The following is a 124380-nucleotide window of genomic DNA, read 5'->3' as shown; positions in this document are numbered from 1 at the left end:
AGCCCTTGTGGGTCTCTCCACCGTGCCTCGGAGAGCACGTTAAGCCGTCGGTCCAGGTTGTTATCATGTACACCTGATAGCGATCGGTTCTCAGGGCAGAGAATATATCCGCCAACTCGTATTGGAGTAGCGTTGTGGATTATGCTCTGATCCTTCTCGTATATGCATGATCTTACAGGCTGAAGCGGACAAAACACAAATCATTACCATCATACACAACAGTGGTGTATGATGGTACAAGATACATATTTCTAGAATTGTGTTTCAATGACAATCGAAGAAAACGTATGAATTAAATATCTATACAAATAAATAAAATTGGAGGGTCTGTATGTAATATTTAAATAACCGATTTTTTTTTACAATTTTTGTCTGTCTGTCTGTTTGTTCCGGCTAATCTCTAAACGGTCGGACCAATTTTGACGGGACCTTCACCGGAATATAGCTGATGTAGTAAGGAGTAACTAAAGCTACATTTATTTTAGAAATTTATTTATTTTATAACTCTGCGAACTGAACAATAACTTTTTTGTTAAATTCCACGCGGATGAAGTTGCGTGCACAGCTAGTATTTAATAGTTTAATCAGTCCATTCTAAAATGACAATAACAGCATGTTTGAGTTGGCTATTTGAAAGACTAATCTTTTTTTAACCGAATTCAAAAAGGAGAAGGTTACTCAATTCGCCCGTATATATATATATATTTTTTTTTTGTATGTTCGGGGATAACTTCGTCGTTTATGATTTTGATAATTCTTTTTTTGTTGGAAAGGAGATATCTTAAGTGTGGTACTATGATAAGGAAACTAGGATCTGATGATGGGATCTCAGAGAAATTGAGGGACAGCATTGAAAATCTTTAATAACTATTTTACTGGGTGTACCGATTTTGATGATTTTTAATTTAATCGATAGCCGGTGTTTACCATGTGGTCACATTTAAATTTCATCGAGATCTAATTAAACTAATAAAAACTTTTGGAGTAATCTTTGATAATGCGTATTTACTTGACTATTTTTTCGTCTACCTACGTTGTATTATTTATCTATGTAATTGAAGTCGTTTTTTTTCGTTTAAGAGCTAACACAACCATTGTTATTTTTTATTACGACAAACGATACGTTTACTTCGATGACAGTTTGTTTATTTTTGTAACAAGTAATTTATTACATTACATGAGAAGTAATTGACTTTGAGTGTATTAGAAAATTAGTTTCATGAGTAAACATTATTAAATATTACTCAGGTATCAAAGGTACCTAGTTAAATTACATTTTAAATATTTAAAGGATATAACGTACCTATGACCCAAAATGGCCAAGCGTACCAAACAAAAAATAGCACTCATTCATAAACAGCAGTTGTAAATAGTGAATATAAAGAAATATGATTTTAAAGAGATTAAATCTTTAGACCTTGTCGTGGCATTCAATATTTTGCAATGTCTTTGCTTTAAAAAAAAGTAAAGAATTTTCTAGGCCATTAATACAACGATATTATGTAAAGATAAGTAATCGATATTGTATAACTACGATACAATTATAATTATAGACATAAGACATTCCTAAGCAGAAGTAGCAACTTGTTGTAAGTAACTTGTAACCAGTGAAGGAGGTATCTGGGGGTTATTGATTTACGCGTGCATGTAACGCGAATGACGTCAATGAGGGTAGTTGATTATTGATTATTAGGAAAACTCCTAAGTAAAACCAAGCGCTTTAATTGAAGAAAACTTTGAAGTATTGTAATTTTATTTATACTAATAGTACAAAGCTGAAAAGTTTGTTTGTTTGTTTGAACCCTACCTACTGGCTCGAATTAAAAAAATATATTTTTGTGTTGGATGTTTCATTTGCTAAGAAAAGCTTAGACTGAATAATATTAAAATTAACGCGGGCGAAACCGCGGGCACAGCTAGTTGATAGATAAAGTTTACCGGCTTTCCAGTTTAATATCGTTATTTTGTACAAAGATCAAATCATAATCAAATAAGATTTGAAGTATGAAGAAACATATCTTAAGTATATTTGACAATGCTAATTCAGATTTTGAAATTCATTTAAAAGCAAAGTACCTGGGGGACCGATCTCAGTTCGTCGTTTATGAAAAGATTTTGATTATTCTTTTTTTGTTGCAAAGGAGATAGCCCTGGTGTGGTACTATGATAAGGAAACCATCTGATGATGGGATCTCAGAGAAATCAAGGGAAACTCTCGAAAATCCGCATAACTTTTTACTGAGTGTACCGATTTTGATGATTTTTAACTTAATCGAAAGTCGATGTTTAGCATGTGGTCACATTTCATCGAGATCTGATTATAACTTTTGGAGTAATCTTTGACAATGCGTATTTCTTGAGAGTTTTTTCGTCTACCTACGTTGTATTACTTGTCGATATATTTGAAGTCGGTTTTTTTTCGTTTGCCTGCAAACACAATTATTAATAATGAATTAACGCATGATGTGTAAAAAAGGCAAGGCATAAAATAAATATAAAAAATTAAGATAAATTAAAAATTGATACAAATTACACAATTACAAGATTGAGAGTAATTGCTTCTCAAAAACTGATAGGCGCTCTAACAAATCGTGTTTTTTTTTGGAAAAAATGGAAAAAAGATATTAAATACGAATTACATATTTATAAAATATGAATAATATTTTTTTACCGACTATAATAAAAAATATAAATAAATATAAAAAAATCAAAAATAAAAAATAATTAAAAAATAACAATGATAAAATATGAATAATATTTTTTGATTTTACCGACATAATAATAAGAAATTAGAACTGCCTATTTAAACAAAAAATAACGAGTGCAATTAGAAAAAAAAAGGAAAAAATAATTAGATCAGGGACATGGGGATTTGAACCATGATCTTCTTCGTTGATCCCGACCGGCCGATTTCCCACCGAGCTATTACAACTTTACTGACCGTTGCGAAATTTACATTCGTATTCTAACGATATTGTAGCTATTTTTTCACTCCATAAAAACAGGATAAAACGTCATGTTCTAAAAATAAATCCTAGCTAGTTGGATTTATCTCCCCAGAAACCTCCTATATACTAAATTTTATGAAAATCGTTGGAGCCGTTTCCGAAATTCAGATATTTTATTCCGAGATTCATATAAATTGCATCTTAACATACAAAGCAGTATTGTTACAACACTTCGATCTCCTGTTCAAACTTTAAAATAACTATATCTGGCAAAAATATAGCAATTCGCAGTACGAGCAAATTATATTCTTTTATTATGTAAAAGGTCACAGGCCGAAGACAGGCAGCAGCGTCTTCGGTGCGATAAAGCCAGCGGTCACCAACCCACCTGCCCAGCGTGGTGACTATGAGCAACACACATTAGTTCACGCCGTTTTTTGGCGTGAACTTGTGGAGGCCTATGTCCAGCAGTGGACTGCGATAAGCTGAAGTGATGATGATGATGATGATTATGTAAAAGGCAGTAAAATACAAATAACAGTAAACTTAATTTAATAAATATGAGTCAGTTGTAGGATTACAATTAAATACGTGACACAAAAGTTTAACGACATGGCGACAAATGACGCGTCTAAAGGAATGATCCGAAGCACGGTGAGCTTGAAAGGTCGAGCCTCGATATATTTTATGAATCGTTTTATATCTTGGACACGGTGTTCATCTGAAAAGTGAATAGTACAAAATTTTAAACTGGATCAGTTTCGATGTAACATAAAATTATGTCACTAATTTTAGATAAATAAAAGAAAACTAAATCAAAGTAACTGCGTGAATATGATTTGATAATGTATCATTACGTCAAGGTTACGTCTTGTACTGTTGGTTTTTAAGTAAAAGTTTTATAATTTTAATTGCAGTTTTTTCAGTATATATATTATAAGTAAATAATAAGTATATATATATATATATATATATATATATATATATATATGTATACATATACTTATTCTGCCATCATCATTGGCCTTCTGTCCGTCCGTCTGTTGCAGACGATTTAGACAGTGTCAGCGTGAGTTAATTACACAGTTTTTTCTAAGCTACGCTTTGCAGGTAAACTTGTTTTTGTTGTGTTCTTTTTGCCGCTAAAGTCTCAAGCCAAGCTTGATCATGCATCTTGCGTCCATTACTTTTTTACGCCACTTATCACGGTTCTCGGCAACCGCTTCCCAGGTTTGGTGGTCAATAGCAAAGGCGCGCATATCTCGCTTAGCGCAATGCCGTAACCGTAGCCACAACATCAAGTAAGATCTACCGAGGCAGGCGCAAGGGCTCCATGCGATGCACATGCCCTAGCCAACACGACCGCTTCTGCCTGAGTAGCGCTGTGAAGCTAAGCAGCTGTGCAATGTTATATATATACTGATTCTATTTATTATTGTATATATATACATATATAATCAGTAAATATTTCGTTCTTAAGTTGTGCATTGTAAACATTGTAAAATTTGATGAATATATGGAAAATGAGTGTGCATGCGAAATAAGTGGGACACGCGATTTCTATCCCTGTTATGTATCTTAGTTGTTAAAAGTATAGTCTAATGTGTATTCATTGTTGTCACTTTGCTTTAAGTTATTTAAAATATTTAAAATACGAACCGTTTTCTGAAATGAGCAAATCTTGCAAAGAAATCTTCAACCTTCTGACCTCATTCGGCAATGTTCCCGCTGCTAGTACTGGCATAAAAAGCGTTGATAGAAATATGACAGCGGCAAAAACATTTCCTGAGTGTTTGTATAAATTTTCCTGCAAATACGTAAACAAGAATAATTTTCGATGACGCGTTGGTCAAAATGTCACAGATATGATATGATTCGAAATTGAACAAAAAAATTACCGACCGTCAATAATCTTGACGCTGCGTCTCAATGTACATTTACATACATAACTTTCATAATGAATTAATTTACAAAAAAAAGCTTAGAATAAGTTTAGAAAAAGTTTTGAATTCCTAATGTGTGGGTTAACACAAAAATAAAATCGTACATATTAAAAAAAAAGCTATAACAAAGTTTTAGTTGTTGTCACCGGTACAGTAAGCAACTATCTAAAAAATGTTATATAATTTATGTGGAATAATTGTGAGGCTTTTTCTAAAAAGGGAGGCAAACATCTTAAAGACTTAAAACCTTTATATATTATATATTAATATAATTATATGCTTTTATCTTGTTTTAGAATAAAGAGTGAATCAACAATTACATGGTGAAGTCATAATTATCTTTGAAATGGTAACTGGATGCAAGTTTTAAAACTGAATTTCAAATGTAAGCTACTTTTACAGTTCTATTAATAAATATAAGTAATATAAGCTACGCTGACGATATGGTGCTACTGAGTCGCTCAATCAAAGCCCTTAGAAAATTAGTAGGGATCTGTGAGAGATATGCAGTGGCTCATGTATAATGCCGAAAAAAGCGAAAGGCTTGTCTTTAAAGCAGTAATAAACGTTATCCCACAGTACCACCGTTAACAATAAGTGGCACTTCGCTTAAAATAGTAACAAAGTTCAAGTACTTTGGGCATTGGGTGAATGCTGACCAGAGCGATGATATGGACATGGAACGGGAACGTAGGGCGCTGGCGGTCAGAAGTAACATGCTCATCCGCAGGCTTGCAAAGTGCACAAATGAAGTTAAAATAACTCTATTCAAAGCATACTGCCAATATTTTTACACTTGCAGCCTGTGAATTAAATATACAAAGAAGGCCTACAGCGTCCTTCGTGTGCAGTATAATAATGCATTTAGGGCGCTGTTGGGGCTCCCGCGACACTGCAGTGCCTCGGGGATGTTTGCAGAGGGCATACAGATGGCTTTCAGGCAATTATGCGTAAGCGTGTGGCATCTCTGTGGAGGCGGATACGCGCGAGCACAAACAGCATCCTGCGTACAGTTGCGGACCGTTTTGACGGACCCATATAAAGCATTGGATCACCATGCATGTATGCCGTCTGACCGAGCCGCTAAATAAATTAATAACTTTAGCATGATAGGTACGATATGGATGAAAGCGACGAAGAGTGAAAGGAGGAATGAATGATATTGATTAATTTGATTTTATTATGTGTATTTTGTATTTTGTGTTTAAATTTTTTGTATTTAACCCCTTAATTATAAATTATTAATAATAATAATAAATAAAAAATTAAATTATAATTCACATTTATATAATATTTAAAAAAAAGAAGGTAAATTTTAGTTGTTTTAAAATCATTATTATTATTAATAAACATTACTATTATTATTTAGAAATTTGTTAAAATGCCATTATTTAAGGTTTATAATTTAACATTAGATTATTATAAGAAACATTGTTACTAGTACTATATGGGCTAGTCCCGAAATAAAAATTATTATTATTATTATTATTATATTAATATTTTAGCGTGTTGATAAGTTATGACGTTCGAAAGTTCGACTTTTCCGTATTTATTAAAATTGTTAAAGAGGACTTACAAATCCAATGGTTTTTAAACCTGATACTATCATATATATGAATGTCATAGTGCTGGGTATATTCGCAAATATAGTGGCGATAAACTGGAAAACAAAAAAACTTTATTAACTCCTGTTCTTAACACTTATCTATAATTATAATATTATAAAAAGACATTTCAGATAGATTAACAGTTACTTACAATATAATTAAACGACTGTTTAACATTTTCAACTGAATCTATAAGAGATTTATATAAAATTTGCGCTTTATTAGGTTCATTATTTATTAGATTTTTCAGAGCAGCTAATTTGCCATTAGCGGCACGAAAAACGAAAAAAAATACCAAAAACGGAATCCTCATTGGTACGAAAATGAAAAAATACAAAATCTGTGCGTATAAATTACTGAGAAATTGAACGTTAACGATCCCAAATGAAGTTTCCAATAAAATTGATAATGTGCAACTTAGCACGATAGTAAATTCGAAACAGTACGAAGGGTGGTCCACTTCAAGTTCGGAATCTATCCACAGTAAATTATCCATAAACTTCTCGAACGTATTTTGTTCAGAAGTCAGCAGTAACGTGAAAACATAAGAACAGCGCGTTAAAATAAGTATGAAGTACCATATTTTGCTCACAAAATCTAAGTCAGGTAGTGATAATAAATAGAGAATCAATCCTGAAATGATATTTAGAATAGCAATAATTATTTTGATAATTTTTTTGTGAGCAGTAGATTTATATTTAATGAAACCGTAATCATAACCAAACATGATTTGAAGTATGACGAAGAATATTTTAAGAATATTTGATAATGATCGTTTGGATTTCCGCGTTGTTGTATTTTCCAATTTCACAATAGTCATTTTGGTTTAATATTTAATTTTATATAGTGAGGTGACAAGCGGTAAGCAGACTTGCTTACTTACTACTGTTTCAATTTACTTTGTACAACTGAAGTGAATTCATTATCTGATTAAGTTTTTGGCATGTTACTTGAGTAAACAAACTTTCCGTAGAGAATATAATAGGGTTACCAACGTTGCAAAACTATCTTTTCCTTTGAAAGAATTTTTTTTAATTTACTTTAAAAAAAGGGGGAGATTCTCATTTCGGCTCATTCTGTTTCAATATTTTTTAACTGACTTCCAAAAAAGGAGGAGGTTCTCAATTCGACTGTATATTTTTTTTTAATGTATGTTACATCAGAACTTTTGACCGGGTAAACCGATTTCGACAAATTTTGTTTTAATCGAAAGGTGGTGTGTGCCAATTGGCCCCATTTAAATTCATTTGAGATCTAACAACTACTTTTCGAGTTATATCTAATATTGCGTTTTTACTTGCCGCTTTTTTCGTCGACCTACGTTGTATTATAGCGCACAACTTTCTACTGGATGTACCGATTTTAATAATTCTTTTTTGTTAAAAAGGGGATATTCCTAGTTTGATACCATGACAAGGAAACCAGGATCTGACGATGGGATCCTAGAGAAATCGAGAATCGATTCTCGAAAATCCGAAATAACTTTTTACTGGGTGGACCGATTTTGATAATTTTTAATTTAATCGAAAGCTGATGTTTGTCATGTGGTCACATATAAATTTTATTGAGATTAGATAACTACTTTTTGAGTAATCTTTGATAACGCGTAGTTACTTGACTATTTTTTCGTCGATCTACGTTGTATTACTTTTCGATGTAATTGAAGTCGGTTTTTTTTTCGTTTGCGAGCAAACACAATTATTTAATTAATTTTACCTAAGAAATTTTTACCGGGATTACCGATTTCGATGTTTTTTTTTTTAATTGATCTTAAAAATTTAAAACTTTGAGTTATATCTAATTACCAAAACGCATATTTACTCGACTATTTTTTTCATTGACCTACGTTGTGTTATACCCCATTACTGGGTGTACTGATTTTGATGATTCTTGTTTTAGTCGAAAACTGGTGATTATTTGATCGAGATCTATTGTCTTTTTTTAGTAATCTTTGATAACGCGTATTTACTCGACAAATTGTTTCGTCTGCTTACGTTTTATTACTTGTCGATGTAATTAAAGTCTGTTTTTTTTTGTTAGCTAGTGTGCGTGTAGGGGGTTTTAAAATTAAGGAATCTAAGGAAATTGAAATAAAAGACTGAGATCTTACTTTGAGTAGACTCAGCAATATACAAACCAAAATATTTTTGTTCACCGTCACTATTGATCAGTTGACGCCTTACCAAATATAAAAGCAATTGCGTCTTCAAGCGAAAATGAGCCTGACGCTTCAACAGCTAGCAAACAAAATTATTTTTATTATTAATAGTATAATAATAGTAGCATAAACTAATGATAAACTAATCTATTCAAATAAATAAAATTGGAGTGTCTGTTTGTAATATTAAAATAACCGCTTATTACTAAATGCATATGGATGTATACACGGTACATATACCAAAAGTTTTCACAATTCAAACTTCATTCAAACATTTTTTACAATTTTTGTTAGTGTGTCTGTCGGTCTGTCTGTTTGTTCCGACTAATCTCTAAAATAGCTGGACCGATTTTGACGGGACTTTCACTGGCAGATAGTTGATGAGTAAGGAGGCTAATTTTATTTTAGAAATTTATTTATTTTATAACTCTGCGAACTGAACAATTACTTTTTTTGTTTGATTCAATGAAGATGAAGGAAGGCATGACGGATGAAGTCGCGGGCACAGCTAGTACATATAATAAAAATGTAAATGTAATATGCACGCTAATCTCAGAAACGGCTTATGCGATTTAGGTGCGGTTTTCACTAATATATTGTGGTAAGCTACACTTAAAATTTTGTGTTTGTTTTATGTCAATCGGTTCATAAAAGTTATGCCAATTTCGAGAATCACGTTGAACATGTTAATATCCCAAAAATACTGTCCAAAGCCACGCGGACGAAGTCGTGGGCACGGCTAGTTTTGTAATTAAAAAGTATTATTTGCGTGATTGACTTCGATGACTGTTCGTTTTAAGTTAATTTTGTTATAGATAACGGGGACTTTATTTATTACATGTTAAGTAAGGGTTTATGAGTACATTAGTAAATTACCTTCATAGTATCATTTAAGCGTATGTGCCATTAAATATTACTTAGATATATATGATATGTTGCCGCGTTGGCGCAACGGTCACAGCCATGGATTGTGCCTGTTGCGCTGCCTGTTGCATCTTCGGTTCCCACACATGACAAATATTTGTATTGGCCATAGAGGTGTTTGCCGTGGTCTGGATGTTTGTGCAGTCCTTGTGGGTCGCCCAACCGTGCCTCGGAGAGCACGTTAATCCGTCGGTCCCGGTTGTTATCGTGTACACCTAATGGCGATCGTTACTCATAGTAAGGAATATATCCGCCAACCCACATTGGAGCAGCGTAGTGGATTAAGCTCTGATCCTTCTGGATCGTGGGATATTACAGGCTGAAGCGATATATGATTTTATCTTAATAAACTATGTTATAAGCATGTGGAAGACTTAAATTACTAACCAACCCAACCAATTTACTATTTCAATATTACTAACCACACAAAACTAAAAAAAAAAACAATAAGCTATCAATAAAATTATATCGAAGGAGAAAAATAATTGCAGTAGTGTAGTATAAGCTACACAATACATACGGCATATATACATATCCCTAGTAATATAACATTATATATGTGAATGTAAGTTGTTTTGGTCACCAACCCGCCTGCCAGCGTGGTGACTATGGGCAACACACCTGAGTTCACGTTATTTTTGGCGTAAATTTGTGGAGGCCTATATCCAGCAGTGGACTGTATAGGCTGTAATGATAATGATGAAGTTTTTTGTTAAGCTTTCACATGAAAACTAGTTGACCGAAAATGCGAAATCATCGCGAAACTTTGTACGCATATTTTTGGAGGTATTAGAGGTAATGTAGGATACTTTTAATTGAAAAAAAAACAATTCGAGAAAAGCAGCGGGTAAAAGCTCTAATATAATATAAATATAACTTGATAACAACGACATTAAAGCATTCCTTCTTTGGTACCTAACGAAAAGTTCGGCCGGATTTATTGTGTCTGACTGTATTGCTTATACACGTGTCATGTATTTAAAACATATGTATATCAACAAATATGTGTGTCCGTCAGCCGCTACCTAAAAGCGTTCGATTGTTTACCTTAAGAACAGCTGCCTGCGGGTGTGTACCAAAAATATTTATATTTCTTAAACATAATCTAAAATAAAAATAAAAATAAAAAAATAATAAAATAAATATAAATCATAATGGAATGGCGCGATCTTTATGTTATTATTTATTTTACATAACACCGGTATTAATAGCAAAATTCAATTTAAACATAAATAAAAGTGATTGTAAATAAATCAGGAAATCATGTTGCTTTTATAAATTCGATTAGCAAAAAATGGTAAGCTTTATTAATAAGTTTAACTTGATTGTTATAAACTACTCCTCATAATAAAATATAAATATTATTTAATAAACCTAAGTAACCTTTGGTTTTTTTTTGTGTAACGTTTCTTTGTGGTGTACAATAAAGAGAGTAGGTATTTTTTACTGATATTATCTTCAATCACTATAGATTTAATATTTTTTGTGATTTTAATCAATTTAAAAATGATACTGTAATTATGTACGTATGTACTTGTAAGTATGTAATATATTACTGTTATTTAGATATTTTTAACGCTGTTATTTCTCGTACTATCTATCCCGCTATTTGACACGCTCTCATGACCATTGGTTGACTGATAGATATCTCTTCTAAGGTTAAGGGCACCTTTGGCATTAACCATACAATTAATTTTATGTACATTCTTTTTTTAGTGCAATAAAGTATATTATATGTATTTATGTATTTGAGGTACAATATGTACTAAGCCCAACGTGGTGACTATGGACAACACACATGAGGTCATTTTTGGCACGAACTTGTGGAGGCCTATGTCCATGTGGACTGCAATAGGCTGAAATGATGATGATGATGATGATGATGATGTACTTACTAAGGTATCTTTTTTTTATTGATTTTTTGAAGTTTAATTTTAAACATCTGATGTAAGCATACTTTTTCACAAACTATTTCAGCGAGTATAATATTTTAATTTTAATCTTCCTTAGATTAAAAAAATAAAACCACGTTATTTTGGTATATTTTGATTTTATTGACGATCAAAAACATTACACAGTATTTTGAGTTGAATGAAAAAATAAGCTAATTTAATGCAGTAATAGTGTAGTTTAAATTGCCTTACAAAATATACCTTTTTTTAAAACGTTTCACACTCAACGACCCCTAGTAGGATTTTATCCTGTGTCGGGGGTCCGAAAACACACACATGACAAAAGCACACACGCCCAGACCACGACAAACATCTATAGGCCAATACAAATGTTTGTAGTGAGCGCGGATCAAAGCCGAGACTGTCAGCGCAATAGCCAGTGCTGTGACTGCTGCGCCATCGCATCGACAAAAAATATCTGCAAATAACATCTTCAAAGTGTTAGTATAGTTATATTCTTAATAGTATTACTATCTCTTTTATAACCGTTTCATAGTAACTCTCTAACTCATAACTCTAACTTCATTTTAATAAGTATGAGTTAGTTGTAGAATAACAATTAAATACGTGACACTAAAGTTTAACACCATGACAATAAACGACGCGTCTAAACGTATGATCCCTAAAACGTAAATCTTGAAAGGCCGAACTTCGATGTAACTCAAGAATCGTTTTATATCTCGCACTCGATTTTCATCTGAAAATAAAAACAGAAAGTCAAATAATGTCACATAAAAATCATTTAATGTATTTTATTAATATAGTTTTGGCTAGAACTTAGTTACTTATAGGCTAAAACTTTTATATTAAACTTAAGACATTAATTTTAAACAGCCATTCTCTTATATCTTATAAATAAAATTCTCATGTCACAATGTTAGTTAAAATACTCCTCCGAAACGGCTGGACAGATTTTTATGAAATTTTGTGTGCATATCGGGTAGGTCTAACTGAGGTAGGGCACAGCAGGAAATTCCTGCTCAAAATATGGAGCAGCCCGACTGGGGTAGTACCTCGACCTTACAGAAGATCACAGCAAAATAATACTGTTTTCAAGCAGTATTGTGTTCCTGTTGGTGAGTTAGGTGACCAGAGCTCCTGGGGGATTGGGGATTGGGTCGGCAACGCGCTTGCGATGCTTCTGGTGTTGCAGGTGTGTATAAGCTACGGTAATCGCTTACCATCAGGTGAGCCATACGCTTGTTTGCCGACCTAGTGACATAAAAAAAAGGTCTGAGAATCGGCCAACGTCTATTTTTCATACACCTAAATTATGGGGGGGGGGGGGGGTTAATAATATATATGGCAAAGCAACGTTTGCGGGATCATTTAGTTACTCTATATAATGCTCTTAGGTCGAAAATGCTGTGCTTGTGTGGAACCAAATTCTTCAGGAGTATGCGGCACAGGTGTTGTCTGTGCTGGCTGCCGTTTTCTCTGTTGCTTAAGAACTAAAAAACTCATTACCCTACCCTAGAAGCAAGACGCAGTCAGCTTAAAGTTGTGTTTGTGTATGATTTGTGTCACAATAAATTTGACTGTCCTGGTCTTGTGAACCAAGTATGTTATGGAGTGCCAAATAGAACCCACTGCCGCCATATATGTAAGTTGTTTGCCACTGCTCGCTGTCGTACAAATGCAGGTGAGCAATTTCCACTGCATCGAATGTTTAATTCTTATAACAGTGTTGTTGCCACGAGTCCCCGCACTTATAAAAGACAAAATCACAATGTATTACAATGTTTAGGTTAGTGGGATTTACCTTGCAAATTATAAACTGATTTGTCTTGTAACTATGATCGACTTATTTTTTAATGTTTGAAATAATCCGCGCTAAACGGTGTTGGTGTGTTGGTGGTTGGTGTTTTGTTTATATACTGATTATTTTGTACTACTATACTGCCATTGTAATGCTGCTTTTTACCCAGATAAAGAGAAAAAAAAATTTGTAGTGTCATGGGACACCAGGTAGGAACGAAGTTCCTTCGGATAGTATAGAAGCAACACGAATTGAAAAAAAAATGTTGATTTTTATATATATTTAGGTTTGGTTTTAGGAAATTAAATATTTTAGAAAATAACAAATACCGTAAAATAAAATAAATCAAACAAAATAATAATAATAATAATAATTCAAACTATTAAGTGAAATAAGAAAAAAAAACGTCTTTATTTATTTTTGTCGACAGTATAAAATTACATAAATAATTTTAAAAAAAGTTTACTAGTAATATTTTAGTTTTACAAACGTCATATTATACAGTTGTGTGACTATTATTACGTCACTTCCGTTATATATTTTTCTTCCGGTTTTAGTATCACATTTTTTTCAGTTCGGTCGCCCAGCTAAATGTTAAGCTTGCCTTAAGGAACTTCGTTCCAAAAAAATTGAGCCCTGTCCTTAAACTTTTCTGAAGTTATTGTGATTGTATAACTTATATATACAAATTTTTTTTCACAATTATTATGAAAATAGATTTTCCTTCCTACAAATTAGATACGTTGGCTCTCCACCTTATTTAATGGCGAAAAGAAACATACTGTGATGTCTATTATATGCGTGATATAGAGTTAATATAAAAAAAAAAAAACAATTTTAAGTACCATGTTCTACAAGGAGCGTATCATGCAAATTTATCTTTATTTTTTCGATCTCTGGCGATAACGCATTGGCTGCTAGAGCTGGCGCGAAAAATTCTAAAAGGTACACAGCAGACACAACACATGCCAATGGTTTGTCATACAGATTATCCTGCAATAAAATAAAATGAAATGAAAACATTTATTTCATTACAACACACAACTCTCGGCATTCTTATAAAATTTAAAGTCACATATAATTCAAACAACGCTGCAGTATGGCCATGAAATGATTAGGACAAATATTTTACAGCCAATCGCGTATGTCGAAATCACCACATGCCAAAAAAAAAACTAAGAAAATAGTATCAACGAATACGATATCGGAAAGTTCGGTCATTTTTAAAGACACGCACTCTCACACTCAATTAAAATTTAAAAATCACAAATTTACAAAAGATTACAGCTAATGATATTGCTTTCAATCTGTATTGTATCCTGTGGTGAGTAAGTTGACCAGAGCTCCTGGGGGGTCGGCAACGCAATTGCGATGCTTCTGGTGCTGCAAGGATCTATATGCTACGTTAATCGCTTACGATAAAATGAGAGATAGACACTCATATATACGACTTTGTTGTATGAAAAACCAACTTAAAGGCTGTATACGATTAAAATTCACTTGTGTTAATAAAAACATACATTTCGACATTAGATATTAGTATCTAATTAAAAAAACATTCGGTCTAAATTTGGATAGAACTAAGATTTTTTCTTGGCCTAAAGTAAAAATACGCTGTCAGTCAGCACTGACCGCGTTGGTTTTCAACGTGTTAATGTATGAATACATATGGATATAAAAATATTTTTGAATTTGTTTAATTGAAACTTACGAGTCCTGTGGTCTTAATGTCTCTTACTATTTGATATACTGTTCCCATGATGGTGGGTACATTTGTGCACAAAGATGCGAAAATCTGAAAAAAAAAAGAATTATACACTTTTATAAATTTTAGAAAAACATTTTTTTTTTCTTTCAGCCAGGTTTACGTTATGTTACTTACGATAATATTGAATGGTTTTTTAACGTTTTCAACAGACTCGATAAGCGATATATATAATACTTGCGCCTTTTTTGGTTTTACGTTTGCTAATTTTCGCAACGCAGTTAATCTAATATTAGTGGCAAGAAAAATGAAAGTTAGTATGACGAACGGAACGCCTATTGGTGAAAAAACACCAAAATAAGCCATTTTTGCATATACACAGCTATAAAGTGTAATAGTTTTGACTCCTAATCCGACGGTCCACATCATTGAGATTAGGCAAAATAAAATGATTTTAGGTTCAAAATAGTAGGAGCGGTTGTCCACTTTAAGTTCGGAATCTATCCATAGTAAATGACTTAGGAAATTCTGAAACGTATTGCGTTTAGAAGCCAGAAGTAATGCGACAATATAAGAGTAGCACTGAATAACAAATATCAAATGCCACACGATAAACGTTGTGTCAAAGTCAGGCCATATTGATAAAATGAAAGCAATCCCAGAAACAAAGGGTACAACAGCAAAACATAATTTAATAATAATTTTATGTAGAGTAGATTTATATTTGATAAAACCGAAATCGTAACCAAACATGATTTGAAACACAACGAAAAAAATTTTAAGTATGTTCGGTGAGTTTCTTCTAAATGCCACAGAATTCATTTTTTTTGGTTTCACAGTAATCATACTTATTTGATATTTTACTAATATATATTATTAAAACCTCACGACAGACAATACGTCTACTTCGACGATTTTCCCTTTCAAGTTGTTCTTATAATAAATAATATGAAATTATTAAGTAATTGAACTCGAATGCATTAGGAAATTACTTTAAATAAATACAAACGGCATTAAATATTACTTTTTATGGATGTAACTCATTCGCTTTCAAATACAGGATGTCCGGTAATTAATGGATAACGCCGCAGGTGCTTGTGGAGAGGCACAGGGCCAACCCAGAAAAAAATAAAAAATAAATCTATCTGCAACAGTCTAGGGTTTATTTAAAAAAAAAAATTAAGTACGAAATTCGATACCTTTGTTCAAACTTTTGGGCACTACAAACACAAGTAACAAAACAAATGATAAAATATTGATAACAAATTGATTTTCTCTGGAAATAACCGTGGACAAACGGCCTTGCTTACGCGCATTACAAAATATTTCTAGCCACGACTGTTTCTTTTTTTTAAATACTTAAAAATGAAAAATAGTGTATTCGAATTTTTTATGATAAAGTTTGAGCACCTGTGGTATTAAAAAAAATGCAGGGGAACCTAGGTGGCCCATAGTTTAAAAAACATGCCTACTTCATGAACTTTCTTATATGGTATTTTACTAAATTTTTTTATTGTCAAATTACCGAGTTATTGCTACCTGTGTTTCTCTAGCCCTATTTTTCTTATAACCAAAACAAATAATAACATAAGAAAATAAATATACAATATAAATAAAAAACAACGTATTTGAAATTGTTGTTTAAATTATTAACAACATCCTAACAACCGTAAAATAAACTTTCACTGATTTTCGAAATAAAATTCTTACCACAATCTTACATTAATTACCGGACACCCTGTATATGGAAAAAATACACAGTGCTGTCAATCGTACAAAACTAAGAAACAAAAATGTCTTCAGTAAATATATAAAAATACGAGGGAAAGAAAATATCCAATTAATTAATTCCATTGCCAACATAATATACACGATTTGTATGAACAAAAAAAAAAAAAAAATCCCAACCTTGACTTAAAAACAAAAGCTGTAGAAATGTCTGGTTTTAAGCATGGCCAATTTTGCTCAGCGATTGGGGCTGCCGAAGCTTTAGTAATTTTTTTCGTAAATGTTTTTTTTTACAATCAGTAACTCAATTAGACTACGTGGCGGCTGGGGAAGAGAACGTTGCTGTGAATGGTTATCACAATCATCATTTTGTCTTTCATTCACATTTCACATTCTTGAATTCATCTTATCACATATAGAGTATGGCATCAATATGGGTTTGACAGAAACAAGATGCAATATTTCTTATCGTGTGATATTAATTAAATAGAAATGAACTTTATTAACCTAATAAAAATTTCCTTAAGTTTTCTGTATGTGCAGATACTGGTGTGGCACTTCTCAAGCATATATATGACGCTTAGTAGATGTCACAAAATGCTATTCGTCTATTTTGAGGCTTATCAAAAGCGTTTGATTGCGTGGACCACGGGATCCTCTTAAATACGCGCTTACGCTTCAGCCTGTAATATCCCACTACTTGGCATAGGCCTCTTTCTCAAAGTAGGAGAACGATCAGAGCTTAATCCACCACACTGCTCCAATGCGGGTTGACGGATATATTCCTTACTATGAGTAACGATCGCTATCAGGTGTACATGATAACAACCGGGACCGACGGCTTAACGTGCTCTCCGAGGCACGGTGGGGAGACCCACAAGGACTGCACAAACACCCAGACCACGACAAACACCTGTACGGCCAATACAAATTTTTGTCTGTATTAAAATTTGAAAATAATAACGAGATTTATAGTGTTATATTTTATTATAGTCTTTTAATATGGGATAATGTTACAAATATTGAGACTATTTACTTTGCAAAAGACGGCTATTCGTGGCATTTATGATCTCGGAGCTTGAAGCTCCCAACTTGATGTTTTTCATAAAGTAGATGTACTAACAGTTCACAAGAATATAAACACGAAAAGGAATAACAAAATTATAACACCAAGTTTCCGACTGCGCAAGGTAAACGTATCATTTCTAGGTTATAGTATTCGCACGTAGAATAAAATCCCTCAAATTATATTGAAATTTTCAGAGAATAAATTTAAAGTTAATAATAAAAACTAGCTGTGACAACGACTTCGCCTGCGTAGAATTTAACAAAAAAGTTATTGTTCAGTTAACAGAATTATAAAATAAATAAATTTCTGGAATAAAAGTAGCCTAAGTTACTTCTTATTACATCAGCTATCTGCCAGTAAGTCCCATCGAAATTGGTCCAGCCGTTTCAGAGATTAGCCGGAACAAACAGACAGACAGACCAGACAAAAATTGTAAACAATATTATTTTGATATATGTACTGTGTATACATCCATAGCATTTAGTAAAAAGCGGTTATTTCAATATTACAAACAGACAGTTCAATTTTATTTATTTTTATAGATAAATTAATAAAACGGTGCCGGATTACATTAAACACAAATTTACACAAATTTTGTGTTAAACCACAGTTTAGTTTTTTCAAAGAGTAACTGCGGAGTTTCTTGCCGATTCTTCTCCGCAGACATTCTGAATCGGTGGTAGCTTCACTTAAACACAATTAAAATTTTAATTTGTTAAATGATGATTCCAATGTGCATTTGAGGCGTATATGAATAAAGCTATTGATTTTGATTTTGTTTTCAATTAAGAATGTAACCTTTCATTCTAAGCGGTTAGACAACAAAAAAAAAAAAAAATCTGTCAAGACCTACCTCTATAACTGTACTAATATTATAAAGCTGAAAAGTTAATTTGTTTAAACACACCAATCTCAGGAACTACTCCGAATTGAAAAATTCTTTTGGTGTTGGATAGCCCATTACGCTATTACGCGCTATTATTCCCGAAATAAACCTTTCGTTAAACTGCAGGCACAACTAATACATTAATATAATATAACCTCGAATTCCACTTTCCATAATCTAAACAAACAAAGACAACTCTGTTCATTATATAATAATACCGTGCCATTAATTTTCGATGAGATAAGATTAATTAATCTATGAAACGTAAGTGAAAACTCAGTACACACCTATTTGCCAATTGTTAAACATGTGCTCGTTTTCGTAAGATAAAGTACATCATTAATTTGTTAAATTAAAAGTGATGTTCGTGTGATTTTTTAAATTCTATATTACAATATGATGGGTAGGATTATTTTTTTTATAATATTGTACTATTCCTATACCAAATATTCTTTGTTTTATTATAAATAGGTCGACAAACAAGCATAGAGCTCACCAGACGGTAAGTGATTACCGTACCCTATAGACGCCTACAATAACAGAAGCATCGCAAGCGCGTTGCCGACCTACCCCCAACCCCCTAGTAACTCTGGTCGCCTTACTACAGGAACTCACAGCAACACTGCTTGAAAGCATTATTTATTATTAGATCTATTTTTAACCGACTTCCAAAAAAGGAGGAGGTTCTCAATTCGACTGTATGTTACATCAGTACTTTTGACCGTGTGGACCGATTTCGACAATTTTTTTTAATCGAAAGGTGGTGTGTGTCAATTGGTTCCATTTAAATTTATTTAAGATCTAACAACTACTTTTCGAGTTATATCTAATAATGCGTTTTTACTTGACGCTTTTTTCGTCGACCTACGTTGTATTATACCGTATAACTTTCTACTGGATATACCGATTTTGATAATTCTTTTTTCGTTGGAAAGGAGATATCCCTAATTTAGTACCATGATAAGGAAACCAGGATCTGATGATGGGATTCTAGAGAACTCGAGGGAAACTCTTGAAAATCCGCAATAACTTTTTACTGGGTGTACTGATTTTGATAATTTTTAATTTAATCGAAAGCTAATGTTTGTCAGCTGGTCACATATAAATTTTATTGAGATCTGATTACTACTTTTTGAGTAATCTTTGATAACGCGTAGTTTCATGACTATTTTTGCGTCGATCTACGTTGTATTACTCGTCGATGTAATTGAAGTCGGTTTTTTTTTCGTTTGTGAGCAAACACAATTATTTTATACATTTTAACCGATAAAAGTAAGAAGAGTAGATTTTCAAATCATGAACATAAAATGAAATAGAAATGTGAACTAAAAAGAGATTTATAAAAATTATCTCCTATATAACCCCTAAATAAAAAAATAAATATCTCATAACATACACACGGTCGTCTGTTCCTACGGTAAGTAACTTAATACGTGTTATAGGTAACAGCTGACTGTCATAACTAAATTTTTTTTTAATATATACATAGATAAAATACGAATATTACACCCAGACTCAGGCGGGAATCGAACCCGCTACCCGCGGAGCAGAAAGCCGGGCCACTACAAACTGCGCCAAAAGTCTAGCCGTGCGGCCTTATATATTTAAACAATCTGAATTCGTATTCGTATCTTCGTATCGCCATATTTTTTCGTGTATATATCGATTCTAATTTAGTTTTTCTTTTATGACCTTGTACTGACAATAACAAACACTGATAAAAAATAGGATTTTCCAATTTATGCAATTATGCGCGTATATACATTTCAGCGATTTATTTACATATGTCTTAATTTATTTATGAACTTAGACAAAACGAGAGTTATGTTTAACAACCAAGTCACACCGAGGCCGGTATCGGTCGACGGTACACTTCTCGAGAAGGACGCCGATAGAAGAATTCGGTTGGGCTGGGCGGCAGACGTTACCGGTATAGGGTGGATGAGGATTGGGAAAAAAGGGGTATCTACATATTAAAAAAAAAAAAAACTACTTTTACGGATTTAAGATTACATTTTATAAAAAAGTTTTTGTATATCATGTGTTTACGCCAAATGATTATAAGATAAAATTTATAATCCCAAAGATAAAATTAAAGCCACACGCGACTGTAATCAATTATTTATGTATTAAAATTTAACTAGTGGTCGCCCAGTGGTCGAAATTCGACTATAATTAATTTTTTAAATTTGAACATTAAACAAAAGCCATACGCCAATTTTTTTGCAGTAAAACTTCTTTATGCACGCTTGACTTGAGGAGTAAGAGAGTTACGTTTCGTAAGTTTTACTTCAGTGGTGTGGTCTATAGCATATTCGTTTTTTTTTTCAATTTTGAAACCTTAAATTAAAGCTGTGTGGCTAAAAATTGCACCTAGAAACTAATTGTTCCTTTTTTGTTACTTGTTACTTGAATATGTTGTGTAAATACGGAAATAAATAAATAATTATATATTCATCTCATACAACTGTACTGATTTTGGAAAGCAGATAGTTCTTAAGGTAGTTTTTAAACGTGGAAAGCGATGAGCTATCTTGAGTGAATTTAGGGAGATTATTCCAAAGGTTAGCAGCCCGTACAGACAAGTAATTTAATCGAAAGTTGGTGTCATGCCTAGGAACTCCAAGCATAGTTGTTATGCATGAACGCCTAGAGCGTGTGGGTGGTAGGAAGAAATTTGAAACGGGATCGAAGGTGAGGAGGAGACTTTTGATCATGGAGTATTTTATAAAGGAAAGAAAGGATGTCATATTACGGCGAAGGTGGATAGGGAGCCACTTAAGTTTAGTACGAAAGTGGGAGATGCGGTCATATTTGCGTAAACCAAAAATAAAGCAGATAGCAAGATTTTGTAGACGCTCAAATATACTTAGTAGTTCCTGTGTCACATCTAAATAGCACACATCTGCATAGTCGAGAATGGGTAAGATAAGGGATTGCGGAAGCAAAATTTTGGTTTGTAAAGGTGTGATGCATTTTTCTGCTGACCTCACTGATATGAGCTATCCAAGATAAGTTATTATCTACAGGTTGTGGATTATAATACAACGATAAATTTGACATCGTATATGTAATGACATTCCAAGCCCACACACAAAAAATCAATATCTGTAGTTCAGTCATAAAATATAATTTTTCATTTTTTTAAATTTTTACGTGATATTAATAAACTGTCAACCGCAGGTTAACGACCCATTGAACGCGATGGGTACAAACAATCGATTCGTCACTTCATAATATTGCGCGTAATTAAAAAAGTGCAAAATTGTTATCTATTTTGGTAGGTCAGTGATAGGTTAAGACAAATTAAACAAAACATTTGTTAAATAGTTTTAATATTCAGTATGATTCTAATAATTTTCTTTTTATAATTTTTGTTTTTTAAATAATTTATTGTTCCTTTAAATGCTTAAATTTTAAATTCTGAAAATGTAAATTCTGAATCTAACATAGTTTTTCAAATAGGTAATCTCACGTGAAATACACATAGCATGTCAAATTTACAATCTTTAAATCGTTTAAGTATTTCGTTGCCAACATTGGCTATATTTATTTCAAGATCGAAATATTTACGAAACTTCACGAATAAAATTCATAAAAAACGATGCGTACTCAATAGATGTAAATACAGTTGATGAATTAAAAAATAGAATTATTAGAGCTTTTAATAAATTAAAAAATATGGCCGCCATTGGCGACATCATGTCCAAATTAATAGAATTTACAGAACAACAAACAAAAGCGCTGGAAAAACATTGTTGTGACATGATAGTGAGAAATTTATAATGTGAGTTACAACGGATGCAATGTCATCCAACACCGGAAGAACCATCTCCAGAGAGAGATTGTCACTACTTATGGCCTTCGTGGAAATGGGACGGACATATTTCTTTACTTCCTCTGCAGAAACTAATTTGAAGGTAAATTGAGCCACGTCGGGGGAACAAGATCATCCAAAAAAGAAAATATAGTGTTCTTGACGTAGGAGTCTAATGTTACAGAAGGGGTAACGAAGTGCATATTTATCAAGTTCAGATTCATTGTGCTCTGGGAATCTTCAGTGGGTTTGCCCACCCCTAGTGACCGCAAGTATCTCCAAACTTGTGTTTGGCTAAGATTCTGAAGTGTGTTGTGAATGTAGCAGCGTTTAGTATCCCTACACAGTCTGTTGCAGATGTTGGGTAAAGTTTTGTATTTGCTTAAATTTTCTGTAGGTTTCGGTAGTGTAGGAAATTTTTTATAGGTTGTTTTTGCACTGTCTCACTTAGGCATGGCCTTTTTAATCACTGGAGTTAGCTACGGAGCTGGAGCCCGTTTCATTCTTACTGGTCTTATAGTCACATGTGTGTCATATATCTTGATCAGTTTAGTAGTCAATGATTGAACCATGTAATTTATGTCGTTAGCAGTAAATACCGAAGACCAATTGATTATCTTTACATCCTCTCTTAATCGTTCCAGATCAATTTGCTTAAAATTGCGTTGAAGGAAAATTTTGCCTCTAATTTTAGAAGAGAGCACTTTGTAAGTTAGAGATAGATTAAGTGGTGATAAGAAAAGGGGGGCGTCATTTGTCCATGAGAAAGAACAAGGTTGGGATTGGAGACAAAGACTAAATCGATGAGAGATGGTCTGGAGTTAGAAAAGTAGTGAGTAGGATCACTCATGGGGAGAACGCACAGACCAACGGAAGAAGTTAACGTATATAAAGTTTTTGCTCTGGTGTCATTTTTTTAGGATCAAGTCCTCAAGAACATCCCCCAGGGCTGCAAAATAATTTCATTTGTCGTTAGGACTATAAACAACATCAAGAAGAAGTTTTTGATGCCTGATTACAGACACCCAACGAATTTGAGGAAGAGCAACAAACAGTGGTGGCAGGGATGCCACCACGAAGAAAAATACCAACGCCACCTACACCCCGTTCCGTGCGGTCATTACAAAATAAGCGATATCCAGGGAGAGAACAACTAGTTGATGGAATGGAAGGTTTAAGCCAGGTTTCGGATATAAGGATGCAATCGACTATGCAAGTGCTAAAAGATACGGGAAGATCTGAGTAGTGAGCAAGTATGCTTTGCGCGTTGATGTGCACTAGGGAAAGGAAATCATGCTTATTGCAGTAGACTTGAGACAGTTTATCCGCAAGTGTTACTGAATCAGAAAATGAAGTATTGCAACTGTTTCCAATACTTTCGAATTCATCAGAAGAATAAGTAAAATAATCATCATATTTTACAATTAAAAAATATAATAAAAATAAAGTAAAATGAATAAATTATATAAGCCAACTAAAAATATAAAATCAACAAAAATAAAGAATAAAAGTATACTAAGATAAAAACATTATATGTTGATATTAAAAAAAAATAATTAAAAATAATAAAATGCTAAAACGAAAACAAAATCATTCTCGGCCATAAGTTTACTAGTATATATAAAGTTGTAGTATAAAAAATACAAAAATAAATAGAAAACAAATTAAAAAAAGAAGCAAACAAAAAGTAAACAATGGCAACTGTCCGTAATGTTTCATGTGGAGTATCCGAACGCAACATAGCACAGCATCAGTCGTTTGACAATTGACAGCAGAAATAACTGACATCTGACATAATAATAATTTAATTTTTGTTACTTATGTAAATTTATATTATATTAGGAAGATAGGGACGTTAATAATTTAAAAATAATAGAGAATAAAATAAATAAAGTAAAAAAAGTGTACCTACCCACACAGAACATATGGACATGTAACAAGTTAAATGTAACAAAGGTAAACTAATCTAATGAATTTGTAAACAAACACTACACACTTTGTCCTTGCATTGTTGCTTGCTTAGTATGTTGTGATATTAGTTTTTTGAGCTCATGCCAAGACGTTGTTTTTGCTCTTGCCTTATTCGGAAGAAGCACTACTATTACCCCATCCGCAGACCAACATTTTTTAAGTTCGATGTGGTTGCGAGCGGCTACAAATAAATCCTGGCGGGCTTTTGTGAGTAACTCAGTTAATGTAATCTTCGAACCTCTTAACATTGTCTTCGCTTTCCAGGCTCTGGAGCGTAGCTGTATAGACGAGAACCGAACTAGAATAGTCTTAGTAATATCCTCACTGGTTTCTTCCTTGACTCCATGTAACAGAAGTACTTTTCTGCGTGAATGCGTCTCTATCCAGCCCTAGAGCCAGTAGTTCGGCTTGAGATTTTAGCAGGCTTATAGAATTCCATACGAACTTTTTAAAGGCATAGAACTCGCAGACAAGGCCTTAACAGTAGGGTTGGCTGACGAGGTACCAGCTGCGGGAAGGTTTTTTCAAATTCTTCCATCCTGTTACAGATCATAGCAGAAAGGTCATCTAAATTTTCGCAAAGCTGTTCCACTGGTGTTTCCAATGTTTAAGTAGTGAGTAAGAAAGTGAGATACAGTCCACTAAGGTGAAATAAACTTATTATAGCATAAATATTCAAAAGTAAACTATTTAAAATAATAATAATTGAGGAGCAGTAAAAAACACGTCTTGACACTTCTAAGTCTACCCGCTGAAGCAATATAATATATATATTTACATAATAATAGTAGCTGACCCCGCAAACGTTGTTTTGCCATAATTATATGTTATTAACCCCCCCCCCCCCCCTTAACGCCCCCCCCTTATAACTTAGGGATATGAAAAATAGATGTTGTTCGATCCTCAGACCTACCCAATATGCACACAAAATTTCATGAGAATCGGTCAAGCCGTTTCGGAGGAGTTTAACTACAAACACTGCGACACTAGAATTTTATATATTAGATAATAGAATATTTTAATTACTTAATGAAATTGTCAACAGAACTACATTAGCTGTAACATAGCACCAACAGCATAGAAAAAAAATGTACAACAGCATAGAAGTCAATAGACATAGCTTAATAATAAATTAATAGATTTTTTTTTTCAAAAACAACCTTTATTTCATTGCCCTGCTAAAAACACATTGAAAAAATACTTATTTACGGACAGATATTACAAGTTTTTTTTATACAACTACGTCGGTAAACAAGTGTATGTCTCACCTGATCGTAAGCAATTATCGTAGTATATAGACGCCTGCGCCTAGAGCATCGCAAGCACGTTGCCGACCCTAACCCCTCCAGGAGTTCTGGTCACCTTACCAAAGGAACACATTACTATGAACAGTGTTATTTGGCTGTGATCTACTGTAAGGTTGTAGTACTTCCCCAGTCGGGCTGTTCCAGATTTCGAGCAGATATATCCTGCTATACCCTACTTCAGTTAAATAAAAAATTTTAAGAAGAAAATATGTGTAAAAAGTTTCTGAGTTTTTTGATAGGATGTATTAAAACAGTTAAAAGGTAAAATAATGCATGTTTTCAGTGATTGCAAAACTATGGTTCATTCTCCGCAAGTACATCCTGACGTTGGCGCGGTTCGACCTGTTCCTCCAAGGAGCACTTCTGATCGTAGTCTTTCTGGAGAGCAATGTCTACTTGCTGCTCAGACGAAACGCTGGCACTGGATACCTGGCTTCGATAAATGAAGGTACATTAATCAATATAAATAAATTCAAACCTTTATAGAAGTTTTATGGATTTTTGAACTGAAAACTTTTGGCGCACTGCACACATATTTTTCCGTAGATAGTAAGTTAGGCTGATCCGTCACGCTCTGAGGTGAAAGGCTCGATCGGCAGAACTCGGGACCGCCGAGTGTTTCAGAGTGAGAAAGATACAGACTTAGCTCTCGCTCTACTCTCTCACTCTTCGCTGCTGATCGGTCAAAGGCTCGATCGGGTAAACTCGGGACTTATTGCGTAATTGCGTAATCGAGAAACACGGGGAAGCCATAGCAGTCTCGCTCGACATCTCGAAGGCATTTGACAGGGTCTGGCACGATGGCCTTATTAGCAAACTTCCCTCATACGGCCTACCCGCTTCTCTCTGTGTTTGGATATCTGACTTCCTGAGGGATCGATCAATTCGCGTGGTTATAGACGGTTGCGAGTCCGATCGTTTGGTCATCAATGCCGGGGTCCCTCAGGGGTCTGTACTCTCGGCAACGCTATTCTTGCTGCACATCAACGACCTGCTCAAACCCGGGACCTTTGGGTATGCAGATGACAGCACCGTTGTCGAGCGTTACATGTCCGACGCACGAGCGAGTAGGTCTGAGATCCAGTCGCTGAGGGAAGCCATGATTCAACGTCTGAACTTGTCCCTTAAAGCCGTCTCTGATTGGGGTGACGCAAATCTGGTCAAGTTCAACGCCTCTAAGACCCAGGCGTGTCTCTTCTCGGCAAAACGGAGTCCTTTCCAACTGACTCCCTCTTTCCGAGGTGTGCCCGTGCCCATATCCGGCCACCTGGAGCTTCTTGGCGTTACTCTAACATCCACCCTCAATTTTGGCTCGTACATAGAGGAAAAGCTCAAACAGCTGCCAAAAAACTGGGCGTCCTCTCGAAGGTGAGACAGTACTTCACTCCGGAACAGCTTCTGAATTTATATCAAGCACAAGTTCGATCATGCATGGAGTACTGCTCTCATCTTTGGGATGGCTCAGCCAAGTACCAGCTGGAGCTTCTTGAATCAATTGAGAGGCGAGCCAGGAGGCTCATCGGTGACGATGCACTGGTCGCCACAAAGCTACAAAGCTTACATCATCGGCGTAGGGTGGCCGCCCTGTCGGTTTTTTATCGGATACACTTCGGAGAGTGTGCGCAAGAACTCCATGACCTGATTCCCCCCTCCCCCTTCCATCATCGTACAACCAGACGCTCTGCGTTAAGTCACCCTTATATGGTTGACATTCCCCCTACACGCACTAAGCGATTCGCCAGTACATTCTTGATCCGTACGGCCAAAGAATGGAACTCTCTACCAGCGTCTGTGTTTTCTGAAAGCTATGACCTGGGAATCTTTAAGTCGCGAGTGAATAGGTTACTTCTAGGTAAGCGTGCTCCATCTTAGACCGCACATTTACTTATCATCAGGTGAAATAGCGGTCAAACGCCAGCCTATCTATGTATAAAAAAAAAAAAAAAAAAATTGCTTGATTGCGATTGTCAATGAAGTTTTCACTTCTGCCGTGCTGTCTCAAGCACTCAATCGGGATTTTTTTTTATAATATTTTATTAAAGTTACGATGTCAGTAAGAAGCGGCATCATAAAACTTGGATTGCATATTTTGCTAGCTTGCCAAAGTTGCTTAAATATTTTTGCAAAAATTTTGGATGTTATCTGTACTAATATTATAAAGAGGTAAAGTTTCTAACTTTATTTGTTTGTAGGGGGTATTCTTTGCAAGTACTGATCCAATTACGAAAATTCTTTCATTAACAGAAATATTTACTAATCAGGAGTGACATAGGCTATATTTTATTGTGATTTAACAAAAGATTCAGTGAAAAATCTTATATATAAAATTCCCGTGTCACAATGTTAGATACAATACTCCTTCGAAACGGCTGGACTGATTTTTATGAAACTTTTTGTGCATATCGGGTAGGTCTGAGAATTGGTGAACATCTTACAGCTGCTACAAGCGGGGGGTTTTTTTGTATGTTCCTTAATGCCCATGGGAGGTTTTTATACTTAAAAAAATTAAAATTTACTATACTATTAACTTTTGACATAACGTTCGAAATTTCGAAAATTCGAATAAAAAAAGAATCATCAAAATTAGTACACCCAGTAAAAAGTTTTGGGGTAACACATAAAAAAATTACAACCGAATTGAGAACCTCCTCCTTTTTTAACCGACATCCAAAAAAGGAGGAGGTTCTCAATTCGACTGTTTTTTTTTTATGTATGTTACATCAGAACTTTTGACCGGGTGGACCGATTTCGACAAATTTTGTTTTAATCGAAAGGTGGTGTGTGCCAATTGGTCCCATTTAAATTTATTTGAGATCTAACAACAACTTTTCGAGTTATATCTAATAATGCGTTTTTACTTGACGCTTTTTGCGTCGACCTACGTTGTATTATACCGCATAACTTTCTACTGGATGTACCGATTTTGATAATTCTTTTTTTGTTAGAAAGACGATATCCCTAGTTTGGTACCATGATAAGGAAACCAGGATCTGATGATGGGATCCCAGAGAAATCGAGGGAAACTCTCGAAAATCCGTAATAACTTTTTACTGGGTATACCGATTTTGATAATTTTTGATTTAATCGAAAGCTGATGTTTATCATGTGGTCACATATCAATTTTATCGAGATCTGATAACTACTTTTTGAGTAATCTTTGATAACGCGTAGTTACTTGACTATTTTTTCGTCGATCTACATTGTATTACTCGTCGATGTAATTGAAGTCGGTTTTTTTTTCGTTTGCGAGCAAACACATTTATTGAATAGGGTTAAAAATAGTTCAAATTCTACACTATATAAATATATAATTACTTTTGTTTCAGATTGGGTTAAATTAGGTGTTGGGGGTGCTGAATTTTTGTTAGGTGGACTGGTGGCGTGGTGCGGACGAGGCTGGAGGCATTTCGCATTGTCTGGTTGGCTGGGAATCACCGCTGTATCCGGCCTGATAGTTTTAGCTTTCCCGTTCCCTACCTCCGGGCGGCCATCGGTGGGTAAGAATGTCGTTCTATGGAGCCAATTCCTTCTAAAACTTCACTTATAATCTATATAAAAATAAATAAAATTGGAGTGTCTGTTTGTAATATTAAAATAACCGCTTTTTACCAAATGCATATGGTACATAAACCAATGTATATGTCTGTCTGTCTGTCTGTCTGTCTGTCTGTCTGTCTGTCTGTCTGTCTGTCTGTCTGTCTGTCCGTCCGTCCGTCCGTCCGTCCGTCCGTCCGTCCGTCCGTCCGTCCGTCTGTCTGTCTGTGGTCAGTGAATCCTATTCCTACATCCGACTCCGACGGTCGCGTTTAAAATTTATTTCAAATTCGTTTTATTTAAAGTATTTTTCCAGTTTTGTGAATATTCCTTTTTTTTACGTACAAATTTTTTTACTATTATAAAAAAACATCCGGAAGACTGAGAAAATATTATAAAACCTCCATTCCACGTGAATCTCAGCTTAAAAATCTTAAGATAAATCTGATAATTGTAATTAGAAAACAAAATTCCAAATATCTACTTAATATTTGATAAACGTTTTAATTATTTGCGTAAATCTACGTATATCTATTTACTGTTTGATAAACGTATTAATTATTTGCGTAATTTACAATACATGTTATCGCGAAATACATAGGGTTATCTCTACGTTACGTTTATCGTATTAACAATTTATTTATTATTTATCTATTATCTTGTCAAATGAATATCTTGCGAGGTACACGCGTAAGTCGGTAAATCGATCAATGATAAATTAATTTCAATCGAAAATTTGTACTTTCATCGTTGCTATACGACCTCGACATAGACTAACATCCATAGCCAACTTGAAATACATTTTTTCAAATATTAGTTATTAAAATACACACAAAATATATTTTTTTTGTTTTAAAATTAATTAAAAGCCTGTTCCGTAGGCATATCGTATTTTTATAGTTTTTGAAAAGAATGTTAAGGATGAATGTCGAAAGACGACGAGCGATCGGCAGACCCAAAAAGCGATGGAGGGATTGTGTAAGTGAGGATATGAGAAAGAAAGGAGTAAGCGTTGAAGTGACGAATAATAGAGAGGAATGGAAGAGGAAAACATGTTGTGCCGACCCTACATAAGTGGGGTAGGGTAGGAAGATGATCATATTTTTAAAGTTAAGCTTTTCCCAAGGTTGCCTGGAAGAGATCGATATTCATATAAATAAATGTTTCATTACATCGTTGCAGTTTCCATTAATATAACTTTTAATATATGTTTCCTTATAAAATAATTTCAGTCACGGGTTTTTGATACACACTTGTACTGTTAGGTAATATATAATATGAAATAAATAAACGCCTCACACTTAACGATCCCCCATTAGGATTTACGCCTCTATGCCTGCTATATAACGTTATAAAAAGACAACTTTTCAAATTTTAGGACAAAGAGTACATTATGACAAAGATCTATAAATATATGTTACTAGCGACCCGCCCCGGCTTCGAACGGGTGCAATGCTGATACTAAATATAATACAGAATGTCTTTATTTATAGTTTGAAGCTAGCATAAAGCATGGTTATTAACATAATAACAACTATCAAATATGCGTCGTTAGATTACACGTTGTTACAGAATGCGTTGAAGAAATAAAGGTCAGTGAACCTTTATTCCTCGTTCCCCGTAGGTGATAGCGTGATAATTTGTAGCCTATATGTTGACCCGACTTCTTAATAATATTCGTGCAAATTTGAAGTAAATCCATGCAGTACTTTTTGTCTTTATCCCGGACATACATACAGACAAATCGACAAAAATTCTAAAAACTATATTTTTGGCTTCGGTATTGATCACACCCCAAATATTCTTAAAAAATATTCAATGTTTTACAGTTTTGACTTTCCTACCATTTTATTATATGTATAGATACTGACAGTATAACTCAAATTGTGGTTTTTGAAGTAAAATTTCTTTACACACGGTTGACTTGGGGAGTAAGCTGGTGAATATGTGATGAGAGCGTTACGAAAAGTGTGATCTGGCGAGGCGAACGGAAGTTTAACATAGAAACAGAGAGAGTTACGTTTCGTAAGTTTTACTTCAGTCGTGTGGTCTAAAGAACACTCGTTTTTGTTTTTTTTTTTGTGCTAAAAATATATTTCCTATTTTCATTTATTCGTACTTTTCAAATCCAGGAATATCAATGATATGTGATTACGTCACTTTACATAACACTATCTAGACTATCGAAGAACAAAATAACATATCTTACACACCATATATCACAAAGTACATAATCATGTCTTCTCCAGAACTCTGTGGAGGAGGTCCAATCACGGAGTACTCAGAACAACTCAACGTCCAGACTGCAGAAGACGATCTACTTGTACCCAGGACCGTGTTCCTCGTACTGACAGCTATCCTCTGTGGGCTGACCAAGATCAGCGTGTGGGCGCACGGAATTACATACTTGGATGACCACGAACCGCAAAGTGGGCCGTACTTTTACGGTAAGATGCTTATTACGATCGTTAGGTGAAATGTTTTAAGGTCGGCAAACAAGCGTACGGCTCACCTGATGGTAAGCGATTACCGTAGCTTATAGACACCTGCAACACCAGAAGCATCGCAAGCGCGTTGCCGACCAAATCCCCAATCCCCCAGGAGCTCTGGTCACCTTATTCAACAGGAACACGATACTGTTTGAAAACAGTGTTATTTAGCTACCCCTGCGGGCTGCTCCATATTTTGAGCAGAAAATTCCTACCTCGGGAAAGTCGTACCTAGTTTCGTAAAAAAAATGAATCGAAGAAAGAGGCCTTTTCTCAGCAGTGGGATGATACAGACTGATTGCAATGTTATTTCAAAAAATGAAAGTACATCCTCTTGTCTTGTTTGCTCGATGATGAAGGCTACGATGAGTTTTATAAAAATTGTAACATCGATATATTTCTCGACAGTCTCGATACTTTAAAAACCAAAATATTAGTTAGTATAAAACAAAAACAAAAATAATTATTATTTATATTTTGTTATTTTATAAATTACGTTAATTTTTATTAAATGTTGTGCATAACTATAATTTTATCATCACGTTATTGAAATGAAACTTCTGTAGACGCATGAGGGTAATTTTTTTACTGATAAAACAGCAAATTTCTGATGAAACGGCAACTTTCTGATGAAACGGCAACTTTCTGATGAAACGGCAACGTTTTTGTCGATGGCGCTGGAACGGAAATCTAAAGATTTACATTTGTATAAATATAAACGAGACTTAAAAATTAGTTTGTCAAAGAAGTTATTTCATTTATTTATTTACTCTTTATTGTAAATAATAATAATACAGACAACTTAAGAATGTGTAGTACAAGAGGCGGTCTTATGGCTAGTTAATCTAGTTAGCCATTTCTTCCAGACAACCCGAATTGGGATTGAGTATTATTTATTTGAAGATCGGGTAGGTGGTGCAGTTATATTGTAATAAACTTACATACAAATATCTACACATTAATACTTACTAGCAATACATATATACATTGGAATAATATAATATAATAAACTTAAATACTTAAGTTTAAGTACACATGTCAGAAGTGAAACTTCACTTGTACGCAAGCACTTTTTTTTAATATTTTAATCCGTATAATTTATCTAATTACACACACATGAGTTCACGCCATTTTTGGCGCAAACTTGTGGAGGCATATGTCCAGCAGTGGACTGTGATAGGCTGAAGTGATGATGATGATGATGATGATGATGATGATGATGATGATGAATTTATCTAATATGTATTTAGTTGGTAGGCCAAATATATGTATACAATTAAATAAATACACATATATTAATTAAACGTCAATATTTGAATTGATGATATTGAAGTCTTTCAGACCTATCTGCCTACATTTTGTTTGCATACAAAATTGCGCATTTGCTTTTTATAGGTATACTAATATCAATTCGCCTTTCCGTGGGCCTGAGTGCTACGAACTGGTTGAGGTCTGGATCCGTGAGGGACGACTGGTATGAGGCCCACGTGTCTCTATCGATGCTGACCCTCATGTTCAGCATACTTTTCTCTCTGTTCCCAAGGAGAATGGAAGGGTATAAGGAGTTTGAACCAATTGAATACAATTGTAAGTTTTGTAGTAATATATGGTTTTTAAATAGATTTTTAAAAACTAAAGTACGAGAAAATATCACATTTTTCGTTTCATATGTTATTTGTAAAGTTACTCTAGCACGTTAAACGTCACCGTGATTTTTAGTTTTTCTGTTGGCCATGGGGAACACCATTGAGGCTATCTAACTAAATTCGAAAAAGTAATTATTAAAATTTTGTGCTGCAGAATTTTAAAAGCTTAACTGAGGCGTTACGGTCACAGGACTGGTTTGTGGCTATTGCGCTGGCGGTTGCGGGTTTGATTCCCGCACATGACAAACATTTATATCGGCCATACAGATGTTTGCCATGATCTGGGTGTTTCTGTTTTCCTTGTGGGTATCTCCAACTGAGAATCAACGTCATTTTGTTTTACACGATTTCACTGACCATATCTTTTTGATACCACGAGCCTCTTATCAATAGTATAGGTAATTGTTTCTTAAATAGTAAATTCCAAAAGATAAATATACAACATTTATATACGTTTATACGTTCTTGTACCGCGAATTCATAATAAATAACAATTTCAGGTATACTTACTCCAATTGGTCGCATGCTCAAAAATAAGGCGCTAATGCTGCAGACATTTGCGCTGTCACTGATCAACACAGCTGCCTTCGGCTATGTCAACTATGACACGGCGTCCATTCAGGTCGGTCAATCTTATCTTACACAATAGGAAAAGAGTGCAGAACGCTAATATTGTTTTTTTTCAAATTATGCATAACATACACACACACACACACACACACACACACACACACACACACACACACACACACACACACACACACACACACACACACACACACACACACACACACACACACGCACGCACGCGTACACACGCACGCAAGCACACGCATGCACACACACACACACACACACACACACACACACTCACACGCACACCCACGCACGCACGCACACTCACACACGCACGGACACACATACACACGCACGCACGCACACACACATGCACGCACGCATGCACACACACACACACACACAATATACACAGTATAATATCTTTTGTTTATTATTATAGAAGTATTGTCTTTGACAACAGAACTTTAATAATGTTCAAACTTGGTTCAAACTTATAATATAAATTGGTCGAGTTTCGACCACTGGGCGGCAACTAGTTTATATAAATACACAATAAGCAATGTACTGTTTAAGGTACACATATTAGAACGGCTAGATACTTGGAATTTTAATTTTATAAAATAATATAGTATATATTAAGTAGTTTGTCTCGAAGAAATTTCTTTTTAGCAATAACTGTCTGTTTGTACTGCCTGATACAATTAGCTGTATCTTTAATGCCGTGTGAAATAATAAACGTTATTATTTTGTAATGTAAAATTTAAATAAAAAGATAACATATTTATTAATCGGGTAACAGAAGTCCCGAAAATGTGTGTGTGTGCGTGCGTGCGTACATGCGAGCGTGCGTGCGTGTGTGTTAATACTAATTAATATTAATTAGTATTATTTGTATGATTATTACATTTAATGTGTGTTTCTTTCCTGTTAAGGCTAAATTTCAAGTGGAAACCATACGTCAAGACATGCGCACCTCACGGACTATTCTAGAGATCTTCAGATCTCTCGTCGTTATCTTCTTCGTATCGGTATGGCTTTATTTTAATTAATTGGTACTAAACAAAGCTTAGTAAATAAACTGTTCACTCGTTTCTTCTCTCTCAACTCTTCTACTGATTATTGTTTTATTTCTTGAACGACTAAATAACTCTTTTTGTCCATTAATACCTTTAGGCCAAAAATATATTTTTTATTATTTTTTTTTTATTTTTATATAACTAGGTCAGAAAACAAGCGTACCGCTTACCCGATGGTAAGTGATGACCGTAGCTTATAGACGTCTTCAACATTAGAAGTATCGCAAGCGCGTTGCCGACCCAATCCCCAATTCCCCCAGGAGCTCTGGACTTCTTACTCATCAACAGAAAAACAACACTGCTTGAAAATAGTATTATTTAGCTGTGATCTTCTGTAAGGCCGAGGTACTTTCTCAGTCGGGCTGCTCCATGTTTTGAGCAGAAACTTTCCTGCTGTGCCCAACCTCAGTATAATTTGAATTTGAGGTATTAACAACAGCTTTATAAATTTGACAAATGAAAATGAGATCACATACAATCTATACCACCATGTATAGAAAAGAGATTGAGAGAGACTCAGGATGGATTAAATCAAACGCAACTTGACCATTCAGATACAAATATTCATTTATGATTAGAAATCTAAATTATCAGAATAAGATAGGCTAAAGACTTAAACTTATCGATGAGATTGAAATCTCGAGGGATAGTCTATGGGAACAGACTACAGGTACTACTACAGGTACATTGGGTCATTACCTTGATCTTACAGAAAATCACAGCTTAATGACGCTGCTTTAGTTTAAGTAGTTTGGTTAAGTAATGTTGTGTTCCTGTGGTGAGTGAGGTAACTCCTGGATAGGGTGGGGTGTAGGGTCGGCAACGTGCTTGCAATCCTTCTGGTGTTGCAGGCTATAAGCTACGGTAGCTAAGTACAATCAGGTGTACCGTACGTTTGACTACTGACCTAGTCGTGTAAAAATATGTCCAATAAAACATTTTTGGTCAGATTTTCCGTATGAGATTTTCCGGTCGGCGCAGTGACGGAGTTAAGTCACACACGGCTTCGAAAGTCGGTGGCCTCGTGTGCGTTTTGGTTGCGGCGTTCTTCGCGGTACTGACTGGTCTCAGTTGTAGGAGGGGCGAGCTGGCTGGATTGAACGGGGAGTACCAACAACCGGGCTGCAGTAGTGGATGCGGGTAAACAGTGAAAACGTTAATAAGTTTCAATAAATTTGTGATAATTCTGTGCTATTACGGCACTATTGAAAGCAATTAACCCAAAAAACGTTGAAATGATTTATAATTGTTACATCATGATTATTGGGGTATTAACACATAAATATTAATAAAATCTTCTGTTTTTTGAGTAAATGTTGACACTGGCAGACCAATTAACTCAAATTTCTTAATCACACCCATCACGCATACGCTTCAGCCTGTAATATCCCACTACTGGGCATAGGCCTCTTTCCCCATGTAGGAGAAGGATCAGAGCTTAATCCACAACGCTGCTCCAATGCGGGTTGGTGGATATATTCCTTACTATGAGTAACGATCGTTATCAGGTGTACATGATAACAACCGGGACCGACGGCTTAACGTGCTCTCCGAGGCACGGTGGGAGACCCACAAAGACTGTACAAACACCCAGACCACGGCAAACACCTGTTTGTCTTGTGCGGGGATCGAACCCGCAACCGCCAACGCAACAGGTACAATCCATGGCTGTAACCGTTGCGCCAATGCGGCGTCTATCACACATACATTACGTACCAATCTATGATTCTACATTGACTAAAAACGTATCCACTAAAAGGCAAACAATGACGAAAAATTTAATTTGAATTTACGTAAACGAAACTACCCTCACTTAAGACGTAACGTTACTGTTTCAGGTGTGCTTCAGAGACTTACGGATTCAGTCCTGTATGTATATTGAACACGTCCACGACTTATTTCTCGCCGTGTCACGCGGGATGCAGGCAATACGAAGACTTGAATGGATTTTTGTATGTTATTTTATATCTTAAAATGACAATATCTAGTCAAACAACTTCAATTCCTTCTGATATCAATGTGTAATACACATAACATTAGAGAGACGCAATAGAAATAATATTCATGTTAAGACGATTGATATATACTTATATTTCATTACGAGTTTAAAAGTGTTTGCGTGGTGGAAAACTATAGACAAGGATTTTTTGGACTAACTGTCTAACAATAGACAATCTTAATCTACTTATATATACAGACCAGTATAGTAGTAGTCAATGTACAGACCTAATAAAACAAATGAGACCAAATAAATGTGTCTATGTCACGCATATTTATTTAACGATTCAGCCTGTAACATCCCACTGCTGGGCATAGGCCTCTTTCTCCATAGCTATAGGAGAAATATTGCAACTTAATCCACCACGCTGTTCTATTGCGGGTTGGCGGATATATGGCGCTATGAGTAACGAACACTATCAAGTGTATATGATAACAACCGGGATCGACAGCTTAACGTGTTCTTCGAGGAACGGTGGGGAGACCGATATAAACTGACATTCAAACCGTAAAGAAATATTTATGCAAATACAAATATTCCCGGCGGAGCGGGAACAGGCTTGCCAGAAAGTTTTGATTCAAGTCGCCCCATCTATCATCGAAAGTCGCAAAATATTCTTAGGAGTCGCCTCGCCCCATCTATGATCGAAAGTCGCAAAATATTCTTAAGAGTCGCCTCGCCCCATCTATGATCGAAAGTCGCAAAATATTCTTAGGAGTCGCCCAATGAAAGTTTGAAAATACACTAGCATCTGTCATCTGTCTGAAAAAAAAATATTAAATTTAAGGAAGCTTATTGGGACATTAAAAAAAAACAATATTTTTTATAACGGTTTTTGTACTTTTAACTTGTTGCCAACGCTGAGGATTAAAAAGAGCCTAATTTGCGACTTGTCGCCCAAACTTAAAAAAAGGAGCGTGTCCATGAAAAAAAAATCGCCCAATTCACGACTAATCGCCCCATCTGGCAAGCCTGAGCGGGAATCGAACCCGCATGTTTAGGTGCCTAATCGGCACACGTACCACAACACTAAAGCGGTTGTTCGGATGATAATATTTCTTATAATATTACAGAATATTTGACAATTGCGATTGCGGTCCACATCGGGCTATTCGTGGCAGCTGCACCTTACCTGACTGCTGGCTGCTATATAACATCTACATCGTTTTCTTCACTGTGGCTCTCGCGGCCTCCGGTGAGAAAATTGTTGTATTTCTACGCAAAATGCTGAAAATGACTTCAATCACTTCGACATGTAATACAACATAGGTACCGTAGTTGGTAACACGGTCAAGTAAATACGCATTATTAGCGATCACTCAAAAAGTACATGTCATGTCTCCATTAAATTTGAATGGGACCACTGACAAAGCACCAGTTTTCGGTTAAAGAAAGAATCATCATCATACAGTCGAATTGAGAACCTCCTCCTTTTTTGATGTCAGTTAAAATCTCGATTTAAATTGTTTTGGCAATATTTCATTTCTTCTACAAATCGATGCATTGGTTTCTTACATCCAATGGGAAGTAGTGCTCGAAAGAAATTATCTTTTTCAAAACCTGGAGCAGCCCGACTGACGAAGTTCCTTAGACCCCCAATCTTATAGAAGATTAGAGCCAAATAGTACCTACCCTTAAGCGATTTATTTATTTTTTATACGATTAGGTGTGCTGTGTGGCTACGGCACTAAAGAATTTAGCCACCCCCTCTCTTCCCGTGGGTGTCGTAAGAGGCGACTAAGGGATAACAAGGTTCCACAACCACCTTGGAACTTAAGAAGCCGACCGATAGCGGGATAACCATCCAACTGCTGGCTTTGAAATACACAGGCCGAAGACGGGCAGCAGCGTCTTCGGTGCGACAAAACCAGCCCTGCGGTCACCAACCCGCCTGCCCAGCGTGGTGACTATGGGCAAAACACATGAGTTCACGTTATTTGTGGCGTAAACTTGTGGAGGCCTATGTCCAGCAGTGGACTGTATAGGCTGTAATGATGATACGATTAGGTCGGAAAACAAGAGTACGGTCAATATGATGGTAAGCGGTTCCCGAAGCTTATAGACGCCTGCAAAACCAGAAGCATCGCAAGCGCGTTGCCGAACCAACCCCTGACCCGCGTCAGGGGTTCTGGTCACCTTGCCACAGGAACACATTACTATTTGAGAGATCTGGCTACCTTACTCACCACAAGAACACAACACTATTTTTACTTCTGAGGATGCGATGTCTTGAGCAGGGTGGGATCATTAAGCACCATTGGTACTCATGGTGTTGTCATGTACGAAGGCTATAGTAAGCACTTACCGTCAAGCGTAAGTTCGTTTAAGGTCGATATAAATTTTCACTTATTTACTGGGATAATAACAATTTCAGCTGCGGCATGCCTCATGCAAGGCATGGCGATCCTGAGATCAGTTCCTCGGCGGGACAAGCCCATAGCTGTGGGCGTTAGCTTCGCCATCGTCGGACTCTTATCGAATGTCATCGGACATTTCGTTTACATGGTCATCAGTCGTAAGTGTTGGACTTTCTTATTGTACCCATTTTTTTAGATATCGTATCGCAGTTTTAGGCAAAATTTTTCGTAAATTTATGCAGTGTGGTTACGGCAGTAAAAATATAGCCTCCCCTTTCTTCCCGTGGGTGTCGTAAGAGGAGACTAAGGGATAACTCAGTTCCACTACCACCTTGGAACTTAAAAAGCCGAACGATGGCGGGATAACCATCCAACTGCTGGCTTTAAAATACACAGACTGAAGACTGGGTAGCTATATTTTTTACTACCGTAGCCACACAGCCTATGTTTATAATTTTGTTTAATCATTTGTATAAGGCATTTTCTTATAAAATTATAAAACACCCATGAAATATATTCTATTCATAAGAGAAAGAATCGAATCACACTTGAAAATTATTGCGTAACAGATCAGACACAAAAATGAATACATAACCTCTCTTTGTCTACTATCGATTAAGAAGTATAACATAGCTATTACATTTTTATTTTGTATATTTACAGATTTCACGTGTGCTTACGAGCAAGACGGCGAATGTCTTTTCCACCACTTTACTGTTTGGACTATTGGATTGGCCAGCATTATTCTGAGTGTATTGTCAGGAACCTTCAGTATACTAGCGAGTCGATATAGAGTCACGCCAAAAGTTCTTATCAATAACATTGATGACAGCTGATAATTATACAGATTATATTTTAAAATGTCTTGATTGGGACCTGAGATTAACTTTTATGAAAAAAAGCTTTAGGCCTGTTCCACCAATTCCTGATAATTTATCTTGCACATAAGCTAGGATGTAACACCAGTAAGATACTAATAGAATTTATTATTATAGGGCCAGTTCTACCTAAACTAATCATCATCTTCCTGCCCTTATCCCACTTATGTAGGGTCGGCACAACATGTTTTTCTCTTCCATTCCTCTCTATTATTCGTCACTTCAGTGCTTACTCCTTTCTTTCTCATATCCTCACTCACACAATCCATCCATCGCTTTTTCGGTCTGCCGATCGCTCTTCGTCCTTCGACATTCATCCCTAACATTCTTTTACCGACATAGCGGTCATCCCTCCTCATTACATGCCCATACCACGCTAACCTATTGCTCCTTATTTTCTCTGTCACAGGTGCTACTTTCAAACTTCCCCTTATATACTCATTTCTAATCCGATCTTTCCTCGTTACTCCACACATCCATCTTAGCATTCTCATCTCGGCTGCGTGCACTCTTCTTTCATCCGTCACTTTTGTTGCCCAACATTCTGATCCATACATTACGACAGGTCTTATGATCGTTTTATAGATTTTCCCCTTAAGTTTAAGGGGCATTCGTGGATCACAAGCTGTTCCAGAGACCTGTCGCCATTTCATCCATCCCGCATTTATTCTATTTTTCACGTCACGGTCTATGTTGCCGTCATTTTGTATTAATGACCCAAGGTAGCGGAAGTCGGAGCAGACTGGTAGGGATACACCATCCAAGGCAATATGGGAAAAACTGGACGAACCGCTGAAATCGCAGAACAAGTGCTCGGTTTTAGACCTACTTATCCTCAATCCCGCGCCCTCCAGTCTTTCCTGCCATTTTCCCAGTCTGCTCTGTACCTCAAGGACATTATCTCCGACAAGAACAACGTCGTCAGCAAACAGCATACACCAGGGTGCTTCCTCCTGTATGTCTGATGTTAGAACATCCATTACCAGGAGGAATAGATACGGGCTTAAAGCCGACCCCTGGTGCAAACCTACAGCCACACTGAACTTGTCAGTTACCCCGGCTTCGGACCGGACGTGGGTGCTAGCTCTATCATACATCGCCTGAACAAGTCGTACATACTTCTCTGGCACTCCTTTCCTTTTCATAGCCCACCACAGAACCTTACGGGGGACCCTATCGTATGCCTTTTCCAGATCCACGAACACCATATGCAAGTCTTTTTGTGCGAGTCGATATTTTTCGCAGAGTTGGCGGAGTGCAAATATGGCGTCCGTAGTTCCCCGGCCCGGCATAAATCCAAATTGGTTCTGTGTGACCTCACATTCTTCTCTCATTCGTCGCTCTATCACTTTCTCCCATATCTTCATGCTATGTGACATGAGCTTTATTCCCCGATAGCTGCTGCAGTCCTGTATGTCACCTTTATTTTTAAAAATGGGCACCAGTGAACTGTAGCACCATTCCTCGGGTATAACCTCTTCTTGCAGCAACTTATTGGAAAATAAAGTCAGCCACTTCCATCCATCCGCATTCAAAAACTTCCACACTTCCGCTGGTATACCATCTGGCCCAACTGCTTTTCCATTCTTCATACTCTGCACTGCCATCTTCACTTCCTCTATACTTACCTCTTTCACCATTCCTTCATTACTTCGTACATTTTCTAACACTCCGCTCCATTCATTTTCTTCGTTCATCAAGTTATTAAAGTATCTCTTCCAGCGTTCTTTTATTTCCTCATTGTCCGTCAAGATCTTCCCCGCTTCGTCTTTTATACATTTCATATGGTTTACATCTCTTGCATTCATCTCTCTCTCTCTCGCTATTCTAAAAAGATTTTTTTGACCTTGTGGGCTCTCTAAAGAATCATACAACTTATCTTGAACCTTGGCCCTTGCGATTGCGACTGCTTTCTTAGCCTTCTTTTTACTATTTTGATATTCTAATCTTTTTATTTTCTTTTCTCTGTCATTTCCATCTTCCACTCTTTTCCATTCTTTGAAAGCATTCTTCTTTTCTTTCAAAATCGTCTGTACTTCCTCATTCCACCACCATGTATCCCTCTCTATCTTTCTTTTCCCTTTCGTTTCCCCTAGGACATCCCTTGCTACACTTCGCACCCACGTTGCCATCTCACTCCAGCACTCGTTTACTCCCATCCCCACCATATCTCCCATCTCTATCAGTTTACCAATCACTCTTTCCCGGAATTCTGCAGCCATCTTCCTATCATCCAGTCTGTACCATTTCGTTCTAACTGGGGGCTTCGGGCTCTTATTTAAACTCTGAACTCTCAGAGTTAAATCCAGGAGCAGTAGCCTATGCTGGGAGACAAGACTCTCACTCGGTATTACCTTGCAGTCCTTGGCCGATTTTAGCCTGTTTCTTCTTAAAAGAATGTAGTCAATTTGGGTAGAGTGTAGACCACTACGGTATGTGACAAGGTGTTGTTCCCGTTTTTGGTAGAATGTGTTGGCTATTGCTAAGTCAAAGGCCAAGGCTGCTTCCAGTAGAGCTTCACCGTCTCGGTTCCTGACTCCGTGACCTCGGCCCCCATGTACTCTTTCATACCCGTCATTCATCCTTCCTACATGTCCATTAAAATCTCCTCCAATGTATATTTCCTCACATTCTGGTATTCTCATTATAACCGCATCAAAATCCTCCCAAAACCTTTCTTTCATACTGTCATCGCATCCAGTTTGCGGCGCATACACACTAACTACATTTAAAACCGAGTCTTCCATCAACAGTCTTACTACAATAACTCTATCATTCACTCTATTCACATCCGTCACCTTGTTCTTCAGCTCTCTATCTAACACTATACCTACGCCATTTCTTTTCCCATCGCAGCCGCAATAATAAAACTTATAACCCGCCCCAATTTCTCTTGCTCTCTGTCCCTTCCACTTCGTCTCCTGCAAGCATGCTATATTTATCCGTCTCCTTTCCAAAACATCTGCTAGCTCTCGTCCTCTCGCAGTCATCGTACCCACATTCCAACTGGCAATCCTCAAGTTCACCTCCTGGACTCGCCTCTTACGCTGCCCCCGTCCCTGGTGCAGCAACCCTTGTCCATTTCCCACAGACGCCGGGTGCTGCATCTGCGCGTCGCCTGCGGGGTACGCCCTAACATTATCGCATACTTTAATTCCCAAACTCATGTTGTCACATAATGATTTGGCATGTATATTTTACGACCGGCCGCCTGCCTGACATCAACCCTCCTTGGGAATTCGAGCTAAGAAGAAGGATAGGTGAGAAGGATTTATGGGAGAGAAGGATCTGGGGTTACGGATACCAGTGCCACGGATCACGGGAAGGGGTGTGTGACACTAGCAGCTAGAGCAGTCCGGGGTCGCTTACCCGTAGCGGTTCCAACCAGCTATCGGACAGATATCTAGTGGCCCCACCCTCTGGACAGGACTGGAGTTCTACCTAAACTAATAAACTACAAATTTAGCATTAAGGTTGTGGTAATGTAATAGGTAATAGGTAGGTGTAAATGCATTATTAACGTTTGTATTTTATTGTATGATAATTATTTTGTGTGTGGTTGAAATAAATTATTTTATCCTTACAAACAAATGTTTGTTTTAATATTTTGCTTTAGCCTGTAATATCCCACTGCTGCTGTGTTGTTACGGCATTAAGAATATGGGCAACACACATGAGTTCACGCCATTTTTGGCGCGATCTTGGGAGTCCTATAACCAGCAGTAGACTGTATTAGGCTGAAGTGAAGTGATCCCACTGCTGGGCATTGGCCTCTTACCCCTTGTAGGAGAAGAATCAGAGTGTAATGCACCACGCTGCTCCAATGCGGGTTGGCGAATATGTTGCCTACTATGACTATCAATCGCTATCAGGTGTACATAATAGTAACCGGGAACGCCGGCTTAGCGTGCTCTCCGAGGCACGGTGGGGAGACCCACAAGGACTGCACAAACGCCTAGACTAACCAGAAAACATCTGTATGGCCAATACAAATGTTTGTCGATCGAACCCGCAACAGCGACAAACCACTGCTGTGACCGTTGCGCCAACGCGTTTAATATTTTAATGTTTTGAAAATATTTGCGCAGATTTGCACTTACCTATGCAAATGATTTTGCCCAATTAAACTCATCTCTCATACTAGAGATATATACATTTTTCTTTGCTGTCTTTACGCGTTATAAATAATGGTGTTAAACTGAATTTTTATAGTAAAATTTGTAGAATATAAATATAAAAATAAAACAACCATATTTATAATTTCACTTTAATATTCATTCAATTATTTAAATATTGACATTTAAAAATTTTTTATTTATTTTATTTAAAAACAAAATTGTAAAAGCCAATTTTTTTCTTTTAAGAGGAAAGGGTACCGGGTCTTTCTCCATACAAACGTAGTCGACTGTTTTCTCCCTGGATAATGACACTAGATCAAATATTTTTGTGACATAGAACTCTTTGCTGCCATGACCATGCCCCTATGTTTTGATTTTTTTCATATTCTTATTATCATAGGAATTAGGAGACTTCAAAAACTCGAAATATTGCATAATTTTTTGTACATTTTCAGACACTCATTAAAAAAAATATATGCATATTTTCAAAAAAATGAAAACATAGGGGCATAGCCGAAGTCTTCTTTTATTTTCTAAAAAAATTTTTTAAAAAAATTGCCATGTTTTGAGGAGAAAACAGTCGACTACGAAACACTGTTTTGGTCAAAAATTATATACCTAAAACGGTCTGAGCTGCAGTTGTCCCTTTCTTGCTTTTTGGGGGATAGGTCTGGGGGAGGGAAGGGTCAAAGCAATACGTATATACGCCAGCGAAGTGATGCCTCATAGTCGACAATTATATCGATACACTAGTGATGTTATTTTTAGTCGATATTTTCTAAAATTCGTATTAACAAAATTAAATAATTTTTCTTTTCATAACTACAATAAAACCGTATTTGTATATGCGGTTTTTATTGTAACACTGTGCAAACCTGGGCTAACGAAGGGTTTCGCTAACAAATAACAATGATAATTATGGTAAATAACTGTGTTGTTTGTTTTTGGTATCAAATTAAAGGGCTCAATACAAGGATTTCAAAAAAGTATATTATGATTATTATTACCGTAATACTAATAAAAAATACAATAAGAAAGTTTAAAAAATTAGGACTGCTCTTTCCCATGCCTATGCCAAGCAAGCTGCGAGCCGCGCTTCTTCCTCGCCTCCTAGGCGAAAAACAACTTCGGGGTTTACTCTTTCCAATATATTTTTTTATCAATTTCGGAATACTCTGTAAAAAGCTATGCATGGTCAAACATAAATAAATATAGGTACGTAGCGACTTTAGAACCTCCTCTGTTTTTTTTCATCGGTAAAAAATTGCTTAGCTGTTATCTTGACATTACTGAGGAGCAGATTATTAAATTTGGTCGAATCTATGTACCTATGCGATTCGTATTTGGACTTCGCAAATAGAATCATATTTCTGAATTGCGTAAAAAACTCAAGTGGCCCCACTAGCGTAGCATTCCTTGGAACCCCGGGAACCTTGGGGCCCTGTATCAAAATTAGTGGGGGGGCAGGCAAATGATGGGTAAAGATTTCTCACAAAAAAATGCTTTCATTGAATTAAAATAAATATTTATTGATTATAAGTTATAACTTCCTCCTAGAATAGACAATAGTGAGTGTAGTCTGCTGTAGCTGTTCCTGTTCCATCAAAATCCTTAGGTAATTTTTTATCAGTTTTAGTTTTGAAAAACATCAAGTTGATACCTCCGGAAAATTGGATGCAAGGCTATTGAATTTTATCAGTAATAATTCCATGAGTTCTTTAACCTTTTGACCGCCACGCCTAAAAATCATTCCCGTGCCCTGTACGCCAAGGCATAAAATAAACAAAAATACCTACGAAAAAAATAGTGCCGCCAAGAGTCGTTATCGAGTACCACACACAGTGACTTGTTTTTGCTGGTTTTTATGCAATAAATGACTACTTATATAATTTAGGAAGGTTTATTTTTTAATATTTTTCTTGTGTTATCTTGCACTCGTTATATATACTTACAACAACATAAATAAAAAACAAACATTACAAAAATAATCGTAGTAAAGCACAACACTATTTTCTATCGCCATGACGTCATTGTCACGACTGGACGACTACGGCGCAGCTGACCTATGGTTATGAAACTCTCTTTAGAGACGTGCTGTGTCGCACGTAAGGAAGCCGCAGGCTATATATCGATTTCGAATCGAATCGATATATACATTAAAAGTAATTTAGAAAAAAATTAACCGAATTTAAATTTGTAATTTTTTAACCGACTTCAAAAAAGGAGGAGGTTACTCAATTCGACCGATTCGATATAAAATATATTTTATATTTTTTTATTTATATTCGGGGATAACTTTGTCGTTTATGAAACGATTTTGATAATTCTTTTTTTGTTGGAAAGGAGATAACCCCGGTGTAGTACCATGCTAAGGAAACCAAGATTTTATAATGAGATCTCGAAAATCTGCATAACTTTTACTGAGTGCATCGATTTTGATGATTTTTAATTTAATCGAAAGCCGATGTTTATCATGTAGTCACATTTAAATTTCATCCAAACCGGATTACAACTTTTTGATTGATTTTTGATAATGCGTATTTACTTGACTATTTATTCGTCTACCTACGTGCATTACTTGTCGATATAATTGAAGTTAGTTTTTTTCGTTTGCCTGCAAACACAATTATTATCTTATTATATAATAGTTTATTATCTAAGGTTCATTAGAACAGTATTCCACTGTGCCCCGTTCCATAGTGCCCCATAAAGCCAACGTTTTAAACGAGTTTTATAAAAACTTAGGTTATTTTTTGAACTTCCACACAATTGTCTCAAATAGACAAAATGATTAAAATTAATGAAAAAAAATATATATCATTTACCTATTCATTAAACTTTTTTACTAAAAAGAAAGTACTTTGAAAAGAAATCTCAACTTTTGAACAAGAATAATTGTGTTTGCTCGCAAACGAAAAAAAACCGACTTCGATTACATCGACGAGTAATACAACGTAGATCGACGAAAAATAGTCAAGTAACTACGCGTTATCAAAGATTACTCAAAAAGTAGTTATCAGATCTCAATAAAATTTATATGTGACCACATGACAAACATCAGCTTTCGATTAAATTAAAAATTATTAAAATCGGTACACACAGTAAAAAGTAATTGCGGATTTTCAAGAGTTTCCCTCGATTTCTCTGGGATCCCATCATTAGATACTAGTTTCCTTATCATGGTACTAAACTAGGGATATCTTCTTTCCAACAAAAAAAGAATTATCAAAATCGGTACATCTAGTAGAAAGTTATGCGGTATAATACAACGTAGGTCGACGAAAAAAGCGTCAAGTAAAAACGCATTATTAGATATAGCTCGAAAAGTAGTTTTTAGATCTCAAATAAATTTAAACGGGACCAAATGACATACAACACCTTTCGATTAAAAAAAAAAATTGTCGAAATCGATCCACCCAGTCAAAAGTTCTGAAGTAACACACATACAAAAAATACAGTCGAATTGAGAACCTCCTCCTTTTTTGGAAGTCGGTTAAAAATGGAATATTTTTCTATTCACAGTTCCATCGTTGTCACGCTGCCATATTTCACTACGTCCTCGTTTGACGCAGGTCGCGCTGTAATTGGTCGAAGCGTTACCACACGAATTAGTTTAGAATTCAAATTTTTATCGACACTGTTCCATAGTGCCCCGTGTTCCATTGTTCCCCAACTCAGTAGTTGATCCGATGAAGCAAATTAATATAATCGGTGCGGTCGATGCCAGCCTTACTTTAAAAGAAATATTTACATGCGTTAAATATTTTTTGCTTAGGTAGCAAATAGTACTAAAACAGTACTGAGTAAGTAGCAATATTTCAAATCAAATATTTCACGACACACGACACGACATGGGTCTCAGAAAAAAAGCTTTTATGAGAGTGGGGGTTAGAGATAATATTGATGCTGCCAGATGATTTTGAGAATGAGAAAGAAAATCGTAATTTCGCTCTTAACCTTAGATTAAAAAAAATGATTTTTTTTTTATTATTTGTAATTGTATATTATTAAAATCATCGACGCCTTCCAAAATGCGACGATGTTCTAAGGCTCGTCTTGCACTTCACTAGTTTTCTCGCTATTCGCTTATGACGTCATCAGCGTGTCGTCTATACTTGACAACGGCGTCTAGAGAACGGATTAATGACTACGCGCTAGAGATGCGTCAGATTTAAGATATCAGATTTATTATGGCGATTTGATTGATTTTAGTTGATTTGATTTTTTATTAATTTGCTATTTATGTGTTAGCTGATGATAGTTTTATGTTTTTTACCTTTTGTTTTATTTAAATATCAAATTATTTATAGAAAATATAACACGTTTGAGTTGAATTTTGAATAGCTAATTGCAAAAATGACTTGTAATTATGATTTTTTTAAAATGCAATAAAGAATATATAAATCATCTATACCATTTTGACTAGCCCGTTGGCGGAGTTTGTAGTGACTACAGGTCAGCAGGTGCTTTCTGCTCCGGAGGTTATGGGTTTGATTCCCACCCCGAGTCTGGGTATAATATATATTTATTTATGTGTGTATTATTTATATGTATGCTTATCAAAAAAAAAATATAGCTATACCAGTCAGCTGTTACCTATAACACAAGCATTAAGTTGCTTACTTTAGGAACAGATGACCGTGTGTGTATGTTGTAAATATTTATTTATTTATTATTTATTTATACCTCTTGCGTCACATCCCTAGCGGTCAACTATAGACGACTTCGGCGTGCTGGACATATCATTTACGTGGAATAAGAATGCATGTTTTTATTTCAATGTTTTTCAGTACGTGTAGCTCTAAAAGACTTGTTTTTTATACTCAAATGTTGCGGGGATATTCTATTTTCATAAATGTTGAATTAAAATACTAGAAACATTTTTTTAATAATTTTATTTAATATTTTTGTGGTCCGGGTTTTTTGTCACCTATAGACGTCGCTGGCGCACAGGACTCGCGAGCCCTTGTCAAGTATAGGTGACTACGGCGGTCAAAAGGTTAATAGCTGAATAGCCGGCGCACGCACACTAACAACACGACAGTCACACATAGAAAAAACGGAGCGAAGATGGCGCGGGGCGCGGTAGCGGCATGCAGCGCGACAGAAACATTTTATTCAAATACCTATTTTTGAAAAGTCTCTTCGGTACCCTTTCCTCTTAATAATGGCACAGTTATAAATAGATTATAAATAAATAGATTGATAAAATATTTTTTTCTGTACTTTTTACTCTTACACTACGAGGAGAAACAAAGTATTGTTTATACACAAGTATACAATAATAAATAATTGTGCGCTCTTAAAACTACGTTTCATTTCAGCGATCGAAACATAAGCAAAAACAGCTAATTATATCGACGTTTCAAAGCGTAGCTTTTTTTTTGTTATACCTCACATAGTAGAATTCCCCTCAAACGTATATATTTCAAAATTTAAGTGCATAACAAAATAAAGCCTTTTACTTTTTTTTATAAATAGCTTCTGTCGGCCAATGTGATATTTTTTTTTAATTTTGCAAATAGTACCCGTGAGTAAAATATTGTACATGCATTAATTATAATAATTACACATAAGTAATAAGTTTGTAAGTTATTTTTCTTAGAAAAACAATATTATAGCAATTTGGTTCCTATAACTTTGCATTATTTTGCATTCAATTCAGTTATGTTGTTAATTAATTGACCGAATTTTAGAAATTTATAAGGATTATATATATATATATTTTTTTAATTAATAATTTATGGATATATTTATTTTACTAAAAATAAAAATGTTACATATTTGCTTTGAACGAAGAAAAGACATTTTTTTTATACCATCCTTTCTTTTATTGAGAAATAAATATCACAAACAATAAATAAATTCCGACAGTTTCGTATTTTAAAGCAGTCGTTCTGCCACTGAACTGACTATACAGACTACTATAAAACTTATACAACTCAGTAAAAATTACAAAATTATTCTTAAAAATCACACTCTATTACTACTGATATTTCGAAAAACAATATTAAGGCGACTAAATATTAAGAATTTATTAATTAAATAAATATGTTAATATTCAATCTATATTTTTTTTTTTTCAAAAATAATATAAACTAGTTTTCTTTACAATAATATTACTAACTTGAAAACATAACAACTTATAAAAATAGAATAAGTAGACATTTTTATTAAAATAATTTTGCACAATGATACTATTATACATTTACTGCCATCTAATCAAAAAAAAAACAAAAAAAAACAAAAAAATTGCACAAGTCCACGCTTTTACGCAAAGTTATGCAAAATATTTTGCTTAAATGAATTCGATTTTATAAAGATTAAATAAATAAATATGCATATAAATTCACATGCAGGAAACAGTTTTTAACATTTTTTTTTTGCATTCAATGGTATCACGTAATGTCTATATGTATGTAGTAAACCAACTTTTTTCTATAAAATAAAGTTACAATTGTGACTAATGATCCAATATACGTAGATTGCCAGACACTATCTTGTTTTCAAGGAGAGCGCCAGATGGTATATCGATACGATCGCCGTGGTTAGCAATTATTATGACGGTACCCTGAAAACAAAACAAAATTTACGTTGTGTTAATAATAACTTTAAAAAATTACGTGACAATAGGTCGTTATTTTTTTATAATTTTATACTTTTTTATAAACTTTTTTCTATCAAGTTTGTGACAAGGCTAAGATAAGTTATTTAATAGACTATATATGTTTTTAATTTAAGTAGAACTGGACTAAAAAAAAATTTAAAAAAAAAAAACTTAGGAGTGCAAAATAAACTAGAGAATAACTTAAGGTTTTAGCTTCTACGTTATGAGTAATTAATAAAATTATCAATAACAATGCACAGACATTTTAGTTGAGGAAAATTTCAAAACAACAAATGAACGCACCTTTAAAGACACTCCCCTTCCAAACGTAACATCACCGGACACGGTCAAATGATCTAGTTCAATCAAATCCGGAATGGTAGCGAATCTATTGAGGAATTCTTTGACTTTAGCGAAGTGGTTATCACCTAACTTCACAAGCGGGGTCGTCGGGAACATCCTCTGTGGCGACATCACCAACGAACCATGCGATAAGCTATACAAATTCGACATGACGAGTAATAGGTCCGATGTTTTCTTGACGGGCAAGAATCTGCTCCTTGGGACATTGACACCTATACCACCTTCGAAACATTTCATCGCGGCACCGACGGCTGTTTCCAATTGAATTACGTTCACACCGTCCGCTAAACTCTTGTTGTTAACGATTATTTCCATGTTCAGAGAGCCTTGTTCGACAACACGCTGTATCGCATCTAATTTGGCCCATAAATTATTTGTATTGAAAAACTTAAACTGACTGACAGATTTGAAATCGTCAACGTGCTCCTTAGGTACTTGGGCGATTTCAAGGAGACGAAGCTTGTCCTCGTATTGAATCAGAGTACCACCCTTGACGTCAGCTCTTGTCTTATCGGTAACTTCCATCACAAATTCTGATTGGGATTTTTGTTCTGGATTAAGGAGGAGATTAAGAATGTTCATGTCAACAGTGGCACCCAAGTTGTCAATGTTACTGATGAAGCAGTACGTTCTGCCTTCTTTGATGAATTTCTGAAGGAGACCGGAATTGTAGAAGGATTCGTAGAAGTCTCCGTGACCTGGTGGGTACCACCTGAATAATCAAATATAGTTATTTGTAATTGTGACCAAAATATGACAAATATTTTTTTCCTATTTTACTATTAATAACTATAATAATAATACTATTTTTGTACACCGAAATACAAAGTTTTAATCATCATCATCATCATCATTACAGCCTATACAGTCCACTGCTGGACATAGGCCTCCACAAGTTTACGCCAAAAATAACGTGAGCTCATGTGTTTTGCCCATAGTCACCACGCTGGGCAGGCGGGTTGGTGACCGCAGGGCTGGCTTTGTCGCACCGAAGACGCTGCTGCCCGTCTTCGGCCTGTGTATTTCAAAGCCAGCAGTTGGATGGTTATCCCGCCATCGGTCGGCTTCTTAAGTTCCAAGGTGGTTGTGGAACCTTGTTATCCCTTAGTCGCCTCTTACGACACCCACGGGAAGAGAGGGGGTGGCTAAATTCTTTAGTGCCGTAGCCACACAGCACACACACAGCACAGTTTTAATACAATAAAAGAACTATTTTGAACAGACGTTGTTTTGTGTTCCTGTTGGTGAGTAAGGTGACCAGAGCTCCTGGTGGGGATTGGGGATTGGGTTGGCAACGCGCTTGCGATGCCTCTGGTGTTGCAGGTGTCTATAAGCTACGGTAATCTCTTTCCAGGTGAGCCGTACGCTGGTTTGCCGACCTAGTGATATAAAAAAAAGACGCTGTTTAATCTCTGAAAGAGCCACATCTTTCAGACTACATTTGGACACAGGAAACGATATAAAAATATATGGATATTAATGTGAGTAGGTATTTTGAAGAGATCTAAACTATAATACCAATATTGATTAGAATACTTATTTAATCTCAAAACTATAAATTAATTATATGATAAAAAAAATCTGTATACAAAAATTAATTGTGTAGGGCACAGCGGGAATTAATATGGAATTCTTAAAATACGCCACTGACCGTATAAGTAAACTTGACCGTGAAACATTTAAAACTAATATTTCTATTATTTGTTTTAACGATTACATTATCTTTACAAGTTAAGTCCTCGATTGACCAACGGCCAGATATCGGATTGCACGATTTTAGTTTCTATGTTAATTAAAGTAATATTATGAGTGTATTGTAAGATTCGTTATGATGTTGTATCAAAATGTACAGTATCCAAAGCATAAATAAATATTTTTAGTCTGTTGCGAACCAATTACGTGTTTCAATAAGATTAGAGCGATTAGTGTCGTGTATTACCAAATTGTATCATAGCTTTTTTTAGCATCGTGAGTTTTAAATGTAATCAAAAGTAGTCATATGCAGTGGTACATAAATATGTTAGGTATGCATGCATGCATTTTTGAAGTTATGCTTTTTTGGTGCGTTAGGGAAAAATGATGAGAGTAAATTTTTACGATAAGCGCGCACACCTTTACGAAAAAAAAAACCGACACCCTGCAGTTAGCTAGTCAATGAAGGAGTTAGCAACGTGAAGTTAGCTAGCCAATGAAGTATAACTTCTTACGTGCGTACATAAGTACACACACACTTTTTTTTTAAAGGGGCATTACATATCATGTTTTAGAAATGTGCTTGACTGTAGTGTAATAAATATTATATTCAACAGCCAATTTACTACAAAAAAAAAAAAATATATTTTCATGTTAATGTGGACATTTTTATTCGTTTTTATAAAAATTATTACGTTAAAAATATAATTTTATGAATTAGAATTTTAATGTTAAAAATTGACTAACAAAACCAACATTAAGAATATTATCCGAATACTTAAAATAGAGTAATGATTATTTTATAGTCTTAACCACTCGCTAAAATAGTTAGAATTGTGTGAAAAACTACGACGTAATTAAAAATAAATAGTAACTTGTGTACACTTGCTGAAGATATTGAATTATAATATTAATTATTAGAAAATATGTAATCTGTACTTAGCTCTAAAAACTTGTAAATGTGTCACTGTCGGACCAAGCCTACTTCTACATAGCAATATTATATTTCCCGGTGTATTCTCATTCAATATATTATTCTATTATTGACGCCGCGTTTGCCCAACGGTCACATTACTGACTTATGGCTGTTGCACTGGCGGTCGCAGGTTCGATCCCCGCACGTGGCGTATAGGCCATACATGTGTGTGTGTTTTCGTCCCCCGGCACACGAATAAATCATACTGGGGGCGTTGAGTGTGAGGAGTTTATTTATTTGTTAAATAAATTACAGATTAAAAACTTCTAATACTCACGCTTCGATATCCGAATGCACATTAGGGCTATGAGCAATGGGCAAAAGGGACTCCCTGTTGATGCGAGGATGGCAGGATTGGTTGAAGGTGTGGATGTCCAGCTTCAAACCTTTGTACTTGCGAATGACCTTCTGTGTTTCATCGTCCGTGTTGAAGGAGTTCATCAGTACCAGCGGTACGTTGCATTTGTACGTTTTGTTCAGATGCTGGAAAGATAGCGATTTTGGTATTATGCCATATTCTTATATTAAAATTTTACTTCAGCAGATCACTTCACATTAGGTAATTTTTATCATAAAAGAAAGAAACATTTGTTTTCCAATTTATAATATAAGATAATATCAACAATAAACGCTGTTGTTGTTATTACGAAACGCCTAAAAAGAATTTCAGGTAAATATTTACCAATAAATTAAGTTTAAAATAAGGAGATATTATTTGATAGACCACACAAAACACTTTAAACAATGTGTAAAGCAAGACATTTGGTTCGTAAACCTTATACTATAATCAAAAGATGGAAGAGGTTGTCTGGTTTTTTATATATTATTATGGTATGTCATTGTCCTATTTTTTATCTTTTAGAGATTCCATTAATAATTCTATATAACTATTAATAAGCCGAAGAGCTTATCTGTCTAACTTCTAGAGATATAGTACTCCGATACTAAGGGTCGATTTTGCGTCAAATCGTTTCTTTTCAGAAAAGGCTGAAAAATTAGTCAATTAGGCATAGCAAATAGTACAAAATTCGACTAATATATCCAATTACCTCCTAAGTTTTTTTTTATATCACTAGGTCGGCAAACAAGCGTACGGCTCACCTGATGGTAAGAGATTACCATAGCTTATAGACGCCTGCAACACCAGAAGCAGATCGCAAGCGCGTTGCCGACCCAATCCCCAATCCCCCCCCCCCCGGTAGCTCTGGTCACCTTACTCACCAACAGGAACACAATACTGCTTGTAAACAGTATTATTTTGCAGTGATCTTCTGTAAGGTCGAGGTACTACCCCAGTCGGGCTGCTCCATAATTTGAGCAGGAAATTCTTGCTGTGCCCTACCTCAGTAACTACCTCCTAAGGTATACCTATTTCAAAATAAAAACATTAATAATATTTTACTCACCTCAATTTGTTGTACAGTTAAATCTAAAAATGTTAATTCATTACGGACTTGGATGACCGACTTCGGTCCCTTACAACCCATTGAGGTTCCCAAACCACCGTTCAGTTTAACTACCACCAGCTTGTCGAGCATGTGGTGAATGTTATCTGTGGTCGGTGTTTTGAGGGTGGAATAATCTATGACAGCACCTTCTGGAAGCTTGTCGATTTTCTCCCATGTCACAGATGGACCCTCTAGAAATTAAAGATAAGAAAATTGTTGGACACACCATGAATTATTAAAAAAATTTAGGACAATCAATTTACTGTTGTACCTACATGCCAATATTTGTTTTACTTTTAAATAGAAACACTTAAATAATCTACTTATCTTTTCAAAAGTGAGTAAAGACTGAGGTTACCCATATTATTTTCTTTACATTGAGTTCTGAGTTTTATTTAAGTTAAAGACCAACTTACGTTCTGCCAAGAATCTGCTAAATAGATTTTTAAAACCCTTGAACTCTTTCTCGACGAGCGTTTGCTTGTTTTCTGGCAGGCCTGCCAGGAGACGCTCCAGTTCCACTTCCAATCTGGCGAGAGCATCTCGCTTGGTAGCTTCCTTGAAATCCCGAGACCCTGACGGAGTACGTTGGTGGCTTCGAATCTGGAAAACAGATCATCATGATAGATTTTAAAAAACATTTAGACCTATGAGGTTTATTTAATCACTAAAGACAAAGATTCTCTCGCACATTAGTAATGATTTGTACCATAACTATCTGTAAGTATTTAGTTCTTAAGTTGTGAATTGTAAATATATATGTTTAATAAACTATATTCCTTCGATTAGCGTAAGGTTTTATATAATAATAATTGTGTTTGCAGGCAAACGAAGAAAAACCGACTTCAGTTATATCGACAAGTAATACAACGTAGGTAGACGAAAAAATATTCAAGTAAATACGCATTATCAAAGATTACTCCAAAAGTTGTAATCAGATCTTAATGAAATTGAAATGTGACCACATGATAAACATCGGCTTTCGATTAAATTAAAAATCATTAAAATCGGTACACCTATAAAAAGTTATGCGGATTTTCGAGTTTCCCTCGATTTCTCTGGGATCCCATCATCAGATCGTGGTTTCCTTATCATGGTACCAAACTAGGGATATCTCCTTTCCTACAAAAAAATAATTATTAAAATCGGTTCATAAGCAAAGGAGTTATCCCCGAACATACATTTAAAAAATATATCTACGGTCGAATCGAGGTTACTCAACCCTCCTCCTTTTTGTTAAAAAAAATATATGAGGAGATAAAACTAAAGAACTATTTTAACTTCCCTAATAAACTAATGGCTTTGGACAGGTTGCGAATAGTATCATTTGACAGATAAAGTGAAAGAGGTAAGTACTTTATAAATTTTTATCTTTTGGATACCGTTATACGTCAATAAGCTTTATCAGCAGTGAAACAGGCCGACATAAGTCATCTAATCGTATAATCTGTTAAAAATAAAAATTTTATGCATATTTTATTTTTAAGCTTACGATAAAATTACTACGCTAACACAGGCAAGCGTTTAAGTGCGCAAATCGTTTTGCTTAGTTTTACCTTCATCATGATCATTTCAGCCTATTACAGTCCACTGCTGGACATAGGTCTCCACAAGTTCACGCCAAAAATGCATGAACTCGTGTGTGTTGCCTATAGTCAGTTTAACCTGTACTTTTATATTTGAATACTGAATAACAAAAATTATTATGAACGTATCCCTAAACATAGGGAAAAATATAGAACTATTTTATTACTACTTTTGAAAAAAAAAAAAGATTGCATTGTCTCTTAATACTGAGTTGATATTAAGATACCAATTTTATGAAGTTATATCATACACTAAGGTGAGATCTATTGCTAAAAAAGTAAAAACTGCTAAAGATATATGTATTTCAAACTAAGACAAGTTTATTTTAGGTGTACATAAGCATAACTGTCCACAGAATAGCAATACCTAATTGTAACAAAGTATGTGTACTAAGGTATACCTAACTATAACTTACAAAGTTAATAGACTAAAGTCATACTTTTAAGTAACTCTTTTTTTGTAATTATTTGCAATCTGTGGACAGATTATAAAAAAAAAAAATTGTTTAAAGAAGAATGATATTATTTTAATCGTTTCGTATATCACAATGTTAATAATAATACTTATATATATTTTTAATTTGTTTTGAAATATGATTGAGGCAAAATAATAACCGTCATTGTTAAAGGAAACTCAAGGCTGCCGCAAACCGCAGGACTTGTGAATTAATTCCTTTTGATTAACTACTTCAATAGTACAAAAATACTAGCACAGACTATTTTCGTCAATGGTTTGTAAAACGGAGGGACCCGAGGTACAATCTTTTGCTACGTTATATTGGCACATTTTTTTGTTTTGCGGACCAATTGACACCCCTTTGTTAGTAGCGCCTAGGGTTATGTATCTTGCTTACTACCTGTATCATGCGCGCGGCGCCGCGATTTTTTTTTGGTCGTACCAACTCAGAAACCTTTGTGGGCTCATCAACACTTTGCTAAAGATCGTGACGTGATCAAATGCGTAGTTTACAATTTTGTAAAGGACATACAGACAAACATTGATTTTTATATAAAAAATAATGTTTCTCTGTATGTTATTGGATAGTTAATTATTAAAATGCGTTCACACAAATATACATATTATAGACGAATAAAGATGACTCTTTTAAACATATCAATGCTATTTAAGAAACAACAACACAACGTTTAAAATAGCATGTAGCTAACTATTTTGAATTGCTTCCTTGTAGTAATAACAGTATTTATAACACTGTTGTGTGTATCCACATATATAAACTTTTTATATGGAAATAATAATGAAAACTCATTTCTTGTTTTTATTTTGTTTACAAAAATATTTTTTGACAGATGTCAAAAATTTGTATTTGGAATTCTTCTTTTTAATTTATGTTTTATAATTTATTAATTCTATTTTATATTTTACTACGTGCACGTTGTTTTGGAATTATATATATATATATATATATTGCTAAGAGTACATTGTTTTATATCATTATTATTCTTAAATAAAGATCTTATCATTACATAGCTATCAGTATGCATATACTCCATTTAATCATATGGAGAATAAAATCTAAGAAAGATTGTAACCTCTCTTCTTCACGTATTCTCCATTTACTAGGGTAAACCGAGTAAGATCGACCTTCACTCATCTGCTTACCACATTATAATTATATATCCTATATTGTTTTCTAATGTTTACGCGAATTTCACTCATTATAATCAATTTTTTTGGATTTTATCGCGGTTTATTAAGTTTTTTACATTCCCGACGTTTCGGATACTTTACAGCAACCATGGTTACTTGCGGAGGAGCCCTGAAAAAAAAATTCTGTGTGGTCTAATTGAAACCAATTAACCCCAATACAAATGTAACAAAAAATTAATTTAACTAAACCGAAATCAACATAGCCAAGATAGCAGTACCTGAATCACTGGGCATTTTAATGTAACACCATCACTTAAATATAAACAAAAATACTAAAAACACCGAAAAGTATTTGCTATCGTAAAAAGGACGTCCACTACCAACGTTCAAGTTCAACACTAGAATTGTCCGATAAGTTTTGTGTAGATGGACGATATCACCAGTCAAGGGCGTTACAACAAAATATGTTTTTAACTACGATTCCTAAAGTAACAGAAATGAAGTGTTTGAGGTAGAGCACGGCAGGAAATATCCTGCTCTAAATCTGGAGCAGCCCGACTGGGGAAGTATACCTCAACCTTATAGAAGATCACAGCTAAATAATACTGCTTTCAAGCAGCGTTGTTTTACTGTAGTGATTAAGGTGATCAGAGCTCCTGGGGGGATTGAGGGTAGGGTCGCCAAAGCGCTTGCGTTGTTTATAGTATTGCAGGCTTCTATAGGCTACGGTAATCGCTTACCATCAGGGTTCGCTTGGTTGCCATCCTAGTTGTATAAAAAAAAAGTCACGGCAGCAAAACAAGTCAATATATATTGCTAAATCTTAACATAAAGTACACTACTTTAGGTAATGTGCCCACTCTTATCCAGCAATGTCAAACTATTTTTAACGTGCTTATCTTACTGAGTTACAATTTACTGATTCTTATTTTAAAATAATATTTAAAAAACAACGAACTTCAAATTGAAATCAATTTATAGGAAAAAATAAATTTAAATGCAGAAAAAAAAAATCGACTTTGATTGGAACTATAGGAAAAGTTTACTAAGCAATATTTTCTTTATCGGTTCATAAGCAACGAATTTCAGAAGCGAAAACAAAAAAAAAAAAAAACAAGCGACTTGATGCACTAATCCTCGACTGTAAAGCATTTGTTTATCGTTTATCGTTATTTGATATCGATTAAGCGCTTTAGCGCTTAGCAACACATTTAAAAAAAAAAAAATTATCTATGTAGATAAGTAGATATCCCGTTGTGAAATTTGTTCAAGTTCATATCTACTCTCACGATATCTGTCAGTTCTAGCATGGTGTGTGATAAACTTTGTTTTTAGAGATATATTCTCGTATATATAGCTTTACAAAATAAAAAGATTCAAATCAATCAACATTCATAAACAATTCATTTGTAAAAACCGATTTAAAATAATTTTAAAACAACAACTGCGATAAAAATAAAAATTATTGTAATTAACATTAACTCACAAACAATTCTCATATCTAATTAATTCCTGTAATTAGATAAATTTATCCTACTAATAATATAAATGACATAATCTTTGAAGATGGATGGAAGTTTGTTACTTTTTACGTAAAAACTTTTGAAGTAAATGTAAAGAAACGTGGTAGTTAATTAGTTAATTATATGTAAGGCTATATAAATACAGGCTATATACAACGTATTATGTAATTGGCGTCCTTCCGTTTAGGCCCATATAGTGATACATGGAGGCATACCATACCCGAAATTATATGTGAAAAAATGAAGCAGTAGTAATACAGCTAATTATTACGTAACTTTAAATTCAACACATCTGAAAAAAAATATGTTAAGACATGTGTAAAGAAGTTATACATAATCGACTTAACTCATGTGACTCACGCCGAGTTGCACGAAAAGAAATTAAAATTTAAGTAGTGATTAAACTAATTTAATCGCAAGAATTGTATGAAATTCTTGTGATTAAATTAGTTTAATCTCTACTTAAATTTTAATTTTGTTTCGTGCAACTCTGCGTCAGTCATTGAAAGTACTAACTTTATAAATAATAGTTAATTATTTAATAATATTAATACACAAAGTTTAAAATGTTTGCCTTCCTTTTTTGAAAAAACCTCACAATTACTCCACATAAATTATATATCATTTCATAGATAATTGCTTGCTTCACCGGCATCCACAACTAAAAAAATTATTGTTGCTTTTGTTTTTGTAAATTAAATAATTATTAAATTTATACATATGGCGGCTTTAATTTTGAAACTGTCGGTAAATTTTTTAATTATTTATACTCAATTATTCGCACGGGTATTGCTAGTTAATAATTAATTTTATTATTTTTATGAGTTTTATTGTACACAATCAGATTTTGCTTTTACTAGAATCCTTTAGATACAAAGACATTTGAAAAAAAATAATATGGGATAAATCAAGTTAGTTGACTTTGGTCTAACAATAAATAAAAAAAAATTAAACAATCAAATTACATCAGATGCAACAGATTGTTTAATCGATTACAATGATCAAGCAAACATCAAGACAATCTTTTGGGCTGAGCGTAAAAGGTATTAGAAGTAAGCAGAAAAGGACAGAACAAAAAAATAAGATGAAAAGTCAATGTCTTACAGTGACATTTATATTTAACTAATTTCTGATTCTGATGATATCTGACTGATATGATGTGTGGTTACGGTACTAAAGAATATAGCCACCCCCTCTCTTCCCGTGGATGTCGTAAGAGTCGACTAAGGGATAACACAGTTCCACTACTACCTTGGAACTTTAAAAGCCGACCGATGGCGGGATAACCATCCAACTGCTGGCTTTGAAATACACAGGCCGAAGATGGGCAGCAGCGTCTTCGGTGCGACAACGCCAGCCCTGCGGTCACCAACCCGCCTGCCCAACGTGGTGACTATGAGCAAAACACATGAGTTCACGCCGTTTTTGGCACGAACTTGTGGAGGCCTATGTCCAGCAGTGGACTGTGATAGGTTGTAATGATGATGATGATGAATTTCTGATTTTGCTTACTAGCATAGTTATAACACAAGCATTATGTCGAAATTGTATCTCTAGTAAATCTAATCAGAAATGGATTACTGTGAACTACTTAAATCATTAATAAGCTATAAGCGATAAGGCCGCCTTAGCATACACTATTTGTTTTTGTATCTAATGGTTCTAAAATGTATCTTCTTTTTAGTGTGCAAAGTTTTAATAAATAAATAAATAAGTCGTTGTTATTGTTACATAAGACACAGACCGAGACGTCGTAGCAACGAGAGATAAACAAACTTATCTTAAGATATGTTTTATGTTTGTCGTCAGTGTTTATCAGTCTTAACTAGTTAAATAAATAAACTTGATAACTCCTAAGTAAACGTGCTGACGACCAATATAATTTAAAAAATCCTATAGGACACAAATCCTGTGTCAATACAGAGATTCCCAGGTTTGGAAATACATAGCACAGAAGCTTTTTGCTTCTATGTTATGTATCGCTCATTCTAAAATCATGTGTATAAACTGAATTAAATCAAAATGTAATTGCTGTCCACTGCTAGACAAAAGCCTTCTCCATATAGAAGTTTGATTTTTCGTTCCATTCTAGATAAACAAATTTTTGACATGACAGTTAATCTCTGAGTGGATTTTAGTTGATATAATAGTTGAATAATATTGTATCCACTAATGGACAAAAAACATTATGACTTATCGTAGCGATAACCTTAATTCATTTTATCTTAAAGTTATAATAACGACTATGTAATATAACAAAGTCTGTTAGGCCAACTAGTTTAATTTTTATAATAGCTGATTTGCTACACTGAATTTTCAAATATATATTTTTTTAATTTTAGATATTTCAGTACAACATATCTCGGGGTTTCTAAAGCGAAAGAACATATTGAACCAATTAAATGGGAGACTGCGAAATTGAGAAATAAATTCGAGATGGAAAAGATGACATACTTTGACATTAAATTATCCGTTCAGTTCCGACGTTTCTCAAAAATTTATGGTAACGACAGTTGCTCTTATACACTTCAGCCTACTACAGTCTGGACATAGGCCTCCACAAGTTCGCGCCAATAATGGATTGAACTCATGTGTTTTGCCCATAGTCACCACGCTGGGCAGGCGGGTTGATGACCGCAGGGCTGGCTTTGTCGCATCGACAACGCTGCTGCCCGTCTTTGGACTGTGTATTTCAAAGCCAATAGTTAGATGGCTATCGCGCTATCGGTCGGCTTTTTAAGTTCCAAGGTGGTAGTGGAACTGTGTTATCCCTTAATCTCCTATTACGACACCCGCGGGAAGAGAGGAGGTGGCTATATTCTTAATGCCGTAACCACACAGCAAGTAAGGAAACTATTCACCAATATGTACTAGAGCAGTGTGGCTACACACTGACCATCATTCTATGAACAAAACCTATGCCCAACAGTGGGATATATACAAACTGAGTTCATGTTAGTCATATAATACATAAACCTCCTTTCCAAATATAGCCATATGAAAAGAAATCAAACATTATCAGACTAACTTTTAAGGTCGCTATGATTCCTATTTCGATTTTATAGTTTTCCTCGGTGATTGGATTACTTAACGCAAAAATACTTTGAAATTATTAAGTGATAAATTTTATTATGTCCATGCCTGTAAATTATAATAAATGTTTCTTGCCGCTAGAGGTGTTTCTGTTTCTATCTATTATCTCTTACTTTGACAGATCGTCTGGTCTTGTAGTTATCCTGTTTCATATATCTCAAATCTTACTCAGTTTCAATTATCATATGCAACAACATGTTACTAAATTTGTACTAAAACACAGTTAATACATTATTTTTCAAAAGAGTAACTGCGGAGTTTCTTGCCGATTCTTCTCTGCAGAATCTACATTCCGAATCTGTGGTAGTGGTCTTTATTTTTACAAAAATAATAATTTGTTTTTAAACTTTTAATTTGTAAAATGACGATACGAAAGTGCTCTTAGGGCCTATTTGAATAAAGCTGTTTTTGATTTTGATTTTGATTAATTAAAACCTAAACCCGATATAAATAATACCGATGATAACATAACTTTAAGAATGAAGTATCTGATTTTTCGATGCTATTCTGATTATACAAATTTTCTATATAAATAGAAATGAATGTTGCTAAACGCATAACTAGAGAATGGCTCGACTAATTTATTTTTTTATATGTTCCTTAAGGCCCACGGAAGGTTTTAATACTTAAAAAAAAGAATTAAAAAAAGGATTAAAAAATAATTAATTTTTACTATTAACTTTTGACAGAACGAAGTCTGTCCGGGCAGCTAGTAATTTAATAATCACAACACGCACAATTCATCGTGGTCAAGGCGAAATTCATTAAAAACTAATATTTATTCGCATCGTTTTTAAATATTTATTAAAATCCTATCGATTTTCTAATATTTTATATTTTCCGTCACGACTTTCTCAAGGTGGATTACGGCTGCTTGTTTAATTATCGAAACTTATCTTCAGGTCATTAGTTTTATAATGGTTAAACAATGCATTTTATCTAAAACAGGGTTTATATTACACAAGTACCGAGTGTGAAGTCTATTTGACGACTGAAGATAAATTTAAATTTTATACATCTATAGTTCATTATTTTAATCACTACTTGAAATAACCAAACATGATGCCTTACTGACGACATATTGTCGCCACACTACAGACCACATCTAATAATGAAAAGAACTTGCATACCTAAAAAAAAATAAGTTTTACATAACCGTATGCAACCGGAACGTGACTGGACCCGGTACCGTCAATATTCTATATTCGCTTTAGGTCGGCTCGGCTCGTAGTAAACAGTTTACTGCACCATTACTTATTGTTAGACTTAAAAAGTGAGTAGTAATTAGTTCGTACAAAAATCAACTATACTCAATTGTATTATGGATTATATTTGTTTAGCACGATCCACAAGGTTGTTATATATAATATGTCTTCTACATCAAACAATATTTAAGTACCTAAATATGTTTGCGAGATCGAAGTTTGGATACGATAAATTTAAAACAAAATGTATTCAACAAATTTCAACTTGTTTTAATCTATAAGGTTATGGATTATAGGAGGAGATGATAGGAGGTCTTTTTAACCGATATAAGAAGACTTTAGAAAACTCCTTAGAATTCGTTGATAAAATGTTTACACAACTCATTAATAGGTACCTATATAAACATAAAAATGTCAGTGTATTTAGCTATAAAATTCGACCTTGAAAACCCACGAGGTAAGAAGTAACTGACTTTACAGAAGATCGCAGCTAAATAGCACTGTTTTAAGCAGTATTGTGTTCCTGATGGTGAGTAAAGAGCTCCTGAGGGAATTGGGGATGGGGTCGGCAGCGCATTTGCGATGCTTTTGGTGTTGCAGACGTCTATAAGCTACGGTAATCGCTTACCATCGGATGAGCCGTTGCTTGTTTGACGATATAGTTTTAAAAAGAGTATACATATATACATATAATGTCCATTATACATGTATGTATGTATGTATGTATATATATATGTATGTTTATATGTTTATATGCTTAGTGTATTTACATCTTATTATGTAATACGTTATGTAATTTTTTGTATAGTTAATATAGTTCATAATATGTGTATGTTTGTATGCATGCATTTTAAGTCTGTACACACTTTCCACTTTTTTCACATTATCTCCTCTAAGCTGGTTGTCTGGAAGATATCGCTGTTTAGCGATAAGACCCTCTGTTGTACATTTCTTTTTGTGAATTTTTGTATAAATTGTAAAAACTTCTTTTTGTGTGTACAATAAAGAGTAATATACCTAAATAAATAAATAAATATGTATAGCCCACTACATTGGTTTGACTAGCCCGTTTGCGCTGTTTGTAGTTGACCTGCTACTCTGCGGGTTTTGGGTTCGATTGGCGCTTGAGTCTGGGTGTAATATTTGTATTAGATGAACAAACAAAAATAGCTCTTAATACAAGCATTAAGTTGAGTTACTTAGGAAAAGCAACCGTGTGTTTTATATAACGTATATAATATTTATATATAGCGATATCACAAACAAACTTAATTAAGATACTATAGACTCACGTACACACATGTACATACACTACACACATACATGAAGCAAAACCTCACTACTATATGATTTAAAAACACACAATTATTTTGCATAATTAATAAGATAATTTATATTCACAATACATAATATATTAGTAGGTATGTATGTATAACATAAACAGATCTAGTGACTTTAAAATTGTATTCATCTGATCTGAATCACTCAATAATAAAGTTATAAAGAGAAAAAAAATATATTTTGTTTATATTTGATAAACTCATTATGGGACCGACATTAAATCATATCACCAGGAGAATGATACGTTATCACTGAGTGATTTAGGCTTTATTTTAATGGGAGTAAACGGAATTATAAAAATCGTCAAACCCACGAGGGCGAAGCCGTGGACAGAGAGCTAGTATTTTCGATTAAATACGTAAATCAATCAATTAATTAACAATACAAAACATCACATTCCTTTCAAAATACATAAACATATATTTTAAAGCTATAATTAAATTATATTTACATCAAAAATGATGTGTTTAGTTCTTTCAAACACTTTTTATAATATCTAAAAAAAATACTTATTAAATAAAACTTAAAACGACTAATAAAAAAGTGATATTTAAGTAATATTAATTAGTAATCTCATAGCTTCATCATCATCAGTCTTGCACAGTCCACTGCTGGACGTAGGCCTGCTTTCGCCATCCAGTCAGTACCCGCCTCAGGTCTTATAAAGTTTAACTTCAGAAAAAAAAAATAATCAAAGAGAAAAATTATGATTGATAATTTTTCTTTCAAAATATTGCACTATACCTATGGTTGGTATTTTACAGAAGTGCATATTAGTTAGCAGTGAAATATTGCATGAGTAATAACTACTTTTTATCTGAATGTTAGTACCTATATCAAGGAAAATTTCAAGTGTACATATAAATCTTTATTTTTCTTAAATTATTTAAAACTATCTATCCGCTCCGACTTTGCACAATTGCAAAAACTATCAGTGTTCTACTATATTATGCATGTATTATACATATAAACCTTCCTCTGGAATCACTCTATTTACTAAAGAAAACTGCATTAAAATCCGTCACGTAGTTTTAAAGATCGAAGCATACAGACAGCGGGAAGCGACTTTGTTTTATACTTTGATAGATATCTCAACAAACAAACAACATATAACGCTTCAGCAGCGCAACAGATACAATCCATGGCTGTAACCGTTGCGCCAACGCGGCGTCGCGTTCGCACGTTCGCAAGTTCGCAGCATGCCTCACAAAAACCTTAATTTCTTGACCTTAATTTCATAGGTAAGTCCTATTATTACACCCAGACTCAGGCGGGCATCATACCAACAACCCGCGCGCAGAAAGCCGGGCCACAACAAACTGCGCCAACGGTACAACAAAAGTAAACAGTAGTTAGTGTACAATTATTTGTAATTAGCTACTTATAACAAACTATACATTATGAAATTACATATCATACTGACAACCATATTATATCTATTATTAGCTGACCTCGCAAACGTTGTTTTGCCATATATGTTATTACCCCCTTAATACCTCCTTTATAACTTTGAGGTATGAAAAATAAATGTTGGCCGATTCTCAGACCTACCAGATATGCACACAAAATTTCATAAAAAACGGTCCAACCGTTTCGGATGAGTATTGTAACTAACATTGTGACACGAGAATTTTATATATAGGATATACTAGCCGAGCTGGCGAATTGCGTACCGCCTTATTTTTTTTTTCTGATTATATCGAAATAAAATATAGGCATCAAAACTTTTAAATTAATTCGTATTTCTGGTTATTTTTAACCGACTTCCAAAAAAAGAACGAGGTTCTCAATGCGAACGTATTTTTTTATGCATGTTACCTCAGAACTTTTGATTAAGGGGACCGTTTTCGATAAAAATAGTATAGAAGCAACACAATTTGAAAAAAAAAATTGTTGAATTTTATATACATTTTCTAGATCTTGATTTTTTTTTAATTTTGTTGATTGGTTTTTAATTAAGTACATAAAACTATTTAGGAAATTTAGTATTTTAGAAAATAACATATACTTTGAATGACATATATTTTGAATGATATATATCGAAATAAAATATAGTCATCTTTCAAGTTGGATCAAACTGCACACGGTGTGCAAATTTAATTAAAATCAGTTACATAGTTTAGGAGTCCATCGCGGACAAACAAAGTGACGCGTAATTTATATATATTAAAGAATATGAAATATAAGCATGACGGTGCACTTTTGTAATACCTACTATATATAATAATAATAATAATAATAATAATAATAATAATCTTTATTGGACACAATCATAAATTATACAATACAGATTACCCTGACTCCTGCACTAGTTTGCACTGTGTTGCAGACGCCAGTATCCTCCCCTTAAATATATTTAATAACAAATTATGCCCTTAAAAACTAATTATTATCAATTCAATGGTACGAAAAAAATCAAAACTAGCTAACATTAACATTAATAACTTTAAACTATAATTAACATTTAGATGGAAAACATGTGCCATGTGTGTTTAGTTGTTCACTATTTATTACCATGTGTATGTGTGTGTGTGTGTGTGTGTGAGTTTGTGTGTGTTTGTGTGTGTGTGTGTGTGTGTGTGTGTGTGTGTGTTTGTGTTTGTATATATGTCTGTGTATATCACGTCAGTCAATAGTTATTATTTAACTGTTATTAAAAGATTCTCTGTAGCGTTGTAATCTAAGCATTTTAACCAGGCAAGTAATTTTTCCTTTAATGTATAGTTATTAAGTGTTCAGCCGGCCTAGCATGCATACAACGAGATATCTCTTGACGAGAGAGAGAGATAATGTCTACATCGAGTATTTTCTCGATTACCCTAACATGCGCACTACGAGAGACAAAATTCTCTTCCGAAGACTTCGCCTTGTCGAGTAGAGAAACATTATCAACCATAATCACAACTGAATATCATTCTTATTTCTTATGTCGTAAAGTTGAATTTACAAGGTTATTGACCAATCGTGCCAAACCAGAATGAGCCAAAGTTTGTATAATTTCAAACGAGTGACACATGTTTTATTTAACAATGTTCTCGGCCTTTTGGCTTTTTTTTTTAATTTTTAAATTTTTTTGAATTTTTGAATTTTTTTTTTTTTTTGATTATTGATTTTACTTTTATTCTATTTAATTTTATTTTTAGTTATTGATTTTTTTAATATAATTTTGTTTTGTTTTTTATTCTGAATGTTGTCTTGTCTTGTTGTACTAACCCAATATGAACTTATACTTTGGTCTGAAATAAAGTATTATTATTATTTAGAATAAGAAGCAACAGGGCGCAAATACGTTTTTTGTGTCATTATATGGCACACTTCACTCGACTTTTCGCATTTCCCGCTCTTCCCATACCGAAATTATATAATTATAATAGGGAAACGCCATGGTATACAAAAAATAGGCACCCGGTTTTATTTATTTTTTATTTATCGTCTTTCTCGTCGATAATATTGAAGACGAGAAGTTTCTCTTCCTAAAACGACAAAATTCGACAAAATTACGATGTCATGTTAGCTTCCGTAGAGATAAATATCACAGATCACTAAAATTTAATGATTATCTCTTCTTGACGTAACGAGAAGAGTATCGCGTGCACGCATGTTAGCTACTGTAGACATAGAGAGATAATACGAGAAAAGGGGTAGACAAAATTTTGTCGTGGCGCGCATGCTAGGCCTGCTGATGTTGAAAATTGTGTTAATTTTATTATAAAGAGTTGGAGCATGGTGATTGTAATGTTTTCGTCCAAACGCTGTTTTCGTAGGATTTACCGGACATCTTTTTATCCTTTTGTTCATTATAGGTAAATAAGGTACACACGTCTTATGGTATCTTTTAACAACTTCATATATGTATATTTGTCTTACAGTCAGTACATCAGCTTGTTTATACACCGCAACTGTGGGATGCCTATAAGGTAAAGAGAGTATTACTTTTAGGACCGCGCGTTGGGCCTTCTCTGCAAGCATTATATTTGTCTTACAAGCGCCTCCCCATGCACAGATGCAATATCTCACAAGGCACTCGCAGAGTGCTCGATAGACTTGAATTAGGAGCCTTTCTTCACATATTGAACGTAAATTTTTGAAGATGTACATAAGCTTTCTGATCCTAGTAGTTAAAGTAGTAATATGTAAATTCCAATTAAGTCGTCACGGAATCTACTCTATTAAGTTTTCCACAGCCACAGTTACAGTTGTCAACAATGCGGTTACAAGGGTGCGTATGTATTTTAAGTCCAGAATTAGGTAACAGTTTATCCGATGCTGACTTGCTGAAGCATATATAATTCGTCCTTGAAACATTCAAGGACAGCAGACTAGATTATACTAATATGAATATGAATGTAGGGAAAGGGTCGGAGCCCAATCCAACATGTGTAGTCCTTGTGGGTCTCCCTAGCGTATATTCCCTATTATGAGTAACGATCGCTATCAGGTGTACATGATAACAACAGGGACTGACAGCTTAACGTGCTCTCCGAGGCATTGCGGGGAGACCAACAAGGACAGACACCTACGACTCCTCCTAGAAAGGGGTCTCCTACATCAATGTCCAGCAGTGAGATATTACAGGCAGAATTAATCAAATAATTGTGTTTGCTCGCAAACGAAAAAAAAACCGACTTCAATTACATCGACAAGTAATACAACGTAGATCGACGAAAAAATAGTTAAGCAACTACGCGTTATCAAAGATTACTCAAAAAGTAGTTATCAGATCTCGATAAAATTTATATGTGACCACATGATAAACATTAGCTTTCGATTAAATTAAAAATTATCAAAATCGGTACACCCAGTAAAAAGTTATTACGGATTTTCGAGAGTTTCCCTCGATTTCTCTGGGATCCCATCATCAGATCCTGGTTTCCTTATCACGGTACCAAACTAGGGATATCCCCTTTTGAACAAAAAAAGAATTATCAAAATCGGTACATCCAGTAGAAAGTTATGCGGTATAATACAACGTAGGTCGACGAAAAAAGCGTCAAGTAAAAACGCATTATTAGATATAACTCGAAAAGTAATTGTTAGATTTCAAATAAATTTAAATGGGACCAATTGGCACACACCACCATTCGATTAAAACAAAATTTGTCGAAATCGGTCTACCCGGTCAAAAGTTCTGATGTAACATACATAAAAAAAAAAAAAAAAAAAAAAAATACAGTCGAATTGAGAACCTCCTCCTTTTTTGGAAGTCGGTTAAAAATATATGTATGACATTTTAAGTAATATAAAAAAAAACTCAATTCCTACTTAGGTCGACAAAGAAATGTTTTTAGGGTTCCGTACCTCAAAAGGAAAAACAGAACCCTTATAAGATCAATTCGTTGTCCTTCTGTCTGTCAAGACCCTTTTTCTCAGGAACGCGTGGTATTAAGCTCAAATTCATATCAAATACTCAGGTCTAATGTTCACTGGAGCTGTGGTAATAATTGTGTTTGCTCGCAAACGAAAAAAAAACCGACTTCAATTACATCGACGTGTAATACAACGTAGATCGACGAAAAAATAGTCAAGTAACAACGCATTATCAAAGATTACTCAAAAAGTAGTTATCAGATCTCGATGAAATTTAAATATGACCACATGATAAACATCGGCTTTCGATTAAATTAAAAATCATTAAAATCGATACACCTAATAAAAAGTTATTGCGGATTTTCAAGAAATTCCCTCGATTTCTCTGGGATTCCATCATCAGATCCTGGTTTCCTTATCATGGTACCAAACTAGGGATATCCCCTTTCCAACAAAAAAAGAATTATCAAAATCGGTACACCTAGTAAAAAGTTATTGCGGATTTTCAAGAGTTTCCCTCGATTTCTCTAGGATCCCATCATCAGATCTTGGTTTCCTTATCATGGTACTAAACGTGGGATATCTCCTTTCCAACAAAAAAACAATTATCAACATCGGTACATCCAGTAGAAAGTTATGCGGTATAATACAACGTAGGTTGACGAAAAAAGCGTCAAGTAAAAACGCATTATTAGATATAGCTCGAAAAGTAGTTGTTAGATCTCAAATAAATTTAAATGGGACCAATTGACACACACCACCTTTCGATTAAAGGAAAATTTGTCGAAATCGGTCCACACGGGCAAAAGTTCTGATGTAACATACATTAAAAAAAAATACAGTCGAATTGAGAACCTCCTCCTTTTTTGGAAGTCGGTTAAAAAAAATCAAACTTCTTAGCCAACGCAATCGAAAGATACAGCCGTTTATGTTGCAAATTTTTGACACTAGCAAGGGAATCAAAACCTAAAGGGTACTTCATTCTGAATTCAGAATCTTGAAAGGTACGAAGCAACGTCTTATACAACAGATGAAGGAATAATTGCGAAAAGCATAAATTTTTAGTTACATCATATAATAAAAATATTTTTAATAATTTTGTTTGTACGGAACCCTCGGTGCGGGAGTCCGACTCGCACTTGGCCGGTTTTATTTATTAAATTTAATTAACGTATTAAAATTTGACAATATTATTTTTCAACTTGTAGTGGATGACATTTGATTTTAATAAAGTCTTTGTTATATTAATTCATTAATAAAATTTAATTTAAAAAAATGTTGTTTATCCAAGTACAATTTTTGTGTGATTAATATTTTTAAATTCCGTTTTCGCAACAAGATTGTTGCCAGTTACTTAATTATATACACTTCGTCATTTAATATAATTATTATCATTTTTCAAACACACGTTAATTTAATATTCATAAAAAAACCATTATTTTTAAAGCTGTCTGTTACCTAATCTGTATTTGTTATTTAATGCTAACTTCATTCAAAAGATTCACGTTCTAACCTTACAATGTCAAGTTATAATTATTGTATTTAATGAATCCTTCATTCTATACCATTCATAAACTATTTGAAATGTATATATACATAAAATTATTAAAAACAATCATAAAAGTATACACATTAAAACTATTTTGGATAAAACTGAAATATAAAAAACATATAAATACCTTATTAAGTAAATCCATTGTCAATTAAACACGATCAAGAATTAAAAAAATTAACGTGAAATTTTGGCGGGAAACGAAAAAGTCAGTACACGCACTCCGCGGACGTCGTCGTACTAAATGATGAATTGATTACTAGCTTTGTATATAGACTTCTACGCACTACGTATCACTTTATCAATTATATTTGTTTCACTCAGTTGTTATCTTAACCGCTGGGCGGTGACATTAAAATTTTTTTTAAGCTTGTAACTTCGCCTTATTTTACGACGGGAATATAGATAAAAAATATATATTACTTTTTTATAAGTCACCTCAACTCGCAATATTTTAGTGGGTATACCGATTTTATTTATTTATTTATTTTTTATTCGAAAACTGATGCTTGACCTGTGGTCCCATTTAAATTGGACCGAGATCTGAGTAGTTTGTGAGTTATGCCTAATATTGAAGTAGGTTATATTTTTGAGAACAAACAACTTTATACATTGAATTACAGTGGTTTTAAGATTTAAATAAAAAATATACTTAGGTTTTTGCTTTTGAGTAGTAATATTTTATATTTTTATTATATAATGATAATACGTAATAACACCACTGTACTTTTAATTGTCGATTTAATTCCACTTTTTCAAAAATGTCACGTTTATCGGTAACTGGGCGACCGCAGCAAAATGTATCTTTGACATCAAAATTTCCTGACTGAAAACGCTTACACCAATTTTGTGCTACTCTTATTGACACTGCATTCGATCCGTAAATGTCACAATTTTTTTCGCGGTTTGAGTCGCATTTTTGCCTTTTTTTAAATTAAAACTAAAATACACCGAATTTTGTGTTAGATTCACCTATTTTAACGATCAGAGAAACAAAATTAAAAGTGGCGGGATACTGTTTTTTCAAAAGACGAATGATGGATGGCCCCTAAATAACAAATATCTTTAGCATATACACACTCGTCTGTTCCTAAGGCAAGCAACGTCATACCCGTGCTTCGGTCACATTTTATCTATAATTGATAAGGGGTCGTCCAATAATCACGTGGATCTCGAAAGGGGGGAGGGGTTCGGAAAAACATCGCGTAATATCAAAAGGCTATATCGAGATATCACGTGTGTTTATTATTAGGTTGTTAACAAATTTATACGTATCACGATGATGATGCTTACGGATGCAATACCGTCAAACCATCGAGCAAAAATAAAAGGAATATAACATAGTTATATTATAACTAGCCGCCGACCTGGCGAACTTCGTACCGTCTTTTATATATATATTTAATATAATAATTATTTATATCGAAATATAGTCTATCTATCAAGATGAATAAAACTGCACACGGTGTGCAAATTTGATTAAAATCGGTTCAGTAGTTTTTTAGTCCATCGTGGATAAACAACGTGACGCGTAATTTATATATATTAAGATTATATATTATGATATTATTTTATACACCGTAATCGATAGATTTATTTCCACCATATGAACCGTACGGCACACCTGATGCTAAGCGAATATCGTAGCCTACAGGCGTCTGCAACACCAGAAGCATCGCAAGCGCGTTGCCCACCCTAACCAAGCTTTGGTCACCTTACTCACCAACAGGAACACAACACTGCTTGAAAGCAGTATTAGTTAGCTGTGATCTTCTATAATGTCGAGGTACTACACCAGTTCGGGTTATCCATATTTTGAGCAGGAAATTTCCTGCTGTGCCCTACCTCAGTCATTTAGCACTCGTCGTCCGTCTGACTGTCAAGACCCTTTTCTCAGGAACGCGTGGAGGTATCAAGCTGAAATTCATATCAAATACTCAGGTATACTTTCCCTTGTACTTCCCGTGAATTCAGAATCTTGAAATTTGGTACGAAGCAACGCTTTATAGCACAAATAAAGGAAAAATTGCGAAAAGCATAAACTTTTAGTTAGATCATTATTTTAATAATTTTGTTTGTACGGAACCCTCGATAAGCGAGTCCGACTCGCACTTGGCCGGCTTTTTTATACATTTTTATTATAGTTATCAATAATTCTCAGTTGTGTTTCATTTGCCTAGCAATCTACCTTGACACTTCATATTAAGTTTCTATGTAATACAGAATAATAAGAATCTATAAGTACTCGTATAAGAAAATTATATTTATTGTACCTAAAACATGATAAATAATTATTATCTAATCTGTGACCAAGCATTCATTCATGCTTGACGTTATTATTTCTTCGTTGATTTGAATGAATATATTACCTAGGTACGAAATTCAAGTTTCTATGTCATCTAGGTGTGTGGCTACGGCAGTAAGAATATATTTAGGTAACACACAACACATGTTTGTTACCTAAATATCTTCTACATCAAAAAATATATATATTCGGTCGAATTGAGTAACCCTCTCCTTTTTTTGAAGTCGGTTAAAAAGGAAAGGAGATTCCCTTTCTTATATAAGCTCCACTCATAGCAGTTACAATCTCCTGCAACTCCTCGGCCGAAGACGCAAGTAATACTTGGTCATCAGCATAGAGAAGACATTTGACGAGTAACTCATTCATTCTCAACCAACTTTTATTCTCTTTTAAATCTGTCAAACGATTGTCCATGAACAGGTTAAACAGCCACAGTGACACTACACATCCCTGTCTAACACCTTTTTCGATATTAAACCATTCAGTGTATGCCCCGTTTATCCTCCCACAAGCACTAGAATCCCTATAAAGAGATTGCAATGCTCGTAATTCATTCCTCATCACTCTATCGAAAAATATTGTACATATTTTATCATTATTATTTTTTTAATATTTTTTTTTTATTTTTGGCTTTTTATACCTATTTACATATATTTTTTTATTATTGTCGGTAAAATAAAAATATTATTCATATTTTATAAATATGTAATTCGTATTTAATTTTTTATTTAATTCGTAAAAATACCGAGCTTAGCTCGGTCACCCAGGTACTATAAATACCTATAAACCTTCCTCTGGAATCACTCTATTTGCTAAAGAAAACCGCATCAAAACCGTGGCGTAGTTTCAAAGATCTAAGCATACAGACAGCGGGAAGCGACTTTGTTTATACCATGTAATGATATGTATTATTTCTTTGTATATTTATAAAAAATATATATTTAGTTATAACAGTCGGCTGTAACCTATAACAAGTTGCTTACCTTAGGACACGACAGACGACCGTGTGTGTATGATAAGATATTCATTTTTTTATTGTTTATGTATTTATATATATTTTAGCTTGGCGTGGCTTTTTCACCAGTTTCTACTTACACATATCTATTTATTTATTCCTTTTTCAACACCAAAATCCATATAACATTAGAGTTCCGCAAGTTCTTCAAATTTTCCAAAATTTAATCAAGCAGATGGATAAATTTTCTTGTGAATAAGAACATTTTGTAAGGAATAACCAAGTATTTTATGACATTTACACTAGTACAGTTTAGGTTAATTTTATACAGTAAAACATAGAAAAAGGCTATTTATCGCTATAATTGTGTTTGCTCGCAAACGAAAAAAAAACCGACTTCAATTACATCGAAGAGTAATACAACGTAGATCGACGAAAAAATAGTAATACTTTGTTCGTATTCCATATAACGCGACATTATAAAATTGTACAATTATATAATGTTCTACTGTTATTTCTAACATTTTGTTAGCGATTGTAGGCAGAAATTTCATAAAAGGCCCGTCGTCGATTCGCGCGAAGCGCTGACATCGCTTATTACGGCGGGTTTTTTAGTTGAAGCGGATTTATATTGAATTACGGTTTATGTCTTTTTTATTAAAAATATGTACTGTTCATGTTTTCACACAGCTCCGATGCACGACTGGAGTTTACCCCTTCAGATCAACTGTCTAAATAGGCACAAAAAGGCTTACTAGTCTAAGAAATATATTATTACTATATCAAATTGTAAATAAATGAATCTATAACGCCATCTATCGGAACCTAATTGCGTTATTAGAAAACGTCTGAACGCCATCTCTAACAAGGTCATTCGTTCAGTAGATTTTACTGTTCAATTTTTTCATTCCGGGGCCGTAAATGAAAATCGATTCTTAAGGAGAAAACTCCAAAAACAGTCAAGTAAATACGCCATATCAGATATAGCTCAAAAATTTCGAGTCAAATCTCAATTATATTTATATGGGACCACATGACAAGCACCACCTATCGATTAAAAAAAGAATCATCGATATCGGTCCACCCAGTAAAATAGTAATGAGGTTAATATAACGTTGGTCGACGTAAAATAGCCAAGTAAATACCCAGTATTAGCGATAACTCAAAAATTAAAAGCTCAAATATATTTATAACGAATAAACTGCTACTCTCTACTCTAGTGGAATATTGTAATTTGATCGATAGTGAACGAAGTAATTTCATTACATTTTGATAGATGGCGTTGTGGCAAAGTATTGAACATGACCACAGTCGTCTTAACATCGTCATGTAAATACATGTCATCAAAGATTACTCAAAAATTGCTCATTATATCTCAATCATATTTAAAACGGACGACATGACAAGTATTAGCTTTTGATTTATACAAAAAAGATCAAAATCAGTGCACCCAGTAAAAAGATATAACGTATAATACAACGTAGGGTGACGAAAAACCGTCAAGTAAATACGCAATATTAGATATAACTCACAAATTACTAATCAAATCTCAATTAAATTTGAATGGGACCACGTGACGAATAGTAGCTTTTAATTTATATAAAAAACGTCAAAATCGGTGCACCCAATAAAAAGTTATGAGGTATAATACAACGTAAGGTGACGAAAATAATGTCAAGTAAATACGCGTTATCAAAGATTAATCAAAAAGTAGTTATCAGATCTCGATAAAATTTATATGTGACCACATGATAAACATCAGCTTTCGATTAAAGTAAAAATTATCAAAATCGATACACCCAGTAAAAAGTTATTGCGGATTTTCAAGAGTTTCCCTCGATTTCTCTGGGATCCCATCATCAGATCCTGGTTTCCTTATCATGGTACCAAACTAGGGATATCCCCTTTCCAACAAAAAAAGAATTATCAAAATCGGTACACCCAGTAGAAAGTTATGTGGTATAATACAACGTAGGTCGACGAAAAAAGCGTCAAGTAAAAACGCATTATTAGATATAATTCAAAAAGTAGTTGTTAGATCTCAAATAAATTTAAATGGGACCAATCGGCACACACCACCTTTCGATTAAAACAAAATTTGTCGAAATCGGTCTACCTGGTCAAAAGTTCTGATGTAACATACATAAAAAAAAAAAAAAAAAAAAAAAATACAGTCGAATTGAGAACCTCCTCCTTTTTTGGAAGTCGGTTAAAAAGAGCGATTTCTTCCAGAAAAACTGGGCATTTGACACGGTAGCAGCGGTTACGAGTAGAAGACCGTAATTGTAACATAAATGAAATGGGCTTCAATTTAGTTCGCGGACTTTAAACTTTTAATTAGGGTTGGATTCGAGCAGTCGTCTCGTCAACTGGACATCACTTCGACCGAAACAAAAATATGAATGAAAAATATGATCGTAAATTTTATTTTAATTTGATAGAAATAATAATAAATAATAAACGCTTCACACTACACGGCCTCCAGTAGGATAATTTCCTGTGTCGGGGGTCCGGAAACATACAATACAAAGCACAAACGCCCAGACCACGACAAACATCTCTATGGTCAATGCGAATTATTGTCATTTGCGGGGATCGAACCCGCGACCGCTAGCGCAGCAACCAACCGCTGCACCAACGCGTCGTCAAAATATAATACATAATATATGGAAATGTCTATAATAGATCCAATACACAATAGAAAACAGAAAAGCAAATAACAAGCTAACTATATCATGAAATGTTTATACTTTTAGGGTTTAGAAACAAATAGATAAAAAAGTAGCCATTTACGAGTTCAGTGTAGTAAATATGTTACATATAGCTAACTAGATATGCAGTTCATAATAATTAAGATAATTATACGAGTCTAATCCTATTTTGGCCATATTCATACTTAAATAATGTTGTATTATGCCATTGTATCACAACGCTGTTTTCTTTTCTAATAAAAAATACATATGTACATACATACTCTCAAAATACACTACCCTCTTTCTGCATTCGGGTAAAAATCCCCAACCTACAGTGGAGATGGCTTTATACAGCACGGTTGGGGCGATTACAGGTTGTAGCGCAATTTTTTATAATCGTTTTAAGCCTAAAAAATAGCAAATTAATTTTCTATCAAACAGTTTCAGTTTGTAAGCAGAAATGCGTGTACATATTATTGTACTATCTATAATTTTTTGTCAATATACTGATCTCAAATTCAATAACATACAATTTATTTATAGATATTATATCTACTCATAATCATATACTGGTCTTTATTACCAAAACCCGATTTTCGACAAAACTAGTTTGCCCAAGATCAAAATAATATTTATATTCGATCAAACAACCTGATTTCTATACTACGGAGAAAGATTTGATCAATGCGTTCGGCCTGTATTGTCATAAATGAGAAAGAGTTGTACGCCGGCGATGGGACTAGTCCAAAAAAATTTAAAGTCACTAAACATGCAATTTTGCAAATTTTGCAATCACTATCAACAAGACAAGACAAAATCAAAAACAAGATTATTCGCGAAAGAATCAGCCCGTTGAATCAGCAAGTTCAATTGATTAAATGTCTTCGAGTCGGAGCAAACTTCGGTCGGCTGAATCAACAGTCTGAGCAAGATCGCCGGCGTAGGCTGTATACACCTTATAAATATCGTTATCAGGTCTTATGATGTGTAATCAAACGAGGAAAAACAATAAAACTAAATATTCTTACTAATAGGAATATTTGATACGGCCGGTTTTATAATTATATCGCACTAGCGATCATCGGCGTTTATGCAATCTTTCCTCGCCATAAATAAAAATAAATTTTTACGTCTGATACGTGAAGCAAAAACTTTGTACCCCTTTTTAAGAAAATTGCGCGGACGGAGGAGCATGAAACTTTGCATAGTTATAGTTTATATAGAGAAGAAGTGCAGAATGCTAATATTTAATTATAAATAAAATATAAATTAAATTAATTTAAAAAAATGTTACACACACTACCATGACACACACACGCACATATACTACTCTTTTGTATATTGTTAGAGTCTGACGTCAAATTGAGTTTAGATAACAGATATATTATCTGTCTATACTGAATGTCAAACAACCTTAATAAATTCATTCAAAACCTTAAGAATGTTCAAACACGTAATTACACTACGTACACGTAATTTAAATTAATCACGGTCAAATTTCGACGACTAAGCGACCACTAGTTAATGTTAATATTACTCTCTCTTTCTATTTTCACTAGCTTATATCTCCCTCTCAACTTCCGTTCGCCTCGCCCGATCATACTTTTCGTAACAGAATAACAGAGAAACAGATTCTGAATTGAGAACAATGTAATGTAATAAATGTTAAACTTCTATTCATTAATTAATATCTAGTCAATATTATAATTAAATACTATCTTGCACTTTTAATATAATTATTATTCAAGTCTAATATGCAAAAATCAATGAATATTACTAATTAGATGACTCAATAGAATGAAATAAAAATTTCGTGACACGGTAAAACAAATATCCTATTAATATGGAATATACATTAACTATTCAATACCCTTTTTTATACGATAAGGCCGCTGACAAACGTACAGTTAACCTGATGGTAAGTGGTTAGGTAGCCTGTAGAGGCCTGCAACACCAGAAGCATCGCAAGCGCGTTGCCGACCATAGGACGACAACACTGCTTAAAAACAGTATTATTTAGCTGTGGTCTTCTGTAAGTTAAGTGTAAGTCGGGCTGCTCTAGACTTTGAGCAGGTTATTTCGTGCTGTACCCTACCTCAATTAACAAAATAATTTTCAAAAATCATTCATAGGGGTGCAACCAACCACCGTGACAAAAGACTTTAATATAGGTATTACATATTTATATGTCGGATGGAGGTAGATGTATAAGTTATGCTACTAGCAGGATACAACAAATGCATCCTGCCAAGCCAGCGCCAAGACTGCCTTAGCCGCGGCTGCACCGTTCGTTTTAAACACGTCAGAATAACTCGAGTAATATAATGTGTGAGGGTAGGTGACTATCGAACGATGTGCTAGGTGGCGTGATCAGTGCATCCGTTGTTTATAAATTCCTTCATAATTGCGTACGACAGCGCAAGTGCCGACATATATAATTTTATTTGAGTTAAAAAAAACTCAATTTAGTACTTTTGGAACAAAAAAGCCTAGAAACTAATCGCTTCAGCCCTGTAACTTTCCACTGCTTGGCATAGGACTCTTTCTCCACATAGGAGAATAATTGGAGCTTAATCCACCATGCTGCTCCACTGAGGGTTAACCAAAATATTCCCTAATATGAGTAACGATCGCTATCAGGTGCCTATGATAACAACCAGGACCGACAACTTAACATGCTCTCTGGGGCACTGCGGGGAGGCCCATAAGGCCACCGACTCAAACAAGTAATTATTCGTAAAATACAATGATACTAAAGACTAAAGCTGCTGTTTCATCAAGATACCATTTAAAAACTGATAAATATGGTTTATTGCAAAAATAAATCATTAGGACTATATATTACACGATACTACAATTTAAATGCATGCAAACAACGAAAAATATCTAACAATATTTAACAATAAATATACTTAATTTTATTTATGAAATACTTTTGAGTATCATATAAATTTTAGCTAAATTATAAAATCATAAGAAAAAAATTATTAAAAGTAAAAAATTGTCTATAATCAAATCAGTTGGCTACCTACAGTTACCTGCCTTAAGAACTAATGACAGTGAATTTATATTTAACATTTTCGTTCATCGATAATTTATAATAATTTGTAATATGGCAACTTAATAAAAATTTACATTACTACTACACATTTTTATTACTTTAAGCAATAAACAAATTTAAAAATCAATGCAATAACATTATTATAATAGTCTAAAGAGGCAAAAAATCAATAAACTCAAGAAATAGTTAACAAATAAGAATATTGTCACTTTTTGTCTTCGTCTTTTTTTTTGTAATACCTTTTACCTGATGGTAAGTGGTTACGGTATCCTATAGATGACTGCAATAACTACTTCAATGCAATTATTAAGATGTTTCATTATCCAGAAGTGATAAAGGCTTTAATATCTTATGCTTTTCTTGCATATTCTCTACATTAAAATAGTATCAAAAGTGTAATAATGCAATAAAAGATGTAGAAATAAGTTTACAGCTGATAGATAAACTATACATTTAGAATGTAAGTATAAAAACAGCTGAAACCATTTGGCCAAATCAATAATTTACCAATGATTTTTTGACATCTAATGAATTAAATTTAGCCAAATTTAAATAGTTATTTACAAAAACAAGCAACATAAAGAACTCCTTCCGTCACCAATTTAAAACTTAAAAAAAAAATTCATGCTCTACGATAATGTTTAATCTTAACAACTTAGATTCGTGCAGGATTTGTCTATTGATTGTATAAATTACTATATTGCTTGAAAATAAAAGAACCTATGCTTGTTAATCACAAAATAAAATGTTGAGATAGTTCTATTGTCTTACCGCTGGTTTCAGCCTGTTGTCATCGGCCTGTAATTTATCAATTATTTTTAACAAGCCAAATTTTTGAATTTCATTTGTTTTTTTTTACTCTGTTAAAAAAATATAAACACAAAAATGTCTCATGTTTATGGTTATTTTAAAAACTTTTTACGGTACTTAAAAAAAATGTTTTTGTTTTTTCAATAGATGTGTTTATTTTCATTGATATAAGAATACACTGATACTACAGCATAGTTTTTACTTTATAGTATAAAAATAATCTTTAAACAGATTATTTATTAGTAGGTTAACATAAAAATAACTAAATGAACAAATGAACTGAATACATAATCATTCATTATTAATCAAATTAAGAATTGGATTTTACGTTCATTTATTAACTCTTACAAATAAAATTATAAAAGACGGATTAAATTCATAATTCTTAAAACGAAATCCAAACTTGAACTTTTGGATGACCTCCACAATAGACAAGGTCGAGAAAATAACTAATAACTACGCTTATCAATATCATTAAATAACAAACGATAACTTCTCGTAAAGTCGACAATTTTATTATATATTAATACTATTACCTTTGGCCTTACTTCACCGCTATCAGCCATTGTGTAAACACTTATAAAACCGCGTGTATCAGTAGGTATCAGTAAAACAATCAGATAGGAAATATACCTAAAACTCAGTATTTATATACCTAACTATTAACTTTGACCATTGACAGATTACAGGCTACAGTGGACACGTTCCACTAAACGCCCACAACGCTATTGAAATGACGACCCCGACCGCTAATATTGTTGTTGTTTTATTAAAATTCCCTCACGTTTTGATGAAAGCCAACTCTGATCCTCCTTTATTTTGTGGGTGAATGGGCGCGTCGTAGTCGCGAATTCCGAGGTCATTTTGACTGACCCGTTGGCGCAGTTTGTAGTGACCCTGCTTTCTGCTCCGAGGGTTGTGGGTTCGATTCCCACCCCGAGTCTGGGTGTAATGTAAATATTTATTTATATATTTATATATGTATTATTTACAAGTATGTTTATCGAAAAAAAATGGCCATGGGCCTTAAGTGGAACGCAGCCAGTAATAATTGACAAAGTTGTTTAGCTTCTTTCTATGTTCTTTCTCTTGACAAATTCCCATTTTATTGTCTGTGTCAAAGTGAGACCAAACGTTACGGATGAGCGGGAAACTTAAACACGCGCCTTTGTGTTTTTTCTTGCTACTATTAAAATTACTTTAAATATAGTTCAGAACAGGTGTAAAGTGTATACATTTTGTTATTTAGTTTTAGTATAATATATATATATATATATATATATATACAAAAGTATTTAGTTTGTTTTCTTCTATTTTTGGTAAGTGTATGTATCTTTACTTTATAGAATGAACGAACCTCCGGACCCGAGTGGTGGAAATGATTTTAATTCACAATGTATTCCGCAACCTAGCCACAGGGCTGCCAGATGGGGCGATTTGTCGCGAATTAGGTGATTTTTTTCATGGATACGCTCCTTTTTTTAAGTTTGGGCGACAAGTCGCAAATTAGGCTCTTTTTAATCCTCAGCGTTGGCAACAAGTTAAAAGTACAAAAACCGTTACAAAAAATATTGTTTTTTTAATGTCCCAATAAGCTTCCTTTAATTTTAAAATTGAGTCCATATATTTTATCTGTATCTTTTATTTTATCTTTTGTATCTTGGGTCATCATGTAAGTTAATAATATTTTAAATAAATAATTTTTAATTTCGAGTCTGTTATGATAGACTGTCATAAAAAAACTGACAGACAGATCCTAGTGTATATTCAAACTTTCATCGGGCGACTGCTAAGAATATTTTGCGACTTTCGATCATAGATGGGGCGACTTGAATCAAAACTTTCTGGCAAGCCTGCCTAGCCATTTCATTACTATAGATTACGATGAAACGAGTATGGGAACTGTCCACTCTATGACTAAAAAGCCACTTAAGAGATCTCGTCTTCATAGAATTTGCAAACATTGTAATAACAAAGTTAGAAAAAACGCGGGAAACCAAAAAGTTGGTTGTCATTGTTCGGAGTCTGAGAAATCAGATGAGACTAATAAAAATGAAAATAATAAATATTTCCCCGTTTCGGTATCACAATCACAGCTCCAACCTGATAACACTGTCTCTGAAAATCCAATAGGCAGAAATATTTATAATGAAAATGACGTGTCTCCATATTTAGTTCATGTTCAAAAAATTACAAAGGTGATAGCGATGGAATGATTTTACACCCAATTATACAATCACACACACGAAACAGAATTTCTGTAGCATTTAATAATTATAAAGATGCGAATTCATTTTTTTTAAATATATATATATAATATACATCCACGGGCTTTTGAACGCATGTCCTTTTTTATTTCTAAAACATGCAATATTTTTTTAAAATAAAATAAGGAAATGCTAACTCATTTTTAAATAACATCCTGCTTCTTGAAAATTATTATCACGCTTTTATACCATCTTTTAACGTTATTAGAAACGGTATCGTTAGAGGTGTGCCAATAGAATGGTCCCCAGAAGAAATTATAAAAAAATATTTCTACACCTATTGGTTGTGGTAAAGTTGTAAAGGTAAGACGTTTAAATTACAAAACTGTTGTTGAAGACGCTACTGTGTGGAAGCCCACACAATCAGTAGTAATTTATTTTGATGGCAGGGTCCTCCCAAAATAATTTTTATATGCTACAATTCTCTTCTAGTCGAGCTTTACATCTTTCCCACAATTCAATGCTATAAATGTTGTCGTTATGGACACAAAAAATTGCAGTGCAGGTGTGAGCCAAGGTGTTTAAAGTGTGGTCAGGAGCATACATCAGAATCATGCAATGCCAATGAAGATAATTATTTTTACTGTTTATGTTCCGGCAACCATATGGTAAATAGTAAAGCGTGCTCTGAATCCAATAGGTAAAAATCTATTAAATTACACATGGCTGATCAGTGTGTTTAACTAAGGTAGGGCACAGCAGGAATTTCCTGCTTAAAATATGGAGCAGCCCGACTGGGGAAGTACCTCGACCTTACAGAAGATCACAGCTAAATAATACTGTTTTCAAGCAGTATTGTGTTCCTGTTGGTGAGTAAGGTGACCAGAGCTCCTATCTAGGGGATTGGGTATTGGGTCGGCAACGCGCTTGCGATGCTTCTGGTGTTGCAGGCGTCTATAAGCTACGGCAATCGCTTACCATCAGGTGAGCCGTACGCTTGTTTGCCGACCTAGTGATCATATGCAGAGGCTTATAAAGAGATACCAACGTCATACAAATCTTATTCAGAAGTCAGTCAAGAAGTAACTATTAGCCAAAATCCTAATAAATCATACAGAAAAAATTTATATCTAGACCTCGGGATCCTATTAAGCCTAATATAGGTTATGATAAAATATCTCATAAAAATATAATAAAAGAATTTTTAATTCAATGAATTTGAAAAAAATTCAACTCTAATAATTGATATTAACTCTAAAAATGATTTTACCAAAGTTTCAGATGTATTTTCACTATTACAGAGTTGTTTACTAAACAACAAAAGTTTACCGTCCATCGTTGTAATCGTTTCGTCGTTTTGTCATCGTTTAATACAGTGTATCGTAAATATAATTTAAAATTAACAGTTCCCAGATAATACACAATACAGTGGAACGCCAGAAGTGTAATTAATAAAAAAAAGACATAATGTAAGTAATAATGTTAGGTTTCGAAATTATAATACCATCAGAGAAGATAGGCTGTGTACTCTAGAACTATACAATTTGGTTCCACCATCACCTTCATGGAACCGCAAGGCATCGCATGAATCTGCACCGCTATGTGGTTAAAATCCCACGATCTCGCACTAAACGATTTGCTTCCTCGTTCCTAATACGCACCGCAAAAATTTGGAATGCCCTTCCGGCTTCCGTTTTTCCAACGAAGTATAACTTGGGTATCTTTAAATCAAGAGTGAATAGGCATCTTCTAGGCAAGCGCACACCACCTTAGGCTGCATCTTCACTTGCCATCAGGTGAGATCGCAGTCAAGCGCTAGTAATAATAATAATATATTCTTTATTGTACACCAAAATATAAACAAACAGTAGTAATTACAAAATAAAAGATGTACAAAGGCGATCTTATCGCTAAAGAGCGATTTCTTCCAGATAACCTTTGGGCACAGGACATGATATAGTAGTGACGGATAGGAAGTGTACAATATTCTTAAGGATGAATAAAAATAGTGTATGATAGATTCATTAATTCATACAAATACACATATAAGTACAAATATCCATACATAAATAATCAAAATAGTATTAATATACGTGTATAAATGTAAAATATATATTGATAATATAAAATATGCATGTTAAAATCTGAATATTATTATATGTTAAGGGACATATAGTACTTCTTTAGACGTTGCTTAAAACAGGCTGGAGTAGAAGCACGTCTTATTGAAAGCGGAAGAGAATTCCAAAGGCGGACAGCTTTAGCAGTGAAGGAATTAGAGTAGAAGGAGGATTTATGGGAAGGAACTTTTAGAAGTAAATTGGAATTAGATCTAAGGGATCGCTCATGGGAATTGCAAAGATACGTGAACCGTTCTTTAAGATATTGAGGGGCATCAGGATTGAAAAGTACACAGTAAAGTAGGGAAAGTACATGAGTATTCCTGCGAAAACGAATCGGGAGCCACTTGAGTTTCTTGCGGAAATCGGAGACGTGGTCGTATTTGCGAAGCCCAAATACGAACCTTATACAAAGATTCTGGAGTCGCTCAAGCTTATTCAGTTGCTCCTCTGTAAAATCTAAGAAACATGCATCTGCATAGTCAAGAATCGGTAAAAGGAGTGATTGGGCTAGTGCAATTTTAGTAGGCAAAGGAAGAAAGAACTGGAGACGACGAAGTGACCCGACGGCTGCGAATAACTTTCTACTAAGTTCAGTTAGTTGAGGTGACCAGGAGAGAAACTGATCTAGAGTTACTCCCAAATTCTTAACATTCTTGCTGTAGTTCAGAATTGTATTGTTAAATACTACAGGTGGTATAAGTGACCAGTCTATACAACTAATCATCTTTGGACTACCCACAATAATTACCTGGGACTTTGAAGGATTGACTTTTAACCCGAACGAGTTGCTCCATTTGTAAATGTTATTTAAGTCATTATTAAGTTGATTGATACCTGAGGGTAAGTCAGCCAGCTTAGAATGGGTATAAATTTGAAGATCGTCCGCATACAGGTGGTAGAGAGAAGAAATGTTTTTGCTGATTGAATTAATAAATAAAGAAAATAGGAGAGGAGACAACACGCCACCTTGCGGTACGCCGGCAACGACGTTAGCCCAGTCAGAGAAAGTATCTTGAACTCGCAACCGTTGCCGGCGCCCATACAAGTAACTGTGAAACCAATCAATGACCGGTGGAGATATATTAAAGGAACGCATGACAGAAAGTAAAATATCGAAATCCACAGTGTTGAAGGCATTACTGAAGTCAAGTAATGCCAACACTGTAAGACTTCGGTTATCCATAGCATGTCTAATGTCGTCAGAAATTTTGACAAGAGCAGTAACCGTGCTATGACCCCTCCGAAAGCCGGATTGGAAAGGATTTAAGAGGTTGTTCGAGGAAAGCTATGTATTTAAAAAAAAAAGGCTAGATGGTTTTGACCGAGTAGCCTTTCTCATTGAGAAAAACTTTCGTTTTAATTTGATTAATATTCCTGTACATAGTTCTGAACTTTCTATTTTAGCTATAAGTCTACATAGCATATGTTTTGTGTCTGTATATATTTCTTATATTTCTACCAATATTTTAAACGAAATAAATATGATATATATAAAATTGTATTGGATTATATACTTCTTAATAATATAGACATTTAATATTATATCCTATATATATATTCCTTTTTTTATCATAAAATATATTATTTTGTTTCTTCTTATCCTATTCTGTTATAATTCCTCTTGTCCGTTATCCTCAATTTTTGAATATTTTTCTTAATTCCTGCTCGTCATTGGCAATGCACTAAGTGCAGTCTATAAAAAAAACAAACGTTATTTACAATTTTTGCTTGATTTTAATACACACAATAAATAATTTTAACATACATAATTAATAATTCAGTAAGGAACAACTATTTCATATTTGATACCTACACACCAAAAATACTGCGTAATTCTGTTATAAACGTTTTGTAAAGTAAATATAATATGATAAGCAAAATTGTTATAGCAAGTTTTAAAAAACATTGCTTTAAAAATTGTCCAGGCGTTGATATCTGCGGTATTAATAATAATAGAATAATAATAATATACTTTATTGCTCATTTAAATAAAGAACAAAATTAACATTACAAGCAATTATAGTAACAAATTGTACAACCAGGTGATCTTATTGCTATAAAGCAATCTATTTGTAGTTTTCTTGGATTTTAAATTAAAATATCTAGTTTTGTTAATAACTTAATCATTTAATACAAATTGATTAGATTACTGAAAAACAGTGTCAGTGAAAAACAAATAATTTTTGGAAAAAACCTGCCAAAATTTTACAATAAAAGCTTTTTAAATGAATTATACAATCTAAAACTAATAGTATATACATTTTGATCCAGTGTTAGCTTTTTCTTATTCTAAAATTATTTGACTATAGGTACAATAAATCACAAATAAATAAACATAGGGCTCGTAGCAGTCCCCAGATTGATCATTTGCACCTATTTATTACAATTAAATGTACTAAATGCGTTGTACAACAGAAATTTTCACTTTTATTTTTTCATAATCTTGTTTCAAAAACTTCATTTCTATCCTTATTTGATAGTTTGATAAAATGCCAAGATGTAACAGTAGTAAAAATTGATGTCAGGATGAGGAACGCACACGTGGCGCCAATAAGATAAGGAAAAGCTTCGCTCTGTAGATGACACTTATTCCCTTGGAACCAACGGCAAGTGCGTACTGTAAAAATTAAAAAGATAAACTTAATTTAATTACAGACCATTAAAAATTTAATAATATACCTGTTAACAGTTTACAAAAGTATTTTGATCGTAAGTTTAAATATTTTATCTAGTTTTAATAGTAATGTGTTTGGTATAGATTTTCTGTTGGTATTTTGGAGCGGAGCAGAGCATTATTCGTATTTTTTTTCAACCTCCTGACAGCTGCAAACGTAATTAGCGTCAATGCAAAATGTCGCGAAAATATTTATTCGTTAACTGATGATGATTTTTTTTATACAACTAGGTCAACAAATAAGCGTAAGGCGCACCTGATGGTAAGCAATTGACGTGGCTTAAAGACGCCTGCAACAACCCTACCACAAAGCAACCCAGGGAGCTCTGGTCACCTTACTCACCACAGGAACACAACATAGCTTGCTTGCTTGAAAGCAGCTTCCTTCCTTGAAAGTACTTCCCCAGACGGGCTGTACCAGATTTTGAGCAAGAAATTTCCTGCTGTGCCTTACCTCAGTTAAAGTATCATTTTGTATAATAAATAATAATGTAATTGGTTTGGCATTTAAATTATAAAAAATATATAAAAATCGTTACTTTTAAGAATAAACAGATGGAACTAATGAATACATACCATAAAGTCCATAGAAAATTGCGTGTCCCACAGCAAAGGTCATGATGGCGACAAAAGAACAAGCCAAGCCCAACGCCACAGACTTATCACGAGGATCCACGACTTTCAGCAAGAGCACGCCCTGCGCTTGAAGCACTAAAACTGCAAATCAGGTAAAAGCCAAGATTTAGGTACGAATTATGATCAAAGCTAGTTAAGTGTAGCTATACTTATATTAAATATTTTGTAACTATTATTATTAAACGGTCGCTAGATGAATGAGACTTCCGAGTCCGTATAAAGGTCAAAATGACAATGTAAATTTGTATGTCTTAAACAAATACTTACTATAAGCGTATATAGAACGTGTATAATTACGGCCATATACACTTTCTACGGCCAAGAGCAGCAGTCTGCGAGGGGTGGCGCAAGCCGAGCATATGTACTACGTAAAAAGCTGATAAATTCTACAATAATTCGACAATTGTATTAATCAGTTATATTAACTGATTTATTATATAGGCTCCTTTTGCCTTTTTCCCTCACATGGGGCGGCAGACTTTATTGGCCACTGAATCTCATAATACGCTACTGTCTATTCGATAATTAAAAGGTTATAATTCATACTTGCGAATGCGACGAGCATGTTGTACATCAAGCCATGCAGCAGATGGGCTTTCCGACAAGGCTCGTCGCCGCACGCGCGCTCCAACACGCGTCCACCTCGCGCACACGTGCAGTTCGAGTACACTCTGTAACAACATATGTTTTTACTTAATAACATCACAAATATCAAGCAGACAAGCAGGGCTTTGCTTATAACGCAAGGGATGCGGTGGTCCCGGACACCGGGAGGGAGGTTTAGGGAACGCGGAAAGTTGCAAGGGCACATAGTATTGATATATGTATAAGTGAAAAAGAAAGGTCAGCCAAAAATTTGCGAAATCGTCATCAGGGTACTGCGGCACTGCGCCAATTGCACCCGGCGCTACATGTGCTAGAGCCGCCCCTGCTGACAAGCTATTGGAAGTCTTGACTGAAGAAGAAAATTACAATTTTCACCATTATTACGAAATTGGAACAAAACTACACAGTTTTAGGCTTATAGTAAAAGCTTTTAAAAACCTCAAGAAGACAGTAACTAAATTTACTTACATTTTTGAAAAATATTCTTTTCACCCATCAATGTTTTTAGCTGCTAGAAGTAGACTCCTTACGGTACTCTACCCTTTAAAAGTCTTATACAGTTAGTCTATACAGTCAGTTAAAACCACCAAACGAACCAACCAATTTTTGGCGACTGTTTCATTTAGATCGCTCTCTACCTTGTTAAGATTCTACTTAATTTAGGCGTCTTAAAGCAGTTTTACTACCTAAGAATCTTATTATCCAGACGATTATCGATTCTCTAAGCGATATTCGGATATTTCGGCTTAAATTATTATATATCTAAGCCATTTTTATTGAATTTCACTCACTGTATCCCGTTAATTTTTTGTGATTCACGACAACCAGCTTGACATGGCGAAACGTAGCCCACCATATTGTCTACTGCACACACCGGCTTGAACTCGTCCCATTGAGGCTTACAACTATAACAGGAATTTTCAAATCAATGGTATATATAAGAATAATAGCTTGATCATAATTAGCATATCGATGTTCAATATGATTACACTTACACACTTTATTAACGGACTTCAAAAAAGGAGAAGGTTCTTAATTCGACTGGGTGGACCGATTTCGATGATTTTTTTAAATCGAAAGGTGGTGCATATCATGCGGTCACATTTAAATTTAATTGAGATTATAAGTACTTCTCGAGTTATATCTGATAAGGCGTATTTCACTTCAGCCTGTAATATCCCACTACCTGGGCATAGGCCTCTTTCCCCTTGTAGGCGAAGGATCAGAGCTTAATCCACCACGCTGCTCCAATGCGGGTTGGCGTTGATATATTCCCTACTATGAGTAGCGATCGGGGACCGACGGCTTAACGTGCTCTCCGAGGCACGGTGGGGAGACCCACAAGGACTGCACAAACACCCAGACCACGGCAAACACCTGTATGGCCAATACAAATGTTTGTCAAGTGCGGGGATCGAACCCGCAACCGCCAGCGCATCAGGTAGGTACAATCCATGACTGTAACCGTTGCGCCAACGCGGCGTCAAGCGTATTTACTTGACTATTTTTTCGTCAACATATTTGTTGACCTCTTAACTTTTTCTTGGTGTACCGATTTTGATGATTCCTGTTTAGTCGATAGCTGATGCTTGTCTTGTTGTCCCATTTAAATTTGATCGAAATAGGCTAACTACTTTTTGAGTGATTTTTGATAACGCGTGTTTATTTGACTATTTTTCGTCTACCTACTTTGTATTACTTTTCGATGTAATTAAAGTCGTTTTTTTTTTCGTTAGCGAGTAAGCACTTTTATTTTATTTATTTATACCTTAAATGTTATTGTATAAATCCTAGATACTCAGCTGACCAGAGTACTATTACATTCTTAACAAAAATACTTATGTATTCTTATATATATAGGTAATATGTTTATATATATAGTGTGTAATATTTTTATTTATATAGTATATTTATAAAAAAAATATAGCTAGAACAGTCGGCTGTTGCCTATAACACAGGCATTAACTTGTTTACCTTTTAACAGACGACCGTGTGTGTATGTCATATATACATAGATATTTATTTATTTATAAAATTTTAATAAAAATAAACGAAAAGTAGCTACTCCTCATTAACTATCTCTCCTTGCTTGTACTTATTAATACATAATTATTATTTAAGTCTTACATCTACAGCTGCAAGCACTTCTAAACCACACCGATAATAGTTCTTATTACGTAACACAGGAGTTACAGTAACGCATTTGTATTTATATTACCAATTAATAAAGATTCAGGTTTAAAATTTTCATCTTACTGGCAAGCAAGACTGCATTCCGGGTGTCCGTAATAATTTTTCCCAACTCCTACGACGTTTCCTGTGTCACACCTAGGAACGGTTATTATTAATATGTAAAACACGAACATAAGCACACTCATTATCGCTGCCTGCTTGAGTGCTTTTAATTTAGAAAACTCCATGAGTATAGGGGCTGAAAAAACAGTGCCGGCATACTGAAAAAGACATAGGTGGCATAAGAAACTGGCAAACCTTTGGACTTTTTAGTTATTAGATCTGTCTACGATTTGTAAAGTAATTAGATTTTTTTTTTATTATGATTATAAGCCTCAGTAGCTCAATGATATTTTTATCACACACTTCAACCTAATACAGTCCACTGCTGGACGTAGGCCTCCACAAGTTCGCGCCAAAAATGGAGTGAACTCATGTTTTTTGCCCATAGTCAACACGGTGGGCAGGCAACATGATGACAATTTTATTTTTTCTACAATATGTACTTGTATCTGAACGTATAAGAAGTAGCGCTGAATAAATTTAACAATGTATATATGTGAAATACTTAAAATTGAATACTTCACAAATTATGGACTGAATTAAATGGAACTTTGTAAGCTTCTAAGAAAGTTATCCATCGTAGTAAGATTTGGATAGTAAATTCTTAAGAATATACAAAAAAATAAAGAATTTCAAAAGCTTGTAGCCCTCTATACTTATCAATTTGTATACAACTAAGGTAAAAGTATTAATTAAGATTTATAATAATCATTTGTAAGGAACTAATACGTATTCTATTTTTTCAATTTTTTTTTTTCATTTTTCATTTATATTCGTAAACAGCTTAAGGGCTAGTTATTCAAAAAAAATATAGTTTAAACTCACCGCTATTGCAACAACGATGAAAACGAAAAAAAATATTTCACAAAATAGCAGATATACATTAGAACCAGGAATCAAGTTGAATTTAACCTGAAAAAAAAAAGGTAACTCTAAATAGTCAAAAATAATAAAGGTCTGGCATTGAGCTAACAAGGGAAAAGATAATTTGGATAATTATTTACAACTTGCAGGCGTACATGTGAAATGAATTCTCGAGCGAACCAAAGAAGCGAAGTTTAGCTCAAAGAATGAACTCCCAAGGAAAAGGTTGTGGCAAAGATATTATGGGATGTAAAATATCGTCTTCTGAGACATGAAATTTTCATCAACATTTTATATTGATTTTACTGTATAAAAATTCAAATAGAAGTGTAATGGAGGAATGGAAATATATTAATCTGTTTATTTACTCTTATAATGGTACTTCAACAACTTAATTTTTTTGTAAATTAACAAACAAATATACAAAAGCCAAAGAAACAAAAAAAAGCATTTATAAAGGAAAACAAGAATGTAGATCCCGTCAACGAGTGTATTATAAAAGTGTCAAATAAAAAAAAAAAAGCAAATAAGGCGTAGTAATTATTATTTAATGATTCGACCTATAACTTACAACAGCTGAACATAGATCTTTTTTTCCTGTAGGAGAAGGTATGAGCTTAATCATTATATATATAGATATATATATATATATATGTATATAGTAAAAAGAACACACTACCTTAATGATATCAAGCTCATAGTATCCGTATCCCCATAGAGAGGCCGTTACAAGTCCCATTGCCAATATTTGGGTTATTGCTATTGGGTTATACAATACACGTCTAATACTTGTCCATAAACCTGTAACATAAACCATGAATTTTATATGTCGTCATTTCGTAAATGAAATAGTTAAAAGGTAAAAAATATGTCCCTGCTGAAAAATCAAAATAAAAAACGACGATTTGTATGGGAAGTTATTGTAAACTATTGTGTGTTTGAAACAGGGATTCCAAAATTTTCATACAATTTTTATCTGTGAAAATGTGAAAATGATTTTTGGAATTTTTAGCAGGGGTTGTTTTCCGGAAAGAAATATGGACTACATTGATATAACTGGTGAAATAAAAGAAAGAGTAAGTAAGATTTTCACATCCTATTATGAGTCATCAAGTGTGAGACATTTTTTGATATGGGCTCAAAAGTTATGGCAAATATCAGGTACACCAGAAAATGCTAGCTGACGTGTCTAAAGAGTCATAACTATAAAAATCAAATTTTATTGAAGTTACTATAAGGTAGAAAAGTCTGTCACTTTCAGTCACTACTTTTGGGGGTAAAAAACACTTACCACGATTTGTTAGAGGTAATTCTTCCATCTGCAATCCATTCACTTCAGGCGCTTTGTTCGATAAAACGCAAGGTAGCTGTACTAAACTCGACAACGAACCCATAGACAGAGCAACGGTTTGAAGGATCATATTATTTTCCACCGCGTCAGTCAATACTTTGTGTCCCAGGACAAGTGGGAATATTCTAGATATTAGCAAAACACCTAAACATAAAATTATTTCGAATCACGACTCTTAATACCCCATTGCTACGCATAAGCCTCTTTCTTCTCGTAGGAGAAGGATCGAAGCTTATCACGCTGCTCCGATGCGGGTTGGTGGATATATTCCCTACTATAATTAACGATCGCTATCAGGTGTACATGATAACAACTGGGACCGACGGCTTAACGTGCTCTCCGAAGCACGGTGGAGAGACCCAAATGCTGCACAAACACCCAGATTACGGCAAACATCTGTATGATCAATACAAATGTTTGTCATGTGCGGGGATGGAACGCGCAACTACCAGCACAACAGCCACAAACCAGTCCTGTGACCGTTGCGCCAACGCGTCGTCATATAACTTTAAAAAAAAGTACACATTCAATTTTAAACTGCAATCTTTTAGATCCGTATCTTAAATTTCAACATATATTGATTATTAGTAAGAAATTATCCTGTACTGTATTCTTAATAAATTATTGAATGGAAGTTAATTCTACTAATATATCTTGAATAAAAAAAATACTCATAACGAACCCAAGTGTCGCGCATTAAATTAGATAAAAATATGTAAATTTGAACCGTAAGAACTAGAGTTTAGTTATTTAACAGTACCTGTTAGTTTGACATAGGAAGGGCACAGCAGGCAAATTCTTGTTCAAATTCTGGACCAGCCCGAATGGGGAAGTACCTCGACCTTACAGAAGATCACAGCTAAATAAGATTGCTTTTAGGCAGTGTTGTATTCCTGTGATGAGTGAGGTGACCAGAGCTACTGAGGGGAATTGGGGTAGGGTAGGCAACGCGCTTGTGATGCTTGTAATGTTGCAAGTGTCTATAAGATACGGTAATTGCTTACCATCAAGTGAGCCGTACGCTTGTTTGCCGACCTAGTTGTATAAAAAAAAATTTTGTACACATTACAGTAAATGAATATTAGTTAACAAAAACAAATATTTACCATAGTGGACGCTAGTTCTAGCTGGAGCGTAATCGTCAGAATAGGTAATCCCATGACTTAAACAAACAACTCGGGCAAGGACAAATACTATACACGTGTAAATTACAATAAGGAGCCGGAAAACGGTTAGGGTTGATGTACCAATGAATCCAATATTATTTTCCGAATTCGCAGCATCACACAGTTCTGCGTAAATAAAATAAAGTCAATAATATATTGAAACATATTTACTGTCAACATATTAAACTTATTATTATAAAAAGCAATTAATACGCGAAGCTTTAATTTCGTACCCCTTTTTACGAAAATTGCGCGGACGGAGGAGTATGAAATTTCGCACACTTATAATTTATATAGAGGTGTGCAGAATGCTAATAATTTTTGGTCATTCGTTAGTTAAGTGGGCTCCGATTTATGGGGTGAAATGGGGGTGGGGGGGTAAAGGGAGGTGGGGAGGGTGGGTTTTTTAGCCCCCCATAGTGTGCATTTCACGTAAACCCCGTGGTTTCGAAGATTTCGTGTTTGAAGTTTTGGGGTTAACTTTACGTGATTCAGAGATATTACAATACCTTAGAGCCCGTGTCTGACTCCACCTTAACTCCGGTGCAGCGGGAAGTGCACTCATATGCTCCATTCACCAACTTTCACACTTTATTTTCGAACAAATTTACGTAAAAACGATCTCGATTGCAAGATCAACAAACGATACGAACTGACACTTAACGACTGACAAATCGACACTTTTAAACAAAATAACGCGTCAGACATAATATTCTAATAAAATTAGTAACATTGCGTGCTAGAATATAGGTTTAGAAATTCGAAAAATACCCAAAACCGAATCGGAGCACCCCACTGTCCACGTGGTCTTGGTCTGTCCTACCCCTAGAGTGTTTTTTTTGTGCCGCGGAGGCGCGGAGGGAGGGCAGCCCTCGCCCGCCGTGCGAAAGCGCGCGAACGAATGCGTAGAGGAGCGGCTGAGCGGCCTTCGGCGACCAGCCTCCGCTGCGGAACGGAGCATGAGTGAGCGTGCTTTCGCACGCAAGGGCGGAAGGGCTGCACTTCCCGCAGCGCCGGAGCCAAGCGTTCCTCTAACTTTCGAAATTCTTCTTCTAACCTCAAAACTTTAACCATGGATATCTCCATAACCATGGGGTTCTGAGGTGTGACAGTGGTACCAGGGGTAGCGCCCCCCCCCCTTCCCCCCACGGTCCCGAAATTCGGTTTTTCCTAATCTAAAGCTTTGTGTTTTAAAGGAAATGCTAAGTGACGCCTTATTTTGGTCAACGGTGTCTATTTGTTAGTCGTTAAACGTCAGTTCGTATCGTTTGTTGATCTTGCAATCGAGATCGTTTTTACGTAAATTTGTTCGAAAATAAAGTGTGAAAGTTGGTGAACAGAGCATATGAGTGCACTTCCCGCAGCACCGGAGTTAAGGTGGAGTCAGACGCGGAGCTCTAAGGTATTGTAATATCTCTGAATCACGTAAAGTTAACCTCAAAACTTCAAACACGATATCTTCGAAACCACGGGGTTTACGCGAAAAGCACACTACGAGGGGGGTAAAAAACCCACCCTCCCCCCTCCCTTCACCCCCTCTTCCCCCAGGACCCCATAAATTGGAGCCCACTTAACTAAAGATTTACCTAATTTTTTAATTTTGTATAAAAATATATGAAATCAATTTTAAAAAAAACATTACACAAATATCACAAATGTATTTGACACACATACACACACGCGCATATATCTCCTTATAAATATTGCACAGAATGCATAATTGGCATACACATTTACAACACAGTTAAAAAAATAACATCCACATAAGTATGTACAAATCATTATCATCAGCTTATTTTTTGAATACTAAAAAAAGCCAACTGAGTTACAAGCATTTGTGTCGATACCAGCGACAATAGAACAAAATACGAATAGCAAGATTTTACTTTTTTATAGTTTTTGGTTGTTCTATACTCTAAATAATTATGGTTACCTGATTCTTTCCTTTCCGATTTTGCTGGCATTAAAAACCATGAAAAACAACAAACAACAACGGCTGTTCCATAGCCAATTAATAATTTTCTTCGCTTCGTATATCCCCACCACGATACTATTGGTGCTAATACAGCTTCAAATACTGCGAATATTATTATCATCAAATCTGAAAAGTAAAGACTAACTTGATTTTGTTAATGAGACAATGCCCCACACTCAACTCAAGATTTCAAATTCAAGATTAGTGAGTTCTCCTCACTAGTCTCTTTTAACTCAGTGTACAACCTAATAACATTGTGCTTATACCTGCAGTGTAACTAGGAAGCTCTCCAGCCCTTATGTCTTGCTGGACAAGCCTATAGCAACAAATCTCTCCAAGTGCAATATGTGCTATTAATCCCAATAAAACACCCCTTAGTTTTCTAGGGTCAAATTTAGTGCCACTGACCCATGATAACAGTCGATTTCGTACTAAAAAAAATCAAAAGTAACGTGTTAAGAACAGTGTAGTTTTCCAATATTCATTCCTATTATTCATCACAAGGAAGTACAAAACTTCGGTTTAAGGTTACCTTTACCTAAGGACAAACCCTTTTGCGGTTCTGAAAAGACAATCAAGTTTTCAAGCTTACGAGTAATACAGATACAGTGCAAGACAGAGAAGTAGTGTTGTGATGGATGATTTTATTGGATACTTCATTTAGACATATTTCGATAGCAGCTACATAGAAATAGATAAGAAAAGACAGTCAAAATATTTGAAACATTATACTAAGAGTGTCATGCTGATGAGCTAAGCTGTTTCATCGAGTAAAATATGCATAAAACTACTATTGTTAAACTTGTAAGTTCAACAGAGAGTTCCAATGCTAAACATCGTTTATTGGCTCAACACATTCGTATGTAAGGACGAGTGGTTACTTTATTTCTCCATAAGGTTACATTTATGATTTATGACGACGTTTTATAGCCTCCTTTAATATGCCGTCAATTAAAAAAAATATCTTACACAAACAGAATTATCAAGTATTCAAATTCGACAATAAAGACTAATAGTTAGTATTCATTGTCAAATTTCTAGGCATTACAATGTAAAAGAATATAAAAACGGTTCTAAATTTTTACCTGTTCCAGATCGATTTAGCATTCGTTGAAATTCCATTTTTGTAGTTGCGTCGTTTTCTCAATCCTTAAGTTATTTGACTAAACGTAGATTTCAGGAATCCCACTCCATAAATTGTCTATATTCTTATTTATTCTGCTACAAAAAAAAAAAAAAAAAAAAAAATTTAAGAATTTTTCTTTCCTATAAAGTAATAACAATTGAAATATGGAGAGTTTAGTGATTTTTTTACAAAAATCCAACATGTATTATATTAGAAAGTTATAGTAAATAAAATTAAAGATTTATTATTGAGATCAGCTGGAAAATTACCAACACCACTCAGCAAGTCAGTAAGTAGTCATTTATGGATTCGATTAATACAAATAACAGTGATCACCTAAAACTACTGGCAGCTAAAGTCGACTAGTGAATACAATTTGTGAAAACGATATATACATATCGTTTAAGCGTATATTTGTCGAGATTGCAAACGACTATTGAATTAAGATTAGAATCCAATTCAAGGTAAAAAAATGTGAGCTCAGACAAATTAGTTAAGACGGTATAACATTACAGGCACAGATCAGCAATTTACAAAATTTCCTAATTTATTGTTTCTGGTTGCCATAAAAGCGACAGCGTTAAATAAATTTATTTAAATATACGGAAATAAGCGCCTCATAAGGTTCGGAAATAATCGCAATAAGCAAGCACAAACGGTCAAACCATGGCCAAGATCTGTTTAGTCAATTCAAATGTTTGACGAGTGCCTATCAAAATCGCGACATGTCTAAAATTAAACATACTAAATAAAATGTGAACAGAATTCAAAGGACAAAGATGTTAATATGTTGCTATACATACTCCTATCTTCTACATACAGATTTGTTTATATAAAAACAAAATACTATGTAAATTTAACTTTTTAATATTTACTACATGTAGGTACAAAATATACTACTTATATATACAACTTTTTTTATACGGCTAGGTTGACAGACAAGTGTACGTCACACCTGATGGTAAGCTATTACCGTACTTTACAGTCGTCTGCAATATCAGAAGTATTACAAGCGTGTTGCCGACACTACCCCAATCCCCTCAGAGGCTCTGGTCACCCAACTCACCACAGAAATACAATACTGCTTGAAAGCAGTATTATTTAGCAGTGATCTTCTGTAAGGTCAAGGTACTTCCCCAGTGGGGCTGCTCCAGACTTTGACCAAAATATATCTTACTGTGCCCTACCTCAGTCAACTTTCAATAAAAAAAGAATACAAATATGACCCAGTTAACTAAATATGTCAGAAACTCAATTTCATTACCTAATCAGATGGATTCTGTTTATCGGCTCTAGTGATTAGATATTATTGTAGTTTTCAACGTTTGTTCCTAATAATGTTTCGTATATATATTTTTATTTGTGATTTCGTCATACTTATCTGTCCTAAATTTCGTTCACATTCGTTCAGCCTTTCGTACATACACCTGTGCATATAAAATTTCCCATTTATATTAGCTTAACTGTTATGTTCACCCGAAGTAATATGAGACAAAAACGTGCTAAGGTTTTAAAGAGCCTATAATTTTAAATGCCTATATGATAAAAAAAAATTGTGTACTTTGACTACTGGGATCATGCTTAACAAACACGAAGATCTTCTGAGAATTGTTTTAGATAATCACTGTTTATACACTACGTATAAAGAAAAAAAAAAAAAAAACGGCCAAGTGCGAGTCGGAATCGCGTACCGAGGGTTCCGTACAAACAAAATTATTTAAAAATATTGTTACTATATGATGTAACAAAAAATTTATGATTTTCGCAATTTTTCCTTTATCTTTACTATAAGACGTTGCTTTGTACAAAATTTCAAGATTTTGGACTCACGGAAAGTACCCTGTAGATTTTGATTCCCTTGCGAGTTTCGAAAATTTGCAGGATAAACGGCTGTATCTTTTGAATGCGTTAGCTTAGAAGTTTGATTTTTTCCCACTCGTAGATTTGAGTATTTGGTATGAATTTCAGCTTTATACCTCCACGCGTTCAAGAGTAAAAGGGTCTCGACAGACAGACGAACAACAAAGTGATCCTATAAGCATTCCGTTTTTTCCTTTTGAGGTACGGAACCCTAAAAACGAGTTATATTAACGTAAAACACGTGATAATTTACACACTCGCCACACGCCACACGCCACACTCGAAACTTGGAAATTTCAACCGCCGTAAGATTACTAACCAAACGATTTGTCACACTTAATTATCATATTTAATAGTAATATTAATTGAAATATGAACATCCTTATAATTTTTGTTATACTGCTTTTTTATTTATTCACTTTGTTAAGAAATTTGAAGTAAATATAACAACAATTCTAATTATCTAAAATTAAAATGTTTAAAATAATCCTTTTGTTTTTTTTTTTTTTTTTTTTGAAAATGGTAAAGGAATAACGAAATCAATTGACATACTCAGCTTACAAATTACATTTTGTTCACACACGCCGTACCTATATTCTCCACAATTTTCATTACTAAACATATAATTACATAAAAAAAATATCTGAAAAAATAAAAACTTTACTTTTGCTCGCGAGCTTTTTTAAAAAAAATCAATTTATCTGAAGCATTATTATTATACCACTACAAATTAAACACAATAACACCTCTTAATTATGATATACCCAATAAGAATACTAAAACGTAATCTTAGCAAGCTTCATTTATATTATACTCGCACATTACTCACGAATTATTGCGTGATATTAACCAAAATCGATTAATCGGTGATAATGAAAGATAAGATACTACTTCCGATCCGTAAATCGTTTATGTGCATACATATTAACGACATAAACTTACAAACCAATTATTATCAAAATATAAAGCAACTGTAAGGTACATCCGCTTGGGATGACGCTAAAAATGCAAATAAGAACATGTTAACGTGGTATTGAGACTGTGTGTTTGTGCAAAAAATGTGTTGAAATCTTTTTTCTGATGTCATGGGGTCAATTATTTTCGAAGTGGCACGGCTACTTCAAGATCTAAACTAAAGCTAAATTTAAAAAAAAACAAACAAACCACACGTAATATGTATTGTATATATTATTATATATTTAATATATTACAACAGCAAAAAGCTGTGAGTGAAGTTTGAAGTTAAACTATTATAAAATAATTGTGTTTGCTCGCAAACGAAAAAAAACCGACTTCAATTACATCGACAAGTAATACAACGTAGATCGACGAAAAAATAGTCAAGCAACTACGCGATATCAAAGATTACTCAAAAAGCAGTTCTCAGATATCGATAAAATTTATATGTGACCATATGATAAATATCAGCTTTCGATTAAATTAAAAATTATCAAAATCGGTACACCCAGTAAAAAGTTATTACGGATTTTCGAGAGTTTCCCTTGATTTCTCTGGGATCCCATCATCAGATCCTAGTTTCCTTATCACGGTATCAAACTAGGGATATCCTCTTTCCAACAAAAAAAAGAATTATCAAAATCGGTACATCCAGTAGAAAGTTATGCGGTATAATACAACGTAGGTCGACGAAAAAAGCGTCAAGTAAAAACGCATTATTAGATATAACTCGAAAAGTAGTTGTTAGATCGCAAATAAATTTAAATGGGACCAATTGGCACACACCACCTTTCGATTAAAACAAAATTTGTCGAAATCGGTCCACACGGTCAAAAGTTCTGATGTAACATACATAAAAAAAAAAAAAAAAAAAATACAGTCGAATTGAGAACCTCCTCCTTTTTTGGAAGTCGGTTAAAAACAATGTACGTATACTTATGTACGCACGTAAGAATACTTCATTGGCTAGCTAACTTTACGTTGCTAACTTCTTCGTTGACTAGCTAACATCAGGGTGTCGGTTTTTTGTGACGGTGTGCGCGCGCATCGTAAAAAGTTACTCTCATAATTTTTCCCGAACGCACCAAAAGAAGTACCAATATAGTAATCATTCAAAACAAAACGAGTGTTAAGTAAAACTTACGAAACGTAACTCTCTCACTTTCTATCTTCACTAACTTATATCTCCCTCTCAACTTTCGTTCTCCTCACCCAATCACATTTTTCGTAACGCTTTTCTCACGTATTCACTAGCTTACTCCCAAAATTAAACATGCGTAAAGAAATTTTACTTCGATAAATAAATGTTATGTACAAATGTAATGTAAATGTAATGTAATGTGTATATAATGTATTATGTAATGTATGTATGATATATATTATACAAGTTCTTACACTTTCTACTTTCTAATAGAAAGCTATTTTTCCCAAATTTTTGTTTAAAAAATTATTTATTCAGTATATACAAAGGTGCGTGGTGTTTTATAATACCTCTAACAATATAAGTGACTTGATTTTATATCATATAAAACAATATACAAAAAATATAATAATACAAAACAACATTTTCATTATTATTTTTTTTATGTTTATTTGGTACCCCAACGATTGTTACAATGTTACATCTACAGTATAATATTGAATTTATTTGCGCTAAATGCACAATCAGTTACAGATATACACCACATGCTTTTTATGCTATGTGTACATAAGAAAATTTCTTACAAACTAAATTATGTATTAAACACCAAGACTAATAAAAAAAGACTAATTGCAATAAAACTATGAAACAACCCCTTCAGACCCCACCAGGCCTCTCAGACGCCCGACGCTCCGGATACTTTACAGCGACCATGATGACGTCGGGCATCCAAAAAACCCAACAGACCGCGACAAAATCCAAAAAAGCAGTCCCACTGAAATGCTTTAAAATAATCGTGTTTTGAAAAAAAATCGGCAATGTATTGAAAACTACAATTTCATGCGCGCCATCAGCTGACAGAGTTCGCCGGCGCGAGGTCAACGTACTCCCGTACCGCTGCGCTCTTCTCCGGCTCGCGTCTCCGGTGCGAAATATCGCTTTAGCCGTTCATTGTTTTAGTTTTTAATAATAAATTCAATAATAACCTTCCTATTTTGTGTAATTATTCTAATTTGTTATGAGTGTATATGTTACGCCCAAAAACCCGAAAACGCTTATTGAGTAAAAAGAAAGCCCCAACGCGTTGTGGACACTGTAAAACACATGAAATATATAACACACCAAACACACAACACCAAATTATGCAAACGACCACAACGCGTTGTCGACTTTCTGTATGGTGGTTTTTTTTTCCGCTCAATAAGCCTTTTTGATGTTTGAGCGTAACATACAATCTGCACGCTGAACAATAAACACTGGTACTTATACATTTTCATACGAACTTTATTAAACATTCATAAAAAATATCTTTACTTAGTACTACAAAAAGAATAAATAAATACGAACATTGTTTTCTAATATTTACGCGAATTTCACTCATTATAATGAGACAATTTTTACGGGGTTTACTTAGTATACATACTGGTAGTAATAACAAGTTTACCTATTCGTTTTGTAAAGGCATATGCCGTCTTTGCTGAATGCCGCATTTTCTGCTATTTTTTTATACGTTTATAATATGCTCTTTCAAAGCATACTAAAAAAACACGCATTTAGCAAATGTAAATGTGCTATGATTTTTAGCATCTGTGCTCTTAAAAAGTAGCTAATAAAAATGGCGTCGCAAAAGAAGTGGACACGGGATTCGACGACTAAATTACTAACAGAATACGAAAAACACGCATGCTTGTGGGATTAATACGGTGAAACTTATAAAAACAAAATCCTTAGAGATAATGCATGTGCAGAAATTGAAAATAATAAATTCAATTTAATTTTCCACTTGCGATGCGAGTGCTTTCGTCGCTTTTTTGAGACAACTTGTGATGAAAATAACATAGCAAATATATATCGGCAACTTTATTTAGCTCGCTAGTCGCGCGTCTCGCAGTCAACGAGAGTGCACAGCGTGTATGCATACATTGCGGGTTCGCAAAATACTTAAGTCCTAAAATGTTCTTAAAAAACGTTTCTGAGATAAATGGTTATATGGATTATATAGTATAGAAATAGTATATTATTAGGTTTAAATCTTTTCAAGCATTCCAAATACACCCGGTATTATAACTAAAGCTATGATTTCATTCATTCTCATTATGATACATAGCTTTCATTAAAAAGCCTTCCATTTAAGTTTTTTTTAGTAAGTACATACTGTACACCTTACTGTCAACATAGTGTGAATATATTTATATAAATAATACTTATGTTAATAAATACATATATTACACCCAGACTTGACACATAGGGCTACCGCTAAGGGGACATCCATTAATAACGTGAGCAATGGTTGCGTGGTCCAATGAAATCTCAACAAATCTCATTTAAACCGAGGAAGGGATCAGGGGGAAGAATATTAGATTATTTCCATTCCCGACATTTCGGATACTTTACAGCAACCATGGTCGCAGGAGGACAACGATATAATTCCATAGTTGTTTCTTTAGATAATATTATTTCATTATTAATTTTATTACCAAATTTTGACAACCATTTTTGTGTTTGTTATCTATACTATTAAATTTATAAAGCTAAAGAGTTTGTTTGTTTGAACGCACTAATCTCAGGATCTATTGCTTTTATCGAAAAATTATTTTTGTATTAGCTAGTCCATTTACCGGGAAGGGATAGGTTACGTCATATTTTAGCACGATTGTTTCTCAAATGATGCGGGTGATACCTAAATGACTGCAAAAAACTGGTTAATGAACGTACTTAGAACATACTATTTTGTACTTTCTTGTGTACTAATATGTCAACTAACTTAATTAGTGGGTCAACTACTTATTCGAATATAACAAGTCAACAATTAGACTATCAAATAATTGGTTAACTTATTACTCGACTTGTTGCTATACTTGTCACTAGATTATTCGACTAAATATTTTTTAGACCAGTTGGTCGATTTTTCGCCTAACTTTTATCTAAATTAGTAACTAAACTAGTATCTCAAATATAAACTTGATTGACTCATAATGATTATTAACCGTTCGGTTTGTTCAAGTAGTTGTCCGACTTGTTGCGAGAGAAAAATAAAGTACTAGGTCCTATGTTTCCGTCGTTAAGCTGGCGTATGTTAACTTACATAATTAAAAGTTCTTAGTCTATTATACAAAATTATCATAATTTTTACAATCTCGTTTCATTTACTTCGTTATCGTCCTCTTTTAACTTTTTGAAAAAATGCCAAGATGTTAAAGCAATCATAATTGATGTCAGCATGAGGAACGCGCAGAAGTGGCCAATTAAATAAGGGAAGGATACGCTCTGTAGATGACACTTATTTCCTTCGAACCAACGACAAGTCGTAACTGAAAAAAAAAAAAAAAAATTAAACTTGAAAAAAATTTATGTTGTTCATTTTTTTCATAATTTACAGATTTTCGGTAAAAATTTCATATCGTCAATACAGAATCCCGTAAATTCAACGCTGGTTTATTTAAAAAATGTCGCTTCAGCCTGTAATAACCCACTACTGGGAATAGACCTCTTTCCCCATGTAGGAGAAGGATCAGAGCTTAATCCACCAAACTGCTCTAATACGGGTTGACGGATATATTCCCTGCTACGAGTAACGGTCCCTATCAGGTGTACATGATAAAAACCGGGACCGACGGCTTAACGTGCTCTCCGAGGCACGGCCTAATGTAAGCGAGTATCGAAGCCTATCGACACCAACAATACTAAAAGCATCCGAAACACATAACATGATATGGTCAGCTGACTTTATTTTTCCTTCAAGATATTAGGTAAACTATAATCTGAAAAATTTTAAAGTGGGAGGAAATGACCAAAAAAAACTTTTTGTTTCATCTTTTAAAGTACCAACTGACGAACTTTCCACCGAAGTACAACCAGTTGACATTCATTTTCATTCATAGTAGCATATAAAATATCATCCGTTAAAATTTTAGTTGAGAGGAAATCATTGAAAATATATATATTTTTTATTGTTCAATCAGCTAGCTGACTATAATCCACCATGTTATGATCAGCTGACTTTATTTTTCCTTCAAGATATTAGGTGTTTACCTATATACCTATATATACAATCCGACAAATTTTAAGTGGGAGGAAATTACTAAAAAATATTTTTTCCTCCATGCGTGGGAGGCTGCCACTGCCAGTCTGACCCAGCGCAGAGTCGCAGCTAACGGTCGCAAATATTCATAATATAAATCCCTAATGCAGTTTACGAAGTTATGAATGGGAGGTAATATTTGACCAAATTTATACCTGGCTCCCGGACCATAACGGTAAGCGATTATCGTATCCATCGTAGCTGATATCGTAGCCTATAGACATCTGCAATATCAAAAGCACGTTATCGACCCCACCCCTGACCCTTCCCAGGAGCTTTGGACACGTTACTCACCAGAGGTACTTCCCCAGTCGTGCTGCTCCAGAATTCGAGCAAGATATATCAATGTTATCTTGTATTTTGGGAAACTTACTTTGAAGTCCATAGAAAATTGTGTGGCCCACGACGAAGGTCAAGATAGCGACGAAAGAAAAAGCCAAGCCTTGCGCCACGGACTTATCGCGAGGGTCCACGATTTTCAGTAACAGCACGCCCTGACCTTGCAGCGTTAAAACTGTAATAAGGTAAAAGCAAGAATGAGGTAAGTTCTGATAGATGTCAGTAAACATTTTTTCGTCATTGTATCTATTATCTAATATTAGTTTGTTTTTTTTTTTGGTCCTTATCTATAAAAAATGATTTTTTTGTTTCAGTTTTTATATTTAAATCCGTAATAGATTTAGATTTATTAGATATTAAATTCTCATTATGATGATAACATTTGCACTCAGAAGCTTAATCGACGTAAAGTAATTGCGCGTCTGTCCACACTTCAGCGATGTATATATAATATCGGTTTTTGTATAATAATTACTCCTACTAAGCAGAATGATTGAAGAGTAATATGCCAAGCTTCTCCCCTACATATTGTTGGATTAACTTGTTCCTGTCTGAAAATTGGGTTCGAGATATTCAGTCTTAGCTATGGTATTCTTTCATAAGAAATGATATGACACGAACTTTTTTACTTCAAATTAGCTTTAAAGTTTCTAAGCTTCTGGTACACTTTTGCGATTAGAACTAGCTCTTGAATTTACATTTTCTGTGTCGGGAGCCCGGAAAAGCACAAAATACTCGTGTGGCGTGTTGTCTCCCCTTCTATTTTCAATTTTCATAAATTCAATATGCCTCCAAATATCTTCTCTCTGCCACTTGTATGCAGATGATCTTCAAATTTACTGCCATTCTAAATTGAGTGATCTACCTATATGTATAAATAAGATAAACAATGACTTGGACAAAATCTATAGTTGGAGTACCTCATTTGGACTAAAGGTTAATCCGGAAAAATGTCAAGTAATTGTAATTGGCAGTCCAAAACTAGCTTGTTGAATAGATTGGTCACTTGTTCCACCTGTCATCTTTAACAAAACTGTCATTAACTTCTGCGACAAAGTGAAAAATCTCGGTGTGATTTTTGATAACTGTCTCTCCTGGACACCTCAGGTGAACGAGTTGAGCCGCAAGGTGTTTGCTGCAATCAATTCACTTCGTCGACTACAATATTTCCTTCCACTGCCCACCAAAATTGCGTTAGCACAGTCACTCCTTCTACCAATTCTTGACTATGCTGATACTTGCTTTCTTGACCTTAAGGAGGAGCAATTAAATAAACTTGAGCGCCTCCAAAATCTCTGTATACGGTTCATATTTGGTCTTCGCAAATATGACCATATCTCCAATTTCCGCAATCAACTCAAGTGGCTCCCAATCCGCTTCCGCAGGAATACTCATATCCTCTCACTGCTATATCGCGTGTTGTTTCGTCCTGATTCATCTTCTTACCTCAAGGAACGCTTTGAGTTTCTTTGCGACACCCATGATCGTTCCCTTCGATCTGACACCAATTTAATCCTTAAAATTCCGTCTCATACCACTTCTTATTACTCTAACTCCTTCTCCGTTAAAGCTGTCCAACTTTGGAACTCTCTTCCTCTTCCTATTAGACAAGCTCAATCTCTCTTCTCCTTCAAAAAATACCTTAAACTACATTATTTGTCACTAAACACGTCATGATCGCCTATATCGTCTTTGTATGATATAATATATATTTACTATGTATATATATATATATATATATTATATGTGTATTTTATATATGTAAGTGTTATGTATGTTTATTATTATTATATATTGTCTATTAGTACTTTGTTCGAGTATTCTAATTCGCACACCAATCGTTTGTTTACTTCCTAACTGCAGTTTCTGTTTCGTGTCCTATACCCAAAGGTTGTCTGGAAGAGATCGCTCTTTCAGCGATAAGACCGCCTTTGTACATCTTTCATTTTATGTTTTTTTTTCTCTGTTGTTTCTTTTAATGGTGTACAATAAAGAGTATTATTATTATTATTATTATTACTCAATCACAAACGCCCAGACCACAAACATCTGTATAACCAATACAAACGTATGCCACATACGTGGACCGAACCCGCAACCGACAGCGCAATAGTCATAAGCCAATGCTGTGACCGTTGCGATAACGCGTTGACTAAATTTTGTATCTATAGTAATAGTTCGTACTTCCGACCATGAAGAGCATGTAGAACATCAGGCCGTGCATCAAGCTCGCGTTCCGACACGGCTCGTCGCCGCACGCGCGCTCCAACACGCGTCCACCTCCCGCACACGTGCAGTTCGAGTACACTCTGTAATAACATATTGTTACTTAGTAACGCGGCGAAAATATATAAACGTAATATATAACGTATAAAAAAACGTAATTTATTCGAAATTTTTAACTTATCATTAAGGTCCAAAATTTTGTAAAGGAAATTGAAGTAAACGGGCGTCTCCAAAAACACGCAAGATGATCTGACATACTGAAAATAAACTTTCTGTATAGTAAGTATGATATGATCGTCTGCCACCAGAAAGGTCACGTTTCAAGGTCACGCACCGACACCAATTAAGTGAGAAAACAAAGATCTGTATCCGTGTCCGTATTCGTAGATCTTGACACTAAATATCCGTTTCCGGATTTTTGTCAATCCGGCACATCACAATACAAGCAATATAATTAAATATTACTTACTGGATCCCATTTATTTCTTGTGATTCACGGCAACCAGCTTGGCACGGTGACACATAGCTGACCATATCATCAACCGCACACACCGGCTTGAATTCCTCCCATCGAGGTTTACAACTATAACGAGAACTTAAAATCAGTGACTGTTCAGAACACCAAAATAATTTCTAACAGAAATGCTACATTTACTACATTTTACATTATACTTAATAGAAATTACTAATTTTAGCTTTTAGCTACACTTTAGCAGGCTGATCAGAACTGAACCACGTCCTTTCAGAAATTCGGTAAGAAGTGGTATCAAACTAACTGATACCAAACTTTCAGCCAAATTTGTACTTTCCCTTGCTTGTTTGTTTTAGTCCCTTTTATTCTTTCACCTGTTTTAACGAACCTCCACAAATACTAATAGTAATTTAATGTAATGAAATTCAATAAATTACAGCTGTTACAGCAATAATTTTATGTTCTAATAATTACCAACAAATAAAGGTTCAAGACAAGACATTTTTAACGTACTGGCAAGCAAGACTGCATTGCGGGTGGCTGTAATAATTTCTTCCGATTCCCACAACATTCCCTGTGTTGCAGCGCAGAACATTTGTCATTAGTATGTATAATACGAACATTAGCACACTCATACTGGTCGCCTGTTTGAATGTTTTTATTTGACAAAACTTCTTGACTATAGGATCGGAGGAAATAGCACCGAAATACTGAAATAGAAATTACCTGTATTAGAAATAAGTGAATAAATAATATATTTTTCATTATATTACAAAAAAGAAAAAGCTGAGACGACAAAACGGCACAAATATTCATCACTAGTTTTACATCCGTCTTTGTGCCTTTTGCAGTCAAAACACTTAGACCTTGGAGTAGCAGAGCTAAAAAACTTAAAAGAGATAACTCCTTGTCTAATTGCCTTCACTGTTGACAAGAGGGCTGGTGCATTTTTTGCCCAGAAAGTCGGCATATCGATTCAACGTGGAAATGATGCCAACATTCTTGGCACCATTCTACGCGGACATGATTTATACGAATATCTTCAAATATTTAGTTCTTAAATTGTGAATTGTAACAACCGCTCCAGTATAGTGGTGCGAGTAGTCGCCTAGACATCGCGGTTTGCGGGTTCGATTCCGGTTCGGGGTGGATTACTGTATAAAAAAAATCCGGTTTGGATGAATGTCCTTGTGGGTTTCCCCACCGTGCCTCGGAGAGCACGTTAAGCCGTCGGTACCGGTTTTCATCATAAATACCCGATAGCGATAGTTACTCATAGTAGAAAATATATCAGTCAATCCGCAGTGGAGTAGTTTGGTGGATTCCTTCTCCTAAATGGGGAATGAGGCCTATGCACAGCAGAGAATGTTAGAGGCTGAATGTGATTTTCGCTTTCGCTTCAGCCTGTAATATCCCACTTCTGGGCATAGGCCTCTTTTCCCATGTAGGAGAAGGATCAGACATTATTTTATAAAATTAATTATATTGATTAAAACTTACCACTATGACACCAACTATTAAATAATGTAGTAAAATTGTAGAAAAATTTACGTATGCACTAAAAGAAGGCAGCAAGTTGAATTTCGCCTAAATAAAAAAAAAATGTAGTTAAATAGTTTACTTGAGAATTAAAAAAATAATATAAACAACAAATTTTCATTAAAACTTGGATCATTTTTAACACTTAAATAAATTTAATGCATGATTTTAATTGATTTAACTCTGTTAAATCTTAAACATGTTTTTGAAATTTAGCTGTTCGTTTGCCAAACGACTCATTTTCTCAACATAAAAAAGCGGAATGAATTGTTGCACGCAGTTCGTCAACTAAAGTCTATCAAATTATAACGTATAATAAAAGATATGACAAAAAAATACCTTAATAATGTCAATCTCGTAGTATCCATACCCCCACATAGAGGCCGATACGAGTCCCATTGAAAACATTTGGGACAGTGCTATTGGGTTGTACATCACGCGTTTAATACTTGCGTATAGACCTGTCAAATAAACGAAAAATGTAAAAAAAATGGTGATTCCTTGATAGCGATTGTTACTCAAAGTAGAGAATACATCCGCCGACCCGGAATCCTTTTTCTACATGGGGAAAGAGACCTATGCTCAGCAGTGGGATATTACAGACTGAACGTAACGTAACTTAATCTGATATGATTCTCTAAGTGATGTAATTTAGTAATAAATATGTGTAAATACAAGTATTTATTATTTATCAATAGGACGTGCATTAAAGAAAATCTATACTAATATTACAAAGCTGAAAAGTTTGTTTGTTTGTTCGAACGCGCTAATCTCAGAAACTATTGGTCTAATTTGAAAAATTCTTTCACTGTTAGATAGCCCATTTATGGAGGAACGATATAGCCTATTTTATTTCAAATTAATGCGTGTGAAACCGCGGGGCACAGCTAGTACAGAAATGAAACACGACTTGAAATTTTCTGTCAGACACGCTGCTGTTACAGACGTAGACCGACTACAAAAGCCTTATTTCTTTCAAACCTATGGATCTATGGTATGTAACACATTGTGTGTTGAAATTAAATGCTCTATAATTTACACAAACTATGGCATGTAAACAATCCGTTTTTTTTTTGATACAACAAAAAAACACTCACCCCTATCTTTTGAAGGCAAAGTTTCCATCACCACTCCGTCCACTACTGGTGGTTCGTTTGGTATTGCGTTAAGTAGCTGCACTAAACTGACCAAGGAAGCAATTAACATTATGAGGATTTGCACTAGCAAGCCATTTTCCGCCCCGATCGTCAATATTTGATATCCCAGGACAAATGGGAACATTCGTGACACTAATAAAACACCTGAAAATTGTAACATATATAATGTTACTGATTTATTTTGTTGGCGTAATTGCTCTTTTCTTCTTGTTAGACGTTGACGTATATATGTATATATATCGTATTTTTTTTTATTTCTAAAACATGCAATTTTTTTAAATCAATGTAGGCGTTCCTCAGCAACATCATTGTTTACATTAGACTAACTTAATGTCTCCAACAGAGACGTGAGTCCACCAAACGGTTCTTATCCTAACGTATTATACATTTTTTTTTGTAACTCCTCTATTATTTATTCTAGATGTATAAATTATCTATGATTTTTTATTATTATATCAATTTTTTTTCTTTTCTTATTTTTTTTCTTTTTTGTTAAAGTTATTTTATATAATGATATCTTCCATTATCTAAAGAACAACACATTTTCCTAATAATAATATACCTATATCTAACTTAATCTTACATTATTTACATGCGTAAACGTTTTCTTAAAAATATATATTTTAATATTATATCACTACCTACTGCCCCCAAGCAAAGCAACCTATTCGCATTTTACTTTGACACCTCGAGAACACTCTCAACGACGGCGGTGTCTCTATTAAGAATCGCCATCTTGAGATTATGCTCGAGAATGTCTTTTTCTGTAGCCTCCGCCGCCCTCTTGACGAAACGACAGATCGCGTCTGGTGCTTCTGGTGTGACCACGTGCGAGGCATTTTGTTGAGATTTCCGCTAGGACCCCAACATTTCCGATTGTGATGGTGCGTCCGGTATTAAAGAATACGGTACTGCATCCCAAGGGACCAGCCTCCTAGGGAGAAGTCATTAAATTGCAACTACGAGCCAGTTCGTCCTGCCGAGTTGTCGACCCTGTGGCAGTCGGTGATGCTTGTTTTACGTCGCCAGAAATCGTGGGGAGTTGCGTGAGCTTAACCACGCAGTGCAAGGTGGTGCTACGGGCGGTAAAACGTGGTCCTTCGGAGCATGATCGGCTAAGTGACCTTTTGTAGCCTCTAACCTTGTGCCAGGAATAATTCTAATCTTTGATAAGCTAGTGCTATAGTTTATTATTTACGTTTTATTTGTTAAAAATTTAGACAATTTTGTGTATCCCTAATTTTAATTTTAGTATTAAAACCTTGTCATCTTATTGAAACTACAAGAGTGTGCTTGATACTTAAAATAATAAATTAATTTCATTCGTAATAAATTAATTTCAATCTGTTATTTTTGATTTCATCATCCTTTTATTGAATTAAAGTTAGTGTTTTTTAATTTTTTTTAATTTAGTTCGTCGCGTTAGAAATTTAATTTCTCTCTAGATTATTATTGTAACGCGCGACAAAATAATACTCGTTTTTAAATAATCATACCTTATTCAAACTTTTAAAGGATTAACCTACTCTGATAAAATAAAAATAAAAAAAAAGAAAAAAAAGCGAGAAAACAAGAGCATTGTAATTAAACACTGTCTTAAATTAAAGGTTTAAGAAGAGAGAACCTTCATATTTTAAGTGAAATTCTTAGCTATGTAGGAGTATTTATTAAAAAGACCCAGCAGTGGAATTGGGATGCTTACAAGTTGCTACATTATGGTAGAATATAGCCAAGTAAATTAAATTATTACAAGCTCAATATACATACATTTAAGTTCAAATGTTAATTATGGTTGTTCTACCATAATAATTATTATTTACCATAGTGCATGCTCGTTCTAGCTGGTGCGTATTCATCAGAATAAGCAATACTGTGACTAAAAAACACAACTCGCCCGACAACAAATATAATACAAGAATATATTATCATGACGAGTCGAAGAACTGTGCGGGTCGAGGTACCGATGAATCCGATATTGTTTTCTAAGTTGGCTGCATCGCACAATTCTGTGGACAAAGAATATTATCGTTAATAAAAATAGTAAATAGTAGTAGTAGGTAGTTTTGTACTCAAAAACTTTAATTACCAGGAAAATAATTTAAACTATAACCAAAAAGAAAATAAAAAGTTTCTAAGAAAAATAAATGGTAAATAAACGTATCAAAAAACGCCATCTTCGATATCCGATAGATGGCGTTATAACAAAACGTCGTAACGACATATGTCATATTAATACTAACACCTGAAAAGTGAAAGGCGCGGAGAATAGGTAGACAGGAACTGAGGTAGGGCACAGCAGGAATTTCCTGCTCAAAATATGGAGCAGCCCGACTGGGGTAATACCTCGACCTTACAGAAGATCACAGCAAAATAATACTGTTTTCAAGCAGTATTGTGTTCCTGTTGGTGAGTAAGGTGAGCAGAGCTTCTGGGGGGATTGGGTCTGCAACGCGCTTGCGATGCTTCTGGTGTTGCAGGTGTCTATAAGCTACGGTAACCTTTACCATCAGGTGAGCCGTACGCTTGTTTGCCGACCTAGTAACATTAAAAAAAAAAAAGAATAGGTAACACACAGAAACGTAACGAGGTCATTTCGTTCAGTAGATTTTACTCCTCATATTGTTTTAATACCGGAGGCCTTAAATAAAATTGAGTATTGTAATATTAACTACTACGACTTTTACATGCGTAAAATAACTAAAAAATGCTTTGCATGTTCGCAAAGTAAAGTAATTTGAAGACAATTTTATTATAAATGCATTCCGCATGGAACATTGCCAACAATTCTGGTATCAATTGGCCGTTCAAACAAACGAACTTTTGTAAAGCTTTCTAGTTACCCAAACTCTTGACCGACATTTATGGTTTTATTTTGTTTGCATTACGAATATCAAATGATTCATCTCAAAAATGTGTTTGAGTGAGTTCATATTTTGACAACATAATTGATATATCTTATCACTCCTGGGATTACACATTCTTATACACTTTCATACAAAATAATTACCTGATTCCTTTCTTTCCAATTTCGCTGGCAGTAAAAACCAAGACAAAAAACAGACGATAACAGCTATTACGTAACCAATCAACAGCTTTCGTCGCTTGGTATAACCCCACCAGGACACTATTGGTGCTACTACAGCTTCAAATATTCCAAATATTAGTATCATCAAATCTGAAAAACAAAGACTAACTTATAATTTTTATTTCGATAAACAAAATTTGTACTCTCATGCTCAATAACTTCAATTATCACGTTTTTTATAGCTGTATTCCGAACCCACACGACACAAACGCAAAAATTATGACGAACTACATTTTTCATCATATGAAGTTTTCTCAGGATATTTTGTAAGTCGCTGAACTTTTTACTAAGTAAGATAATCGAGGTCGATTCCTGTTTAAAACTATCGCAAAGCATCACTCATGTTTTTTTTTATTGCAACTTTGATAGATCTAATTCTATATATTGAAGACATTTTGAGAATTATTTTCCGAGTCCTCTTCTTGGATCCTTTTTTTCATTTTGGTCTGTCCGTATTTCAAACTCACACTGAAATTTTAGATCAATTGAAATGAAACTTGTAATGATTTTAGTGATGCAGGGTGAGACTTGTTTCACCTACTGGGGTGAGTGGGTTAGAATCGACAACAGGCTTGCAATATTCCTAGTGTTCCAGGTGTCCACAAGTTACGGTGTCCGCTAACCATAAGGTGGTCCGTACTGTTACGCGGCACCTCCCGGTAGTCTTTTAAAAAACACACAAGTTGTTTGAATATTGATATAGTTTGTTATAGCGTCCAAACACTAACAGTAACTGTCCCTAAAACACCCCACTTTCCTTTTCTGGATAAAATATATAGCTTGTGACGCGCTGGATGGTAAACGGCAAATTACTCGACCATGTGGAAAATGGAATATTTAAAAGGAATTAAAATAGCGGCGTCAGCATTAACTGTGAATTAAACCTAGGTATAACAGTGCGCTACTTGGTCGGTTATAAAAGAAAACTTGTATTTCCATACCTGCAGTGTAGCTAGGAAGTTCTCCAGCTCTTACATCTTGCAAGATAAATCTATAACAACATATCTCTGCGATTGTAATATTAACTATCATTCCTACCATAACTCCCCTTAGTTTACTTGGGTCAAAATTTGTATTCTTCATCCATGATACTATTCGATTTCGTACTGTAAGAAAACAGAAATCACAAATTAAGAACCGTCTATTTCCCATATTTTCTTCAAGAGTCACTAAAGCGTGAAAGCAAGTTAAGTAAGAATTATGAAATTAGAAGAAAAGAATTATAGGCCTGAGGTTACCTTTAGCTAGGGATATAGACTTTAGCGGTACTTCTGAAAAACCAAACAAAAAATTAAGCTTAGGACAGGTGCAGGTAAAAGTAGAAATAAGGCAGAAATTAGAGTTTTGAATGTGAATTTTTACAATATTTTAGTCAAAAACCGACTTCAATTACATCGACAAGTAATTCGTAACGTAAGTAAATGGAAAAATAGTCAAGTAAATACGCGTTAGTTAAGATTACTCAAAAAGTAGTCATCAGATCTTGATCAAATTCGGTATACGCAGTGTAAAATTTTGCGGTATAATACAACGTAGGTCAACAAAAAAGTAGTGTCAAGTAAATACGCATAATTAGATATAACTCGAAGAGTAGTAGACCTCAATTAAAAATTAAATGAGACCACATGACATACAACAACTTTTGATAAAAAAAATCATTGAAATCGGTCCATCCAGTCAAAAGTTCTGAGGTAACATACATTAAAAATAAAATAGAATTTAAAACATCCTCCTTTTTGGAAGTCGGTTAAGAATATTATATACAAAGCACTCAACATGTATGTATAACTCATCTTAAGTAGTTGATCATACTTTATCTAAAATGCATCATATAATGAACGATTCCGAGATTAAAGTCGTGAGTGCAATTAGTTCAAAATAATGATAAAACAATGCAATTTTACCCGTCCTCGATTGACCCAACATTCGTTCAGCGTCCATTGTTCTGTTATTTAGTATATCTTTTATTGAATTTCAAATGTAGATTTCAGAAGTCTTCTTACTTAACTTGTTACCTTTTTTTCTTTTAACCTGCAACAAAATGTAAAAACATTTATGATAGGCTCTCATTTAGATTAATACGGTTATTAATAAAATAATAAGATTTTGATCTTTATTAACTTTCACAACACCAATCAATATTTTTAATTAAAAAAATCGAATCTAAGTTCATCTGAAAAAAAACGCATATTCGTTGTTTATTATGCGTGTATGTTTAGTTGTAAAAGTTGTAGTTGTAAGTTGTGAACTGCATGCTGGCCCACCTTGTTCATCGAGTTGCCGAATTGTGATTCGATTCGATGACTGTACCGATGATCTACGAAAGATCGCCAGTATAGGCTGGATGAGGATTACGAAAAACCGCCATGTCTGGCCTGAACTTGGGGAGGCCTATGTCCAAAACTTAGTTTGGCACATGTATTTTAAAATCATGCTGAATGTAGAACGAAAACAGTGCAATTCCTAAACTTACACGTCCTTGATTGTTATTACTATTATCAACCACCTTTTCCTATTACAATTAACACAGATTTATTAATCATAATGATCAGGGGGTAATTTATTTATTGTGGTTGAATAGGACTGAGTATGTTAATATCTTATCAATGCACGTGGCTGTTGAGTCAAGTTTCAATCATTTTAACATAAACTTTTACGATCAAAATCAAAATCAAAAACAGCTTTATTCAAATAGGCTCCAAGAGCACTTTCGAATCGTCATTTTACAAATTAAAACTTTAAAAATCAATTATTATATTTGTAGAAGTAAAGCTACCACCGATTCGAAATGGAGATTCTGCAGAAAAGACTCGGCAAGAAACTCCGCAGTTACTCTTTTGAAAAATAATATATAAACTGTATTTTAGTACAAAATTAGTAACATGTTGCATAAAATACAGCGTCACTAAGTCCACACATCTTTATCAACTATGTAATCCCGCACCGAGTAATAAGCTTTATCTATTAAATTTTTTAAATAAAAACTTTAAATTTATGTTGAGACAATTCCAAAATCGTTTGTGGTATTTTATTATACATGCGAATACCATGACCCAGAAAGGAAACGTTTACTTTGCGCAGTCGGAAACTTGGAGTTACAATTTGTTATTCCTTCTCGTGCTTACAATGCGATTATTACTATTTATTTCAAAACAATGAATATTTTGGTGAATTGTTAATACGTCTACCTTTTGGAAAACATCCCGTAGGGAGACTCGAGGTCCAAGATTGTAAATGCCGCGAATAGCCCTTTTTTGGAAGATAAATATAGTTTCAATATCTACAGCATTACCCCACAGTAACAGGCCGTAAGACATAATACTATGGAAATAGCTAAAATATATTAAGCGTGCAATTGCAACTTCGGTCAGTTGTCGTACTTTTCTAACTGCGAATGCTGCGGAGCTGAGTCTACCATTCAAGGATGACAAATGGGAATTCCACTGAAGTTTTGACTCCAAATGTATCCTTAAGAAAACTGTAGTTCATTGACAATTAGCTTCTCATTATTCATTATAAAATTATAATTTGGATGCTTAACATTAGGTAATGAAAACACGACGCACTTGGCTTTTTTGGCGTTCAAAACCAAGTTGTTTATTTTAAACCAATCTTGAATTCGCAACAAAGAAGTGTTCACGTCATCATAATTTACTCTTTTTCCTATCAACTTTAAATATTAGAGAAGTGTCATCTGCAAATAGCACTATATCACAAATATATTTAACATAATGTGGCAGATCATTTATATATAGTAAAAAAAAATGGACCCAGAATCGACCCCTGTGGATCGCCCATTTTTTAGTGCAGATCCAGAAGACTTCATTCCGTTTATTGATACGTGTTGAATTCTATTAGATAGATATGAAACAATTAGATTGAGAGCTTTATCATTAACGCCATCATACTTAAGTTTACTTAATAAGATCCCGTGGTCCACGCAAACGAATGGCTTTGATAGGTCACAAAATATACCAATAGCATTTTGTGATTTTTCCCAAGCGTCATAATTATATATGTTTGAGAAGTGCCACACCAGCATCTATCGTACAGCGACCTCTAGTGAAACCATACTGTTCACTGTGAAAAATTCCATTAAGCTTAAAATGGAAAAGAAGTTGATTTAGTATAATTTTTTCAAATGTTTTACTTAAGGACGGTAGGATTGAAATGGGTCTATAATTACTGTTTCAGCTTGTAATATCCCACTGCAGGGCATAGACCTCTTTCTCTATGTAGAAGAAAAATCAGAGCTTAACCCACCCCGTAGCTCCTCTGTGGAATGGCCGATATATTATGATAAGTAACGACTCATAGTCTATAAGTAACGACTCATAGTCTATCTATAAGTACTATGAGTCGTTAGTCATCGTGATGTTTATCGCTACCAGGTATGTATGAACGACCAAACCGACAGCTTAACGTTCTCTCTGAGGCACGTTGTCATCGTGATGTTTATCGCTACCAGGTATGTATGAACGACCAAACCGACAGCTTAACGTTCTCTCTGAGGCACGTTGTCCCCACCATGACACCTATCAGGACATTCAAACCAGAAAGAAATATTAGCACAAATACAAATATCCCCGGGGTATGATGCCCCCTTCTCCCCCCACTCGTTACGCCACTGCGTATTAACAATAATACTACGATCCACTGGTACTTTTCACTGTTATCACTGTTATTTTTATGACCTTATCTTTCTTTATTTCTTGTAACTAAATGTTTATGAGTAAGCCATATAACGAACGACTGACGAAAAATAAAATAAGAAAATTAATCCGGACGTGAAGCATTGCGGTGATTTAGATGTCTGACATTGAAAATATCGGTCTTCTCCATTTATACGAAACAATTTCAGTACTTCCCCGTTTTGGTCCGTAAAAACAAAACATAACCGTTAGTTATCGAATGTTTGTGTACTTATTTTTTAGGTTTCGTACCTCAAAAGAAAAAACGGAATCTTTATAGGATCACTTTGTTGTCCGTCTGTCTGTCAAGACCTTTTTTCTCAGGAACACGTAGAGGTTCAAGCTGAAATTCATATCAAATACTCAGATGGAGTACTTGATATGAATCCTCCCTTGAAGCTGTGAAAAAATCAAACTTCTAAGCCACCCCAATCAAAAGATACAGCCGTTTAGGCTGCAAATTTTCGACACTCGGAAGGGAAACAAAAATTCAAAACCTACAAGGTAATTCCCGTGAGCTCAGAATCTTGAAATTTGGTAAGAAGAACGTCATATAGCATAGATAAAGGAAAACTTGCAAAATAATAAAATTTTAGTTACATCATATAATACAAATATTTTTAATAATTTTGTTTGTGCGGAACCCTCTGCGCACGAGTCCGACTCGCACTTGGCTGCTTTTTTATTGGAGTTTGCCACCTTGTTAATTTCTGTTTGTGTAAGTTTTAAATAAACGAACAGTGTTAATAGTTAGCGCACGCGTAGTCAGGGACAATGATCACAAAAAATATGTTCATTGATTTTCGTTTATTGTAATAAAACATATGGTAATTTTTTTATTATTGCTATATTCGTAACTCAAAAACAACAACCTTCTTAATGGCGTTATAGCAATCAAGCTATAAATAAAATTTAACCGTTGTATACATAGTTATTTAGCTTTACTCTATATGTTCATTTATTTTCTTGTTGACTGTTCAAGAAAATTTAAAATTAGTGACCGTTACACGTTACCAATTCGATTTGAAATAATAATCGATTTTATTTAAGAAGGATTTTAAATCGATTTAATGAAATATTTACTCTTGGTTTGAAATTAAATTCCAAGATTTCGACTTCATTTTTATGCCATTTTTATTTCCTTTTTTTAGTAAATTTATAAAAACAATAGTTACGCTTACGCTTCAGCCTGTTATATCCCACTACTGCGCATAGGCCTCTGTAGGAGAGGGATCAGAGCTTAATCCACCACGCTGCTCCAATGCGGGTTGGCGGATATATTCCCTACTATGAGTAACGTTCGCTATCAGATGTATATGATAACAACTGGGACCGACGGCTTAACGTGCTCTCCGAGGCATGGTGGGGAGATCCACAAGGACTGCACAAACACCCAGACCACGGCAAACACCTGTATGGCCAATACAAATGTTTGTCATGTGCGGGGATCGAACCCGCAACCGCCAGCGCAACAGGTACAATCCATGGCTGTAACCGTTGCGCCAACGCGGCGTCTAACAACAATAATTACGCAAAATATATAGAGTGAATATAATGTAAAATATAATTTGTAAAGAAGAATTTAAAATATAAATTCTTGACATCAAAAATATTTTAATAAAAAAATATAAAACACATAAATTGACGTTTGATTATTATTCTGAAATAAAAAGTGTATATTTGTGGACACCCTACAAGTAGAGATATATTTTTAAGATAATAATGTCACATGGGTTTAAAATGCGAAATAAAAAAAATTATTGATATAAAAAAATTTAATATTTTTTTAAATAAATATTTGTACAAAATTCAACATACCGAATTCAGCAATCATATTTTTCTCACAATAGCTACAGCTTCATTTACAAAAATTTAGCTAGGGAGATGGACATAATCAAGTTATTAAAAATTGTCAATAACGCATCCACTACACACGAAATACACGAATACCACACAATTATGATGTGTCTAATGAGGATAATATACTAAAGCCGAATCCTCAAAAACTACATTTAAATGTATTTTACGAGTGTTCCAAGAATTATCGTATATAATCAATCAAACAGTGATAACAAAAGATTAGATACAATTTCCGTTTCTAAAAAAATGTGTTACCTCATTCGACTGTGTTTTACCTAATAACTGTTGAATTTGGGCGTATTCACTTGACTATTTCCTCATCGACCTTACGTTGTATTATACTTAATTATTTTTTAATTTTATCTTATATATAAAATTCTCGTGTCACAATGTTAATTACAATACTCATCCGAAACGGCTGGACCGATTTTTATGAAATTTTGTGTGCATATCGGGTAGGTCTGAGAATCGGCCAACATCTATCTTTCATACCCCCAAGTTATTTTATTAGATTTTAAGCTGACATAGGACACAAAAAGACATTTTGAAGTAGCGAGAAATCTTTTCTTAAAAAGTACGAGGTGAAAATTTGCAGGTTATCTCATAAACAATAGTGAAATTAACAATATCATTTTCCTCCGTCTATCCGTCAACTTTTGTATCTTAGCCGCGCATCACGTAAAACTAACTACAACTACTGAGTGAATTTGAATAAAACGTAGCAAACTTTGAGGCTAAGAGCTAGACACTAGCTAGCTATGGTTCTAGACACTTCATCTCTAAAATTCAGTAATCTTCGGGGGAAAATGAAAGTAAAAATGCGTGACCGAAGTTCACAATCACCGAATCATAAATTTCAATCCGCTAAAATTAAATGGTCTCAATATTATCTATACAAATAAATAAAATTGGAGTGTCTGTTTGTTATATTAAAAAAACCGCTTTTTACTAAATGCATATAGACTTATACCAAAATAACATTTTTTAATAATAATAATAATTGTTTATTTGCACTTTTTACAATTTTCGTCTGTTTGTCTGTCTGTTTGTTGCGGCTAATATCTGAAACGTTTTTGACGGAAATCTCTCGCAGATAGCTAATTTATATATTTTATAAATCTACAAAATGAACTATAACTTTTTTGTTAAATTTCACGCAAACGAAGTCGCGGGCAAAGCTAACATAAAATAAATGAACACAAACAATTAGCACAACGTCAGATAAATTGCCTTAACAGTGTTCGCTGTTGATATTGTATTGTATAATATACTTAAATAATCCCATTCAATGACAAGTATAAAAGTATGAACACTATTAAAACAAATTCAAAATGCTTGATAACTTTAGTTCTATTAAATGTGTTATTGCGTAT

General features: G+C 34.4%; 4 protein-coding genes across 4 annotated transcripts; 1 reads left to right on the top strand and 3 right to left on the bottom strand.

Moving 5' to 3' along the window:
* Nucleotides 1-22485: 22485 nt before the first annotated feature.
* Nucleotides 22486-40465, top strand: LOC123664207 (solute carrier organic anion transporter family member 2B1-like). Its single transcript, XM_045598803.1, has 13 exons — nucleotides 22486-22599; nucleotides 23518-23668; nucleotides 26058-26222; nucleotides 29101-29271; nucleotides 31558-31755; nucleotides 33193-33393; nucleotides 33944-34065; nucleotides 34955-35050; nucleotides 36048-36238; nucleotides 36937-37050; nucleotides 38171-38292; nucleotides 39472-39612; nucleotides 40118-40465. Exons 1-13 carry the CDS (start codon nucleotides 22486-22488, stop codon nucleotides 40288-40290), a joined length of 1959 nt encoding a protein of 652 aa, XP_045454759.1. The 3' UTR covers nucleotides 40291-40465.
* On the bottom strand, nucleotides 40359-43499 carry LOC123664206 (craniofacial development protein 2-like). Its single transcript, XM_045598802.1, has 2 exons — nucleotides 42369-43499; nucleotides 40359-40379 (listed from the first exon to the last, which is right to left on the bottom strand). Exons 1-2 carry the CDS (start codon nucleotides 43497-43499, stop codon nucleotides 40359-40361), a joined length of 1152 nt encoding a protein of 383 aa, XP_045454758.1.
* A 7097-nt stretch (nucleotides 43500-50596) lies between these two features.
* LOC123664090 (UTP--glucose-1-phosphate uridylyltransferase) lies at nucleotides 50597-83267 on the bottom strand. Its single transcript, XM_045598704.1, has 7 exons — nucleotides 83113-83267; nucleotides 82538-82564; nucleotides 55953-56139; nucleotides 55495-55727; nucleotides 54366-54571; nucleotides 51361-52132; nucleotides 50597-51021 (listed from the first exon to the last, which is right to left on the bottom strand). Exons 1-7 carry the CDS (start codon nucleotides 83140-83142, stop codon nucleotides 50914-50916), a joined length of 1563 nt encoding a protein of 520 aa, XP_045454660.1. The 5' UTR covers nucleotides 83143-83267; the 3' UTR covers nucleotides 50597-50913.
* Nucleotides 83268-89341: 6074 nt separating this feature from the next.
* On the bottom strand, nucleotides 89342-110737 carry LOC123664205 (solute carrier organic anion transporter family member 1C1-like). Its single transcript, XM_045598801.1, has 10 exons — nucleotides 110673-110737; nucleotides 110162-110286; nucleotides 108012-108152; nucleotides 95273-95476; nucleotides 94661-94782; nucleotides 93079-93275; nucleotides 91614-91727; nucleotides 90763-90887; nucleotides 90157-90297; nucleotides 89342-89523 (listed from the first exon to the last, which is right to left on the bottom strand). The coding sequence occupies exons 1-10, from the start codon at nucleotides 110735-110737 to the stop codon at nucleotides 89342-89344; spliced, it is 1416 nt and encodes a 471-aa protein (XP_045454757.1).
* Between the last annotated feature and the right edge of the window lie 13643 nt (nucleotides 110738-124380).

The sequence above is a fragment of the Melitaea cinxia genome, chromosome 21 (assembly GCF_905220565.1).
Source record: "Melitaea cinxia chromosome 21, ilMelCinx1.1, whole genome shotgun sequence".
NCBI lineage: Eukaryota > Metazoa > Arthropoda > Insecta > Lepidoptera > Nymphalidae > Melitaea > Melitaea cinxia.
This window is presented reverse-complemented; position numbering and strand designations above follow the sequence as displayed.

What these genes read in the sequence shown, in the direction of transcription:
- LOC123664206 (XM_045598802.1), bottom strand. Translation starts at nt 43,499, where the DNA reads ATGAGTTTGGGAATTAAAGTATGCGATAATGTTAGGGCGTACCCCGCA. An exon ending in CATGGTGGTGGAATGAGGAA is followed by an intron (nt 40,380 to 42,368) that starts GTACAGACGATT and finishes ATAAATTATCAG; the next exon opens with GAATTGGTGGAACAGGCCTA.
- LOC123664090 (XM_045598704.1), bottom strand. Translation starts at nt 83,142, where the DNA reads ATGGCTGATAGCGGTGAAGTAAGGCCAAAG. An exon ending in GTGCATTCGGATATCGAAGC is followed by an intron (nt 52,133 to 54,365) that starts GTGAGTATTAGA and finishes TTGATTATTCAG; the next exon opens with GTGGTACCCACCAGGTCACG. An exon ending in GAAGGGGAGTGTCTTTAAAG is followed by an intron (nt 51,022 to 51,360) that starts GTGCGTTCATTT and finishes TTTTGTTTTCAG; the next exon opens with GGTACCGTCATAATAATTGC.
- LOC123664205 (XM_045598801.1), bottom strand. Translation starts at nt 110,737, where the DNA reads ATGGTCAGCTATGTGTCACCGTGCCAAGCTGGTTGCCGTGAATCACAA. An exon ending in ATTACCTCTAACAAATCGTG is followed by an intron (nt 94,783 to 95,272) that starts GTAAGTGTTTTT and finishes TTTATGTTACAG; the next exon opens with GTTTATGGACAAGTATTAGA. An exon ending in CAAAAAATTAACGGGATACA is followed by an intron (nt 90,888 to 91,613) that starts GTGAGTGAAATT and finishes ATGTTGTTACAG; the next exon opens with AGTGTACTCGAACTGCACGT.
- LOC123664207 (XM_045598803.1), top strand. Translation starts at nt 22,486, where the DNA reads ATGTCATCCAACACCGGAAGAACCATCTCCAGAGAGAGATTGTCACTA. An exon ending in CCTGGCTTCGATAAATGAAG is followed by an intron (nt 26,223 to 29,100) that starts GTACATTAATCA and finishes CTTTTGTTTCAG; the next exon opens with ATTGGGTTAAATTAGGTGTT. An exon ending in TCGTTATCTTCTTCGTATCG is followed by an intron (nt 35,051 to 36,047) that starts GTATGGCTTTAT and finishes ATTTTTGGTCAG; the next exon opens with ATTTTCCGTATGAGATTTTC.